The sequence below is a fragment of the Eupeodes corollae genome, chromosome 2 (assembly GCF_945859685.1).
Source record: "Eupeodes corollae chromosome 2, idEupCoro1.1, whole genome shotgun sequence".
Taxonomy (NCBI): Eukaryota; Metazoa; Arthropoda; class Insecta; order Diptera; family Syrphidae; genus Eupeodes; species Eupeodes corollae.
The window spans coordinates 46,523,262-46,640,114 of record NC_079148.1 but is presented as its reverse complement, the minus strand read 5'-3'; the positions used below and the strand labels follow the sequence as shown (position 1 = coordinate 46,640,114).

The 116,853-nt window shown below is 31.5% G+C and overlaps 1 protein-coding gene across 7 annotated transcripts; it reads right to left on the bottom strand.

The window, feature by feature from the left end:
* Nucleotides 1-26,262: 26,262 nt before the first annotated feature.
* Nucleotides 26,263-112,121, bottom strand: LOC129946740 (inhibitory POU protein). Of its 7 annotated transcripts, none has more exons than XM_056057045.1 (9): nucleotides 111,112-112,113; nucleotides 63,531-63,587; nucleotides 48,889-49,062; nucleotides 30,696-30,885; nucleotides 30,459-30,599; nucleotides 28,168-28,399; nucleotides 27,864-28,027; nucleotides 26,464-27,809; nucleotides 26,267-26,407 (listed from the first exon to the last, which is right to left on the bottom strand). In XM_056057045.1, exons 1-8 carry the CDS (start codon nucleotides 111,235-111,237, stop codon nucleotides 27,739-27,741), a joined length of 1,155 nt encoding a protein of 384 aa, XP_055913020.1. In that variant the 5' UTR covers nucleotides 111,238-112,113; the 3' UTR covers nucleotides 26,267-26,407; nucleotides 26,464-27,738. The 7 variants fall into 7 exon arrangements, with proteins under 7 accessions (XP_055913026.1, XP_055913021.1, XP_055913020.1 ...); XM_056057047.1 differs by having other exon boundaries at nucleotides 26,267-26,401; XM_056057049.1 differs by having other exon boundaries at nucleotides 30,708-30,885; nucleotides 111,112-112,112.
* Nucleotides 112,122-116,853: the final 4,732 nt, after the last annotated feature.

Below are 116,853 nucleotides of genomic sequence, written 5' to 3'. Positions count from 1 at the left end.
TTTCTAAATGCAACTGTTTATGAAACATACTAAAAGTTTCTCCTCTTTTTCCTTAAGTGACACTCTACTGTCGAAAAAGTAAAAAACAAAGTCATTCTTTTGTTTTTGTAACTTTTTATTCCTACCCTTAAAGCGTCCTTTTGTTTTGCTAAACAAAAATGTTATTCTTTGAGAAGTTTTTATTTTTGTTTTGGTGTTCGCAATATTTTGATATGAATGAATTGTTTGTTCTCAAAGACAACATCAAGAAAAACACTTTGTAGGTATATTAATAAAATGTACAATATTGTTTTTTTTCGCAAAATAGGTTCTAGAAATTATTGAAAACCATTTATATTATTGATTACTTTGAATATTTCATGAACGCAGAAAAACAATTTGGATTGTTGATATTTTTACATATTTTAGTCAAATTCAAAGAATAAAAATAATTTAGCAAAAATCTTTGGCTAAAAAAGGTTTATTTCCAAGAAAGTGGTTTCCATTTTCTAAACTTTTAAATTCAATTTAATTTTCGAAACCAAAAAACCAAACAAGATTGTCTTTTTAAATTCCATTTTGGAACGGGCTAAAACCTAAGCATTTCTGCGTTATAAAGTGTTCCTTTAGTTCTCTATTCAATTCCAAAAACGGCAACCCCCACTCAAATTTTGGACTGGCTGTTTTCAATTCCAACTCTGCTTATGAACGACCACTAAAATATTTCACAAGGAAACACATTTCCTGAAATACGAAAAAATCGCTTGATTTTTTTTTGTTTTTCAATTAGAAGCCCTTAAATTTTTTTTATTCCAGAACAAAGTTAATGTCATTATGATAACAAAAACATTTTTTTTTCAATAGAAATCTTGCTTTCATGTTTGCTTTTTATGATTTTTGTAAATCTGGTGTTATTGTTTAAGGGAAAAAAGGGAAATTGAAAATTAAAAAGTCCTACGCATATATTTTTTTAATATTGAAATGTTTGTATCTATCGCCACCGTTATTACCTCGCCCTTATCCTGGTGTTAAAAATATTATCAGGATTCGAGGGTGATTCCCTTGGATGTTATAAAAATTTGAATGCAACAAAAATATTAAAAAAAGTAGAAATTAAAAAAAAGAACAAAGTCAGTTTTTTGTTCTTCTTATTTTTAACCCCTAATAAACTCGCTAATCAACTAAAAATAAAGACATTTCGTAGTCCCTATGGAACAAATATTTGTTAGGTCTGTATACAATTATACATTTTTCTTAGATCAGATAACAGCGCAATTTTGATACAAGAAAAACTTCAATCTTGAAAAAAAAATATTAAATTGAATTGTATATTTGAATGTGGAATTTGATGTGGTTGTTTTTTTTTAATTAGATCAATAAAATCTAAATTTTTAATAGTAAATAAGAGACCTAAAAGATTTAAAGATCTTAAAGGACATTGGTCATTTCTAGCCAAAAGTGTTCACAAATGAATTTGGTATCAAATAAAAAGTATGTTTTTCGTGTATAAAACTAACCATATCAAAATCAATGTGCTTCAAATTGTAAAAAAAATCGTTTTATCGTTGTGCTATTTACGAATTTGTTGAAATGGTACCTTAAAAAAGTAAACAATTACTTATTTAATTATTGGACTGTATATGAAACTGGGAACTAATTCAATATACATTTTTCAATTGAAAGAACTTCAAAGATTTTTTTTAGGAAGATCGGATCGTATTTATTTTGAAGTCTTTAGATTCAACTTGAAAATTCCTTCAACATAATTACTATCATTGTGTATTATATACTTATATATATTACTAGCAGCCCGTCCCGGTTTCGCACGGGTAGACATAAATATAGGTACAGATATTTAAGTTTTAAGCATGCTATAAAACGACCATGAATCACTAAATTAGAAAAATTGTATGCTTATCTTAAAGCCTCCCTGAACACTACGTTGGCTGTGGTATTTGTAGGTGGCAACAAAACGTATTGGTTTTTAGGAGATCCTACTCGAGAAAGTGCCACATACAATTGTCCGTGGGAAAAGGTAATTAAGTCGATACCAACTATGGAAAAAGTTTGACCCTGGGATTTATTTATTGTAAGGGCAAAGGATATTTTTAAAGGGAACTGTAACCTTTTAAAATATATGGGCAAATCCGTCGTATCATCGGGATCCGCGGAACATGTGCGAGCTGACCGGCGGTCCGCGGGACCCTACAATCACATTTTTGATAGTCTTGTACCATTACACATATTGGGAGGGCTTAAATTTCTTAAAAATATAACAGGCGTACCTAGTTTTAATTTTAGTTCATGAGGTGGCAAGCCAACAGGATTGAGGGAATTTAAAAATTCCTATGGGTAGTGCACTACTTCGATGTTGCACACGGTGTCAACAGATTTGTACCATATAAAATCACCTCTTGCTTTTCAATGATAATTTTGTTCATCTCATTTACTGAGTCTTTTCTGGGTGACGATATCGCTCTGGAACAGAGCCAATGGTTGGAGTTTGGCGAAAATCTCCAGCGAAAGCAAAAGTTACGCCACCCATCATATTGCATGAGTTTCTTATATCTTTTAATGTGCGGCCCACTGCTTCTACATGAGCTCTATGGCTCATGGGCACTCATCCCAAATAATCAGCGACGTGTCCTGTAAGAGATTTCCCAGTGAACCATTATCTCGGCAAGGTGGCTTGGTAAGATTCTTAAACAACTCCGTTAATGGTTTTTAAATCTTGCAAAGATGTTGGGCCACGTACATGATGAAGCAGTATCCTAAATTAAAAATACTCTGACTCAGAAAGGATGAACGCTGTATACTCTTCCGAGTGCCGCATCTTTTTTTATACCGGGATGTACAACTACTTCTTGGCAACATTTCTTCTAGAAAATGTATTATTAGTCCATGTATAATAATGAAGAACTTCGTGAAAGAGTAGTGTTTTAGCAAAATCATCAATGTGGCATAGGTCAAGGAACGCCGCCGTGTTTGGTGTATTTTGCGCTATGTTTTACATATTTTCCGATGGCCATTCTCTAGATGTACTCTAATATCCTCCACACTGCTTCAGATGTACTTATGTACCAGCCATTCGAATAATTTTTAACTTCATCGTGAGTATTTCTGACACTGAAAGTTGCTTTATCCGATTCTTTATTAATGTATTTTCATATGTATTTTATGGCTTGTACGTAATGACAACATTAATATGAGCATTAAAAGATCGTCATAATATTGGGGAATATGGAACGATCCATCTGTTGCCTATATTAACCGTACTCCCTCGGACATTCAATGTAACAATCTGCCCTCCTTTGTTGACATCGCGTCGTCGATAAACGGGATACCCATCCTCACCGGTCTGAGCTTCAGTCACGAAACGTCGTGGATACTTTTTTGTATATATCCGAGCACGGAAAAGTCGAATTTTGTTCGTCCTATCAGCGTATGCGATGAAAAACATTTTATGGCTATTTTTTTTAACATTTTCGGTTGGTTTAATTAGGAATTTCTAAAAATTTCTATAGTAATCTAGTAGTAAATATAGCCTTTGTTACTCAGTGATAATGTAGCTTTCTAATAAAAAAAGAATTATTAAAATCGGTCCAGTACTTTTTGAGTTTATTCGTTACATACAAAAATACAAATCTTTACTCTTTATACTCGTATTTAGTGTAGATGTAGATATATTATCTATGTAAATGAAATGAATAACTACAAATAAAGTCATATGTGTATCAATTTTTATTTAGTCCACATATAATATGTGAATTCAAAATTATAAACTGTTTTCAAAACATATTTTGTAATGTTGATTTTGATTAAAAATAAGACATTTTTTATTCTAGCATTTCATGAGGAATGGAGAAATGATTAGAAATTTATTAAAGAATAAGAATATATAAATAAATAAACATAACAATACAACCAATATAGAATTTTTTTTTTACTTTATTAAAAAACAAATAAATAACCATTTATTACGTGCATTAAACTAAAGCTTTTATTTTGCAATAAGCAACTTCAAACAACAACAGCTCGACTTTTTCATGAATGATTTTGAAAAAATTGCAATAGTTATGTTAAATTTATTCCAGTACACTCTTGAAAAAGACTCCATAGTAAACTGAACACAGCTTTCAAAAATGTAATCAAGCCGAAAAATTATCGGAATAATTAAATTCCAACAACCTGTGTCAAGTCTGTATAAAAGCATTTCGATATGCTTATGGTTAGCGAGGCAAATGTAATAGTGGTTTTAAACAAAGCTCCTTTGTTCTTGAAATGATCCAAGTAAATGTGGTACTTAGCACCATCTTTGCAGTGCATTTCATCAAAGAATAAAACCTTCAAGTGTGACAAATGCTCCTCATACAGCAGGCTACTCCAACCTCTTATATGTTATTTATGCGCATTAAAATAAATTAATCTCAACTTAGAAATCCAAAACTTACTTCCAAAACTGATTTTTTCTTTAAACCGAAATCGTTTTGGTTTTCTTTGCAAATAAAATGAATAAAACCTTGAATTATTCGGAATGCTACAAAAATCTTTTTTTACCACTTTCAGACGTTTTTTTTAGTTTTTCGTTTCGTCTGGGCCGATACTAATGAACAGAATTTTCTTATCCATCCCAATAAATTAATAAATTGTAAGTTGGGAAAAATTAACGGACGAAATTATTATAGATTAAATCAAATTTTAAAAAAGATGCTGGGATGCGACATACACTGCCATCCATATGCCCGTCAGGCGATTTTTCTTACCGTTTAAACAAATATTAAGAACATCATTACTTAGCAACATACACAAATTTGAAGTCAATACTTTTCTTGTTTTCATAATACTGAAGTCGAAAACCGTTTTTTCTTTTTTCTAAAGAAATAACTAAAAGTAAACAACTTCATTTTGCAATAAATTTGATTTCAATGTCTGTTCTTGTTCCCGAGATCTTAGTTGCATTTCTGAAAGCTGAAATTTCTAATACAAAAAATAGCGATTGGATTTTTCTAAGAATATTAGAAAACTGGTTGTTGGACTTTTCTTAAAATTTCAATAAAAACAATAATTTGTATAAGATAAAATTAGTGTTGCCAAGATATTCGAGTCGAAAATCAAGTTTAACCAACTTTATGCGTTATTATTTTTATGCTTGTATTTTTTGTACAAAAAAACTGTAACCGCGAATTTCCTAAAATTCATACAAATTTACAAAAACTTTACTTTCTTGTTTTTAAAATTAGTTTATAGGTAATATTATATTTTGTTTACAAAATATTCGAGGTTTTCTTTTAGATGTATGGAAACCCGTTTTTCATAATTTATACTAATTTTATCTTATCTATCACATCTTATCTAAATTCTTTTCATAGGACCTGGTTAGGTTAGGTTAGGTTATAGTGGCTGTCCAAGATGGAACGGACACACTTAGGCCAGTTTAATGGCCCATTGTGATACCACATGAATCTTGAGGCTTCCTCCTAAGCTCAATGGAACCAGTTAGAGTCTCTTACGAAACGTGAGAGGCTGGTTATCCCGATATGATTTAGATCGTTTAGATCGTTAAAGAAGAATTCTCCTAGGTAATTCTTGCGTTTTCGAGCTAGAGCAGGGCATGTGCAGACAAGATGAAGAACCGTTTCTTCCTCTTCCTCGTCCATACAGCTTCTGCAAAAGTCATTTGAGAATACGCCTAGTCTCCTGGCGTGCTTTCCTATTAGACAGTGTCCGGTTATGACACCTATTATCGAGCTTATATGCGATCTGCTTAGAGAGAGCAAGCACCTTGAACGTTTTAAATCCAGTGTTGGCCAGATGTTTTTTGTGGCTTGACACGTGGTGATGTTGGTCCACCTGGTGCCTGCCCTCCTCACAGCGTCTTGCATTAGTAGCAGTTTACAAGTAGCGATTGGTATGGCAGTACTTGCCAAACGTGGTAGGATGGGTTGTACTGTACCGTTCCTAGCGAGTTCATCTGCCTTACAGTTACCTGGAATGTCTCTATGGCCCGGCACCCAGCAAAGGTGAATATTAAACTGTTGCGCCATCTCCATTAGAGATGATCGACAGTTATGGACTGTTATAGAGTTTGTAGAGACTGAGTCCAGAGATTTGATAGCGGCCTGGCTGTCGGAGAAAATACGGATATCAGATGTTGATATCACGTTTTCTTTGAGCCAAGACAAGACTTCCTTAATCGCCAAAAGTTCCGCTTGGAACACGCTACAATGATTGGGAAGGCGGAATGAGAGACTTAATTTCAGTCGTTCAGAGTACACACCACCACCAACCCCTTCTTTGGTCTTTGAGCCATCTGTGTAAAAGTGGATTGACTCATCCTCTAAGAATGTCCTATCTTCCCAAAAAGATCTGGTAGGTATAGAAATCTGGAAATTCCTATCGAATTGTAGTTCGGGGATGGTGTAGTCTGTGTGCTTTGGAATTGATTCTAAGTACCTTAGAATTACGGAGTGGCCAATGTTGTTGTTAGTCCACTAGGACCTGGTTAAGGAATACAATTTCCACAGTTACTCAAGTTGCCCTGCATATAATCTTTAAAACTCATTATAGAGTGAATAACTTCATAAAATAACCTATTTCGATTTTCAGTTTTTATACTATTAAACGATAAAAACACCAGCTCTACAGATGCACTGCTGTGTGCGAGTATAAAAATAAATAAGTTTATTGCAAAAGAAGAAATATTTTGAAATAAATAATCTCCAGCAAAAATTTTAATTTCGCTCATCTGAATCCACCATTTAACAGAGGTAATATCAAGACGTTCTCCATTTATTTCTTTTAAGCAGTTTTGTAGCTCTTTTACATTTTATTTTTTGTGCAACTGAATATGTTTATAAATTTTATTAACAGAGTTGTCAAATGATCAGAAATCGATCTAAAATTGTTACTTTTTTGCTTTAAATAATATACATCTAAGATTTGGAACGGTGTTAACAAGTTATCACACATAGGAATACTCGCATCCGCATCCGCAACTGCGGATTATTCGCAACAATTCAAATTCGAAAAATAGCAACAGCACGGCATACTATATCATGATCAATAAAAACGACCCTTTCACCCTTAGTAAAATCTGGGTCCCAAGTCGGCGACGACAAAAGCAACAACAAGTCCTATGCAATGGTCACAGATTTGAGGATATAAAAGCTCTTGCTAAGTGACCAGAGGACACAGTTTATTTTTATATATTAAGTGAAAAAGTGATACAGACACAGAACATAAATGCCGCCACCAAGAAAAAGCTTCACCTGGATCTATTTTAATTTAAATAAAAATGATCCTGTCAAGTCCGAATCCAAAATATGTCGTAAGATATACTCACGAAAAGGACGCACGACTTCTTCGTTGAAAAACCACTTGAAGTCAAAGCACCCAGAAGAGTTTGTTTTATTTGAGAGCGCCAACAATGAAAATCTTAAAAAAAGAAAGAAGATGCAGGATATGATGATATTTTTTTATAAGCTAACATTCTGAAATAGCTTGTTTGTTCCTTTATTTTTTTTTCGTGCAAAATTGTTTGTTATGTTCTTAAAACCATATTTTTAGTTTTTCGAAAAAATTGTAACACCTTTACAAGAAGCAAATAAACAACTTTCGTTAAAAGAATCTTTGCAAAAGGGAAAAAATGGGATATTAGCAGCAGCAACTCATATAAAATTGACTGATTTGAGAAATGATAGTGCTTCAGAATTTACCATTTAACTTTGTAGACGGACTTGGATTTCGTCGTCTTAAACAAAAACTAGCACCCAAATATAACTTCAGATTACGAAACTTTTTTACTGATTTTATTTGCAATGAACTGTACGGAAAAGTTGCTCCTAAAGTCGAAGAATTGGTTGAAAAATATGACTACATGTCTTTTACTTCTGATATTTGGACAGATCCCAGCTCAAGTGTTTCCTTGCTAAACTTTGAACGAACATCAATCGTATTAAAATGCGAGACGTTTGAGGATCGCCATACAGGTGGCATTATTGCAGACAACTATTTAGTGGACCTGGATTAATATACGATCCACTAAGAAACAGATTACAGCATGAGAAGGCTGCAATCCTGCTTTTTATTAAATATAACTCATAAATATAATATAATATACATACACATATAATTTGCACGTTAAACTGCCCGATCGAGCACTTCGTGGCAACGCTGGGCGATACCTTCGACATTTCTTGAGATTTAACCACTAACGTACCCACACAATATACCAAAACATTCCTCTAAAAGCCTTTTATTTATGTTCTAGGGACCTTGAAGCATCGAGATATGTCAAAACTTTAGAATTACCGTTTCATCAAATAGTAGTTAACGTGACTCAAGCTGTTAAGTTTACTGGCGTATACACCATTTTAAGTAATTGGCAAGTAAAAATAAAATCTTGGAATTTAAAAAAAGTCTTTATTTAAGGAAAATATACAAAGAGTTTATTATGTCAAGGCGTTGACTTTCAAATCTCACATTACAGAATTTATTAAAGGTGTTATTTTTGGTACAAAACCAATTGAAGTAATTTTTCTTAATAAAACAATTTTGCATTAAGGCTTTGCAAAGATATTGCAGAATTTGGAACAAAAGGAATTAAAGGTACTCAAAATTATATATGTGTACCATTGTGTTGCATCTACAAAAATAGAAATAAATATAACATAATATAATTTGCACGTTAAAGTCTTCGGTCAAGAATAGAATTTATTTATTTTTTGTCCAGGACACACCTCCATATAGGTATGTACATAATATATGTACATATCATGTGCATTGTGTAATGTATAATGTACAAAAGTGAGTGTATGTTTTATGCTTAACATTATGTATGAAATATTTTCTTTGAATTCGAAAATTCAGACACAATTTACATAGCTTAATTTATGTCAATAATAATCGAATATGAATGCAGTGCTATACTGATGATTGTAATTTACGTCATCCGATAAAGGGAGAACATAACAAATCTATATTTAAATGATGTAAAAGCAACTCTTGGTGCTGTGCCTTAGAGTTGTACATTGTACAATGCAGAAAACAGGAAGTACTTATATATATCTACCTATTCATATATGTAGATTGTATACAATATTACTGGTGAAGTGACACGACAATTTTGAGAGGCTCTAAGTCAATTGTTACTAGAAACCTATCTATAATATACCATATCAACTCCTCTATACAAAGCTTTTAGGGTGAAAAAGAGGATTTGTCATAATATTGCAACGTTATTGTACCTTGTACCTATTCATATTTCAAGCAAAGTACATTCGATAACAGCCAAATATGCCCCCCTCTTAAAAGCAAATCCATAAGCCGTAGTATAGCCATAGCATTTCCGTACACCGGAGAGAGACGTATAAACCAGGATCGGAAGTGGATGTAGAAGGTGCTCAAGGCGCAAGTTATCGGCGTCATTGAAATTCACTTTTAAATGATGATTGTTTTGATGTCAAATCGATTTTAACGACTTTATAATTCAAAATATTAATTTGGAATATATGCAAGATCAAATCAAAGTTTTTTGTTTTAATAAACTAATAGTTCAATTCATGACCTATTATACTTTTTTAAACGACTTCAGCTTGACGTCATTAGGGTTATCGTGGGAATTCTTTCAAAGTGAAATATTTCAAGGTTACAATTTTGAAACCAGTTGGTCGATATTAACAAGTCTTATGAATGTCTTCACAAACGTCAGAAATGTATCATCTCAAAACTGAATGATTACCTCTTAAGTCAAACCGCTGCACAGAGCGTCGAATGTATGAAGATGGTGGACAAAAATCTGTTTTCCGAGACATAAGTTTTTTGAGTGTAAAATAAGTCTTGAAAAATCAAAAAAAAAGACAAATTTAATAAACACAGACAATTTAAAGGTCATATTATACAAGTTGAACGTGTGCCAAGCAGATAAATTAAGTTGATCATATAAACAATAATTTTGCTATGTATAATTTATTTAAGTTTGCAATTTTGAAGATAACATAACAAATATTTTTGTTTTTTTTCTTGTTTAAATTAAATAACTTTATGTATATAATAAATTATTAATGAACACCTAATAAAGTAGTGAACTTTATTTAGAAGGAAAAACCATCCGAGTCTTCACTATCTGTGTTGTTTTGAATTTGTGATTGTGAACGCGTTGACTTGACATGTACAATTTTGAAAGTCACACAACTTGACTAAACCCATTGTGACACCTGGTAAGTTGCTCTCCCACATCCTCTGAAAGCCAGTGCGTGTATTGAAAATTGGAGATAGTTTTTTTTTCGATTTGCCGTTCAATTTATTTCTCATATCTCAAAAACAAAGAATGTTGTTTTTGTTTTCTTGAGATGTGCGTACACTTTATGAGAACAAATTACTTAGGTTAAAATACACATGTTTTTGATATAATATGTATTAATTTGTCTTAGTAATAAACACATAAAGTTATTCTTTTATAATCATAATATTGATATTCCCTCAAATCGAAACTTAATCCATCTCCAATTCAAGGTTTATGCGCTGAATGCCAAGTGCACGCCGCCGTGACTGTATGTGTCAGCAGTTAGAGCTTTGTTGAAGATTTGTCAAATTTTGATTGTAAATCCATCTATTTTTTCCTTGACGTCATCTTTTTACAAGGATTAAACGCTCAGTGATTTGGTCATTTTGACGTATCTTTATTCTATCTCTCAATTAGTGAAATATAATCTTATAAAGATGAAACTTTAAAGCTTAAGCTCTCAGGATTAATGGAAGAATCGTAATGAAAAACTAAAAACTTTCTATGCGCTATACTTAATTATTACTCAATTATTTTCTAGCCCAAAGAAATAGTAGTTTGCAAAAGTAAGTCTTCGTTTTATCTCAATGCTGGTGTTATGACAGTGGAGCCCAGGTACATCCTTTTGTAAGATAGCGCTTCTAGTGTTGTGGTGGGAGCTCTACACTATTCTTTCAATAACGATGTTAAACAAATCACATGACTTTGCACCACCTTGCCTAAAACCTTTTTTGACTTTGAAAGGATCGGGTAAATTGTGTCCATAACCATAACGTTTTACAAAAATAAATTTGTGTGAATTAAAATACGTTTAGAAGGTGATTTCACTTTTTTAAAGTGATAATTAAAGCTTTGGGTGAAGGCTGATAAACAAGAAAAATGTTGAAATCGGTACATGAATGCCTTTTTTCAATATAAATTTGTTAGCACATTGCCAAAATTAAAAAATATGTGCTAGATTCTAAAGCAGCCAATATAAACCACACTTTTGTGCACATAGGTGTACTGACACAAAGATACAGAAAAATCAAAAACTTTTTCCTCGCTCCGTGTCTTACATCGGAAATAGGTGTATGCTCCTGCCAACACCCAGCACACATTTCTGCACACCGACACAAGTATGGTGTCTAGGGTTTGCTTAATTATTCTATAACAATTGCATGTGTCTATGCTTTTGTACGGTGGGACTTATCGTCTTGTCATAACAAAAAAAAGCAAGTTGATGTTTTGAGAAAAGATATTCGAGAAGTACTTGGATTGGCAAGTATCCTACATTTTTTCATCAGTAACATTTTGTTTTTTAGTGTAAAACTATTTTAACTTTAAACCCATTTTTATTTGTATTTAAACCCACAGAACAGTGATTATCAATCACACCTAAATTAATAAATAAATCACGTTGGTAATATCTCCAAATATCTTTAGAAATTGATGTTCATGATGAGGGATATCTGCATGAGGCAAGGCCCTTCCAAAGTGTTTCTTTTAAACTCATACATAATCCAGCCCTGCGTAAGGGAGAATTATAGATAGTAGATTCTTCAAACATATTTCTGATGTTTCAACCATCACCGACGCCCACTAACAATCACAACCTACCATAAAACAACTCATATCACTCGCACATAAAATATACGTCATAATATAGGCGAAAAGGGAAATAATATGTGAGCCAGATACACGATATTGTCGTGAGAACACAGAGGATGATTTTATGTTTACCCTGGATTAAATGAGAATGAATATTGTATGCGATTTGCAAATTGTCTTCATTGTTCTCGTTAATGTGAAATTAGTATTATTAGGTACCTATACTCGTACTTGTACCTTCGTTCCACATACATATATGTAGTATATACTCATGTGTTTTGAGTACATACTTATACTTATAGATACTCATATTAGGTTTTGTGATTATCCGTATCCGTAAACATGATGTCATATTTGTACATTGTAAATTGTCCGAGAACTTTTGAATTTTCGGTTTATTCTCAGTGGTCTACTAATTACAAAATCCCACACCCATCATATCAGCATATATACATAGATATGCATGTAGAGGGATGTGCGGGCCTAAAACGTATACAGTATACACCGTATTAAATTCTAATTTATATTCACGCAACGGAGAATTAGATTTTGGAAAGCGTTTTTTTCGTTTTTTTTTTTTAATTTTTAGTTGATGTGGTGTTAAGGAGCAGCGAGGGGATGAGGGTGTTGGGTGTTAAGGGGATGTATCTACTACCTTCAGTAATTAGGAAACATTTTCATCCTCAAATCAAATACATCTGTCAGGGGTCCCCACAAACATATCAAACCCGAGAGCGGCGAGGGCACAGTGTATGCGGCAAACTGGAGATGATATAAATGCCAGTGTTTTCAGTTCATAGCACGAGTAAGGGTTAATGGAAAGGGTAGAACTGCGGGTTGGTTTTGGGAACTTTAACTTCAAACATAAGCAGGACAGGTAGAAAATACGGTATATATGCAAGGTATGACAAAATAGGAATTCCAAACCTAATGTGTACCTAAGAAGGCGTTCTTAAATATTCATAGAAGTTAGTGTCGTTTGGACAGTTTTATGAATAAAATGAGGATAAAAGCTAGTTTAGGTGGCATTAAAAATGTAGGTTGTGGAATAACTGATGGCCGGATTTGGGTGCGTAACTTGGAAAATTTGACGATTGTTAGCGGTTACAATGTGGATATGGTTTACGAAAGTTAAACTCTGAAAATACAACCTGTGCGCTAAGTTTATTTTCCTTTATCATTAGATGAATAGAAATATGTAGGGATACACCTGCATTTCCATCGAAAGGGAATATATATTAAATTCCATTTTTGGAAACGTCAAAGGGAATCTATAGGCTATAGGGCAACGCAAGTAATGCATTGTGGAAGAAGGTGGACCACGCGAGTTACGTAGAAACGAAAATAATGTTAAAAGTTAAAACTTTTTAATGATTTCGGCGCAGTAATTTATCTGGAAATATTTTATCTTCATTTAATATGGTTTCAAATAAATTCTTACAAGATTTTTTAATTTCTGAAAACCGAATTCAAACTTATCATAGATATTACAAGACAAAGTTTTCAATGAAGATCAAATAGGAAACAATATGAACGCAAAGGGAATATAAAAAGGAGTCATGCAAAAGTTTTTGGGTCGGTTGCCTCTTGTGAGGAATTGACAAATATTTCAAGAGTAATTCTTGTCATGTAAAATGCTTTCTCAAGTTAGCTGTTCGGATTTGGCTTAAAACTGTAGGTTCACTCCATCCCAGACAATAATACTCTCACTCATAATTGGTTGAGAGCAGTAAGTCACTAGGCCCTGGTTCTATACGAGCTGTGACACCACCTAATTATTTTTTAATCTTTACTGTTCATTAAAATAATAATAAATAAGTACAATTTTGTATTAAATATTAAAAGGCATGGCTTTTAAGTCGTCTGCCACTGTTTAAAAAAAATTACATTTAAAATTTTAGTAAATTTAAAATTTTAAACAAATTTAGGCAGTGAACAATTAAATAGAGAAATTCCAAAATTAAATACAAAATAAAGTTTAAATAATAAAACAAATAATTAAACAATGGAATTATAAATTGTAATGCAAAAAGAGAAAAAAAGACAATTTCAATCTTCTACTTATACTTTTTATGTGAACAAAAAAAAAATATTAAAAATGTGACTGTTTACAATTTTAGTCTGTTTAGCTAAAACAAAAGAATGTTAAAGTTAATTTAAATTTTAAGGGCTTTTTGTTAAGCTGAAACAAAATTATGTACGGTATGTATTACTCACGACAAATTCAAAAACGTACATCTGTAGCTCTTCGCTTCAAAAATAAATCAAACCACCAAATTTCCATCCATACACTACATTGGGGACACTGACGAATTCGTTACACGAAAGATGGCTTTTATTGAAATAAAATCAGTGAATTGGAAAATGGGACATATCGCTAAGAAATAATAGACGTCTTCATTTAAATTTAAAGTTTTATATATAGCCCTAAAGTGAAGCTCCCTAGATTTATCAATATGCATCAAATACCTTTGTTAGTCTACTTTTGCAATGAACTCATAACAAATATTTCGCCATTCTGATACATTGATCGTACTTAAATTGAAAAAGGACACCATGTTCCAAAGGAAGTTTTTACTAATCCTTAAAAGGAATTTAACCACATCGCGTCGTGTTGTCAGCTCTTTGTATAACTTTGGTTACAAAATCAGCATTGGCCTTCAGGTTTTATATACAAATAAGAGGTAAGCCTGACTTAACGTAGACAGCATAGTTCGGAATACTCAAGGGTTTATATGTATTCTTTTAAAGACATTTTTTTGAAATTTTTTTAATGCCCTTCATCTATTGATAGCCGTAGACTTCGTTACCATAGCAGAAACAGGTCTTAATAGTTGAGTTGAATGCTTGGAATTTAGACGTTTCGTCCAATCACATTGAATTAATTGCTGACTTGGCTTCAGACAGTTTTATTTTTATATAAGCATTTATACTCGAATCACTCAAAGTAACGAAACCTAGGTATAATATTTTTACAAATATATCGCCAAAAGAAACTTCCCCTTGTATTCGATTCTCCATATCGTTTAAAAACAAGGAGAACATGAACGGACTTAAAACACATCCCTGTGGGACACCAGTTTCTAAGCAAAAAACCATTTTTTTTGGGAAAAAAAGTGTAGCTGCGCATTTTCGCTTAAAATTAATTTTTCTATTTTCCGGACGGATATTCATTTTCCTGAACAGCTGATACTTTTATGTTCAAAAGTGAAACGAATCGTTCCACTTATTTATGTTCCAATTTCCCAATGACTGATTTCTGTCAGTAAAAATTTGTCATTGGATTTTAATCAGGAAATTTTTCTCAATGACAGACATTTTTAATGATAGCTATAAACGACCTGTCAACAAAATTCCAATGTTTGTTTTCAATGATGAAAACCAATGATAGCTTAAACTTCAAGTTGTGCTTTAAGTGTTTCATAGAAATTCTAGATAACGGCCAGGTGTTCCGAGAGTTGGGAATTTTTTGACGGTAATAGCTGTAGCTATGGTATGGTTAAAATATCACCTTTCGTTCTTTTTCTTATTTCTATTGCATCTAACGATTTTGAACCCAGTTTCAGTTTCTTATCAGATACAGTTCTTTTGATTGATGGTAAATTAACCGGTGACTTATCGGAAGCCTTTCGCTTTGATTGCATAGAGTGAGAGTGTTTGCCTTAGAAAGTGCTGAATTTAAAACTTTTAACTCACCTACCTTTGTAACTGTTTTTTCACAATTCTTCCATTGATTTTTATTGTTTACTTTTGGAAAAATTAAAGTTAAATGTACTTAAGCATCACAAAATATCGACTTTATTGTTCTCTCTCTTAATCAATGATTCTTTTATTCAAGAATTTACACTAAACTGTCACCCTCTGTTGGGCGTGAAAAGTTGAGCTGTTCAGATGCAGAGTAGATGCCTATTAATCGACTCTTAAAATCTAAACCAACAATTTACCTTTTTGGCAATACATTTTTTGTATTGTTCTCAACGTTTTTTAAGTGTAAAGCGAATTATTCGCGGAGGTATGTCAAAACTAAGCTGTCAGTGTAAAAATAATATGATTTTAAAAGAAACCACTAGATGGCCCATCTCTTATCTCGAAAATTCTATTTCTGGCTATTGAAATAAGATCCATCACAATTATTATATTTATTCCTTGAATAAAATGTACATGCTTTGCTGTTCCCCAACCATAAACATTGTAGGAAAATAAATTTAAACAATTCAGAGTTTTTGTTTAATTCCCAAAATCTTAGATTCAAAATTTAAGTGTTGTATATTTTTACTTTTTTATCTCAGAAGGTTTGCATTTAATCGACACTTTTTCTAAAGCCAAGAACTTAATTCTTATCCAGAGAGTTGAATAAGAAAATTGTGAACTTAATTGGAAAGAATTATGTTAACCTGTTAACGTATATACTTTAATAAATTCTAAATAATTAATTGTTCGCTAAATTTTAGATTTTTCCAAAAATGGTAGAAATGGCGATTTCAAGGCAACCTAGCCTGAGATCTAATTAGCGCTGCATTGCGCCGTTTTGATTTTTTCCAAAGATACAAATCTATAAACATTTAAGGTGCTCGTTGCTAAAAAAATACGCTTATAACATCTTAATGTGGGTGAAAGAGTGGTTTTCCAATCTTGGATAGTTCGTTTTAAAATTTAAATAAATGAATTACTTTTAGAAAAACATAATAATCTGCTATTAAAAAACGCATCCCTTTGTACAATCATTTGTATAGTAATGCATCAATCTCCCCGACAATCCGTTTTATTATTTAAAAAACAACACATTTTCTTAAACCAAAATCTTAATCTTCTCGCCTTCAAAACATTCCGTATTCAGTAGTGTAGGTCCTTTAAATAAGACTTAATTTATCGAAAAATATTAAAGAAAATATTGTTTTTTTTTTTACTGTAAATTCATTACACCTGTAAAATCTTAAAACACCCTAATAAATTAGAAAACATCAACTTGATACTAATTATGTTTCCGGAAAACAAACATCCCTTAATATATTTCGAGCGTAATGGGTTTGTGTTATACTAAGCTGATCACATGGCACAAAGTAGAAATTAAACATGAATCATGCAATAATTATTCATTCGCTAACTTATTTCAACAATTTCTGAAAAACCCTTTTAAAGATTTTGGCAGTGGCATCAGTGGCAATGGTAATGGCAATGGCAATGGCAATAGCAATATACCAAGCACATAGGATAAGACAACTTTATTCAAAATAATAGGGTTGGTATACATATATACGGATATAAGTCTAAGTAGTAGATGACGTATCCATATATAAATATATATGTACCAACGAACTCCTCCGTCCAAGCCTATTATTTCATCCGCGCGTTTGAACCTTAAAGCAACAACGTTATCTGTAATAACAACTAAGGGAGTCAAGTCCTTGAATGAGATGCATTAGAGTCTCATAAATAATTAAAATATCTCTTGCCAGTCGAAATAGGAATGAGCTGTTATAGATAATGGTATACGCTGTATTCTTAGTTGTTTTTTTTGTTTTATTTTTTTTCTCGTTAATATCCTAACTTCTTGCTGTCTTATTTTCGAAAACATTGGTAAATTGTTCGTAGGTAAATATTAAACCTTACCTAAAAGAAAAATAAGGATATTTGAAGTGATTAACTGGATTATCCTCAAGCTTTATTCATCTTGTCTTATAGTTGCTATTACAATATAGGCTGACAAGTCGGAAAGGATTTGTTACAAATGAAACAAAATTTAATTTTAAAGTAGACACGAAGTAAGCTTTCACATGTTTTGAAAAGCTAATGTAGCATTTTGTTTGTACTTTGTGGAGACATCCTCGGTCGATATAGATATCTCAATGTTTTAATAATTTTGCTACTTGTTGTTTCTTCTAAATCTTAATTTTATATTTAAACTTGACGCATTTACAAGTAAATCAATTAGCAAACAATGTTTAAAGCTAAAACATAAAGAAAGGTTTAAAAATTGTGGGCCGCTCGTTCGCTGATGAGACTTTAGAGTGTGTACAAAATGTAGTGTTTGGTCTTTGTTTTTTTTTTTTTAACTGATTCCCTATTCCTTATAATTCTTTAAAAACCACCAAGGTGATGTCTTTGCATTCCTTGCGAACTAAATTAACAATTTATTGAAAAGCTTGAGTGTGGGATAGAAATGTATATCAACTAAGATCGTGCTTCTTTTTATTCTATAGATTTCCATACTAATAAGCTGATATAACGACCTGTTTCTGCAAAAATTAATATAAGATAGTCCAAGTTATCAAATCTATGCAGAAGTTATTGTAAATTGGACCTTCTGAACCTGAAAAACTGAGGAAAGGGCGGGCAGTGGATATTTCAAAAATGTCGAATGTATTACTTATGCCTGTCGGACTACATAATACTGGCTTATAGCCTTTTTCACATTATCTTAGGTTCTTATATCTTTTCCAACGATGACGTTCGACGCACATTATTAAATTATTACACGAAGTTATAAATAACCTGAAGGACATGAAAACAGTCAATAGCTGAGACCCAAACTTATGCAAGTTAGAAAATACTAAGAAAATCTTCGTTTCACATGGTTTAAATGAAATTCAGCCTGGAAGTAATTCCTGATACTTTGTCATTCAGCCACTTAATGTATAATGACTAAATAATGCAATCGAATTCATGGAATTCAGTTCTATTTATTGTGATATTATAGGGATTTGGTATTAAATTAAAAAATAAACTGAAATTTAATTTCGAGTATTCCAATAAATGATATTGAATATGTAAATGTGTACTGTCTATACTACAAACATTGAAGTTTTCCGTTAGTTCTACAGATTCTGTACAGTCAATACTACTTTTAAGGACAATTTCAGCCTCTGACAGATGGTTGTTTCTAAAAACAGTTCGCCTAGTTTCTACAAGCGTAGGACATCTACCCACAAAATAAAACACGTTCTCCGTTTCCCCAAGGTTGCACAAGTCACAGGTTTATTGTAAATCAGTCCTTTGGCTTTGAGGTTTATGATTTAGAGGGAATAAATTTACCCTTGTTTTTAAAAGAAGTGACATGATTGAAAACTCAGTCCTGAAATTGTTATTAGTCGTCGATAAACAAGGCAAAAAGACTTAGAGAGCAGTCTTGTCTCAGCTCAATAATATTAGAATTATTGTAAATTATGTTTATTTATGTAGTATCCCAAAAGCCACGGAGTCAGATAAATAAGTAGAAGATTATGGAAATGCTGTTCATAATAGCGTAAGTCATTTTTTTGACTAATTAAAGCGGTTTGAGATTCTACAAAAAAGAAGTTGTCTTAATAAAGAACAATCGGCACAAGAATAACAAGAAATAATTCTGATAGACCGTCCATGTTAATTATTAATTAATCGGATCACAATAGAAATATTTGGAAAAGAAGCTTATTGAACAGTTTTCCATAAATTGGAAACTGAAAGAGATTGAAATACAAACGATTTAAATTACCTAAAATTGGGAAAAAACATTAAAGAATGTTAAAAAGCATAAACAAATAAATAAGATAGTACAAGAGAACAAACGCGTAGTGACTTACAACTCTCAACCATTCCTTTGTGCGGGTAATGTTGTCAGGAGTAGAGGGGACCAACAGTTTTAAGCCGAATCCGAACGACTTATTTGAGAAAGCACTTTTCATGACAAGAATTACTCTTGGAGAATTTGACAATTCCTCGCGATTGCAATACCCGTGAAAAAACTTTAGATGGCTCAGGCAGGGATCGAACACAAGACTTCTAACCTCCAAGACAGTCCAACGCATTTTATTTTTATTTTAAATTGTTTATTTCGTCTTGATAAGTTTTAGTGTACAAAAGTAAAGATTTGAAATACTGCTGGTAATGGTATTATTTAAAAACAAATTTCACAGAAGTATAATTAAGTATCATTAAAGTAAGTTCGTTCGAAAAACAAAAATGACTTAAGGAATTTGATTTTGGAGCGTTTAATTTGTAGAATATAAGCAAGTTAACAAACAAAATTTTAACTTCAGTCTGTACCATTCTCCTCAGCGAACACATGTTTTTGAACAAAAATCTTATTCCTAGTCTGAAGATTGCCGAAAAGCTTTTACTTTTTTTTTGGCAGATAAGAAAGTTGGACAAAATAAATATTTTTTAAATAACTTCAGGAACCTTTTATATGCAACAAAAGTAAATTTTTGATCTGTTAACTATTGAACTATTTATCTCAATAGCACTTTATACTTTTATCTTTAAAAACAAATCTTTTTCATAGACTTTAAATGCTTACCAATCTGAAACTATTGTGAATTGTGGACCCACACTGATAACTTTCCATTCCGTCTGTCGATTTGTCTTGCTTAAAAGTTTGTCTATATGTACTCGTTTCAGTTTTTACCAAATTTGCGTACTATTTTTTGTAGATTTTATTTTTTATGAAAAAAAGGACTGTTGGATTTTTATATAAAAATTACTGAATATCGAAAACAATATTTTCAACTTTTCCAATATTTTTTAATTTTTGAAAAGCTATTTGATTCAAAAGTCAATGTTTACAAAGTTTTAGTATTGTTTTTTTTAGAGTTTTATTTTTTTGTAAAAAAAACTGTCAATTCGATTTTTTTCAAAATTTTATCGAATGTTGATAACAATATTTCTTATAATATAAAATTAGTTTGAAGCCAATATTTCAAATTTTTGAAAAGATATTTGAGTCAAATCATTTTTTACCAACTTTTGTTAATTTTTTTCGGTTTTTATTTTTTTGTAAAAAAAACTGTCAATTCGATTTTTTTTCAAAATGTTACAACAATATTTTTTGAAAGATTAAAGTTAATAAAAGCTAATATCTCAAAGTTTTGAAAAGATATATGAGTCGAAAATCATTTTTTACCAACTTTTATTAATTTTTTTTTTAGGTTTTTATTTTTTGTAAAAAAAATGTCAATTCGATTTTTCTCAAAATTTTACTGCATGTGAAAAACAATATTTCTTATAAGATAAAATAAGATTGAATCCCAAATTTCAAGTTTTTAAAAAAATATTTGATTCGATATTCAATTTTTACCAATTTTGAGTAATATTTTTTTTTTATTTGTATTTTTTATAAAAAAAAACTGTCTATTCGATTTTTCTCAAAATTTGATCAGATGTCAAAAAGATTCTTCTTCGTTGCACAAAATTGTTTTGGAGATGAAATCATATTTTAGTCTTAAAATTTTGGAGGTGACACATTTTTTTTCAGTTTTTTCGATTTATAAAAAAAAACCGTTAAATGGAATTTTTCCAAAAATATACTTGTTTGGTATCACATTACAGTTTATTATATAAAATTTAATTCAAATCTCTCATTTTTGTTCGTAAGATATTTAGGGTTAACCAAAATTTTCAAAAAAACCCACCCACGCAATTGTCTTGAGAGCCCTTTCTGCATCTTTCTGCCTTATTATCTGTATAACAAAATTTATTTAGAGTCGATATCTCTTCTGGTTCTTGAGCTATGGACAACGAAAGAAACGTCGCGAACGTATGGACGTACAAACGTGCGTACACACGCACGCACAGACATCTTTCCAAAAATCTTTTATTTCGACTCTAGGGACCTTGAAACGTCGAGAAATGTCAAAATTTTCAATTTGACAAATCGGACTCATTACAATAACTTCCTATGGGAAGTTAACAAGGTGGCATCAATTCACTTACTGAATGCAAATTTTGTTTCTAAAATAAAACATCAATTTTTCATTTATTCAATATTTATTAATTCATTCTTAAAACTAGATAACAACTCATATTCTTTTTTCCAAGTATGTGTGTATTACTTGCAACATTTTATTTCGCAGGCTTAGATCTTATATATTTTATATAAAAGACTGGAGTGCGATGGTGGCCTACCTGCAATTTTCATTATTTTTTTTAGATTAAATAGGTTTTTTGGTTTAAAAACAATAAAAAACATTGCATAAACTTTCGTTTTACAAGATGCTCAAAAAAACTCAGGGTTGTGATTTTGAACGTATTATCTTTCAAAAAAATGAAATCATGTCAATTGGTCTAACTATTTTGTTTGATTGCACTAAAAGACACTTAATTAATTAATAAATAAATTGATGGGGCAATAGTGCGTTGAAAACTAGCGTCTAGTGACCTCCAACTCCCAAACATTCCTTTGTGCGGGTAATGTTATAGTTTTAAGCCGAATCTGAACGGCGAACAAGAATTACTCTTGGAGGATTTATGAATTCCTCTCAAGAGGCAGTACCGATGAAAGAAACCTTAAATGACACATTTAAGGATTGAACCTTACACCTCTGGCATGAGAGTCCAACGCACTAATCATCACACCACGGGACTTAAGTGGTATTGGTTATTTATCCCTTTTGGTTACATATTCTGTGCACAAATTATTCTTCTTTGATAAATCTTTTCAAACAAGAAAGGTAAACAACTTAAGTAGAGGATGATTCTCCTTACGTAAGAATTTGTTTTTATTTCCCAGATAATAAGTAGAAATGTGGTACCCGTGGCGTGATAGTTAGTTCCTAGAAGTCTCATGCTAGAGGTCTTGTGACACTCAATTTTTTTTTTGTCAAGGGTACTGCCCCTTGCGAGGAATTGACAAATTCTCCAAGAGAAATTCTTGTTATGAAAAGTGCTTTCTCAAATTATTAGTTCGGATTTGGCAGGAATCTGTAGGTCTCCTCCACCTCTCACATGACTGACACAAAGGAATTATTATGAGTTGTAAGCCACCAGGCCTTAGTTCTTAACGGACTGTCACGCTACCTAATTTAAATAGGCAGAAATGATTTTGGTAAAATATCTTAAGCTGTTTTTATGTTGCATATTGATCAAAAAGTAAAATCCTTTTTCTTTCATTGTTATTTCTTGTATTTTCTCAAGATGTTTTACCATAGAGATTGGAGATCGTTCTCTTAACGAGACATTTGTTTGTCTTTAACACCGCCGCAAGGTCTCATGCCTGTCATTGTTTTATCGTTGCTTTTATAAACAATGCTCTATTCAAATAGCAAGTTGCATTTCTCACCTTAAACAATTCAACCGTAATACCCGTACTTCTAGGAATCCCCATCAGTTTACCTTTGAGCCCAATTTCAGACGTACTTCTAAGTACAGAGATTATTTCTTTAGCCGCACTACACGAATGTGGAATGCTTTATCAGGCTCAATATTTCCCACCCATTCCAATGTCCAGACATTCAAAACCAATATGCATCGGTTTCTCCTTTCAAATCCTATCCTCCTTTTCTAATTGCTCGCACTCTGTTTAATCATTATAAGGGTATTCATAACCCCTAAAAAAAACTATAAAAATTCTTAAATAAAAAAAGCAGAAATATAAACAAATAACGGTTACACCGAGCTTAGAAAATCTAAAGATACTCAGTGAATGAAAGACTGTACAATTTGTTTTGGTTAAAGCACTTAAGTCAAAATAATAATTGCATTAAATACTTGAGTCTTCAAAATTTAATGTTACTATTTGAGTATTGAGCAAAGTTATGAAAACTTGTATTTTCATGTTGTTCTTAATTTTTTTTTCAAAAAAGATTGCAAGTTTAAAATCCAATTTATGATAAACTGTAAAAATAGACTTCAGAGCTTTTACCTTTTGAACACCATAATCATTCATTTGCATTAAACTCACACTGAAGTTTGAAAGTATTTAAACTTTTTAAACTCTTCATGCATTAATTTTAAGTACATCCGCAATGACAACAATATGATGGTTACACTTTCACTTATTGTCAGTTTCAGACTAAAAGGTTTTCAAAAATGCAACCCCTGTGCTTCTCAATCTTTTAGAAGTTATTTTCAATAAAATCTTTATGAATGCTGACATACCTTCATCGTTCAAAAATTCCGTCATTTTTCCTATAAACATAAAAGGCTCACTATAGACTCTCCTGAAAATTACGTACGAATTTCATTCATGAATGCCATTGCAATAATATTTTGCAGTATACTAGTTGTAAGGCTCGAAAAATGGATCGAACAGAACAATATTTTATCTGATTTAGTTTCAGAAAAAACTTTTCAACGATCGATCACATTTTTACACTATCATCTATAGTCAAAGCGTTACAAGCACATAACAAAAAGGTCTTCGAATTTATCGTTTACTTTAAAGCTGCTCTTGGCCTAATCAATAGGAATGCTCTTATTTATAAGCTAACACACTTATTTATAAGCTAACACAAACGAAGACTACTGAGCTTTTCAGAATGGTTTAGCACCAGCACTGGAGTCAAACAAGGATGCCCACTTAACGCTCTTTTGTTCTCGTTATTTATAAATGATGTTGCGGATAAACTTCCTGGGGAATTATGAATAGCTAGCTGCACCGTGAATGTGTCCTATACGCTGTTATACTCGTTATATTTTTCGTTGACCTCGTTATATTTTCAGAATCACCCGGACGTTTACAATTGATGATCAATTGATGAATCGGTTATCTGCATATAGTAATAGATGGGGACTTTCTATCAACACAATAAAATCCAAAATAATGGTATTTGCCGTACACAACGTACGCTTATAATGAAAGAAGATTTAAATCATGGCTTGAAATTGAATCCAACATTAAATTTAAAAATGCATGTATCGGAGAAAGCCCAAAGCTCACAAAGTTTGATAAATTTAACATGGAAAAATATCTTCTCTAACAAATAAAGTAATTTATCTACAAAATGCAAAATATTTAATGAGTGAATTATTAAAATCTACTCTCTTGCATGCTGCTCAGGCTTGGGGATCAGAAGAATATGAAGAAATCGAAAAATTGTATAGAAGTTTTATAAATAAACTTTTCAACCTACCTCTGAATACGTCATATTCCTAGAAACAGGACGTCCAATACTTCTAACAAGCACCCTGAAGTCTCAAGCTGACTACATCATCAAAATCTGCAGCAACCATCAGAGACTTTTGAAAAAACTTCTTTTATATGAGCTGAGAATCAAGGACTGTTATTTTGCACAATGGCAATCTGTTGGCAATGAGTGTGGAGTTAGATTGGATGATGATTTCAGCAATGTAAACCATGTGAAAGAACAAATGTTATCATCATAGAGAAAAATTATTACGTAATGAGGCATTCACTGAAAGAAAAAGCTGAAGCCTCATTCGGTAGATTAATCTACAGTCAGCTAGTTATAACCAATCTTGGTTCCAGAAATTATTTCAAGGATCCACTGAGTTATGAAGAGATATCCCTAATTTTTAAAGCAAGATGTGAAGTTCTCAACTTAAATGGATGTCCTTATATTGATAGTTTTAACCAATTCTGTACACTGTGCAACTTAAAATCAAAAAAAAGATTTTCTACATTTCATTGGTATCTGTCCAATATTCAAAACTCAAAGAAGCTACTTTTTCGGGAAAAATACTTTTCGCTACAAGAGACTATAAACATCCTTAACGAGTATGATTGGAAAACATTAACTACATTTTTGAAAGATATTTACAAGTATAGATTGTTATTAATAACAGAATTCTATTAAACTCAAAACATACATATATACATTTAAATATTCTTAATTTTTTTTGTTAACCTGGCTGACAGCATAGCCATAAGTCATAGCATCTAAATTCAAAATATTGTATACACTTTTGTAAATTAATGTAAATAAATGAATTACTTACTCACTTACTTACTAAAAGGGTTTCTGATAATTTAACACATTCCCTATACAAATCCTCGTAATTTATTTCTTTACAAATATTCATTAGTTATAGTATTCCTTAGTTGTGCCAGATACTTCCAATATTTATTTTTGCGATTTTAGTTATTCGTATTTAGAGCATTTTGATAGTTTGCCGTTATCTGTCCATAAATAAGGCAAATAGCATTTCATGTATTCTGCTCCTCACTTAAGTGGTTTACAATAATCTAAACAAGAATATTTAAAGAATAATAACAACAAAATTACATTCCAAAAGTAAAACCACCCCTTTTTTATTTTTTATCTAGATTTTTATTAAATTTTCACAAAACATTTGCACCTAAAACTTGATCTCACTTTAATCCGGAAGAGGAAACAAATACAAATAATCCTCGTGTTATAATTTTTTGGGCAAATAAATCTAGAAGAATGCGCTTTTATTAGAGCCGAAATACGTTCGTATTTTTCTACAAAAGATTTAATCTCCTTGGCTTGAAGTGAAAAACATAAGCTTCTAAAATTCTTATAAAAATAAAAACAAAACTCGAAATATTCAAAAAATCAAAGAATTGTAAGAATTTTATAGATTTTTGTATTTTTAAACAATTTAATATTAAAATAAGGTTTTCACTCTAAGCCAACATCATAAACAAATCATTTGAAAATTAGTAGTATACAAACAAAATTATATTTACAAGTTCATTCAATTAACTCTTAACATGTCATTATTTTAATAAATAACTTTAATTTTTAAAAATGCAAGTGATAAAAAACTAAATAGAGTTTCTCCATGATCTGAATTAGAAAACCAGCATCTTACTGTTGACATCACATAACATCTGGGCTTGAAGTTAAGGAAGGTATGTGCTTTTGGATGGACCTGTTACTAAGTAAAATGAAATTTGAAAATTTTTAAATTTTGTATAATCATTCGTCAACTACTTCTGCAAAAAAGGTTGTTGGGCGCCATTTTGAGTAAAACCAAAGATTCATTCACAATATTCATCGTCGTTCATCATAAATTTCTTTTCTCAAAATCTGCAAAGAAAATTATTAATTTTTCAAAGAAATTCAAAATTAATTTACCTCTCATTTCAAGCTTCCACTGTCAAGTTAGCCCTTATGCATACATATATCAACGCCATATGAGAATTTAATGTTTCTATCTTAAACATTTAATACAAATTAAAAAAGTAATTATATTCTTCTAAAAAAATTAGTCTAACTTTATTTGTATTTGAAAAGGTCGTATATACAAGAACGTTTAATAATAAATCTTAGAATAATTATATACATTTTTGTATGTAATCTTCTATTAATATATATATCTATATATATACCCAGGTCTTAATTATATATATAATTTATATTCTTACACAATAGTTTTTATCCGAAAATGATTTTCATTTAGTGAATCAATGAAACAGGATACTATGTACATGGAATTTGCAAAATGCAAACATTGTTTTCTTTTTTTTTTGTTACTATTTCGCAATTTTTTGTTTGTTTAATCTAATTACTAGTTTATCATTTAATTAAAAAAGCTATTAGCACGTACCAAATTATATATTTATAGATAATAATAAATAAAAATCAATAAAAAATAAACGAATTCTAGCGTTCGTTATATAGTTTATTGCCTATTGCACATTTTCTTTTATTTATATAAAACAAAAATAAAAACAAATATTTAATTAAGAAAATAAAAAATACTATACATTAATTCTCAAAAGATTCAAAGTCTTTTAAAGAACTTTTAACTAAGGTTTTAATTTACACTACACAATTTTTACAAAAATTATATTTTATCATCAAATCTTTTAATACATTTTATTCTTTTGTTATTTTTTGTTTTAATGTTTAAATGTTTTTGACTATAGGAACGCAAATTTGCCTCAAAACAAGTGTTTCAAATGCTCTTCTGTACAAAATTTCCGATATGCGATGTGATGCCTTACACAAATAATTTAAACTTAACAAAATATAAAAATAAAAATAATTTATAAGAAAGAAGAAAAAAATAAATTAATATATGATGATGGCGAATATGGGGCAGGGGCAGTTCTTGTCAGTAGGTATTATTTTCCAGTTTTGTCCACTTTATCTTTGGATCAGTATGCCGTCAGCTACGTCGAAGCCAAGTGGTTGATAGTGTCCATTTGGTTGATGGCGTTCAGTGTACTGCTGTGATGATGTTGCGTGGGATGTAAGCTACTATCAGTAACCAAAACCAGTGACTCCAGCAGGTCCAGGGCCGGTCATAGATGCCGTAACACTACTAACTATACCTAATTGTGTGGCTGTATTATTTGATTGTCAGTGCTGTGCAGCGAATTTCATACGTTTTTGTTTTTGCCTTTGATTGCAGAACCAGACTCGTACCACGTTCTTCTTCAGATCCAACTTTTCAGCGATGGCAGCTATCTTCTCTCCAGAAGGCCTTGGTTGGACGGCAAAATATGCTTCTAGGGAGCGTTTTTCAGGTGCAGCAATGGAAGTCCTTTTTCTTGAAAAAAGACTCGATATAGATAACTGAATAAAAAATGGGAAACTTAAATTCGGACAAAGTTTCATTTGATGATTTATCACATCAAGAAAAAACAAAAAAATTGTCCGAATTCGAGTTGAAATTGAAACGTTGTCTACCTTTTTTTCTCGCCAGCAGGTAACACGCTCGGCGCATCTGGGTCTCTTCGTTTGTTTTTCGCTTGCGCCTCGGCTTCTTCTAGCCACGCTTGAAGTATTGGCTTTAATGCTATCATATTGTTGTGAGACAGGGTCAGACTCTCGAAGCGACAAATTGTACTTTGTGACAGCGCTCCAACTCCAGGTAATTTTAAATTGGCTAAAGCTTTTCCAACATCTGCTTGTGTTACACCTAAATTTAAAAAAAGTATGCATATGCATTTCAATTAATAATTGTTAAAGTGCAAATACAATTTTAACATCATGACAAAAAATAAAGAAAAATAAAGCGACGAAATCAAAATAAATTAAATTGTAAAACTTAATACTCCTTTCATGACCAAAATCAAAACAATTTTCAGCCTATACTAACTCTGACAATAGCTATTAATAAGCTGACGGTTGACAGACCTTTTTGCAATTTTATTGTCAGATGATAAGCCGATTCAAACACTCAAGCGCGAAAATATTTATTTTATGACAGTGAGGAAACTGTCAGCAGTTAAAATGTTGCATCGTTTGACAGTGGCTTTCAATGACGTTTTTAACAATATAGTCAACCAAAATTTAAAATTTTGTTAAGAGAACTCGTTTTTAGCATGTTTATGATATTTTTTTTTGACAGATCTCTTCAGACTTATGAAATTAAACAAATGCTAAAAAGTATTTGCAAATCCTTTTGAAGTTCTGTTTTAGATTTTACTTTTTAATAGAAAGTCATCGTGCAATTCAAAAACTTGAAACTGATTTTACTGTCAAATCTTATATAGTGGAGCCAAGTATTAATTTTCTATAATTGATTTTAAATTGAAGTTTAATGTCTAAAGTCTAACTATCTGAATTATTAATTCATCATCATCATCTTTTTGACAGAACAAAATTTATTTCTATTTCGCTTATCTTTTGAAAATACACATCTAATCCATTTATGTGTCATCTAAAGTGTCGTTGGCATCTTACTGATATTTGCAATTAGTTTTATTTCGGTATCATCAAGAATGTGCCAATGGTATTTGTTTCTATTAATGATTTTGACACAATCAATAACACTGCTTCATATACTTACACTACTACTCAGCACATCACTTTACTCGAATCCTTATGTTTTTAATGATATCAGTGTGTTCTGAATCACAAACACACTTCAGCTTCGGCTTTATCTGACGTTTACGAGTTCAGTCATAGGAAATCAATGCATGCTATTACAATGGAGCTTCGACCTCACGTTTCGTTTGACAATCGTAAGGAAAAGAACGTAATATAACGTAATGTGACTCCAAGCTGAAGCTCAAGTTATTTATCTGAACATTTGCTTTGTATGACAGCTCAACAGCTGTAAAAAAATGTCAACAAATTAAATATTTATTCTTTGGAAGGATAAAATAATGAAATGTCATTCAAAGCAAACTCGAAGCAGGCCCACCGTAACGCAGACGAAGCCGAAACTGAACGTGTTTGTGATTCAGCCAATAGATATTCTTCATTTAAATTCAAATAAAATGGTGAATATGTCGAGCTGTCCGCATTTATTTAAAAAAAGGGGTTTCCAATGTATCATTTCCAATAGCCAAATATTTGAGCAGCTGTCACTTTGGAAGCTGTCATATTTTGTCATTTCACAAGGAAAAACTACGCCATTACTAAAAATGGTGCATTAGACAATTCAAGAACCTATTGAAAATGTTATAATTATCTACAAGAATGGTGAATAATGTTTGTTAATTCTCGACCAGATAATCAGAATTGGTCACTAGACTGTGTGATTTAGGTAATACCTTCAAAGTTTTCCTTTGTCCAAACAGATTTTGTGATTTTAAGACTTTTTTCTTAGGAGCGAAGCGAAAGGTAATTTCTAATATGGATTTTTTGAAGTTGTCGGGGACGTAGAGCCAAAAACGTATAAATAGAAATAAATAAACTGATTACTCTTAAAAAAACATCTCTTTTATATAAAAATTGAAAAACTATGTACTTTAAAATAAAAAGAAAACTTTCGGGTTTAAGTGACAGATTTATGCTTTTTAAAAAGAATTCTATGGATTTAAAATGTAAATATGTGGCTCTCTTCAGATCTTAAGAGCTATATTTAAAACTCGAAAATAATATATAATAAACACTTGGTTTACATTTTTGAAAATCATTTATTAAAAAAGAAAACAAATAATAAATTATACAATTTTTAATTTCAACTTAAAAACAACAAAAAAATGTTAAATATTTTTCAAGTGCAACCTAATATAAAATGATGGTACCTAATTTTATCCGCCTTTGTTTAAATCGCTCCGCGAAAGCTTCCAATTCTCTAGGATCAGTATCTGTGTCAGGATGTAAGCCAGCTGCTGCAACTGCTGCTGCCATTGCAGGATGATGCGCACTCGGATGGCCATGATGTCCTGTATAAAATGTAATATCACAAAAAAGATGAAAATAAAAGAAAATGCATAATACACATATAATACAGCTTGACTGTTCCATGAATAATAGTTTACCATAATTCCTACCCGGTGTATGTCCACCTAATGGTCCCGCATGATGATGACCCATCATGTGGTTCATGCCATGATATGAGCCATGGAGTTGATGGTGTGTAGGTGTTATTGGTGTTTCAGACATAGGCGTTAGTGTTGTCATTGAACCCGTTGGATCTAACATATCAAGTCCGTCCATTGTATGGTGCATCTAAGAATTTTATTTCAAACCTTTATCAATATAATTATATATTTTATTGAGTAAAATTCATTGTTCATAAATTCCGTTCTCCAGAAATAATAATAGAATAATTATAAAAAGTAAAAGCACAACTGGTATTACTTTAATCGGTAGACACTGTAAATATTTGTTTTTTAATATTTTGTGTGGTTAACTTAATTCTAGAAACTCCAATGCATATACAATTTTCGATTGGTCCCTGAGATCAGGATTGATTAACATAAAAGTTGCAGAAGTACTAATGGCACTGTTTTATGCTTAATGTTATCCTTATGATGTAAACAATCCAACCTTTTTTTTAAATGTTGAATATTAAATGATAGAAAGAAACAGTTAAGTAAAACATTCTACATCTCCAAACTTGAGATTTTTCCGGAATTGAGTTCAATAGTAAACTGATTTTAATTCCTGGAAGTTCGGTTGGTTGTAGACCTATCTGTATTATTTTCACAGATTCTTTGGATTCATGGCAGTGAGTTGTACTCAAGTTTTTCATGAAAACGGTTTTGCAAACCAGTTTAGTACAAATTGGTATTATAGATATACGCATGAGATTTGTACTGAAAATATATAATTTTACAATGCAGTGCACATTCCTTGTAAACGGATAGGCACCGACCCCATTTTATTTCGCATCTCAATGTTTTAAACGTCCTAGGGCCTATTTCACCAAAATGTTTCCCTTTTCAAAAAAACATTATCCTGCAAAGTAAAATTGCAAAGAATTTTTTTTTAACTTTTAAATTTGGCGGACTTTATTTGGAAAGTGAAAAGGAAAAGTTTTTCAGCAATTTATAATACAACTTTGCAATTAATTCTTATTTTGACAAGTGTTATAGACAAATTCGATACTCGATAAATTACTCTTAGTTTATTATTACCTCAATATTAGGCTCCATTCTTAGCTCAATGCAGTTCTTGCAAGAAACTTAATTACATAACTCTTTGTCTATTAAATTGTAATGTATGTCCACTATTATTTTTAGACAGCATGATACTTTTCGTTATTCGAAAACGTTTTTTTTGTCGAAAAATCAAATCATCAAAAATCAAAAAATCTTCTTCAAAACAATTAATTTTTTTTAAATTATCTTACGACAGCTTTGCAAAAGGAACTTGCTATCAAGTCCATTGAAGGATACGAACAAATAATTTACAAAATAACGAAACATTTCACTTGTCACAAAAGACTTTGTATTTTGAAAACTTGAGTTTTGTAAAACCTTTTTTGCAAAGAAAAAAACTTTTTAATTCGATAATTTCCTCTTTGCAAATGGTTATTAGGTGAAAAGTTATATACAAAGTGTTTGGTGAAATAGGGTCCTAGCATACGCTATTTCTACCAGATAATTTGCTAGTTGAACAACCTAAGAGTTCTGATCTTTCTCACGCATTTCGAGTCGTACATTTAAACTTCTTAAATAATAAGAAGATTCTGCAAATTCATAGTCATATAGCGGTACTTTATCTTTATTTTTATTTTCTTCTATTTTTATGGTTGTTATATAGAAACAGAAAATTAAAATGAAAGACTGATTTATTACTTAACTGAAATATTGATCCTTTATTTAATGTGCTTTGATTGTTGTACTCGCTACTTATAATAACTTTATGAGAAGTATTTCATTAGTAAAAAATGTTGAATTCGAGATTTTAATCAAACATGACATTGCCATGAAGTCGAAAAAAATGGGTCCCCTTATTGCGTTCGTCTACCTGTCCTCGTCCTCGGTTTTAAGCTGATTTGCCTCAGGCGTTTTTCCATTTTTAAAAAGAAAAATATCAGTACACAGAAAAAAAAAGTTGTCATATTAAAAATCTTCGATAGTCAACTTGAAATTTAGCAAAATAGTCAATATGACAACCTTATTTTAAAAAAATGACTATTGTCAATTTTGGGTTGTCAATATGATAACAAAAGTAGTCAATAGAACAACTTCGGTAATCAATATGACAATTTTGTTGCCATATTGACTACCAAAATTTACTATAAATAAATAAATTGGGTCGCGCAACAGTCCGTTGAGAACTAGGGCCTAGTGACTTACAACTCTCAACCATTCCTATGTGCGAGTAATGTTGTCAGGAATGGAGGGGACCTACAGTTTATATGCCGAATCCGAACGGCTAATTTGAGAAAGCACTTTTTCATGACAAGAGTTACTCTTGAAGAATTTGTCAATTCCACGCAAGAGGCAGTACCCGTGAAAAGGATTTAGATGGCATAGGCAGGGATCGAACCCAAGATCTCTGGAATGACAGTCCAACGCACTTACCATCATGCCACGGGTACTGATTTTACAAAATTTACTATCCGGGATTTTAATATTGACTACCCATGAGTCAAATTAAATGTCTGTTTTCAACCAAAATTGTCATATTGACTACCTCAATTATCCTATTGACTATCGCAGTTGTCATATTGACTACCGTGGCTGTCATATTGACTACCATGGCTGTCATATTGACTACCGTGGCTGTCACCAAAGTTGTCAACGTTGAAGTCTTCACAGACTTCAGTAAGGCCTTTGATAAATTGTGCCATAAAACATTAACTTCCAAAGGTAGCCACTTATGACCTTTACTGTTTATTTTGTACGTTAACGAGTTACCTTCTATTATAAAACACTGATCTGTTTTAATGACATTAAAATTTTCAAACGTATTGACTCATTACTACAGATGATCTAAATAGTTTTCGCGAATGGTGTTTTATAAATTAGCTTTTACTTAACATAAACAAATGTAAATCAATGTGTTTTACACGCAAACAAAATGTTTTGACTTTAAATTATTAATTAGACTCTTCTTATTTGACTAAACTCACTACTTTCTCTGACCTAGGTATTATTCTTGATTCAAAATTAACTTTTACAAAACATTGTGACTATATTATTAAAAAAGCAGATAAGACACTCGGATTTATAAAACGATTTTCACATAATTTTCGCGACCTTTATATTCTTAAACTTCTTTATATATCATTTGTAAGACCAATATTCGAATATGGCAGCATAATATGGGCTCCCTTTTATTCAGTCCATATAAACAGAATAGAAGGAGTACAAAGAAGATTCATGAGCTTCTGCCTCCGTTTCGTCCCATGGTCCAATAGACTCAAACTTCCACCCTATACAATCATAGGCTTACGCTCATAAATCTTCCATCGCTTCCGTAATTTTGTTTTTAAGTTTTCTCAAGAACTAATGAACCGATTTCAGCCGATTTTCTGTACAAGCTCTTGTACTGTTTTAATAATATTTGATGATCAAAAGTATCATTATTTTGTTTGTATTTTAAAAAAATATCTTAGAAAGGGTTCACCACTTTTAAACGAAATTCAAATGTAAACTACATATTTATAAAGACTAAATAACTGAATACCAAAAATTGTTTTAACAAAATTATAAAACTATTAAAAAAATAATTTAAGAAAAATTCGATGTACCGATTTTGGAAAAGACAATTTAATAAATCAAATATTTTGTGTGGATTAATTAAGTGGCATTTATATTTCTGAAGAAAAACCTGAGCAGGTTGGTGAGACCCAATCTTGTATTTTATTAGAATGGGGAGTGGATCTCACCAATTGCTATTGTCAGATACCTAACACTTCAAATTGAAAAAAGGCTTTAAGTTCACTTCTCCATCTGATAATGAAATTTTGAGTTTTGACTTATGTATGTTAGTAAAATTACTAAAATTGCGGCTTTTCGGTCTTTTAAGGTACTTATAATTCTTTCAAACTTATAAGTCTATTATATACTTTTCAATATATTTGAAAATTATTCGTTAATAAAACTATATTATTTTAATATTTATTAAAAATGCAATCAAGCGAAATGTTGTTTGAGCCAAAATCATTTAAACATACACAAAAAAAAAGAGTTTTGCTTAAGGCTTTTAATTAGACTAAAATGTGTATATTTTCTATGTTAAACTAACTACCGTTGTCGTTATAGGCTTACACCATACATAGTAGCATAGATATAATGCAGGAGAGAAATGAGTGATTGGTTTGTTTGCTAACTAAATTAAGTTACATGCCGATTTAATTTGTTGAACAAACATTGACATTACTGTGCTTGTGCCCATATCCGCCTTGCCTGTACCCAGAGCATAAATGAACTAACTGCAAGCTAGAATAGACTTTGAAGCCTATACATACGTAGATTCTATAGCTTGTATAGTACTTGTAAAAGCATAAAAATAAACAACATCGACTGCACTGAAAAAAAGCATCAAAAGGTGACCAGATTTCTAAAACTACCCGGAGCCGGAGGCAACTATATACGTATACCTACGTTACGTACAACAGCAGCCCAACCCTGCAACGCAAATATTTTTCATTTCAAAGTTTCACTCTCCTATTATTCCACCTGATCAAAAAGCCACAAAATTATCTAGATATATATGTATGTACAAAGACTGTATATTGCGGCGGCAGCGGGCGGCATAAAGTCGGGTTTTCAAACCACCCTCTAATAAACATATTGAAATCGTGCACCATTCTCTGGCATCATCAGCATCAAGGCTTGAAATAAGACAAACAAGGTACTTTCAACTTGAACTCTCTGTTGTTTGACTTCCATTACTGTTACATTCAATTAGGTAAATATCGTCAGAGTATGATTAGAGCACTTGAAATTAATTTTATGTTTGGCTAAGATCTTTGCTTTTATCACAATCACAATTTCAATTGCGGAACTGAACTTGGTGTGCTCCTGCTTCTGATGGTTTATTGGTTGGTAGTTCACCACCACCAACAGGACATTGTTTGTATTTTCTTCCTTTTTGACTACATCAGACGAAAAATAATAACAATTTAACAAAAACAAACCAAAAATAAAAAGAATAAAATTGGTATACACCTTCTTTTGTTTCAAAGTTTATTTTCAATGTTTGAATGAAGGTCCTTGATGTGTTATTATATGTGAAATAATTGCTTTTGCTTTCCACATCGGTTATTATTAAATGTAAGGAGGGGAAATGATATGAAACTCAAACTCAAGACTGATGATGATGGTGTTGATGCATCGATGGCGATACTGCTTAGGACTTTATGTTTTGATAAACGTTGCATGCAGTAAGATATGAGTCGGGTATGTATTTAAAGGACACGGTTCTCGCTCTTGTTTTTGTTCTATGTATGTTTTTGCGGTTTTATTGTTCCCATGAAAGAAATTATAATTGATTGCTATTTATTTTAGAGGACACTTTAGATACGCACATTTGTTAGTAATGATGTTTGTACAATGACAAAAAATAATATTACGAAATACAGCCAATTAATATATGTTACCAAAGAGAGGGTTATATAAATGTTATATTGCAAGCACACAACTCAATGGGTATAAATTCTCAAGAATTTGGTCAGATGTACATTTTTATTTACCAATTCTATCATAAGCGAAATATATAGGACTTTTTAGACGGGCTTGTTTTGTTTTAGTAATCTTTCATAGGCATCATTACTTTGTACTTAAATCGAAGATGTTGCAAGTGATTAGAAAACTGTTATTTAGAAAGCTGTCACTTTTGAAGCTGTCATCTTTTGTCATAAGATAAATAAAAACGTCGTCGCCTCCATACCATCAAAGGCTTTTCTTGAACAATCTCCCATCTCTTTTTGGTCAAAGAGAGTATTTGCAGTTCTGTTTTGTATCTCGGGCCTATTTCATAAACATTGACTACCGGTGACAGGTGACCATTTGTTAATTTATTCTATCTTTACAATTGTCAAAATCTGTTCCATAAACAATTTGACAATTTCTGAGAACTGTCATGTTTTCTTTTAATTGTCATGACTATTAGTTGTGGAGTATTTTTCAACAATTGTCAGAAATTTTCCGATGAAGTAACAAGAAATTACAATTTACATATTTGTCAGTATGACTATGTTTGCCTTTGATTACAAATGAAAATTATCGGTCGGAAATCACACAAAGAATTTAGTTTGAGAAAAAAAGTTTAATCGCGGATTTATTTTTCTCTTATTCAAGATCCTGAACAGCTGATACTTTTATGTTCAAAAGTGAAATGAATTGTTCCACCGATTTGTGTTCCAATTTTACACAATTCCAATGATAGATTTCTGTCAGTCAAAATTTTTCGGTGGATCTCAATCAGGAAATTTTTTTGAATGACAAATATTTAATATTAGCTATAAACGACCTGTAAAAAATTCCAATGTTTATTTGAATAATGAAAACCAAAGACAGCTTTAACTGGTGCCTTACGGTCAAGTGTAAAATTAAAAGAGTTAAGAACCTTGCACATGAGCTACGAACTACGAACTGCGAACTGTGGATGTTCGCATATTTTGACTTTTCTTTCACATGAGTTTTATTTCTATATAATTTTGAGGCTAAGTTGAGCGCGAACAATTTATGCGTTGCAGTGTGGATGGTATGTGGATGGTATGTGGAACGCGAATAGAATTTGACAGTTCGTAGCAACCACACTGCAATTCGTTACTACCAAATTGTTTTTACAAAATTATCTTGTTTTAGAAAACAAAATGCAAATTTTATTATCCTTACATAAGTGTCAAGTGGTTTCTTATAACTTAAATGTGTATTTGTTTGAAATTGACTTTTTGAAATGTGTAAAATCATTGTTCGTACATTCGTTGTTCGCTCTCATGTGCAAGGCCCTTAACAGAGTCTTTTTTTTATGTATTACATCAAATGACAGAATAGTAACAAAACGCAAAATACATTTCAAGACTTAAAAATGAAACTGTCACGATACATTTTTTAATAAGTACAGGTATTGTGTGATTGTATTTTTCTGACAAATTTATCAACTGTCAATATTTTATGAAATACAAATTTTGTCAAATAAGTGTTACACATTTGTAGAATTGTCACCTGTCAATTTTTATGAAAGAGGGCTCTGGTTTATTGAATAGAACGATTTCATGTCCATCAATTTTTTGGACGAATTTATTCAGACCTGAGCTAGGCTAGCTTTAGAAGGAATTCAAGCCATAGAACTAATTTAAGCAGATTGAACTATGAAGCAAATAGTCCTCTTAATCTCATATACTCATTGACAGATGACAATCTAAAATCTGCAAGCTTTAAATTTCTTTTTGTTTGCTATAAGTAGTTGAAATTATGTAAGTTTTAAGTTTTGATTTAAGCAAGCATTCTAAGCTTATTGTTAAACATTTAACGTATTTTAAAAAATTAAAAACGATAACAGAAAACGCACCGTACTTTACATTAATACTTTAGTACTTGAATTTCCTTCTTTGGATTTTATATTAAAAGTCATTTTCATTGATGATTTGAATTCTGATTTTCACCTAAGTTAATATAAAGCATGATTTTTGATATCTGGTAAAATCTTCAGAAAAAAACGATTTACAGTATTGTTTTACCAAAAAATAAAAACTTAAAAAAAAGTATTATAAATTGGTGTTTGTTTTCAAATAAAAATCTCGGACACATATTCAGATCAAACTTGTTTTATCATATTTAAAATTTTTAGTTAGTTTTTTTTCAGAAAAATTCAATCGGCAACTATTTTTACAAAACACGAAAACCTACAAAAACAAATCTGATAAGAAATGTTTTTTGACTCAAGTATTACAAGAACAAAGAAAGATATTTGGCGTTTTTATTTTTTAGTTCAGAGCGGAGCTCGAACTGTCAAAAAAATAATTGTGTTTCTTTCTGCTCGTTCAGAGCTTCAAATTCGTGTTTCTTTTTTAGTGCTGAACATGTTCAAAACGCGCTCTGTGAGCTCGGAATAAAATAACAGAGTAAACAGAGTAAAATGCTGAACGCAAACAATTTGATATTTGAAATTGAAAGCTGCGAAATAAAAAAAAATCATCGTCAAAACAATAAGAGCTGCGGAAGAGGCTGGTCGCTCAAGTGCAGAAGATAATTTAGAAAAAAATAATTGCATATAGCATTTTTATGAATCAAATTTATTTTAGGCATCAAATGGGCCAACGCTATGTCTGTTTTTTTTTTTTTTAATTAATTTTACTAAAGAAACTTTTGAATGCCTTCAAACAGACTTCAAGAAACCAATATATCATTTGACATTTCAAATCATGACAGTTTAGTGCTCAAGTTGTTTCATAATTCAATCAGAGAGCTCTGAACATACTCTGCTCTGAACTCCACTCTACTATTCTCTGTTCGCACAGGCCCTGCTCAGTGCTCAGCTCTGAACAAAAAAAGAAATACGCCAATTGACTTTATTCCTCACACAAAAATTTATATGAATTATTTGTTAAAGTTTTATAAAAATCGAAGACGGAATGGAAAGTTATCAGTGTGGTTTACATCACAGTCTTTTTTATATAAACGACCAAAAATGGTATTTTATTTAGAATCTAGGGTAGGTAAGAAAGGCATCCTTTTGTATACCTCTGTGTCAGGAAAAAATCAAGAAAGTATGGCCTTGGACCAGATATACGTTTTTGAAATTGTATTAATCTCAAAAAAGAATATATGAGCACCAATTCAAAAAATATGACAACATAAGTTGTTGGTTCCGTGCTAATAGCCAACTTTAAGTGTAAAAAATAAAACCAAAAAAAAACTATAATATGTTCGTAAGTACCTTATCTCATTTTCGAATCATCAAGAAAACAAATCCCGTAATATTCTAGATCAATACCTCTATTTAAAAAAATATCCTTTCTGCGGATCAAAATATAGGTATAAATAATGTTTATCACGGTGATTGCGTAAACCATCTGTTGTTCTCGTATAAAAGACAAACAACAAGAAATTGAAATACTTGTCATTTGTAAGGAGGGCGATCGTCCCCTTCCCCGTCCCTGTCCACTCCCATCACTTCATGTATGGAGTGTTGTTTGGTAAAAATGAATGAAAGATGAAGGGTAAAAGTATCCGAAAAACGACAAGATAAAATAGCAACAAAAAAAAAATAATAAAAATAAAATAAAAACACAACAAATTGCTACTGGGGTTGCCCACGTAATCGACTCTGCATCTCCTCATTTTATCACCCTGATGTGATGCTACTGGCTGAGCTGGCTTCTGTTGTTTGGTAAGCAATCTTGTATTAGTTTTTCAACCTTGATATTTGCCGGGGTTAACATGTTGTTAATGCGGTACATGACTTCTACACAAAAGCACTCATCCTGCCCATTTATATGCGAGTCTCTTATACTCTTCTGGGAAACGTATCAATATTGTGTTAAGGGAGAGTAATGGGAAAGAAATCTGAATTTCAAGACTGTATCCCTTGTTTTTTTTCTTGTTTGTGTATATCCCTTATTTTCTATACAAGCAACTACAACACAACATACCAAATAAACCCACCATCAGTGAGCCCATATTACGCAGGGTTATAAAACCCACCTTATACCTACCACGCGCGCGGTAACGGTTAGACTTATAGGTTTGATGCTGCAGAGAAAGAAAAGCATATTATGATTTATTTCCATTGAGGCTTTAAGGGGTGCGCTACGCAAAATCTGCAAACACCAGTCCGGTGGTTGAATCCAGACCATATTGAAAGATTTTCAATATACGAAGGGTTTGCCTTTGATATGCAATACTCTATGGATGTTAGGGTAATCCCGTGGGAGATAGTTAATCGTATTCATTGCCATAAAATGGCAAACGAGTAGTTTCGATATGGAAAATCGTTCTAATCTTTAAGTTGATTATATGGGCGGGCTGAACCAGTTATATTTATTAATACGATCAATTTGATGTTCCTTTTTGCGTTAGTAATATGCACTTTGCACCGGATTTTCATTTTTAATATTCCAAAGATAACATCATAAGGGTTATATAGTTGGGTATTAGTAATGTTGATGTTTTTAACATTGATATGTACGAATATGTGAATTCTATACACCTCTCATTGTTTTTACATTTTCGAAACAAGTGATTTCTGTTCTCTAGATGTATATACAAAATATGCAACACATGGTGCATGTATAATATTGTCTATAGTGTGTTTGAGTTTAGGGAGTTTCGATTCGGATTCGATAAAGCCCAGCAGATTACTTTCAAATAATATTCATTAATGTGGAACACATGAAAGAGCACTTAAAGGGGATGGTTGTGGCTCAAGACCCGGAAGGTAGGTATAGGTAGATGTTGTTTCTTTTTTGTTTTCAGTTTATAACAGCATATGTCCATTAGAATGCAATTTGGAAGCAAAGTGATTTTATTTTTGTTAACAGATATGATAACGGGTATGTATGTATTTTAGGTAGTTTTGAAAAAAAAAATTAACAACTGGTTCACAGTTCATATTTTGACAAGTGTTCTGCATGTCAAATCATCCCTTAGAAGAGTTAGATGTTATCCGACATGAGTGATAATGGTTATTCATTTTTTGAGTTGAGATTCCGCCACCACTGCACCTCTGTGTCCATATTTATAATATTGAAATAGGGGTGATGTTGTATAATAAATATTTATGCAGGTGTAAGAACTGGTTATTAATTAAAAATCAGTTTAAATATTTTTAGTGTTCGTAATCAAAATAAAAGTGAACCATTATAAAGAACAGAATGGGAGTATTCAAAATCATATTTATTATTTTTTAAATAACCCTTTAATGTCGTCGTTTGAGGGACATGTTTGAAAACCACAACCACGTGGACATAAGAAAAGAGTAAGCTGACAATGGGAAGCATGAATTTATTAAAAGAAATTGTTTGTGTATGCGGATAGATTTTGGGTTTTTGGTTTATTTTGATTTTTAAAAAAGTAAACATTTGTTTGTAAATATTACAATATGTAAAACGCATACACTGCCACAACTTTTTAAATCAGATTTTCGCTGTTTGTAGCTGGTGGAAGTGTTGTACCCGGAAACCTGTATACTTCCTTTGAAAAGGTAAGTATTTGATTATTACAAATGTATAAAATTAAAGGGTAAACTGGAAACGAGTGTTGGAATTACTCAATAACTAAAAAAAACTACTCAAAAAGAATATAAAAAAAAGAGGCTGGGATGCGACCCACACTGATAACTTCCCATCCTGTCTGTCGATTTGGCTTCCTTAAAGGTTTGTAAGTTTTTGTGTTTGGTTAAAAAAGTTGTTAGTTGAATTATTTTTAAAAAAATTTAAATTACCAACAATACTTTTCATATAAAGAAATAGTTTAGTTTGATAATCTAGTTTTATTAAATAGATTCTTAGTCGAAAACAAATTTTTACCAATTTAACTAGCATTTTTCAAAATTTTTACAAATTGGATAAATGAAATTAATTTGAGAAATATCAGAAAACGAACATCAATTTTTATTGGATTTGCGTACTATTTTCTGTAGATTTATTTTTTTTTGTTAAAAAAAGGACTGTTTAATTTTTATAAAAAAAACTACTGAATACCGAAAACAATATTTTCTGTGAAATAAAAAACGTTGGAAGACAATATTTTTAATGTTTGAAAAGCTTTTTAAGTCGAAAGTAAATTTTTACTTTTTTAAATTTTAGTTTAAAGCCAATATCTCAAAGTTTTGAAATGCTATTTGAGTCGAAAATCAATTTTTACCAACTTTTATTAATTTTTTTGTTTAGGTTTTTATTTTTTGTAAAAAAACTGTCAAAACTGAAAATTTTTCAGAATGTTGAAAACAATATTAATTATAAGTTAAAATTAGTTTGAAGCCAATATCCCAAAGTTTTAAAAATCTATTTGAGCCGAAAATCAATTTTTAACAACTTTTGTTAATTTTTTTGTTTAGGTTTTTATTTTTCTCAAAATTTTTCCGGATGTTGAAAACAATATTTCTTATAAGTTAAAATAGGTTTAAAGCCATAATCTAAAAGTTTTGAAAATATATTTGAGTCGAAAATCAATTTTTACCAGCTTTTATAATTGAGTCGAAATTTAATTTAAAATTCCTAAAATTTTCGTGGTGGCACATTTTTTTTCTTCAGTTTTTTTGATGTGTATATGTGTTTGGTATCGCCTTACAATAATTTTTTTCAAGTCTCTAGCGTTCTTGGTTCGTAGGATATTAGGGTTAACCAAAATGTTCACCTTGGCAAAAAACCACCCACGTAATTTTTTTAAGATGCATCTTTCTACGTTATTATCTGTATAACAAAAATTATTTGAAGTCGATATCTCCTCTGGTTTTTGAGCTATGGAACTTACTGGCGTACGAACGTACGTACACACGCACGACATCTTTCTAAAAAATCTTTTATGTCGACTCTACTGACCTTCAAACGTCGAGAAATGTCAAAATTTTCAATTTGACAAATCGGACCCATTATACTAAATTCGTATGTTAAGTTAAAAGTACGTCAATGGGATTAGGTCACATGTAAAATGTCAGAAAAAAATAAAGATGTTTACATTAGTAATGAAATGACTGTGTTCGCCATTTTACGATATAACCTCTGGAATTGAAACATTTATTTTTATTTAATAAATTTGGACCAGGTTCTTGCCTTCAAATTGTCTACCATCTTCACAAACTTTATGAAAGGGCAGTGGACGCACGTTTTCAATTATGTTAATAAGTGTATTAAATATAGGGGTCAAGAAAAAAGTTGAACTCCTTCTGATTGAATTCAATTTCTAACAACCCTCGAAGTGTGAATTGAGCATTGTTTTCTTTTAGAAAATCCAAGGTAGAGGTGAAAAATGCCTTTAATTTTCGGAAATGACCTGTTCATTATTGTGGACAAAAACTAAAAGTCAATTGTGCCATAGTAGGTTATATGTCATTCCGGCTATGGTGTCATTCCAAAATAAGCTCATTCTTTCTTAAATCATAGGAATACAAGTTGTAACCAACGGGCCGTCAAGGTTAAACTTTCTTACACCCGCGTTTTCATCCACTTCTCCAAGTAACATGCTCTCTTGCAAAATTCATCCGATGCTACTTGTGTACTTGGCTCAAAACAGATTTGTTTTTTAATTTTCTTCTCTGGGCAGTATCACTTTTTATATTACCCTTTGAACCGTTGCTATTCTGACTTTGGATTTTATTGAATTAACCGCTTTTCTCATGGTGTTCTTGTTTTTGCCTTGTACCCATTTTGTTTTTTTTTCATATCTTTGTGGATCAGCAATATGATTCCTTACAACTTTCTAGTTTCTGTTAAGTCCCATTGCTATTTCACGTTTTGAGAGTCCTAAGAGAATCTATTTTTTATCTTTCTGTAGCTTTCAAAGTCTTTCCAGATCGATGAGTGTTTCAAATTAATTTAAAACAATAGTTTCTTATTTGATATTGGGAAATTCCAACGCTCGTTTTTAATTTTCAATTTGATTTTAAGAATGGGTATAAATTTAATAATACTCAGTGATAAAAGGTCCGTTCGCGTACCCTCCAAAAACATTCCAGTTTTTACGAAAAAATACGAAATTTAACCAAATCTTGTTCGCGCACTCAAAAATTTCGTAATTCTTGGTAAAAGAGAGCGCTAACGACTCTTGGGAGAGTAAAATTAAATATTTCCCCAACCTACGAATTTTAGTCCAAGAAATTTCTTTGGGCTGATTTGTGAAAAGTGTCAAATTTGATAGAAATTTAAATAAATTATTATCAGTTATAAAATTTAAAAACAAATTTGTTGTTTTCCCGTTTGCTTACTTTGTTGTAGTTTTTTTTTGGTGAGATAATTTTACCCCCACTCTTCAGAATTTCTCTTTTTACGAATTTTAATGCAGAAAGTACGCAAACGGACCTAAAGTGTCTGGATTTTTGAATTAAGTTTGACATAAGAACAAAAGGATTTCTAGTTTGTTTTATTCAAGATATCGATGGTTGCAGCCATTGTAAGTGTTTTTTTTCCTGAGATGTGAAAGTCTTTGGTGTTTTGAAACTGCTGATAAATTGAAATACGCCATGTCTCGCGTACGTATGACAGAGAGTGCAGAATTGCTTAAAGTTATCGTTGGTTATAATGTCATTTAAGTCGAGTAGCTCATATCTTGTTTTGAATAGGAGCTAGATTTTCTTAAAGCTTAAATCGTCACGAAAGTAATGTTTAGACTAAATATTGAGGTTGCAGAATATATAATTCTACTTTCATATTCACGTGTTGAGCTTCATCTTTTTTAATTGAATAATGTCGTGAGGATCTTTTTTTATGTTGTTCCACGTTTTTGAAAATTCCATTGAAGATTTACTCCGTTCGTAACGTAGTTCTGCCATTTCACCAACCATCCGTCATGATTTCTTCTCTGACACAATATCAATATTGTTGACAGTCGAAAATCTGAGAGTATGTTTTTTTCTAATATAAAATCAGCGTGAGGTTCCAGGGTGTGCGGTAGTATTTTCGGTGAGCCGGTTTCCAAATTGATTACGTAATTTTGTATTAACAAAATAACAATTGTGGGTCGTATTCCTATTTAATTACCTCCTTCAAGTAAATGTCCCTTTTTGGTTGACGCATATTGACGAATTTTTACATAAATGACCTGATTTAAGGAACTTTTCTTGAACGTTTCTTGAAGGCTACGTTAATTACAAGAACTGTTCGAAGAATGATTGTTGAAAAGCATCACTATCGTAAACATGTTTTGATGTCGTTTTTGGCCTTATGCTGCGGTGTGATTGAACTTTACTTGAATTGAAATACATTGATGAAGACGACATTTATTTTCAACAAAACGAAAGAACCGCATTTTTGAAAGAAAAGTTTCGTTACCGTGTTGTTTTCAAGTATTTGATGGTCAACACAGAGATCTCGTGAACTAAAACCTTTCGACTTTTCTCTTTGTGGCCACGTTTAATATAATAAGGAAATTATGAACGCAATTTGGTTTAAAATATAAATTAACCAAATTTTTCTGGTGGTCTTAATTAAAAGCCATTGTGACTTTTAATTACTAAAATTAAATTTTTGTTAAAGAAAATACACAAACCATCATTTTTCTGAATAGTTCTAAATAAGTAAATCAATGCAATGGAAGGATTTTATTTTTGTTTTTTGTTTTTAACATTTTGTACTAGTTTATTTTTAAAGACGAAATAATTTTTGCGAACGTAAGGAACAATTTTTGATAATTATTATTTGACGTTAAGCGAAAGCAAACTTTTGTGTAAACTACAAATTTTACACAACACGTACACTTACTATGTTGAATAAATACCTAGTTTGCCAATGTACTACAATTAACTCCTGACCTTAAAGAAGGTATTGCATTCCTGGTTAAGACTTCACTCAAAATTTAATGGAATATTTGCAACTTTCATGCAGGAGAAAGTGGCGTAAAAGTAAGTGCGCAGGACTGTTTTGCAAGAGGTCCTGCTTTCAAATTCTGTCTTTGCCATCGAAAATTTTTTTTTCACGGGTACTGCCTCTCGCGAGGAATTGACAAATTCTTTAAGAGTAATTTTTGTCATGAAAAGTGCTTTTTTCAAATTAGCCGTTCGAATTCGACTTAAAACTGTAGGTTCCCTCCATCCCTGACAACATTACTCGCACACAGGAATTGTTAAGTGTTGTAAGTCACTAGGACATAGTTCTCAACAGACCCTTGTGCTCCACCTAATTAAATTTGTATACAGGAGATCAGAGCCATATGTTTATATCGATTGATATATAATCTTAGTGATTTCCCAAAACTTCTCTCCTTTTATGAAAATCATTTGACGTTGGGCATTTATACAAATTAGGAAACCTGGGCAAGGTTATACAACACAAAGATAATCTTTTGCCAGTTACCTTTGTGTTATTTAATCCTTTTATTTAAAAGATTCAAAGAAAAGGCACCAGTTCAGGGAGAATTGTAAAGTCCCATGTGCTCAGCTCAAACACATTTTACACTTGTTACCCATCACATGAATCACGTTCACGTGTCGATGAACGTTTGCTAATTGAAAATAAGTCGTTATTGTGTGTGCAGCGTGTAGACCATTTTCCTATTTTTATATTCATTTTCCTACCTCTTATAACCCTCTTGTTGTGATGAAAAAAGAAGACAAAAAAACAGCCCTAAGTGTTGTTTTCTTGTTAGTACAAATGGAAACAATTAAACAATTTCCCATTGCTAAAACACACTTCAGAAATGTCTATAGGTACTCTTGCCGCATGTGACAGTCGTCCTTTTTTGCATTGAAGTTTCTCATGACGACGAGGACGACAATGACGGTATATAAATGACGAGGGGTAGTTTACCATACTATATCTATACCTACTTTAACATAGCGCTGCCTTTATTACAGCCACTTAAGTTCTGTGTTTGTTCCCTCTGCTTCTTTTTAACCAACTTTTATTTTTAATGTTTAATGGAAGAATAAGGGCGATGAGCAATTTGAATTTGTCGTACATTGTACCTCCATACCTTCGTAAGTGTATTGCTTTGCTGTTAATTTCCAAATGAGCCGAAAAACCACCATACCACTCGACGACACACCGGACGATAGTTATGGTTACCGCTTTGATGATGGGAGAATTGAAAAAGTTCTACGAAGTTTGCTTTCTTTCTGTCAATTTGAAACTTAAAGTTCAAATGAAATGTCAATTTGAAAATGACAGTTGGAAAATTAAGATTGACAAAGGACGAAGATAACGATAATGTTAGCTTGTGGTTTGAGATTTTTTTTAAGAAAACAGACCTATCTATAAGTAGTTGTTTAATCTCCTTTTTCACCATTAACTTCAATGTATTCACTTTGTTGATACTGACATTTGTTTGACAATATGTGAGAAATCTCACATCATATGAAGAATCGCCATTGGCTGCGTTCAATCTCAGATGTGTAGGAGAAAATATATCGGGTTATTTATTAGGGACGTGAAAGCTTTGAATTCAATTTGTAAACACGCCCTTGCACTAATCAATTAACTGGAATTGTCAATTTGGTCAGTAAACTCAACATTTTAATCATAGTAAAGTACATGAACGAACAACGTCGGCAAATTATAAACATTTTCGACAGAAATTCGAAGATTCTTTGTAAGTAACTCTTTAAAGTTTAGTGCAAAAAATGTGTTCTGCTGCGGTTGGTCTATAGTGTCAAAAATATCGCTGACTTTTAAATTCAATACAACCCGAACCACCGCAGCCGGTTTCCTCAAATATTTCGGCATCGCTCTGACCACATAAGGGCATTTGTTTATATCCATCACCCTAATTAAGTTCATAAACTATTTTAAGTGACGTATACGGTCTATAGAGGTGTTGGTTAAAAAAAAATCAAAAGCTTAACAAGTATTTTTGGAATATGCATGAATATGGCTATCTGATAGAACAGCTGATTTTCGATTTGAATTTAAGCGAGCATTGATTTAAAAGTTTTCCTAAACATTAATAAGAATGCTTTAATGCCATTTCCAAATGAGTGAGAGAGGTGATCACAAAAATATTTCTTTAAAGGCTAAGTCAGATTTATCCAGGATAATCTACATTTTTGGCTTTCAGTATTCACGTAAAATGTAAAACACATAAGGTCCAAAAACGTTTATTTTCCTTATAGATTTTGACACTTATTTTCTAACAGATGGCAACCATAATTATAAAATCTGCAATTTTTCAGTTATAGGTAGGTAAATTTCGACAATATTGTTCGGAAAGAAGAACAAGTGTGACTCAAATTGATCTAATCTAAGTTGCATGAAGTTCAAGACAATGCAAACGCCAAACGCCAAACGCCCTTGACGGCTCAAGTACCTGTGTGTGTTGTGTACATATATTTAAATTGAAGTAGAGGTTTATTTTTATCAACTTGCGTTGTTGTAACATAGGACCAAGGGTTGGCCGCTTTTGGTGGATGTCTACTGTCTACTGCCTTGCCCCTCGAGTAAAGGCACGTGACTGTCATCGGCGCGATGTGCGTACGTCCAAAAATCGTGTCTCTGATTAGGTAATACCGGATATATGCATTTGTAAACTATGTACGGTATGTTGTGCGTGAAACTAATAAAATTATTAACCAAAAAAATTGGGTCTGATCGAATTATCGACTCGTGTGTATCAAATTGGTTGAGTGGTTTAACCAAAAAAAAATAGAAAAAACAAATAGACATAACAACTAAATCACCTGTAATGGTCTTTGAGGGGGGCCACTCATGCTATGGTGGTACATGACGTCGTGTTTTATCTGTGAGGGCATTTGCGAATGGGCATGTGTGTTCTGGTGTTTTTGGATATCGACAGCTGCTAATGCTTCTGCTCTGCTTAGAATCCCATCGTTCAGTCCGGCAAATATGTCACCCTAGAGAAAAGAAAATAAATTTTAATCAAAACGGTATAGTAGGCAGGTATTACATTAACTGTTGAAGAAAAACTATATAATAATACAATTTTGTAATTTTTTTTTTTTGGCCGTAGGTTTTTCTAGGAAAAGGCAGGTCAGGTGAAGGTCCTTTTTTCTTTATTTATTGACATCAACTTTATGAAATATGTTCTCTTAAAAACACAATATATATCTATACGATACGTGTAATTAAATAAAATAGAAATCGTGTCTTTTTGAAATGAAGATCTATGGAACATACTTTATAAGGTTCAATTGTGTTTTTTTGTTTTTATATTATCTGGAAAAGTATCAATTCAAGGACTTTAAATAATGAATCATGTAATTCCTATGAGATGACCAATCGCTTAAAGTATATGGAAGGCGATTTTAAAAAAAAAAGAATTATTTTATAAATAGCTATGATTAGTTTACAACATTGAAACCAATCAATGGAATTTTTGTATGTTGGTTATAGCTTTCATTGAAAATTTCTGTCATTGGATGAATATTTCCTGATTGCAAGTAGCAACTAGGTGCCAGTTATAGCTATCATTGAAGTCGATCCGGGAACATTTTTGAATCGATATTTGACGATGTTTCCCTTTGATTAGAAATGAAAATTATATACTGATCGATCGGAAATCACACAAAGAATTTTTTTGGAAAAAAAAGTGTAGCTGCACATTTGTTTTTCTGTTTCCGAACGGAAATTCATTTTTCTGAACAGCTGATACTTTTATGTTCAAAAGTGTAACGAATCGTTCCACTCATTTGTGTTCCAATTTCACACAACCCCAATGACAGATATATGTCAGTAAACATTTTTCGGTGGATTTCCATCAGGACATTTTTAATGATAGTTATAAGCGACCTGTGAACAAAATTCCAATGTTTGTTTTCAATGATGAAAACCAAACTGGCGCCCTACTGTTCCTGTTCCAATTTTGTACTGTTCCGATCACATCATTAAAAATATTACTGATGAAAACAACAGTAAAAAAATTGTCCGAGGCACGAAGTTCGATGTTATGATCGAAAAAAAATCAACATAAACGTAAATTAACTGATTGCTATAAACGCTCATCAGTAAAACATTTCATATTAATCATGTTTTAAATTTTACTGATGAATTTTACTAATAGCTATAGCCGGCCCCTTAATTTTGAAATTAAAACTGCAAGATGGGGGATAAAGGAAATGGAACACTCTTAGTGGAACGATTATGTTCCGAAATGTGAAATCAACTATCAACTTTTTATTAAAAACAATTTCATCATTGAAAAATTAAAAATGAACTTAAAGAAAATTTCTGGATAGATAGATTCATTTCCACACCAAACACAACAGATTTGATTTCGAAACAAAATTATCAATGATTAAAGACAATGATAGCTAAACGGTGATTTTTTAAGAGCTTGAGAACTTTTAAAAAAAAAAAACGCATACAATTTGCAAAATCTCATCGATTCTTTATTTGAAACGTTAGATTGGTCCATGACATTTGCTTTTTGAAGATAATTTTATTTAAATGTTGACCGCGGCTGCGTCTTAGGTGGTCCATTCGGAAAGTCCAATTTTGGGTAACTTTTTCGAGCATTTCGGGTGGAATAGCCCGAATTTCTTCGAAAATGTTGTCTTCCAAAGCTGGAATAGTTGCTGGCTTATTTGTGTAGACTTTAGACTTGACGTAGCCCCACAAAAAATAGTCTAAAGGCGTCAAATCGCATGATCTTGGTGGCCAACTTACCGGTCCATTCCTTGAGATGAATTGTTCTCCGAAGTTTTCCCTCAAAATGGACATAGAATCGCGAGCTGTGTGGCATATAGCGCCACATGTCAACCAAGTTCAGTTCTTCCATTTTTGGCAACAAAAAGTTTGTTAGCATTGAATGATAGCGATCGCCATTCACCGTAACGTTGCGTCCAACAGCATCTTTGAAAAAATACGGTCCAATTATTCCACCAGCGTACAAACCACACCAAACAGTGCATTTTCCGGGATGCATAGGCAGTTCTTGAACGGCTTCTGGTTGCTCTTCACTCCAAATGCGGCAATTTTGCTTATTTACGTAGGCATTCAACCAGAAATAAGCCTCATCGCTGAACAAAATTTGTCGATAAAAAAGCGGATTTTATGCCAACTTTTCTAGGGCCCATTCACTGAAAATTCGACGTTGTGGCAGATCGTTCGGCTTCAGTTCTTGCACGAGCTGTATTTTATACGGTTTTACAATAAGATCTTTGCGTAAAATCTTCCATGTGGTCGAATAACACAAACCCAATTGCTGCGAACGGCGACGAATCGACATTTCACGGTCTTCAGCAACACTCTCAGAAACAGACGCAATATTCTCTTCTGTACGCACTGTACGCATTCGTGTGGTTGGTTTAATGTCCAATAAAGTAAACTGAGTGCGAAACTTGGTCATAATCGCATTAATTGTTTGCTCACTTGATCGATTATGTAGACCATAAATCGGACGTAAAGCGCGAAACACATTTCGAACCGAACACTGATTTTGGTAATAAAATTCAATGATTTGCAAGCGTTGCTCGTTAGTAAGTCTATTCATGATGAAATGTCAAAGCATACTGAGCATCTTTCTCTTTAACACCATGTCTAAAATCCTGCGTGATCTGTCAAATACTAATGCATGAAAATCCTAACCTCAAAAAAATCACCCTTTATAACTGGCCCTTAACGAATGATTTTTTCTTAAGGGTGGTTTTGAATCTGGCAATACTTTTTTCAGGGTTGATCTTTTTGACAGCTGCAACTTTATGTTTGCCAATTTATACTGAATGAATTTTCTCCTGAACAACATTCATAAATTGTGAAAATGTATTCCTACAAGATGGAGCTAACATGCCATACAGCCCCCGAAACAAACGATTTACTAAAGGAAACTTTTGGTAAGCGCATTATCTTACGTCTCCTCCATGATCGGTGCGTTATTATACTAACATACGCCCAGATTGGTCCTCTCGGGTGGAATTTATTTGAGCAACAACAAACACTTATCTTTATAGTTAATCTAAATTCAAAGCGACACATTAAATAATATAATTTAATAATAATTGAAGCTTAAAAAACGATTGAAGCAGAAGCTGTCATTAAAAACGCTCATTTCGAAGCAAGTTTTGAACTTAATCAAAAATTTGCGCAGCATGAAATCAAAAGCGCTTTGTGTTTGTTTTCGTACTACAATACCACAATCTTCAGCTTCACAATTGTGTTCAGCCAGCGATAGGGACTGCTGTTTCTTGTTCATAATCTTGATAGATAGTTAGTATCATACCTCCGCCTTTGAAAAAAAAGTTAGGAAACAAGAACAATTTTACATCTACTCGTAGTTTATTGAAAAAGAACTGCCTTTAAAATTCTACCAATATTCTAAAATAACCATGCTGATTCTTTAAAAAAAAAAAGAGGCTGGGATGCGACCCACACTGATAACTTCCCATCCCGTCTGTCGATTTGTCTGGCTTAAAAGTTTGTCTATATGTACTCGTATCAATTTGTACCAAATTTGCGTACTATTTTTTGTAGATTTTTTTTTGTATGAAAAAACGGACTGTTGGATTTTTATATAAAAAATACTGAATATCAAAAACAGTATTTTCTGTGAAATAAAATGAGTTTGAAGCCAATATTTTTAATTTTTGAAAAGATATTTGATTCGAAAATAAATTTTTACCAACTTTTTTTTTTAATTTTTTTATTTTTTGTAAAAAAAACTGTCAATTCGATTTTTCTCAACTTTTTGAAGATTGATAAAAAACATTATTTCTTATAAGATAAAATAAGTTTAAAGCCTACGTTTCAAGTTTTTGAAAAGATATTTGAATCGATATTCAATTTTTACCAACTTTGAGTAATGTTTTTTTTAGATTTTTATTTTTTATAAAAAAAACTGTCAATTCGATTTTTCTCAAAATTTTATCAGATGTCAAAAACATTATTCTTCGGTGCACAAAATTGTTCTGGAGATGAAATCATATTGTAGTCGTAAAATTTTGGAGGTGAAAATTTTTTTTGTTTCAGTTATTTTGATTTATAAAAAAAAACCGTTAAATGGATTTTTTTCAATAAATATACTTCTTCGATATCACGTTACAATATATTATATAAAATTTAATTCAAGTCTCTATTATTTTTGGTTCGTAAGATATTTAGGGTTAACCAAAATTTTCACCTTTTTTCAAACTGCTATGGTAAAAAAACCACCCACACAATTTTCTTGAGAGCCCTTTCTGAATCTTTTTGTCTTTTTATTTGTACAACAAAATTTATTTGAAGTCGATATCTCTTCTGGTTCTTGAGCTATAGAAGACGAAAAAAACGTCGCGAACGTACGAACGTACTTACACACGCACGCACAGACATCTTTCTAAAAAATTTTTTATTTCGACTCTAGGGAACCTTGGAACGTCGAGAAATGTCAAAATTTTCAATTTGACAAATCGGACCCATTACAATAACTTCCTATGGGAAGTTAAAAATTGATTGTTAGATTTGTTGCAAGTTGCAATTCGAATAGAATCATATTTAGGTATCTGTCACTTTTGAAATTTGACAAGTAAAAATCTACAACATTTTAAGATAGAAGAGAGATCACTGCTGTTGTGAGTTTATATACGTTTGAAGACATATTTTCACACAAATTCATAACAAAACGATAGCAATTTAGTTTCTATTTGATTTATGATGCATATTTTTACTTTTAAATATCATATATTAATGAATTTAAGAAAACAAATTTACTCGTCGCGAAAAAAATTGTAGTTGATACGAACTGTCAAACTTTATTCGCGTTGGACATTATCCACACTCGCAACGAATAAAATAATCGCTGGTACTTAACTTGAAAAAGTAATTCTTGTTTTGTTTTCGGTGGTGAATGGTGTTCGGCTGTGGCTCAAAGTCAAACTTCACTCCCGACGAATTAAAACCTCTCACGTGAAAGAAATGTCAAAAGCGACGAATATTCTTTCATTCGTTGGTCGTGCTCATGTGAATAGTGCTTAATTCAATTCGTCGCTGTCTGGGAATTGAAATAAAGCTCATGTGAAAGAAAAGTCAAAATATGCGAACATCCACAGTTCGCAGTTCGTAGTTCGTAGCTCATGTACAAGATGCCTTAAGCCGGTCTGTCAAAGGGAATATTGAATACTTATAAGTTAAATACTCGTAAAACATAACTATGAAATTTGGTGGCGCAACAGTCCGTAGAGAACACTAGGGCCTAGTGACTTACAACTCTCAACCATTCGGTATTCCCGTGGGCGGGACCTACAGTTTCTCTGCCGAATCCAAACATCGAAATTGAGAAAGCATTGTTCATGGGAAGAGTTACTCTTGGAGGATTTATCATGTTGAAGTATTTCTTGAAAAAAAATCCAACGTTCCATAAAATTAGGCTTAGCATATTAAAAGACAATTTTATTTCCTTATTAAACTTATTAAAAACATAATTTATTGTTTCTAATAAGTCAAACGATACTTTATAGAATACAGTTTAATATAGTTGATATTTGTAACATATGTATGTATCTCATAGTTTTTAAATCTAATGCGGATGAGAAGATATTTGAAGTGTGTACAACTGTACGTGGTATACATTATTTTGTAGGCATGTGTGTAGGATAAAAAACAAATCAACACATTATATTTATTTGAGGTAAAACAATCGTAGGTACGAGGGGACGAGGAGTGCCCGATGATGATGACGACAAGTAGTTACAAAAAAAAATGATAGCTTTTCTATCGTCATCCATCAGGGAACAAATAAGGGGGCGCATTCATTCACTGAGCACTGAGCAGCAGTACAAGAAGAAGACCTTGAAATATTTATGAGATGTCTGGCCAATTTTTAATGAGGCCAACTTTCACTCCCTCTCTCTATATATATCTTTCTGCAAGTAGGTAGATATATCTTTAGTACATATATCTACCTACACCTATACATACAATAATCAGCTGAGACGTGCATACATACATACATACATACATGTGCTTAGTATCTAAATGATTTTTCTTATCTGATATTTTTTGTGGATAGGTATGAGTTTATCTGTACACATGCGGTATTTTATTTACGCACTGAACATATGGAGTATAAAAAACCCCCCATCTTTAATTATTTTATTCTGAGGAAAATGAAGACAAATTTTCAAAACATTCGAATTGCAGTATGTACCTGTACAAAAATTATATGTCTGTAGTGTAGGCACAGGGTGCGACAAAAGGTGTTTGTTTTTTTAGGATCTTGTTATATAAACTTGGAAGATTAACTAAAACGAACGAACATTTAAGAGAGCACCAAACTTGTATAGTTCTTAACCCAAAGAGCTTATCGGCTTCATTTTAATGTGCCATATTCACCTTGTAATTACTTCACTGGTTTAACTATTTCGTCAAAAAAGATCTGTAGTTGGTCTTCTTCTAGCAGACCTCACATTGATCGAACTAAAGCGAATGTGAAATGAATTATTGGAAGTGTAGTGAACAGTTTAGAAACATTGACACAAATATGCTATTTTTAGCTTGGTGTGTCCTCATTTCATTTTTAAGAGTTTTAATAACGGAATTGCTGCTGTTTTCATCACACAAATTCAACTTTGGGCAAGAATTAAAGGCAGGAGATCCTCAAGAACATATATTTCACGGGTGCCAACTGATTATCAGATTAATTTTATTTGTGGTATACTTACTGTCTTTAGTTCAAGTTTTGGTCGAACATTTTTTGAGGCCAGCATTTGCTGATGGTTCTTGAGATGTGGTTTCTGGAATTACGGCGCATACTTCTCGCACCAAAATCATGCTACTAAAAAGAATTTTTGGCGAGCGAATAATCCCGATTCTGGGGGGCTATTTGAAGGGAAAAGTGAACGTAGAAAAGAGAACGAAGCGTAATGAAAAATTCTCTAGAAAGAGTCCGTCAGCACATAGATGGTGCTCATATCAGGGACTATTCCCTTCTTAAAAAATGTCAAGTCTATAAAATGTATTGCAGCTTTAAAATAAGTAGTCACTTTTGACCCACCCTATACTAAATGCTGCTATATAATGTGTCTTACTTGTTCTGTGAAGTATGTATGTACATATTTCACACATGTGTTGGAAAAGTTTTCTTCGCAACTGACCAAAACCAAAAAATGAGTATCTTTGTCGGCTTGGAATTCTACCCTAAAAGAAATTAGTAGGATATTTTTTGTAGGTATGTCGACAGTGTCCCGTCAATACTCGGACTTTTTATTTGGTAGCTGTCTGTGTTATTTCAACAATAATAATAATTCGTCCCAATACCAAAAATTACTCGTAAATATACCTGCGACACAAGGTAAATAATTATGTTTTTTTTTTTGTTTTTTGATTCAATAATTTCGACAGAAAAAGCTAAAGAAAAACCTTATGTTATGTTAAAGTGACGTATTCTGACAACACTAATGTCAAGCACAATGAAATGTCATTCAAGTATCACCGCGCACAAATTATATTTCAGTCAAGACAGATCCAAAAATTACCAGGATTCATACATTTCCTTATTTTGTTTTTGTTGCTTTTGTGTACGTGTGATATTAACATGCATGCAGTGGCTAGTAAAATGCGCCACTTGACGTAGAATATGGCGTGACCGGAAGTAATTTGTGGCTAAATAAACATTAATATCCTGCGATTCGAACAAGTGCAACTTGAACGACGACCGACGCTATACAGAGATACACTCCCCCACAACCGAATGCCACATCGTTAGAGCTTAATTTATAAAAATTTATTTTGTGGGTCAGAGAGCTTATATCTACCTCATACGAGTAGTTTGATTTTGATTAGGGTGGATAACCATAACATGTGGTCACTTGTACATATATGTATGTAGACTAAAGTTGATGTACTTACTCGTGTATCGTAAGAATTCGTAAGTGCATGATGGTTCTGCAAAATGTGTCCCTGCAAGGATATCTATGTAATGAATACTTTGAACCATATTTGTAAATTCGAAAGAGTATAAGTATAATTGCCTTTATAAAGAACTATAACCCCTTGAAAATAAAGATAAAGGGAAACTTATTATATGCGTAATTCGATCAATTGCTGTTGATGAAAATCAAAGGTCCTTAAAGCCAAGATTTAATAAGTTGCAAAATTATCCATAATTTAGGCACCCAGAACCTAAAAAATAAGATTTACTTTGAAAATAACTCTAGCATGCTTTGATATTAGCTATTGTTAAATACATAACCGTTGAACTATTTAAGGTTCAAGGTTTGTATGTTTCTTTTTCGTTATGTTTTAAATTGCTATTGAAAGCTATTGTTATCGGTTTAATTTGCCAAATTAAAATTTTTGACATTTCGTTATCTGTTACCTCTTCACCTTTTTTTTGTTGGTCCTCTATTTCTCAAGCACCACCACGAATTTCGACAAAAAACAAATTTTAGCTTATAGAAAATAACAATATACATACGAGAGTATCAAAACCTTCAGAAAATAACTTTCAAAACAATAATAGAATGCTGGTTTTTACTTTGGTTTTTGGACGTGTATTTTTCAAGAATAGATAAATAAATAAAGATAAGAATTTGGATTATGATTTAAAAATTATTTTGGCCAAGTGACTAACGCGGTCAAGTTTCGACAACTCTTTGCAGCAATTATACCCCAAGTTTTCGGGATAATGCGCTAACCAAAAGTTTTTATTGGTTTTGTTGCGTCGCATGAACCAAACCAATGTTTTGGTAATAAATTTGCACAATTCGTGAACGTGAGCAATAATCAGAATTAATAACATACTTACTTGCTTAAGGTGGCGCTACAGTCCGGGCGGACCTGGGCCTCAACCAACAAGCGTCTCTAGCCAGCTCGGTCTCTAGCTAGCTGTCTCCAGTTTCGCACGCCAAGTTGGTTGAGGTCCTCTCCCACCTGCGTGGGCCACCTGAGTCGCGGTCTTCCTCTACTGCGCCGTCCCTCGGGATTGGATTCGAAGACCTTCCGGGCTGGAGCGTTGATGTCCATCCGCTCTACATGACCTAGCCATCTAAGCCGTTGGACTTTAATTCTGCTAACTAGGTCAGTGTCGCTGTACAGCCCGTACAGTTCATCGTTATATCTTCTCCTCCATTCTCCATCTATGCGTACGGGACCAAAAATCACCCGAAGAATTTTTCTCTCGAAGCATCCTAAGACGCTCTCATCTTTCTTTGACAGGGTCCAGGCCTCAGCGCCATAAATGAGAACCGGGATGATGAGTGTCTTATAGATGGTGATTTTACATGCTCGAGAGAGGACTTTACTTTTCAATTGCCTTCTAAGTCCAAAGAACCAGCGATTTGCAAGAGTTATTCTTCGTTTGATTTCAGCGCTGGTGTCGTTGTCTGCATTAATAGCGGTGCCTAGGTAGACAAAGTCCTTAACTACCTCAAAGTTATAGCTGTCCATGATGACGTTTTGTCCAAGACGTCGTCGTTCAGTGTCCTTTCTTGTTGACAGCATATACTTGGTCTTGCCCTCAATGACCATTAAACCCATCTTCTTCGCTTCCGTCGCAATGCTCAAAAACGCTCCACTGACATCACGCTTTGATCTTCCAATTATGTCAATATCATCTGCGTATCCGAGTAATTGGATGGATCTTTGGAAGATTGTGCCTCTAGTGTTGACGCTTGAGTTTTACACAATTCTTTCCAGAACGATGTTGAAGAAGTCGCATGACAGTGCATCGCCTTGTCTAAAACATTTTTTGACATCAAATGCATCGGTAAGATCTTTTCCGACCTTGATAGAGCAGCGTGCATTCTCCATCGTCATTCTGCATAAACGGATAAGTTTGACAGGGATGCCAAAACTGGACATTGCTCGGTAGAGCTCTTCCCTATAGATGCTGTCATACGCGGCTTTGAAATCAATAAAGAGATGGTGGGTATCGATTTGAAGCTCCTGGGTTTTTTCCAAGATCTGCCGTAGTGTGAATATTTGGTCGATAGTGGACTTTCCTGGTCTGAAGCCACACTGATAAGGACCGATCAGGTTGTTGACGAATGGCTTCAGACGTTCACATAATACGGCAGAGAGGATCTTATACGCAATGTTAAGGAGACTGATGCCTCTGTAGTTGGCGCAGTTTAGAGGATCTCCTTTTTTATGTATCGGGCACACTATGCTGAGATTCCACTCATAGGGCATGCTTTCTTCCGACCATATTTTGCAGATGAGTTGGTGCATGCTCCGTACCAAGTCATCGCCTGCTGCTTTGAATAATTCGGCAGCGATGCCGTCAGCTCCAGCAGCTTTGTTTGACTTAAGTTTAGATATAGCTATCTTCACTTCGTCAAGGTCGGGTAGGCGGAATTGTTGATCTGCGTCGCCGAGGTTGAGTGGTTCTATCTCCCTTACAGCGGAATTCGGTTCGTCATCGCCGTTATATAATTTGGAGAAGTGATCTTTCCATATTCTCAGCATCGACTGTGGTTCTACTACGATGTTCCCCTGATCGTCTTTACAGGCTTCGGTTCGTGGCTGCTACCTAATCAGAATTAGGTCTATTTATTATGAATTTGTAAACTAAACGGAGCATAAATAAAGTGACAGCTGTCAAAAATACTAAGCCTAAAGAAAGAACTGTCAGATTGAACACAACACTTCTGATAGTTTAAAAAATTAGATTTTGTTTTATCTTAAATATACATATGTATTATGAACAAATAAAGCTTCTGACCTAGATTAAATTTTATTCTAAACATTGTTTTGTTTATGAAAAAAGAGAAACCCGTAAGCACATTGGTTTTGAATATATGCAAATAAAATGCAAAATATCGAAGTATTACACATTCGCATAGTGCGGCAAATGAAAGAATCTCTAATGTACCTGATATTGGATCTGAAATTGTTCTCAAGAGTCTACTGATGATTATTCATGGAAGTTGAGATATTACAGTTAAATTGAATGCAATAGTCATTTTCACTAGCTCAGTATTTTGCAGATGCAAAATACGCATTAGACAGAATAGGATTTAAAAATGTGCTTTAAAAATTATTATGGCTTGAATTTTATGGTGCATAGTACATAACTTAATCACGAAAAGTTATCTATTTACACTCATTTCTGGAACATAATACCAAATTAAAAACGGCAAAACCAATGTTAAACACAAAATTCTTAATTTAATTGTATAACAGGCTTCTTAAGTTCATCTTATCCAAATATTTACGAGTATGTATATGTCCTTGTTCTTTGGTTCTGATGGGGTCCATCATCTAAACTTTTGTTAACTTGATAGGCCTCGGGTGAGGCCATTACTGGATTTGTTAATTTAATCAAATTGGTTCACAACTCACACAATTTGACAATTTTTATTGATCTAAGGTTGATAAAATCTTTTCAAAATTCTGTCTTTTACAAAGTTAAAAAAAAAAATAGGGTGGCGCAACAGTCCGTTGAGAACTAGGGCCCAGTGACTTATAACTCTCAACCATTGATGTTTGCGAGTACTGTTGTCAGGGATGGAGGGAACCTTTAGTTTTAAGCCGAATCTGAACAGATAATTTGAGAAAGCACTTTTCATGGCATAGTTACTAGCATACAATTTTTAAGCCCTATACATTTTTAAAGTTGAACAATAAATACTGATATATTAATTTGAAGTTTCAATCACCAGATAGATAGATAGATTTTTATTACTTAAAATTGTTAAATACAATAGTTTCGGTTACATTTTATTGGAATATACATTTGGTAATAAAAGTGTTTTGTCAGTGGCAATGCCGTCTGCCAGACTGACAATGTGTTTACAAAATGTAAATGAACAATTGCAAAAATTATATAAAGATGCAAATAGGTTAATAATTAATATATAATTTTTAGGCAAAAGAATTAACAGCTTTTAGTTTTGCAAAAACAAAATTAGAGTTGAGTAAAACTTGGATTCAAGATTACAAAAATGAAAAGCTTTTAGTTTGGCTTAAACAAAAATAAATGGTATTTGAACTCATTAAAAATTAAACGTTATGTATAGACTTTTAGTTTAGTTAATAATTGTACTGTTTTTAATTTGAGTATCAAGAAAATTCAGTTATATTTTTATTTTTTATTTCTCTGTAACAGATCGATTTTTTGATAATTTGATAGATTTTTCCAATTTTCACCATTCAAAATTGTCAAAGTTTGCTCCATAGTTAGAGTTGGTTTAGAGGACTCTAAGTTCTTTATAAACTGGGCATATTGATAAAAAATGAAAAGTATCTTCTTTTGAATTCAAATTGCAAAGGGTGCAATGTATAGTGGATGCACTCTTATAAGGTGAGCCGTTTAAACTAAGTTCCTCACTTCTTGCTTTGCAGATTAACGAAATTTCCCTTGTACTGTATTCATCACTAAAATAGTTATTTACGAGATCATGTTTTAAACCGAGTAAATGACTCTGTTGATTGAAGATGAAATTTTTTGTAAATTTTCATTCCGCTGGTAGATGTCGACAGCTAGTAATAACCCGTAGAGTTGTTTTTTTAGTGCGATTACATTAGAACATTGGAAATTTAGCTCAATTCCACACTTCGTTGCCCATTGTCTCCATTCTCCTATCCACTCCACTTTGTTATCTATGATGTACTTTGCTATTGACAATTGAATTCTATTTGGTCTATATGCCAGTACTTTCAAGATAAAGTCAAAGTGGAGTTTTAGAGTATGACTAAAAAGAGCAGGAAGGCCGGTTTCGAGTAGTAGAACATAGAATGTTGGATGGTAAGTAGAAAAGCCGTTTGAGAAAGTAACGTTGAAGTTTTTCTACTTCTTCGTGTGATTGATATCCCCATATTTGACAGCCGTAATACATAACAGAGTGTTTTAAAGCTTCAAATACCTTGTACTTAACTGAGGTTGGTACATCTTTGCTGATCATAACATCTTTTCATGACGCGTTAATCATACTTTTTGATGCTATCAGTTTTTTCGAGATGTGAGGTTAACTTCAGTTTAAAAGTATTCCAAATATTTGTATTCTGTCACAATTTCAATGGCCTCACCATTAAAGAACCACTTTTCATTCGATTTAAGTTTTGATTGTGTATTCCTTTCGTCAATCACCATACACCAATATCATTATTCGTTGAATCGTTGATATTAATAGGATCCATTACAAATCTGAGTTAAAAAAAGGCTGTAAAACAAATGATTCTTCTTGGAATCAGACATTTAATGAGTTGATAGAAATTTGGCATTCTTCTACCTTAAATTTAAAAATTGTTCAGTATGTCAATGTAACAAGTATTACTGAGAGTCGCCATGTCACCGTCAATGTTCAATACGTGTTTTTATACAAATGTAAAGCTCTTCAAAAAAAAATTAATTTTCGCGGGTACTGCCTCTTGCGAGGAATTGACAAATCCTTCAAGAGTAATTCTTGTCATGAAAAAGTGCTTTCTCAAACTAGCCGTTCGGATTCGGCCTTAAATTGTAGGTCCCTTCCATTCCTGACAACAGTGCTCGCACACAGGAATAGTTGAGAGTTGTAAGTCACTAGGCCCTGGTTCACAACGGACTATTGCGCCACCCCATTTGATTTGAAAGCTCTTCAAATAACCAGAATAAAGCAATTCAATTTTTTTACAATAAGTTTTTCTTAATTTAACATTAATAAATTCGGTCATTCACAGTCATTGTACCAACCAACATTATCAAATCAAGTAACTTCAAACGTAAACCTAGCTGCCTTCAGTAGTGCACTTTGTAATAAGATCAATACTTTTATTTTATAGGGCTTATTTTAGAAAACATATTTTGTTTTTTTGATTTTTGACAGTCATAAATTTATTTATTCGAAAAGATATAAATTGGTCTTGACTCCGTATAAGTAAGTAACTAACAGAGCCAAATTGAAAAAATTAGGATAATGAAAAGCTCGAAATAGTTTAAGAAAATAATGAGAACATTCAAAAAATGATCCATCCAGATAAAAAATAGAAAAGAAGATTTATTTTTTTTATTATTTTTGAGTTGAAAATAAATACTTTTCACCGTAATATCAAACCTAGAGACACTTTACGCAAAATATGGTAGAATCATACCTTCGATGCTGCCCGCAAGTCGAAAGGCACTTCAACCAATTTTGAATGCGTAACTGAAGGCAGCTGGCTACAACTCGAAACGTCTGGAGATGATTGTTGGTTAAAGTATAGATTCACTCCAGATTGTAACGCCATCTAGCGAAGGATTATAAAAATAACAATAATAATAGTAAAACTAACATTAAAGATATTTTGTTCATTTATAGAAATAAGAAAGTTGTATAAGATTCCGAAGGTTAACATTTATTTTAAAAAAGCTTCCAGGAAAAATCGAAAGAAAATATTTCAGTAAAGGTATGTTTTTGTAAAAATAAATATTCAAATCAAACTACATTTTCTTAAAACAAACAAATGACTTTAAGCTTAATAAAAATGTACTTACATTTTGTCGAGAAGACCATGAGTTACATAATAGGGAAGCATCTTCTAATAGGCGTGACTGTAAATATAAATTTTAAATTTTGTTACTTTAGTCATATTCAAAAAATACATAGAAGACGTAGTTTTGATTACGATAAAAGTTAATGAATTTTAAAATAAATGAGAAAAGTGTTACCAACTTTGAACAAAAACTATGTAATTCGACAGATAAAAGATTAATAGAAATTTAATATTATAGGCAACAAATTTTTCAATTCAAAAATATTCCATTTACGCTGCAGTGGCCCAAATCAATCAATTTAGTTTCTATCAATATTGTTTAAAAAATAGGAACACAAATTTCAAAGCATTTTGTTTAGTATTTTCGTTTAGTATTAATTCTCAAAAATATAATCAACGTTTTTAAATAACTTTATCTTTAAAATTCTGCACCAAAATCAAACGCATTTACAGAGTCCTGTTACTACCCTCCATAGTTTGTCGGAAGAAAAAAAACAACAATTGTACATCAATTAAGACAATTAATTTTGTCCAGTTTTCCAATGAAATAAATCCAAAAACCCTCTCTCTGTCTTACCTACATGCATCCTAGTTAGGTTACATAAATGAATAATAAAAGTAAAATGGTTAACTTTTGAAAATAAAAGCTCTCTATTGTTTTTGGTTCTGTGACTTTGTGTATGTGGAACTTCTTCTTCCATACCTACCTATGATGATATAATGGATTGTGGGGGAAATGCAAGTCGTTGGGCATCGTCGTCGGGCGTTGTAGAATTTATAGCTCGTAGCACCCCCTAAATCGATTTGGTTAACCTTAAATGGTATTTGCAGTAATTGGTTTGCTTTTCAATTTTGGTTTTGTGAATTCAGATGCAAGAAGATATGATAATTAATTTATTTGTTTTACTAAACTTGATCGTATATACTTTGATAATAATAATTTATAAGCACCAATACTTTAATGCTAATTAATCACTTTCTTAAGTGAATTTTGAAAAATGGTCTATTTTGAAATTAAATCAAACTTGGATGAGGAGTTTTAAAAACCCAGTTCTTTAATTTAACTTTCTGCTAATTACAACTTCAGAAATCAGTAGCGGACACTGGTAATTTGAAACGATTTCAATATATAAATATCTTTTTACATTTTGCTAAAGTTAAAATCATAAAACTTTAACCTTAAGTAATTTATTAAATCCATATTTCGTGCGCTAAAATTTTTTAAATTAATGAAAATAGTTCAGAAGACGAAGATTTCGACTTATTTAAAGACCTAGTTTTATGTGGAAAAGTGTAATGCTTTGAACAAAAGGAGTTAGGTCTTTTCACCCACAACCATATCGCCCAAATTAAAAATTTCATAGTGTCAAAAACAATTTGAATTAACATTTCGCTGTCGTACAATTTAGGGAATATTACCGAACTTTTGGACGTTAAAACTTTTTTGGGTTTTATGACATTCCAAATAAAAATCAGTGTTTGGTGTTTTATTGACCAACAAAATAACGCAAAGATTTTAAGACCTCTTTCACACGAGACGGTTTCTTCCGTACGATTTTTTCCGTACGGATTTTGTATTCACACATAACTTATTTTTCCCGTGAATCTACGTTTGGTTATATTTTAGATATTTTTTAATTTTAACTCAAATACAAGTGACCACAAAACGAACGGCAGACGAATAAAAATCGTCTTTTGTGAATGCGTTCGAGTAGTCACGGACGCCACGGATAAGACGGCGACGGCACGGAAAAAACCCATCTTCGGCCAGTGTTACAGCTTTACTTAATTTTATTAGTTCACGGATAAAAACCGTACGGATTTTACGGACGAAACCGTCTCGTGTGAAAGAGGCCTAAAAATACCAGATCACCCAATAACCTGACCGTCTTGAGAGCGTAACAAATATGTTTGACGTTATGACATTTTTTTTTGACGATTTTATTTAAATTTTTAGGCTTTATGATCGATTTTTGGTCCTATGACAGTTAAGAATTCGGGCATGGCTGAAGAGACTTAACTCTTAAACACATTTATGGTTAATTATATTCGTTATAGGGTTGTTTAGGTTTAGAATTATGATTAATTTTCGCAATCGATGTTTTTCAACTAAATTAAGTCTCTTTTTTCCATTGTCTGTATTATATTTTTAGTTGGAAAATGTATATGAATTATAATGGACAAGTTCAAGTAAGAGTTGCTTGCAAAGTTCATAACCCTAATCATAGCTTCAGAGAAAAAAAAAACTATGTTTTTGTTTTAAAAACGATAATAAATCAAGGGTACACTGAGGTCTATAAGCATTTATTGTTTATTTATATTATTTTGAAAAACTTAATTTTTAACAACTTTGTTGAAATATCTCTAGGGCATTAAACTTGCTAGATGATTTTTCTAAAATTTTAAGAACAACCAATATAAAAGGATGGTCGACACTTTATTTTAATAGTAGGTTTGTAAAAATGTCAAATCCCTTACAAGTTATGGAGATCAAGAATTAATTTAAATCACAAAATTACTGCAAGCTTTGATTTAATTCTTTGAAGTACCTTAATTAATGAAGACAGAAAAAAGAACAATATGACAGCTTAAAGTTAAAAATGAGTTTAGCACGTACATAAGTTCGTACTATTTTCAAGAACCAGTGGAACCAATTTAAAAAAAAAAATAAATTAAAATTTCGGTTAACCCAAAATATTTCACCAATGAATTAATTAAATGTTTCATTATATATTTTGACGTAATACCAAACTAATATAATTTTGAAAAAAAAAATGCAATTAACTTTTTTTTTAACAAAAAACTGGAAAAAATTGTCATCTTAAAGATTTTACGAACTAAGAATGTTTTTGTCCTAAAAATAATTTTAAGCTACGAAGACTAATTTTGAGAAAAATCGAAATGTGATTATTTGATTATAAGAATGTGATGATAAGACTAATTTTGGAAAAAATTGATTTTTGACTCAAATGTCTTTTAAAAATTAAAAACTAATTTCATCTTTGCAACAACTATGGGTCGATGAGTTATCTATGGATTCAACTTTACCCCGTGCACTTAAAATAAGTTGGCTTGACCTAGGAAACATTTTTAAAAAATTAGAAGAGATTCAAATACCCTGCTGGATTAACTTTGAAAATTCATCTTTGCTTCAACTACATCGATTTTGTGATGCTTCGGAGAAAGCGTACGCTGCAGTTTTATACGCAAGTGTTGTTAAAAATGGAGAAGAGGATACTCATCCATCTTATAGCCTCGAAAACCAGAGTAGCTCCCATTAAAAGTATATCGCTGCCTTGATTGGAAGCAGCACTACTGCTTGCAAGGCCCGTTTATCGTATATCAAGATATATGCAGTTTGAAAATGTAGACATCTCTGCTTGGTCTGATCACTATGATCACTTTAGCATGGATCAGAGGAAGCCCATCATTAAGAACGACATTTGTCGCGAATCGAGTAGCTGGAATTCAGTCTCTCACCTAAATAACTATATGGCATCACATTAATGGCAAGGAAAACCCCGCTGACATTGTCTCAAGAGGGCTATCGCCTAAAGATGTTATTGATAGTAAAATGTGGTGACATGGGCCGCCATTTCCGAATTTTATCAAAGATGAGGGTAAGGACGTAAAACCTATTGAAATTGATCTCGAAACAAAAAGAACTAATTTATGTTCTATGAAAATACCATTTTCTTATCAAGAAACCTTTAATATCTCACCTTCAAGCATTGATCGCGTAGTTTTCAGTTATCTTTTAAACATAAAACCAATTATAGACAAATTTTCAACTCTTAAACGTCTTGTATGAAGTGTTGCAATATGGCGCAGATATTTTTATAATATACTACACAATGGCAGCAGAAAATCACTTGTTTTACATTCCTTACAATCAGATGAATTGATTTCAACTCAAAATCAAAAAATTAGATTTGTTCCAAAAGAATGTTTTCCTGAAGAAAAATCTAATTTAAAAAATAAAAAATATATCCCAAAGAGTAGCCACATTTGAAATCTTAACCCTTTTATCGCAAGTGGTGGTATGTTACGAGTAGGTGGAAGCTTGAATCAGCAACACCCTGTAATACTTAAAAACTCTCATCCCTTTGTTAAACTCTTGATATCGGACATTCATCAAAATACACTGCATGGCGGTCAACAAATTATCATGGCCACAATAAGAAATTTACACTCGATACAATGTATGAATATTTCAGTGCCTAAATATGTCTCATTGTCTCTAATTTTAGAGAAGGAACTTATCCAACCCCTCATGAACCCAAAACCCTGACTCGTAAATGCTTACACGGGCTTCTGTCTCTGCCCAGCGTTAGTCTGTTGTCTGTCCCTATACATGGGAAATCTGCAAATCCGGCTCGAAGGACCATGTTCTTTTGTCAAAGGCGTTGGCTCAATAAAAACATAAATGTTCTTGTTTCCAAAAAGATTATACCAAGAAGAATAAAATTGTCTTAAATTGAACTAAGTTGTAGTTAAATGCTTTGTTTAAAAAGAAAAACAGTTTAGTTTTGTAAAACGTTGTAATTTGTAATATTAAAGAACATAGTTATAGTATCTTAATAAACTGATCGTTAGCAATTAAATTCAAAATGTAAAAGATCCTACCATGAAATCTTCTACCCATGTTATACTGTATTTCTTTACATAATCCATACAGATGATTTTACGAATTGAATATACAAAGTTCAACAACCCTAAATAGGAGAAATAGTTCATTTGAATTATATTAAATTTACTTTTCGGAGTTCTATATTCTTACACATGTATGAAATTCTTCTTATTTTACTTTTAAACATATTCTTAAATAAAAGAGATGCCATTTTTAAAGTTATCGTTAAGTTTTTGCATTACAATTTAACATTATTAACTAATGGGTTAAAGTGAGAAAGCTATACTTTACAGTTATATCTTCATGAAATGCCATTCAAATTGGCAAGAATTGGATTTTAACTACAAATCTCGTTTACAAAAATTGATTTTGACAAACTATCATCATATGTAAAATATTGTCGATAATGTCGATAACTTTTAACTGATAAGGAATGGTTTTCGACAAAGGTATTAGAAAATCAAAGAAAAATATTAATTTCAAATATTTATCCCACATAAAATGTTGATTTAAAAATCTACAGACGGGATGGGAAGTTGTCAGTGTGAGAGTGAGTCAAAACCAGCCTCTTTTTTTCAAGTCGGATTTTGTGAGAGTCGCTATTGTGCAGAATATACTTCTTCAATTAAATCATTTTTCCAATTTTCTTGGTAAAGTTCATGTAAAAGAAACAATTTTAAGACCTCAAAAACAGCATTTAAATATCTAAATTTCGGTTCTAAAAACTCGGAACGATTCAAATTTTCAGTCTTGTCAATTCAAAACTAAGACTTTTTAATAAAATTTGATTTTGATTCAAAGAATTACAGCAAAATTATTTAGGAAAATTGAAATCGAACAAAATAATAAAGCAGGTAATAATAAAAGACTAGGAACTCTTAGTCTTGACAAAAAATATACCGTATTCGGTAAGAAGAAAGTCCGACTTTCGTACAAAACTTCATAATTGTGAACTCTCACAGAGAGATACACACAATAATTTAAATTTACAACAAACATACATATTTATATGTACATATGTATGAAATCCTTTACGTTTCTGGGGGCTTTATCCTATCTGAAAAAGTTAGTATTGATGTTAATGAAAAACCCTGAAAACAAAATTTAACTCAAATTTGAATAATAATCAGTGTTGACAGCAAACATTTTATTTCATCTAGATTTTCATTAATAAACGAAAGTGTTTCTATGTATAGGTAGGTAAACGTTTTTCGTTTTATTTTCATATTCAAATCCAACACATGAGCATAAAATGAACATAATAATAATCCTTCTAGGTGAAAGCTTTTTCATCTTACTCAAAACTCAAGTAACGTTGAACTTTCCTTTTGGAGAAATCAATATCCTATCTGTTTTGTGATTGGTTAATCAAAATCCTAGAATTGAAAAGCTTTCTACATGCATACATACATTCACAAAAAGGGACACAGAACACAAATACAAACAGAACGTATAGAAAATTTGGTGGAGAAGGGAATAAAATATATTTTAGTAGAGGGCTTGAATCAAACCCTTCAAAGATAGATAGAGATGGAAATATATAAACATCAATACACCATTTTGAAAAGTCAGATGTGGGGTTGCAAAATGGTGGGTTCAACTTGTTAATTTAAATGAGTTAAGTTCTTAATACCTTAGTTCCTATTTTCCCAACATATCTAAAAACGTTAAACCTTTTATACCTACAATATATCGATATGTATCTTATATCTTTACGCATATTGTCTGTACATATATAAATACATAGATTTGTATTCTCAAAGTAAAAAAGAAAAAACAAAACGATTGTACTTTTTGCAGATGGCTGAATTAGATTTTTTGTAACAAGATGGAATTTTGCAAAATTAAAAACACATGGAAGATTTCCCATTGCGAATGCGAATATTTAAGTTCAAGCTGTGTATAGTTCTTTTTATTAATTTGTTTGTACAAATATGTGTAAAGATATAGATAAAGTTATGCATAAATAATTATTTCTTACAGTAACAAAGAATTAAGTAAAAATTCTTACTTAACCTTACTTGTCGATTATTATGAATGTAGGTACGTATCGTTTAGGTTTCAATTCATAACTAAACAAATGCCGACGGAAATGCTCTTTTTCCGTATTTCATATTAATCATGTTATATGAAGGTATATGACATAAATCTTTGCTAAAACGTTTATTCCTTTGGTCCAGAACAAAGCTCTCTCAACTCAAATAAATTGTAATTTATGTATTCAAAACACAATTGTGTTGGGAAAAGGGTAAAAACCACATGTAACCTTAGTTCAGAAGGTTGAGTACATGTGTTTTGAATGAGTAGAAAAGACTTTTTGAGGCCTCTGAATATGAAGATATGTTTATTAGAATCAAATAAAAAATGAATGATTAAACTTGTGAAGATATGCGTACAGTTTTATGTAAAAACTTGTTTTAGCGACGGATTTAATGATCACACAGACTTTAAAAAAATTAAATTGGGCGGCTCATTTATAAAAAAAAAAAATTCGTTAGAAAAGAGTTGGAGTAAGTTCAATCTTGAACATAAAAAGTGTTCAGCCAGAGTCAAACTATTTAGTATTTAATGAGACCGAATCGCTTTAGTTACTTTGTATTAATAAGTCAACAACTAATTCTTTAAATGCTTAAACTGCTCGTAGAAAAGAGCAAAAATGTCATCACAGTAATGCAGACTTACACGTTCCAAAGATTGATTTAAAACAAATAGTTTCCAAAACCTTTTTAAAATTTTATTTTCCATATTAAGATGAAGGTAGACGTTTAGAATTACAAAAACTTCATATTGGTCGTTTTTTGATGATGTTTTTACTTAAATAATGACGTTAACTTGAAATACCAAAGACAATTATGTGATGTGGTGAAAATTTGGAGCATGTCCTCCAAAATAAATATGACAACCTAGAAAAAGTATAAAGTCAACAGCAAAAATTTCAGTGATACAGTTCAAAGTCTTCCAAAGAAAAAAATATTAGAAGAAACAAAGACTTTTATTTTCAAAAGAGAAAAATTAAGAACAAAACCTATTTTACATAACTAAGAAAAACAGAACTACGCGAAGTCAGAAAAACTATATTTAAATATTGAAAATAAGGTACATTTTTGTGAATATAAAGTCCACTGAAATGAGGTGAAAAAATGGGGCAACCCCGGAATAAAAGATTATAAGCGGACAAACATTTTAGAAAATGCTAATTGCTACCGAAAATTTCAGTGAAACTATTTAACCTGTAGTAGAAGCGCAAATAATCACGAAAAAAGAGTTTTTCAAAGCTTATGGACGCTCATAACTTACAACGCAGATTTTGTACACAATGTTAAAAATACCAAAAGGAGGGTATTGACAAATTTCCAGCTTACTTTCACTCATTCCAAGGTGAAACTCTTATGTTACTATACTAATAGTACAAACACTATAAAGATAAGAATAATAACAAGTATGAACGACCAGAACACAGTTGATATATTACAAACTGAAAAGACATCAATGAAAGCGTTACTATATTTTTTTTTGAAAAACTGTTCATTTCGGCCAAAAGTTATCATAGAAGAAGTATTTTGGACAGGATCCAAAAAAGAGCTTTGAAAATGATAAGCGATAGAACTATAACCAGTTTATCCTTGGGCTCAGTTTCGGACGTTCTGTCAAGTATAGAGATTCTTTTTTTAACCGCACATCGAGCATGTGGAATGCTTTACCCAACTCTATTTTTCCCTGTCATTTTAACATTCAAAACTTTAAGACCAATGTGCATCGGTATCTCTTCTTTCATCCTTCCGTACTTTTCCAAAGCTCGCACTGTGTTCAAACTTTAAACCCCTTGAGTACCCGTCAAATATAAATAGATTCAATTCCATTTTCAGCAAAGAAACTATCGCAAGGACCATAGACGATTTGAAGAAAAATAAGTGCACCGAAAATGACGGAATATCATCAGAAATGTTAATATGAAAAAAACTCACTTGCCAACATTTTAACCAATATATTAAACGAAATTGTTTATCATTTCGATAATTTACAAGCTCTTCTCCGAAAAGCTTTACAGGTCCACAAAGAAAGACTTTAATTACAAGGAACACTAAGATAACAAGCTGGATTTAGAGACGAAAGGATTCTCAACAACTGAATACTTACTGACAATGAATCAGCTAATTGGAAAATGCAATTAATTTAAACAGCGCCCGCCGGTTTAGTTTCTGTTGATTGACTTTAGTAACACTTTTGAACACGACATGGTTTAGTCCTTCCACAAAATCAAAATAATCAAGAAATTATATGGAAGACATTCAAGAAATGTTGGCAGAAATCACACCGTTTTGAAAAATTTTGGGCTAGAAAACAAATACATCAAAATCTACGAATAAAGTCATAAAAAAATACACTAAAGGTGATATTAAGTTGTAAGTTGACTTAGAGTAAAATTGAATACGCACAAGATTACATGGGTATATTTAGGACAAAAAATAATTTCAGGACCACTTATATAAAGTAAATTAACAGACGCATCCCAAATTGGTGGAAACAATTCTGAAGCTTTAAACAAATTTTAGAATTGGACAAAAGTGTTGATACAATAAAATATACATACTCGTATATTCGACTCTGCTTTTCTGACGATTTGTATTTTCGGACTAAACACAATGAGCTTGGCTGCAAAAATACTTGACCAGCTAAAAATTTAAAGATATTTTCAACAGAACAAGACGTCATATATAGAACACTGAAGTTGCTCTGGTCACATATCAAGATAAATGGAGCGATGATCTATCCCATATACAGTGCGAGTCAAATTAATAGCAGTGTAGCCTCCCGAACAATAAATACGTACAATATGTGCCGTAGTAAACACATATCTCCGGAGAAAAGCTGAACCATTCGCCAACTTCTATTGGAAGGATAAACTTATTTGGAAATACATAACACTCTTCAAATCTCTGCAAAATCAAGAGAAGCCTGAAACGCACTGCAGAAATGTCTCCGAAATCGGTAAGAAGGATTGTAAGATGCTCGAAGGCCTTACCCTACTTGACTGTTACTGAGATAAAAATAATTTTAATGCAAGTGTGGAAACATTTAGAAGAATACTGAGAAATAATCATCTAAACGTTAGAAGAAAGAAACACTTCAGTTTTCCAAGATACATATTTTTTGGCCCTCACAAGATTGGATGAAAGAAAAATTGTTTTATATGGCCAACAAACATAAAGTATAGTGGCTCTAGCATTATGATATAAGGTTCCTTGGTTCATTGGTGTGATAGATCAGCACGTTTACGGTAACAATTTTCAGGGATCCGGGATAATATTATTTTTTTTTTTTTAATTTGTGTTCATTTAGCTATGATCGTAGTTGGGGTTCAAGGTCAACAGTCAGAAATATTTGTAGAAAGTATTATACATACGAGTAGGGTTAAGTGAAGACTCACAACTTATAAGAATTCCAGTAAACTAAAAAACTTGCTAACTGGATGTCAAAATTGCCTCCTTTATTAACGAAAAGTGTCTAATGTTGATTTCAAAGGATTCTTAATTGATAAATGACTCCATTTCTTTTCAGTATTAAACTTATATGTACATACATATATGTGCTTACAAAAAAAATATGTCATTTAATAAAATTTCAAGGTTAAAAATTCTTAGTTTCTATCAAAATATAGTCCAACTATAAAAATAAACAGTTTTTGCCCCCGCACTGGTCTTCTAATACCAAATTAGCGTGACGAAAAGTCTTTAGCGTGCTTCATTGTACCTTAAATAAAGCAAACACCAACTGTTGCAAATATTATTTTATCGTAGACACATATAAATATAATCGTATATATTAAATTGTTTTTAGCAGATAAACATATAAGGATGTATTGAAACGTTATATATATACTTATTTTGAGGCCTAAAATGAAGGATTAAATCTAAAACTTGCTAAGATGCACCACATAAAACTGTTTTCTGCTTCATAAACAAATCATTTGACTATGATGTTGAAATTAAATTAAGATTTTTCTTAAGGTTCTGATGGTCCTTATTTGAATCAAATTACAAAATTACAAAACCTCTCGTAATTTTGTACATTGATTCATATAACCGTTTAAAATTTATAAAAATCGTATCAAAAATTATTGGTAATCATTTTTTAAATAATCCTTAAACTCAAAAATAAAGTTTCAATATTTCGAGAAGTATTTAACTGTCTTACACAAAGATTAAATAACTCCTATTAAAGAATTAAAACCAAAATTAATACCCGTGTTTTGTTGGAAAATATGATTTTACACGAATAACAAAAACAATATCCGTAGTATGAATACTACCGATAAAAGTTAAAGTAGAATCTTACTATTGATGGGTTTTTGATATTTATATGTGCTAGTCTCCAATGGATCTTATTTGATTTTGTTCTGAAATGTTGGTACGATTGATATTGCACTTTCATCTCGATGGCTGTGTTCGTTGAGTAGTTGTGCATTTGGAATCTTGGGTTTTCCATTGGGGAAAAAAATTAATCTGTTACTGTTATATATTATTTAGTTTTGTTAATGAAAATGGACTAAATGTTTAAACCAAAGGTTTATCTCAGTTTATATTAAATAAATCTTTTTGGTGTTTCCACAGCACAAGTAGATTTAAAATGATAAAGTTTGACAGCTCTTTCTAAAATGCAAATGGTGTTTTGATGTTTCTTATGAAGTGCAAGAGAGTTATTTTGATTCGTGTTGAACAATTAAGAACTGAATAGTTCAGCACCATATAAGAATATGCTACCTACTCCATGTGAATTTTTTGTATTTGATTAAAACAAAATTATATTTGGTGTACACAACCCTGCAAATAAACAGACCATAATGCATTATCTGTAAAACCAACTCCTTCACTTAGGTTTTATTCCCAAATGTTGACTCGACTCAGATCACCAATCGGAATCGAGTCGAACCAAGCTCATTTCAACTCGAATTGAGGCGAGCTTCAAGCTCGCTTCAACACCACATGGAAATATAATGGTCTACGAACAAACCCCCTTCTTGAAGTTTTTATTTTATATCAAAGCTGCAATTGTTAAATGAACTATTTTTATAGAATCTCAATTTCCAGATGTTTTCTTACCATTTCTTTTTGAAAATTGAACATTTTATTAGTTTTAGTTAGTTTTTTGCTAAGCTAATTTTAACATTTGATTTTCACAAAACCTTCTTCTATTTGCGTTTTTTTATTATTATTCTGACAGGTCTTCTTTGATGCTGTACCAATTTTTAAATACAAAAATCTGGCTACTGCAAATGGGTTTTCTTGGGAATTTTCTTCTATACTATTTATAGAATGCCAAAAAAACACGGGTAATGTCAAAAAACTTAGGGAGATGTACTTCAAAATTCTTACAAAAGTTCGCTCGTGCTAACTTTTCCCCTTTTGCTAGATTTATTCTGAGGAATTTCTTTTGGAGATTTCTGGGCTCGCTGTCAAATTTAATTTGACGTTCACGGCAAGTAATGACAGAAGAAAAAAACTTTTGATTATCTTTTATTTTCAGATTAGTTTTCGTAAATATTAATATTGTTCATATTTTCTATTTCCTTTCATTAATCAAATAATTTTCATAGAACATATATCATTTTATAAAACTGTTGTAGTACAAAGAATATGAATAATTGTTAATATTAATTGGATATTGCAGTGATTTTTTGAAAAAAAAATCATTTAAGTTTCATAATTTAATGAATAATTTTATTTTTTTTTTAAATAAATATAAGTTTACTTTTGTTGATATATTTTTATTGGATTCTTATTCGTGATTAAGTTGAATAAAAAGTATGAATGATATTCGGTAACTCTGCTCTAGTATATTTTTTTACGTTAAAAAAAAAAGTAGTTTAAACTCGTGCAAATTGGTGCGAAAACCATTCCAGACATTTTGACAGTTTGCTTCCACTCTGAGAGCATTTCTAGTGAGAGAAATGTCTGGAACACAGCTAATAACTCTTGTTAAAATATTGGTTCAATACACTTGCGAAATAAAAGTATTTGTTCAAGCTTTTCAACAACGCACATATTCTGTTAACGGGCAAAAATATATTCCAACAAACGTAGGCATCTGACATTTATTTGAATACTACGCTGACAGAAACGTCATATTCGTTGGAGACACCTTTTAAGCTTCCACAAGTTAAGGTATAATTATTATTGAATTTAGCTCAAATATGAACGCGCTTTTGAATCAGCTTATACAACGTACAGCAACAACAAGCTATAATTTAGAAACTTTCGTTAAATTTTCGTTAAAATTATACTATTTGCAGAATTGAAATTGACAGAGTTAAGGAAAGAACAAAATTATGTTTAAAAAGGTAGTCTATTGTGCTCCTTGGGTTTTTGAGAAGGTTATGTTAAAAAACTATGTTGTAGTTTTAACTTCCCATAGGAATTATTTTAATCGGTCAGGTTTATCGAATTAAAATTGTTGACATTTCTCAAATTTTTAGATCCAAAGAATCTAAAAGTGTAAGTGCATTGTCAATATCTCAAGAACCAGTAGAGATCTCGACTTGAAAAATATTTTAATAATAACACAGAAAGATATGGAAAGGCCTTTCAAACAAATTGAAAGGAAGATTTTACTTGACTCAAAATATCTCACGAGCCAATAACGCTAGCGGATTTAGTTTAATTTTATATTATAAAGTGTTACGTAATACCAAACTAGTACAATTTTAAATTAGCGCTGTTTTTTAAATCAAATTATATTTTTAACACCCCGAATTATTAAAAAAATTATTTTATTTTTATGCAACGAAGAATAACGTTTTTGACATTTGTTAACATTTTGAGAAAAATCGAATAACGTTTTGTTTACAAAAAACTAAGAAAGGAATTACTAAAAGTAAGTAAAAATTAATTTTCGACTCAAATATCTCGAAGAAAAATAAAGATATTGGCTTGAAACTAATTTTATTTAATTAGAAATATTGCTACCAACATTAAATACAATTTTTACCTTAACATTCAGTTTTTGTATAAAAATATAATCAGAATTTGTAAAAATTAATGTTAGATTTTCGATATCTCGTGAATAAATGAAATTATTGACTTCAAAATAATTTCATTCTATGCTTAATTTTGTTTTTAACGTAAGTAACGTTCTTAGAAAAATCCAATCTGTACTTTTTATATTAGAAATAAAAACTTTAAAAAAATGTTACCAAAATTATTTTTCGACTAAGAATCTTGTTAACATTAAATTTACAAAACACGAAAACGTACAAAACCAACAAAGAACTGATAAGAAATGGTTTTCAACTCAAGTATTATGATATTTTGTGAAACTTGTAAATAAATCGAGAAACGAGTACGGACTAGAAGTTTAACAAACCCATAATTTGTTTTAAAATACAAAATAATTCAAATATTATATTTTTAGTAATTTTGACTTTTTAAATCTTTTTTTGACAGATAGCAGCATGAGTGAAATGACATCTCAGTTATGCCAAATACTTTTTCTAACATAATGAAGTTTTCGTTTGGTTTTTAACATTTGCTTATGTTCAATTAAGTAGTTATAGATGGGCTTTTACTGGTCATCTTACACATATCGAATTGTTAGGTTTTGATTGTCATTCATCCCAAATTACTTAAGGCAATTCCACCGCAGCTCAAGAATTCGATATGTTATATTCACAAAAATGCGATACTTATTTTAAACTATTTTAAACAAACATTAATGTTGCAAATATGAAATTTTGCAAGCGATTATATAATTACATTGGAAAATTGTTGATGCTTCTATTATTATAATGATGTTAGTTTTGCAAAACCATCCAAAAACAAAAGATATCGATTCTATTGTTTGATAATTTATTACTCAATTAGTAACCCACCTAATTTATATGTATTTAATACATTATTGTGAAGGACAATATGTACAACTGCAACAAAATGCAAACACCATTCTCACGAACATTATTATTAGACATGCACTTTTCCGAGCATACATATATGTGTTTGTGTACTGTATTCATTGTACAGTACAATACAGTACAACATGCATAAATGGTTGTTGTAGTTTGTTGTTTATTTAAATTAAAAAGTAAACTTGTTAATTTTTGTGATGAAGACTCAAATCAGCCCATAGTATAGTTAAGGAGTTTAAGTAAAACAAAATGTTTGTTTAAGTTCTTAATCTAAATATGTATGGTTTAGACTTAATGTGCAGTTTGCATGATTGATAATGGCATTCTAATTTATTGACTTTCAAATTTGAAAAAATATAGCAAGGATATAATTTCTTATAAGAAAAAATAAACTTACTCAATTGAAGTTTGGTATTCCGAATAATTATTGTGGGACTCTTATAGTTCTTAGAGAATTTATAAAAACAATTGTAAGATAAGCATGGATAATGGAACATTAAAAACAAGAGCTGAACTCTATAATAATAATTTTGGCAACATCCCTTTAAAAAAATTGGTGTGTACAAAAACATTCATCCCATCATTGACATCAGAATGCAGAAGTTTCAATCCTCAATTATTCAATCAAATAAACTTCTTTATACATTTTTTTTACTTTTCAAAACAACAAAATTAAGTACGCATTGCAAATTGTGAAACAGTAAAAACATCGTACAAAACTTTTTGTCACAAAAAAGAATTGCAACATGCACATCACACAAAACTCGAGGTAAAAGTTTTAAAGAAGTTTTATTTTTTGTAATCCACTTATATGTTTTGAAGCAACATTAACCCATTATCTGTACACCTTACTATTGTAGCTTGACAGTCCATTTTAAGCTACTTGACTTTAAAAGTACGAATCCTCTAAAGCACTTTGCTTATACTATAATATCCTTCAATCCACTTTTGTATGTGTTGTTGAATGCTCATGCTATTGCCCCTTCGTGGATTACAATTCGTAACTCCATTATTTTTCAGCTAGCCATCTAAATTCTAAAACTGTCAGTCACCATCATCAAATGTCTCTTACCCTTTATTTTATTTTTGTTTTTTATTGAAACTTCTCTGATACGTAGATATATTTTAACCCTACTATATAGGATTTATATCTACTTACATATCTACAATGGACAGAATAAAGGTATATCTGGTTATCCTTTTTTTAAGATTGACACTCAGACTTGAAAAGAGCAAAAATAACATAGGATTTATTGTTTACAATTTGATTGAATATTTTGTGTGTATACGGGGTGATTTAAGTCTTATAAAGCTTTCAAAAAACAAAATTAGAAGACTTAATATTCTTATCAAAATATTCTGCATTCCCGAAATCCATGACTCTAAATTTCATATTAGTTTTGAAATTGCATTTTTTAACTTTGAAAGTTTTAATAATGTATTTTGAACAAAATTCTTGCAATTTTTCTAAAATGTATTCGAATATTTTGAGAAAAGTTGAAAGTTTTTTTTCGCCGGCGGGGCTTATAAGTTTATCATATTGCACTTTTACAAAGTGATATGAGGCTAAATTATTTTGAGAAATAAGACCAACTTATTCTAGCAACAGGAAAGCACGCAGCATCACGGTAAGTAAGTAAGACAGTGAGTACTATGCTCTCCTCATTGTTTATTCACTGCCGTAATACTGAGTACAAATTAAAAACCAATTTGTCCTTAATTCACCTTGTTATAATAAAATAACACCAACCCCTAAAAATTGGCCTTATTGATGAAGTAACTCCCCAAAATTCCAACTTTGAAATATATTCCCAAATTAAAAATAAAATAAGTTTTCAAAGAAGCATGAATTGAATCCCCATTTCCATAAAATTTTGCTGGGGGATTATTACATATTTTTTTTTTGGATTATTTCTTTTTGGAGTTATTGCACAAGGCCGTAATTTTAAACAACTTTATCGAACATTTGGGGCGGTAGCTATTGCATATCCCCATAAAAAAATATCGAACGAACGATCTTGTTGAACAATTTATGTCTCCAATACGAAACCAGGGGTGGAATTGGCTAAAAATGACGCTCTATTTGCATTGCGACTAAAAATTCATATCCGTTGGAAAATTACTGTCTTATTTTTTCTTGTGACAAATCAAATTTGTCTATTTGGCCGAGATTTTTCAAAAATCACTAAAGCCGATTGAAATTTTGAGCCTATATGGAATTGGGACAGTTCCAAAATTAATCAAATATCAAACTTTCAAAATGTTGAGGGTCCCAACTAATGTAAATTTTAGAAAAAAAACTCGCTGTCCTTTTTGGACAGAGTATATTTTAAAAAACATTCTATGAAATTTTCAAAGACGCATCTCTAATACTCAACGAATGGAAGAAATCTTAAAAGCGATCCTATTTGGATTCTTAAGTTAATTTATCTTGCAATGAGATTTTTCAATGTTTGCATATATTTTAAATAAAGGGTCCCACAAATAACTTTTTTTTTGAAAATGGGAGCGAAACATCTTGAAACCAAATGTTACTAGTATCCTCCTCTTCAATTTTTCAATGTATGTGTCTGGCAAAATCGGCATCTTCTCCAGGTCAATCCCAAGCAATATTTCCCAGCGTTTTTTAAGCGTATACACAACCATATTCGTTCAGCGGAAGTATAAAACTAATTGTCTGTCAAATCAGACATAAGCTAAGTGTTACCATTCACGAAATTAGCACTAGTTGAAAAACAAACTTTAGACTTTATTTGAGTCCATTATTTGTAAGGTCATATCGTTTAATTGTTAGTCTATAATTTGTGACAGTCAACATGGTTTTGTTCAAAATAAGTCAACACTTAAACCTCTTTCATTTCAGTTCATTTTGTTTAGATTCGTTTGAAAAACGTAAACAAGTTGACTGTGTCTTACAGACTTCAGTCAGGCCTTTGATAAATTGTGCCTTAAAACGTTAACTTCCAAACTTAAATCCCAAGGCTTTAACGATAAATTTGTTAGTTGGGTTTTGTCGTACTTATATAATAGATCATACAGCGCAGTTTTTAGAAATGAGCACTGAGCAATCAACATATTTTTATACCAACTCTGGCATACTACAAGGTAGCCATTTAGGACCTTTACTGTTTATTTTGTACGTTAACGGCATACCTTCTATTATAAAACACTCCTCTATTTTAATTTACGCTGATGACATTAACATTTTCAAACGTATATTGACTCATTTGACGACTGTTTGCTCCTACAAATGGGGTTTTATAAATTAGCTTTTACTAAACATAGACAAACGTTTTATACGCAAACAAAAGGTTTTGACTTTCAATTATCAATTATCTTATTTGACTAAACTCACTACTTTCTCTGACCTAAGCATTATTCTTGACTCAAAATTAACTTTTACAAATCATCATGATTATATTATTAAAAAAGCAGATAAGACACTCGGATTTATAAAACGGTTTTCACATGATTTTCGCGACCTTTATATTCTTAATCTTGTTAATATATCATTTGTAAGGCCAATATTCGAATATGGCAGCATAATATGGGCTCCCTTTTATTCAGTCCATATAAACAGAATAGAAGGGGTACAAAGAAAATTCATGCGCTTCTGCCTCCGTTTCTTTCCATGGTCCAATAGGCTCGAACTTCCACCGTACAGTCATAGGCTCACGCTCATAAATCTTCCATCGCTTTCTAAACACAGAGAGTACATTCAGCTATGCTTTATTAAGCAATGGGTCAGTCATATCACAATCAATTTTGGAACAATTAAACTTTATTTGTAGCCGTTCAAGTATTAGAAGACAAGTTCCTTTACGTCCCACATGAAACAGATTGAACTATGGTTAAAACAGTCCCCTCAACCAATTGATTTCAGTTTACAACAAGTATTACTTTTTGGTATATATTCTGTAGGCGATGATTTTAAAAGTCAAACATTTAAATTAAATTTAGCTTTTTTGTTGCAAATTGCTTAAAGCATTTTTAAATCTATTAATCTAAGAATTAATGTAATATTAGATTTAAGTTCAATAAATAAATAAATAGATGGCGGACCCTATATATGACAGACTTGCAACTTGACCTTTTAAATATATATCGACGACGATTTAGTGTTTGATTCGACGGAAATACAATTTATTTTTGGCATAAAATACCAACATTTTATACACAATAAAACAGACTTTTCGTGACAAAGTTATCATGTTTTCTTTTCACGTGCAAAACGGTATGGCTTCTTGACGGAAGAAATTTATTTAAAAACTATCAGATGGCGCACACATATGGAATGTAACTTTACGCAATTTGTATTGCAACTGTCCAAATAATTAGATCATGGCTTGTTGTAAAATAGTACCCTAGAAAAAACAAAAACCGTCATACTGTTTAGCTTTTAAAATTGGTTATAGGTTTTTGTATAGAGTTGATATGGATGCTCACAATTCTGAATCAGCCTTAATATGACAACTGTTATCAACTTCCAACCATAAAATCATACAAATTTGTAATCAGAACTGGTACAGTTAAAATTATAAGAGCAATTACTTATTTCCCTTCAAGATAAAGTCATAACACCACAACTTGAAGGTGGAATTTGTTGAGATTTAAAACGTCAGAAGTTTTGTATTTTAATTTATGAAACAATCAATCTTAAACTGATCAAGCACAACCGAGTCAAAAGTATGCCATTGTACTGTTGAAATACAATTGACAAAAGATTGGTAAATGTCTTTACTGATGCTTTTTATAAATTGCATATCTTGAATACTTGTTAAATCAAAGGCTTTTTTGACTCGAATAAAAGCACACCCTACATGAATTCTTGGCATTAGTTATTTTATTTACCTATATCTATTTGTATAACAAACCTACATGAGTGTATTTAGGACTCTTTTGTGTTGTAAAGAATCAATTAATGCAACTGTTAAGTCTCTCACGATTATATGAAACTTTTTCAAACCGCAAAATAACGAACTTTGTATAGAGAAGGAACATAAATTGTTTTCTAATAATGGTTTGTGTTCCTAGCTTCAAGCTCTTACAGCAAGGATTAAAGTTTCTTATTAAGTTTTCTATTTTTCTTTAATAATCTGTTTGGACTTTTAATAATACACCATACAACTTATGGACACAGGTACACTTCTTCTCTAGTTTAAGGAAAGTTGCAGTCCTTATGCACCTATAAGTTTTACATATAAGCATTTTGTATAGCTTACCTTTACCCTATACAGTTGGAAATATTGTGAGAGCTTGCGCATATTGGTGACTTCTTAGCAGGGCAAAACCCATTATTTAGAGAAGGGATTAAAACTACACCATTAATGGTTTGTATTGTGGTATATTATTTCCGATAATAATCGGCCAATTTTTCTGCGTAACATTTTATCTATATACGTATCAGTCCTACCTATCTATTCTTCAACTTCATTTATATCTTGATTCATTTTACATACCCGGGTACTCGTACATAATATTATAAATGTCAGATTACCAAGTAGTTTCTTTTTTAATTTCTTTTAATTACAAATATAAATCAACCAACGCGGTGCACGCACTTTCAAAGTGAAAATGATGAATTATCGAATTAAAGTAGCAGCAATGGCATTGTGCGGATTGTTATAATGTTGAATGTAAGCTACAATATCTATTATAATATGAAGAGAATAGGGGCAATTACTGCTTACCTACTTTTTCCAAGAAAATCAAGGAGCTCTGATAAATAATTATATATATGTATTGGTTGGTCTTTTGTGAAGCAGCAGGTGTACACTGGAAGGTAATAATATTAAGTGAATCACAAACACTATATTTCTTTAAACTTTAAAGAATTTAAAGTTATATTTCAGTTTTCAACCTATTTCAGAACTATATCAGTGTCTATATAAATATGGGGTTACCATAATTTAATTTTTGGTTTTAACTGTGGAAAGTCTCCTTGAAGTTAATAACTAAAGTCATTCAGCTTTTCAAAAAATGTTATAACTATTATAAGGGTCGCAAGGCAAAGATCATGCAAAAATTAAAAAGAACTTTTACTGAAACAGTTTGAACGAAGACTGTTTAAAAATAGTTCAAAATTAATTATGGAAACTTCTCATCGCCAAATCATCTTCAATGTTGAAGCTTAGTTAACAATAACAGTATATGCGTTATTGGTCAGCTGAAAATAATATTGTTCTTCCATACAGAAATGCCTCTTCGAGAGTTTCGTTAGGTCATAAATAAATATCTTTGAAAATGATAATTTCAAAATCAATCGTTTGTCACACAAAATAATATGCTGCTATAAACTTTAACACCTCTGTATTTAAGAAAACTTTGAATTTTTAAAAAAGATTAAGAACTTGGATAAATGAATATTTTGACAGATGGATCATGTTCTATAGTGAAACATATATAATCAAATTTTTGAAACTGGAATCATCCCTCAGCAGTTTAAAGATGCTTTGATTTTTCCGATACACAAAAAAGGCAACATCGAAGATCCAGCCAACTATAGAGGAATTTCGTTTTTGAACGCTTCCTATAAAATCTTTACTGGGATTCTACTAAGGCGGCTGAACACGTGGATAGACTCGGATAATCTATTATGTGAGTCTCAAGCCGGATTCAGGTCGGGTTACTCGACCATCGATCATATATTCGTTCTAAAGAGCATTGCTGAGTCTTTTTTAGATACAAATAAAAAGCTGTACCCTTTTTTTGTTGATCTTAAAGCTTCGTTTGACTCAGTTGATCGAAATGCATTGATGTTTAAGTTGTTAAGATCCGGGATGTCGCTTAAGTTTGGAAGAGTTATTCAGAATTTGTACACAGACACGAGAGCAGCGGTATGGAATTGAAAGCCGGTATCTGAATGGTTTCAGACGCAGTCAGGAGTAAGACAGGGCTGTGCTCTCGGTCCTAGCTTGTTCCAACTATTTAAAAATGACATCACTGACGCATTACCAGGGGGTGTTAGATATGCTGGAGAGGTCATTAAAGCCTTCGCAGATGATATAATCTAACAGCTTATGATAAATCGACTTTCGGAATACTGTAGACGATGGAGATTGGTCGTGAACCTGAACAAGTCGAAAGTGATGGTTATCAAGAAAAGTGGAGGAAGGTTAAGCTCAAGTGAACAATGGTAATTCAACAATGATAACATAGAAAGAGTGAAAGAATACAAATACTTAGGAGTACATTTTACCCAAAACTTAAGTATCGAAAAACACCTCAACGAAAAACGTCTTAAGACTAAAACCGCGATTAACGTGACATTGAAAGAATGTTTCAACAACAAAAACATTGCACATAGCAGTACATATAAAGCTTTCGGAGCGGTATCAAAATTAATCCTGTTTTACGCAGTCCAAGTGTGGGGAGCAAAGAAATTTGAGACTGTCGAAAAACTCCTGATATTTTATTTAAAACGAACATTCCGCCTTCCTTCATGCTTATCCCCACTCTTCATAAAAACGTTGAAGCTGCAAGTCCATTACATACTGAATATGCAACAACAACAATCGCTTACCAAAAAAGCAGCTTTACAAGCGATACAAAGCAAAACAGGGTGGGTTAAAGAGTGCATTTGGCTTGCAGAAGATACATGTGTAACTTTAAATCTCAGTGAAAAGAGTACATGGAGCCTGGATGAAAATTTTAGAAATGTGTTAACAAAAAAGGCATCCAGGTCACTTCGTAGAATGATCTATAGAAGGCTGTATTATAATCTTAATGAAAGAAACTACTTCTAGGACATTAATACTGTAGAGCAAATCTCCATAAACTTAAATTATATTCCACATCGCGAAGATCTTCCACTGCTATGTGATATTTGCAACATGGCTGAACGAGAGGATATTTTTCATTTTGTCGGAAGGCGTCCAGTCCTGAGAGAAACTAGAAGAAATGTACTTGGTAGAGACCTTATATTAGAACACGAAACCTTAGCTCTCTTAAATGAAGTAGATGTGACTAAAATACAAAACAGCACTTATTACAAAACTTTAATAGAGTTAAAACGTTGTAAATCAGGCAGACGGCAAAATCATGCCAAGATTGTTAACGAAACTGTACAAATAATTGCAAGTAAATAAAATCCATCTATCTATCTATCTCTTCTGTAGTCATTTATGTATTTGGATGTGACCCTTTCCTCTGTTGGTTTTTCTGCGGACAGCAATCTTATTTTAGGCAAACAACGAATGCAACTTTTAACCTTTTTGAAGTAGTACCAAATTACAACGTAGCGTGCGTCACGTCAGAACGCATGTTATTGTTGCCTTGACAAAGGTCTTGATGTAATTATCGATCAAAATCAGAAGAAAGGTATAACCGACTATTTCTTCAAATGTCATGTGTTCTACATACGAGTATATCTGTATTTCACTTTTTGTTTCGTAACATTCTCCAAGCAATTGGCCAATTTATATTTCTTAGATTTCTAAAAATTGACAGCGCCGAAAAATTAAAGAAAAATACAATTAACTTTCATCACATTATCAACTAGCAATCAAATTAGCTTTGCATTTCTTTAAATACTTTTATGCGATAGAGAATTCTTGAGAAAGCAAATCATAAAAATGCTGTTCTAAGATTTTCGGCGGAAATTTGTAAAGGGCGGTACAAATTTAAGGACCGACGTTGACTGTGAATAAAACATAAATTATTTAGGAAATTATTGTCATTTCTTTTTATTAAAATAATAATATTGGTATGGAACGAAACATTGGCCAAACGGCGGCCTTGACCTTAGCAGCACACCTTCATCCGGTGGATCAAATTTGCGATGACGCTGAAAAAAATTGTTGTGATATGCCATTAATGTGCCGAATTGTCTCATCTTTTAGGCCTTGAACTTTTGCTGGCTTGTCGACGTAAAACATTTCCTCAAAACAACCCAAAAATTTAAGTCTGCAACGATTCAATTCAAGAGCCATTGTTTTGTTAGCTGTGTGCCAAGTGACACTTTCCTGTTGAAACCACATATCGTCCACATCCATTACTTTCACTTCGGTTCATAAAAAGTTCGTTATCATTTTACTATAGCAAGCACCATTCACAGTAACTGTCTGATCGGTCTTACGTTGGAAAAAATACGGCCCGATGATGCCAGCCAACTAGACAAACGTTCTTGGATTATCATTCCTGCAGACCCGGTTTGCTAAAATTTTTGCACAATTTTTTTGATTGTAATGCACATTTGGACAATGAAATCGACCGAAAAGATCACGAAGTGCACCATTTTAATTTGAACCCCTCCCATTTTCATAATAAGAACCTGAGTAACTTTAATGCGTTGCTCGATTGCGTATCTTTTCATGGTTCAAATTGAATTAGTCTAATAGGCTTTTCACACCCAGCCCAAAACCCAGTTTTTGCGAAATTATAGGTTTTGGAGGAAAACCTACATCGAAAACTCAAGTTTTCCCATACATTTTTGGTAAACCACAAGTTTTCGTAAACCACAAGTTTTATATAAAACCTCTCGAAAACTAGTAGCAATTCAAAGTTAAACTAAACATACAAACCTTTCAAAACATTCAGCGCTTAATGTTAACAAAACAGCTGAAGGCTGCTGGCAAAACAAATATTTCATTTTGGAATAAATTTGGTCGTGGTAAGTAATATTATTTATACAATTTCCTTACAAAATAAGAATTAGGTATTGCTTTTGTTTTTTATTTACAGAATTAAGTCGCAGCGGGCTCGGAAAATTTGTCAATAAAACCACAACAGTGGGCTATTGCCCCTTGATGGACATAGCGATGCCAACAACAAGAAGATCCTCAATGATTTGGACAAGCCAGGCGAGTCCTCAAAAGAAGAAGCCAAAGAGATAGGAATTGACCTTTTCTGCTTCAGAAATAAGGACCTACACGAAATCGTTCAAAGTCTTCCCAACCCCACATATAAGTTGCTCAGATGGCCACAACATATGGCGATTCTGAAGGCACATTTGGCCAACAGAAGCAATGGTCAGCTCAGTATTTTGGATTGAATTTGTTTTGAAAGAAGAAGACAGTTTTTTTTGTTGTTGATTCTATGGTATATTTTTACTGGAAGTTTTTTGTATGCTAGTATAGAAACGTTTGTTAAACCACTCAACGGAGGGATCCCATTCGTTCTTTTGGAGCTCGTATAGATCTTTGTCTTCCTGAAAATCAACTTGATAAGTACTTACATAAGTCTAAAGATTTTATCTTGCATTTCCAGATCCTTAAGTTCATTGCAGAGTATATCGAAAGTTCTGCGGCTCATTTTGAAATATTTTTTTCTCATCAATACAAAATTTGACAGCCGGTGTTAAACAAATGTAAATGTCAAATGAAAACATGCAATTGTTCGGTGTGAAGGATTTTCGGGTTTTTGAAAACCTCCCTTTATAACAAATTTTGTTTATAAATCACTAAAAAATAAAAAACAGTAAGCATTTTGATACAATCAATAATAAGATTAGACCAAAATTTTAAGGCATTTTTATTTACGAAACAAGAATCAGTAATTATCAAATTTGTGAAACTTGTTTGCTGAGACAGACATTTTCAATTTTGATATTAATTAGAATTTATTGACTAATATCTACAAGCCATTGCTTAGCAAAGAGTTATATGAATGAATAGATTTATCATAGTAAATCACATTTTGACCAGGTGCTTCTTTTTAAGATGTCATCCTTTTGGAATAGAATAGAATACAATTTTTAAAAGTTCAGTACAAAAATGTTAAGAATTTTGTAATCACAGTTCGAAAAACTGAAGCAGTTTTTTCGTTAAGCAACTTTTTGGCTAGTAATAGAAACCGGTGGACAAATTTGAATTGTGAGACAAGTTAGCATTGTGAAAAATCTAAACTACTAAGAATATTGCTGAAGTAGTCCGTACTATTTAAGAAACCCTTGATTGTTCATTTCTTGTCGATCTTTGGAATTCAGCATTCCACAAAAGACATAAACCTGAGTTTAGCATGAAAACATAGATCCTAAGACTTTTAAAGTTCAGAAATCATATCTACTCAAACCGTTTCGATTGAATCCATCAAATGCAACAAAATGATGTATATAGATTTTTATCGAAGAATCATCTTTAGTGATTTTTCATGTTTCCTTTTTTGCTCCTCACCTACGGTAATAACCAAAATTATTTTATTTGGCGATCGAAAATTCACAAATAAATGTTGAAAAACCTTTTCACTAACAATTTGTCATTTTTTGATACGGTTTTTTGTCTATAGTAGCCTTACTTTTCGAAAATATAGCTCATGCAACTGTTACAGTTAATGCATTGCACTCCCAAGCTATGACTTCAGACAGTATTGTTTTTTGAATGTGGTCTGTTATCGCCTGCATTTCCTTCCATTGAAATACTTTATTAATAACTAAGTTCATTAATATTTTAAGGTTATGTTACTAACTAATTATTTGTTATATTCTTAAGTTTTTTTCTATTTTCATGTATTTAAAGGGTAAGAAAGAGATGAAAATGGGCTTTCATTAGGCTCATTTGAACCTTTTGTTGTAACTATTTCTTTCACTATTTTTATGATGCTCAATTTGAAACCTCTCTTAATATGCCTCAAAAAGGTACCTAACTTCGTTTATTCTATATGTGCGATAGTCATTGAAGAGCTGCGTGTTATTTTGATCGCGAGAGTCTTCCTTCCTTTCCGAGCTTAGAATAAATTTAACCTTTGTACCTATAAGTTTCTATTCAGTCTACCAATTTAAAAGGTTAAATATACGTCGCAAAACAAAAAAATACCAGAAACGAAAGTTATAATAAAAAAGCCAAAAGAAAAAAAAAAACAAGAAACAGTTTTGCAATAAAATAAACCCTCAAATTGCTTTTGTCAAAATATATATTCCCATTAAAGAATACGTCGTTTTTTGGTAACGTAACGAAAACCACAAACGATCCCCGAGAAAATAAAAAGAAAAAATATTCTTTTTATTGCCAAATAATAAAAGGAAAACCTTCTATATCTGTTTTAACATACATATAGGTACAATAGATACATTCATATGTATATGTACAATATAAGCATACATGTATCTAAGTACAATATAAAAATTCCTTACTTTTATTCTTCAGTGTCATGTTTTCATCGTTTTTGTATGCGACTCTTGTCTTTTACCTTTATAGAGATGGCATGGCATGACACTAGCGTTTTTAGCATGGTCCATGTGTCTCATGCTGCATAAGGCAAGCAACAAAAAAAAGCATAAAATCTCCTACTTTACTTTTACTATGGGTGGGATACAACAACCTGTCAACATAAAACCAACACACTCGCATAAATATTTGCATATATACATTTATACATACATAGCTAAAAATACATAAATGTAGGGATGTGCTATGCATATAATATGCACACTACACACAAGCTTTTCCAATTATATACCATCACACACAAAACCTCTTGTATAACAGGTACAAGAAGGATAATAGCTGCCTCACACCATCAAAGAAAAAGGAACATGGTTTTATACTCATTGCTTGTATGTACGTATGCATGTTCATTAGGGTGGAGCGTTTAGTTTTCGTAAACATTTTTTTAAAAAAATATCCGGCTCTACCTAGTCCTGCAAGCATATTTAACCATAAGACAAGAACTAAATAATATTTTGTATTAATTGTTGTTTTATTTATTTGGCCATAATATAAGGTAATTTAAAAAAGTAGGTTTACTCAGAATGACCGACCTCAGCTTTTAAGCCAGCCCTTTTACGTTGTGACGATCGACCAATAGTCACACACGATTTTTCTACGGACATTTTTAACACTGATTTTGTTAATTCTCTCTGAAGAACGTAAAAATTCCTATAAAAGTCTTTCAGACACAGTCTACATTTCTGACGACAAAAAACAATCTTAATTATTAAAATATGGACTTCCCTAAGGCCAATTCTAAAACCTGTGATATTGAACCCAAGGCACTTTTGTGCTTTTTGTTCTTTGTTGTCTCACCAGGATCCTGTACAAATTGCATCTATCTCCATTTAAAATGGTATTTTGTTTATCCTTTAACAAACCCTTCACCACATATCCATGATACAACATAACAACCGTTTTCACATTCGTTCCCAAAAATGTCGGGATGGGATACTTTGGAGTAAAAACTCCAATCAAACCATCACAGAAGCGTAGTGATGGCTACGCTTGTTCCTAACAACAACAGCTTAAATTGTATCGTTTTCTTTGTTATAAACCTCTTCAAAGGTACAAATATTTTTATTGGAACAAGAATTATTTCATGAATCATCTCATGTGCCAAAGTAAAAGCCATTTGAGTGTGATTATTAATGTAGATATTTAAACAAAATAAGATAACAATATTATATCAAATGGATGTTTTGAGTAACAAGGCCTTGAAGTTTTGTAACAGATTTTATAGCACGGCTATTTATTACTCCTTAACTGTCCCACATATTTTTTTTACAAAAAAAGAAAAATTATTCATTTTATTTATTTATCAAACGTTCCTTAATGTATTACGTTCATTTGTTCTCGAGATTTTTCAAAAGGCACGAGAACAACTTAAAATATTCAATCATAATCTTTTATCTACCGATGAGAACATCAAGTTATGAGGAAAGAATGGTTTTGTCTTGCTTACTAACTTTGAACAAAAATAAGGCCGAGGTTTCAGTAAAATTTCCATCCTATCTTCAACATTGATACTGACCGGTAGAAAAATCGGTTGAATCGTTAAATGTAGGCAATGGTTTGTGATCAATACGACACCTAAGATTGGTCAGTTGCAGAAATGACAGTTTTACAAGATATTGGACTTATGTTTGTAAAACCAGAAAACAGTAACCCAAGATTTTCCAAACTAATGAAAATCTTTTGGAAATTGAAAGCATTTAGTTAATTCGATGGAAAGAACACACGAGATGGAAAAGCAACCAAGTTCACAGAGTGAGTAAACCAAACGAGCATATTTCAATACTTACAAAACTAGTTTAATACTACATTTTTATTTAAAATTTTCTAGAACAAGGAAAGCTATAGCAGATTCAATAAATTCATTATTTTTGGAAAGGTATTTAGATTCTTAAATACATACTCTCAAAAACCCAAAAAAAATGTCGGGTTGTCAAAAAAACGATTTCTGGTAGTTCCTAGTCGCGGTCTTATTGCACTTAGTGCAACATTGGGTAAAATTGTGTTACCCGCAAATTTTCTTTATCCGTCCCAAGATATTGATTCCCTGATCACAAAAAGGCGGGTCCAAGGTTAATCAATGGTAGACAATTTAAAGAAGCCCAAAATTACCAATGTTGACTTTACACTGGAAAATCACAGCAAAAATATATTTCTTAGATTGATTTAGAAGTTATTGAAATCTACAATTATTTTAAATTATGTTTTCAAACAAGCGTTTTCGAGATACGATTAATTTATAATAAATTTAAAAGAATATAAATTTAGTTTTTCAACGATGCATCACAAATAAATTAAATTGGGTGGTGAAACAATCCGTTGAGAACTAGGGCCTAGTGACTTACAACTCTCAAACATTCCTGTGTACGAGTGCTGTTGTCAGGGATGGAGGGGATCTAAAGTTTTAAACCGGAATCGATCGTCTAATATTTGAGAAAGCATTTTTCATGACAAGAATTACTCTTTGAGAATTTGTCAATTCCTCGCAATAAGCAGTAACCGTGAAACTTTAGATGGCATAGGCCAACACACTAGCCATGCCACGGGTACTACGATTTCATTAAGTTACATGTTTTTTCCAAACAGTGTCTGACTGCTTCCAACTCATGTTCTTATTTCCAATTAACTGTTGCAACCCCAAATTTGCTGTTTGCTTAGTCTAAAATTGTGTGCTGTTCTTGTTAGATGCGTTGAAACAGCTATGCAAACACAGCTTGTAGGTGTGGAGTTATCCCGCTGCTACAATGATTCGTATGCAAACTACACGTTAACGCATTTTCAATACGTTATTAAACCAATAGGAAGTAATTTTAATCGGTCCAATTTGTCGTATTGAACATTTTGACATTTCTCGACGTTATAAGGTCCCTAGAGTCTATATAAAAGTTTTTTTAGAGAACAGTCTGTGTGTGCGTATGTATTCAGGTTCGTACCGTTCCGTTCGGGCAGCCTTTATCGTCGTCCACGTCTCAAGAACCAGTAGAGATATCGAGTTCTAATAAATTTTGTTTTACAGATAATTTTGCAAGAAGGATTCTTAACAAAAATTAAGTGGATGTTTTTTTTACCAATCAATCAAAAAGAAAACTGTGCATATTTTATCTCCAACATAATTGTGGTTTTTGACATGTGGCAAAGTTTTAAGAAAAACCGAATTGACATTTTTCGAATCAAATATCTTTTCAAAAATTTAAGATATTGGCTTGAAACTAACTTGATCTTATAGAAAATATTGTGTTCGACATTCATTAAAATGTTTATAAAATACCAACACTCAATTTTTTTATAAAAATTTAAATCTACAAAAAATATCACTTAAGATTGGTTAAAATTGATATTCAATTCTTGATATCTCGTAAACAAATGAAAGTATTGACTTAAAAATGTTTTTATTCTGTGCTAAATTTTGCTGTTAACTTAAGATGTTGTATTAACTTGAAATTCATCATCTCACACAAAATATTGTTATGAATATCCTGTTAAAGTCTTAAGCAAGACAAATCTTAAGACTTTTCATTAATTAAATTGGATTAAGCTGCATTATACCAATGGAAGCTCAGTTTTTTTAATCATACCTTACAGTTGTTGAGCTTACACTAAGCATCTTTTTTAAAACGTCCTAGACTCTCCATCTCCATACATTGGCTCTCGGCTCTCCACCCTAATGTACATTCATATGTATGCGAAGGATGTATTTTGTTTTATTTTACCTGAATTGAGCATGTCCTTAGAATTGGCAAAATAAATTTAAACAATTCAATGTTCGTTTTGTTTTTTGTGTTTTTTTGTGTGCCTGTGTAAACCGTGTGTGGATGTGTTCGGGGATTATGCATGTCTGAATATTGAAGAGAAAAATACTGTTTTTTGTTGTTATTCTGTTGTTGCAGGATTCCATACTAAAAACTATTCTCTTTTCTATACTATTTCTGTTGAATTGTAAAGTGCCCCAGAGTAAAAATAAAATAAAATACGAAACTATCCATATATCCTTTGTATTTATATTGTATTGCTGCTTCAGGAAAATCTATTTCTATTGTTGTATACTATAAATAGTGTTTTGAATAAATCAAAATGTGCTAGAGAGGTGAGCTATACCGGACCGGCCCCGCATATGTAGAGATTGTATAATGCTTGCTAAAAGGGTTAAAAAACCTTGTGAGAGTAAAAGAAAAATAAATAATAGAAAATCACCAAAGGCAACAAATTTTATTCGAGAATATATTATAGAACTGAATCAAACAAATATACATATGTATATTTTTAGAAATAAAGCAAAAACATATCTATTTTTATCTCTAATTAAGAATTAAGTATTTTCTTTTCTTTTTCCTGACAATAAAACCTTAACTTACACCTTCTGAGGTAAAAACTGAAGGAAAAAAAATAAAAGTTCGAAAGGTATGTATAGTTCTACGTTCTACCTCTTTTGATTTTTCCTTCCTGATATTTTGTCATTTATAGATGCTTAAGTACTTTTAGAGAGGGTGGATAAACATGGTCCTGTGTCCCTTCTACACATTTAAGTGAAAAAAAAAGAAAAACGAAGGGACTTTTAGGTAAATTCCCAAGAGAATAGAGGCAAGTATATTTTTGTATAAACGTTACATTCAAGCCAAGCCAACTTTATTAAATCGAGCTCCCGTCGCCGCCGCCCGCCAATCGAATCGACGAAGCCGATGAGTATAAAATTCAAGTATTAAAGTAAGAAATTCAATTATTTGCCTTTACACATAACTGTCTATAAAAAGGAAAACATGTTCTAATATGTAGTAGTCTTAGGAAGTTATAGACAGTCAGGTGACGAGACACATTAAATTTAAGACGACTTGAAATTGTTGTCAACAAACCTTGGAAATTATCGAATGCTGATGTATCAATTTTAATATAAATTATTAACGGACAGTTTTTATGTAGGCAATACCTTTTTCAAAAAATCTTCATATGTATCAAACTTGAAAAATAGATACTGTATACTTAAAAAAAGTATCCCAATTAGCCATTTCATAGTGAATAGATTCAAGTTAATAACTTTTTCGATTATGTGAAGAAATACCGAAGAAATTGTCCCGAGTTTGAAGAATATGAATATTGTTTTGATTCAATAAAATTGATTTTTTCTTTCAGATGGAGGAGCTGTCATTCCGGAAGCAAAAGAATTGTTTTCAAGCATTTTAAAAAAGACATGTGAATCAAGAATTGAAAAAGTTGTAAGCGTAAACTCTTCTGGCGGAATCTGCAGTAGAGAAAAATTCGATACTAAAATATATTTGTAAAAACTGACATGTACAGAGCTGCACTCAATTATTGGCACAGCAAGCTATTTAAACTTTGATGCAACATTTCGAGCCTTGGAAACACGCTATCTCGTTATTTTTTTGTCTAGTATATGCATATTTTTACTATCAAACATAGTTAGTTTGATTAAAATAAGTTTTTCAGGTTTATAGACAAAAATATAGAAGTTAGAAAACACTTTATTTCTCCAGCACATAATATGTTAGTCATGAAAGAAATAATTATAGCTTTCTGACAGATCTGTCAGCCAAATTCAAAACTGCAGTTACATTTATTTAAAAAAGTTTTGTTTGCGTGGTTACTAGTATGTAGTTGTTTTGAAAAAAAAAAGTTTTTGAGATGAAAAACAATGTATTAAAATGAGCCCAAAAAAGAAGGAAACCACCGAATCGGAAAGTAAAATAATTATTTACATGCATAGTCAAGGCAGGTTATATGCAGAGATTGGACAAGTTATGGACAAGTACAGGAGCCGATACACAATTCGCAGCGGTTGAAAGGGAAATCAAACTTCAAAAGGGCAAAACATTCTGGTCGTCCTCGGGTTTTGAATGCTCGTGAATGCAGCCGCATTGTGCGGAAAGTGAAAGTCTACCCTCAAATTACATCAACTGAAATAGCTGCCGAAGTCAACTTAGAATTTGGGAAATCAGTTCACCCTATGACGATAAGAAGAGCTGAATACAACGCTCGTATTGCTAGGCGTAAGCCAATGATTTCGATAGTTAACCAGAAAACACGTTTGGAATATGCCTTTGAGTACGGAAGCAAGCCAAACGCTTTTTGGGATGATGTACTGTCCTCTGACGAGAGTAAGTTTGACGTTTTCCGTTGTGATGGCCATACAAAAGTCTGGAGAAAACCAAATACAGCACTCCAAAAAAATAACTTGGCACCTACAATAAAAAACGGCTGTGAAGAAGTGATGGTATGGGGTGCATGCCTTTTGCGGGCGTGGGCGAGCTTGTTTTTTCCGACGGAACTATGAACAAGAAAGTTTTTATCAACATTTGAAAGAAAACCTGAAAAAAAGTCCTGAAAAGTTGAACTTAACAGGCTCGTTCAGGACAGCACGACATTGACCCGAAACATACGGCTCACGACATGTCTATGTGGTTGGTATATAGCATTGCACATGTGCTTCCACACCCAAAACAATCCCCGCATCTCGATCCAATTGAGCAATTATGGGAAGAGTTAGATAAAAGCGTAAAAAACGTTTGATATCTAATAAAGCTCAACTTAAAGTAGCACTGATAGAGGAATGTCAAAACATTAGAGAAGAAACGAACACAAGTTTAGTGCATTCTATGCCAAGGCGTTTGGATGCTGTTATAAAGCAAAAGGGCCTCCCTGCTAAGTACCAATACTAACTTATGTTTACTTAAATTACTCTGTTGAATATGTGGTGCCAATATTTTTGTACTGGAGGAATTATATGTTTTTTTTGTTATTCATTATTTTTTTTTCTTTAAATCTGGACAACTTATTTTCAATTAAACTAACTGCGTTTAATAGTATATACATATACTATTTACAAACATTTTAAAATAGCGTGTTTCCAAGGCTTAAAATGTTACTTCAAAGTTAAAAAAGCGTACTGTGCCAATAATTAAGTGCGGCACTGTACATATATTAAGTCGAAAAATATCATTAATTTTTGTATATGTCATGTGTATATGATTAAACTTTTAGATTGAAAGATAAAAGAACAACCACTACATTAAAAAAAGGGATATTCAATTTAACAATATTCAAATTATTAATAACCATATGAATTATTTGTAAGTCCGAATATTTTATCTAAGTTTTGAGTTCTGGTAAAATGCTCTTTATATTTCTGACCGAACAATCAACATTAACATATTCTTCTTCTGTATGTTTATGTTCTGATGAGTAGAGTGCAATGTAATGTAATGTAACATTTTTCAATGAAATTTACACATTTTTCAATACGTGTTTAAAAAAAAAGTTGTCCAGTCTATTGCCGTTCTATATTCTTCAAGTGGTATGATGGCCTCTTGATGAAACACCTACATATACAGTCGACTGCTTGTAAGCCATAATTTGTGACAATTAAAAAGTCTTTTTTCGAATGAGCTTCAAAATAAAGGGATTAGCTAATCGAACTATTTAGACGGCTGTCATTTTTCAAGGTATCATCTGTTGACATTACTAAAAATTGAAAGATAGATTCTTCAACAACACATTGAAATTGTCAAAATTCACTTTAAAAATGTAGACAATTTTGAAACCCTGTATTTCATCTTCTCCGCCGCCGGCATTTGTGAAACTGGTGAACAAATTTGAATTATGGGGGCTAATAAGTATTTTAAAAAGAGGCTAGGATGCGACCCACACTGATAACTTCCCTTCACGTCTTTCTATTTGTCTTGCCTAAAAATTTGTAGGATTAGGTTAAAAAAGTTGTTAGTTGAATTATTCTTAAAAAATTTAAAATTACCAACAATATTGTTCATATAAAGAAATAGCTAAGTTTTTTGGTTTTGTAAATAGATTTTTAGTCGAAAACAAATTTTTTAAATTTAAGTAGAATTTCTTAAATTTTTACAAATTGGATGAATGAAATTAATTTGAGAAATATCAGAAAACGAACATCAATTTTTACCAAATTTGCGTACTATTTCTTTTAGATTTTGTTGGATTTTTATAAAAAAAAAAAAACGACTGAATATCGAAAACAATATTTACTGTGAAATAAATAAGGTTTGAAGACAATATTTTTAATGATTGAAAAGCTTTTTGAGTCGAAAGTAAAGTTTTACTAAGTTTTATTAATTTTTTGTTTAGGTTTTTGATTTTTTGTAAAAAAAACTGTCAATTAGATTTTTCTGAAACAACATTTTTTTAAAAGATAAAATTAGTTTAAAGCCAATATCTCAAGGTTTTGTAAAGATATTTGAGTCGAAAATCAATTTTTACAACTTTTATTAATTTTTTTGTTTAGGTTTTTATTTTTTGTAAAAAAAAACTATCAATGCGTTTTTTCTCAAAATTGTTTCGGATGTTGATAATAATATTTTGTATAAGGTAAAATTAGTTGGAAGCCTATTCTCATGTTTTTGAAGAGTCGAAAATCAATTTTTACCAACTTTTATTAATTTTTTTGTTCAGGTTTTTATTTTTTGTAAAAAAAAAACCTGTCAATTCGATTTTTCTCAAAATTTGTTTGAATGTAGAAAAAAATATTTCTTATGAGTTAAAATTAGTTAAAATCAATAATCTCAAATTTTTTAAAAGATATTTGAGTCGAAATTCAATTTTTACCAACTTTGAGTAATGTTTTTTTAGGTTTTTATTTTTTATAAAAAAAAACTGTCTATTGGATTTTTCTCAAAATCTTACTAAATGAAAAAACGTTATTTTTCGTTGCACAAAATTGTTTTGAGATAAAATCATTTTGTATTCGTAAAAATTTTCGAGGTGAACATTTTTTTTTCAGTTTTTTTGATTTATAAAAAAAACTATTAATTGGATTTTTTTCAAAAAATATACTTGTTTGGTACCACGTTACAATATGTTATAAAAAATTTAATTCAAGCCTCTTGCGTTATTGGTTCATGAGATATTTAGTGTTAACCAACGTTTTCACCTTTTTTTTAAACTGCTATTGTAAAGAGAGCCCTTTTTTCAATTTTTTGCCTTATTATGTATATAACAAAATTTATTTAAAGTCGATATCTCTTCTGGTTCTTGAGCTATGGACGACGAAAAAACGTAGCGAACGTAAGGACGTACGGGTGTACGGACGTACGAACACAAGCACGCACAGACATCTTTCTAAAAATGTTTTATTTCAACAAAATCTCAAAATTTTCAATTTGACAAATCGGACCCATTACAAAAACTTTCTACGGGAAGTTAAAGATCGAAAACATGTGTTTCGTTCAAGAAAAACTGATGAAATCTTGAGTTTGTTCATTTAGCTTTAATTATATATATGTAAATAACATTACAACGTTTATTTGACTTAATTCTTGAAGATTTTAAAGTTAAGAAAATTAGGTCCTTTAAATGCATCAAAACAATCCAGATTTTCATCGAAAAATCATCTTCAAACAGCTCTTAATACAACGAAACAATAGTAATTTTGCAATAAAACTTTCTTGGCCACTTTATTTCTCGAAGATACAAAAACACTCGTATCTTCTTTAATATCAAAATGAAACCTCTTCCTTGTATTTTAATAAATATACAATTTAAATGAGTTCAACTTAATTTTTACCTTAAACTAATTTGATTTTGTGAGAAAAAACCTTCATTTAGTTTGATTTTTTGGGGGAACTAATATTCTTATTAGTATTTGTATTTTAATGAGCAATGACTTTGAAGTCATAAATCATTTCAGGAAATGTATTTTGACAAAACTTAAATTAATGATAAAACGATGCATTGTACAGTTAATCAATACAATTAATTATAAGGCCAAAACATAATTTCAAACTTAAGTCATACCGAGAAATTATATCAACACATCAAATACAAGAAAACCAACGATCACAAATTAAATGGGGTTTACTCAACGTAACCAGGTAAGTTGTCAGTAAGTTTTAGTTTGTACGAAATTGGGTAACAATTTGATGAAATTGTGTTCCAAATTTTTCATCAACTCTAAAACACTATAAAATGAATTATTGACAAATTTTGCATCAGAACAAACAATTTAAAGAAAACCAAAGAAGTGAAACCATAATTTTTGATATATTTAGATCATATTCGCATCACCTTAAAATAATTCGGAAAATATTCTCAAACATGTCAAAAATACAGAAAAACATTTTTCACATCTTCATACATAAGTCTATGCAGAGAATGTTGAGCTTTATTTTAAAGAAAACCTAGACAAATCTCAAACCCTTCAAATTAAATTCTATTACAAATGTTTTCGCCCTTGTTTTTTATGAAGATGCTTCTGTAGAAAATGTAAAATGATGTACTTGATTAATTACCTCCAAGTTAAATATTTTTTGTTTTGGTCTCGTTTCGTTTCGTCTCCATTTATTTTCTTTCATAGCAATTTTGTAAAAACGATCTCATTAATTTTTAGACATCATATAGACCCTGTTGTTGTTGTGGCTTACTTTTAAGGATGTTTGATTACTAATAAATGAAGGTCCTTAATTTTAAGTTACTTATTTTGATGATTATTATTGCCATCAACCAGTGACCAAGACATCATATATATAAATTCGTGTAACTAACAGCATTTCATTATGCACCCTTCGTTTGTTGTGTTTAAGCAAATTAAATGAGATTAATTACAAAGCTCCGATTTAAAAAAAATAAAAAGGTACTGACATTGTTCTAATTTTTTGTGCGTCTTTGTTTAAATTTGAATTAATGTGGTGCATTATTGGACAATTAAAGTGTTACATATCAATAAAGAGATGTAAAATATTTAATAATACAAGTATTTAGTATATTACATTTGAATAAAGGTATTTTTAGTTAAACATTCTTGGAGGATCAACGCACTAAGGTTATTCACGTGACGATGTAAAAGACTGGATAAGTTGCCATTTGATAAATGAACTGTCAAATTTATGAAAAATAATTCACACATTAAGTCTAAAACTCTCCAAAGATTTTAGTGCAACAAATTATATAAATTCGTCTGTCTAATTTAGCCATTGTGAGTTTAATTAAAAGAATTTCACTTTTGTTAAAGAAATACACAAATCATAATATTTCCAAATAGGTATGTTGTTCTAAAATGGGTAATCATTAAAAACGATTTGCTCTTTTTTTGGAATATGTATCATTTTGAAAATTAACTTTTTTGATTGCAAACAAAATAGTTGATGTTCAATATTTGACGTTTAATAAACAGTATTTAACCAACAGAATTAAAAGGACGTGAACGCAAACTTGCAAACTTACCACGTTGCGTGAATACCATTTTTGTATCTTTAATCAATTGAAAACAGTTTTTTTGCATAAGACTTTAGGCAACCTTAAATAGAGCCTTACTAAACGTTTATACACAGCGTAAGTATACATAACAAATACGTCTGGAAATGCATGATGAAGTTATTAAACATTTTTTTAAAATATTCCTGTACATAACTGTTGATGTAAATTAAATTCAAATATGAAATTTTAAAACTATGCATCTTGTCCTTTGAGGGCATCGACATTGACTCAAAATTATAAAGCGCCAAAAGTATCGAGGCTTGTAAAGTATTAAATATTCAATTATTTCAAATGCGTTAATTAACCTTGTATGAGTTCAAACGACTTATGTCAAAACGTCTGCTAATTATTTTTGTCATCCAACTTAAAGCCTATTTACTTAATTTCTGTAGGAATTATATATTTCCTGCAATTTTACAAATTTATTACACGAAAGTGAATAAAAGAGTTTTGAATTTGTTGGTAAAGATATTTGTTCTTAAACTAAAGACAAAGGGTTCTTTAATAAAATTCTAAGTTTGAAATTATTTATACTATATTGTTTATATTAAAATATAAACAATAATAAGTGAAATTGAAAATAATCGTTGTGAAAAAGTGAGAAAAATGAAAATCACTATTTTTATTGTAAGTTTTCATTTTACTTTTCCAAAAAGTTTTACTGTTGTCGTTGGAAATGCATTATATATTGGTTAATGACACAATAAACAAATCAGTTAATAAAATATACTAAAAAAAGAACTTTTGTTTTTAAATAGTTCAGTTTTTTTGACATTCTATAAATAGTATAGTAGAATTGTTGTCTCGGTTCAGGCACTTACTTCAAAATTGTGATAACAAATATTACAAATCCCAATTTTTTAGTCATCCTCATAATTTTAAACTCGAAACCGACATTTAACCTTTGGGTTAATGTAAACACGTTGCATATTTTACTATTTCATTAAAAATTACTTGGTTATTGATAAAATAAGAGAAAGTGCGTGTCCTCCCAAATGTATCACTTTTTTAATGTGCTGATTATTCGACGAAATTTCAGATCCATGATTGAATAAAATCTTTCGCTAAAAAATTAAACACACCAATATAATTTCGATGCATGTTATACATTATTAAAAGGTTTGTTTTGGTGTTTAAGAATTTGCGTCTTACATTTTTTTAATTCTTTGACAATTCGGTAGTGAACGTTATTCTTGAGGAAAAAACAATCGCATTTTTCTATGAGATCACTGCGTCAACGCACATTCTGTTAAGTCTTTCAATACAAGCTACGTATAATGTAATCAAATTTCGTTCTGAAACCCCCCATTTCTTCACGACAAATGTGAACTACAGACTGAATCCTGTTAGAAAAATAAATATGTGCGCATTGAACTTGTGTGGCACCGCAACGTTATCACAGCGTTAGAATGACACAAGTGTACATCGTCTAATGCGTCTAGAGATCGAACATTATGGCTGAATCACAAACACGCTTGAGCTTCGGCTTCGTCTGCGTTACGGATGGGCCTGCTTCGAGGTTGCTTTGAATGACATTTCTATTATTTCATCCCTCCAAAGAACAAATATTTTGTTTGTTGAGATTTGTTTACAGCTGTTGACAAAGCAAATGTTTAGGTAATTGAACTAGAGCTTCCGTTTGGAGTCACATTACGTTACATTACGTTCTTTTCCTTACTATTGTCAAACGAAACGTGAGGTCGAAGCTCCATTGTGATAGCATGCATTGAATTCCTATGGCTGAACTCGTAAACGTCAGGTGAAGCCGAATCTGAAGCGTGTTTATGATTCAGCCATTGTTCGCGCAAACACGGTCTTTTGGGAACCTTTTAAAAAAAATCAAACACTATCAAATTGCATAATTTTGGTGGCCAATTGCCGTCGCAAAAACGATAACCTTCGCGACCAGAAAACTTCTGATGCAATAACCCCATAAATTGACATTTTTGTAGCTTGTTGCATCGATCTCTTGGCATCACTTATCTTCGAAACTAAGTTCTTCATTCGGCAACCAAACAAATAAATAGATTATCAATCATCAAATCGTTCCGAATTAACCGTAGCCGTCATCAGCGGCACTTGCAGCAGCAGTATTTTCGACTGTGCGTGTACTAAGATGGCAATGGACTTGGCTTACGGTTCGAAAAGGTAGCGACGGCATTGCAGGATGGCGCGTAGGCGTAGTAGAGGCCCTATGCCCTTTAAGGGGTACCCAACGGACTTAACAGGTCTGAGGACCTAAGTAAATAAGTGTACTGAGATGATGATTAAGTCTTGCGACATCAGAAAAACTTTCAAACTTCTTTACAATTTTCCTTATTGCTTGCTTGATATTCAATAGGATGAGAAAGTTCCAATGAAATTTGTATTGACACTGACAAAATATCTATGCTTTAGATATGTCTGTTAGATTTGTATCTTCTTTCTTAGGCAGAATTTGGTTATTTGTATTCGTTTCAACCGAATTAATAAAATTACATGTTTAGGAGTGTTTTCATACATAACATCAGACAAAAACGGTTTGTTTTCCAACAAACAATTTCTTCCCCAAAAAGAAAAAAAGGACTTTAATCATATTCCCGTAAATAAATATTCCTAGCAAAATAGCCCTGTTTTTTCCCCTTAGAGTATTACATCAAAACAGCTATAGGAAAGTAATACTATAATTTCTAGACAACCGCGCCGTGAAGAAATATATGTAGACCAAAATGGCATACAGTTTTTTTTCAATGCAAAACAAATATATTTTGTCTTCCAAACAGCCTTTCAAACACTTTAGTTTCGGAAACAATACACTAACAATTCAAATTAATTAAAAACCTGAACAAAATAATTTAGGCACAATTATTGTTCATAATGTCATGGTGGTCACTTTCACGTTCATTTATTTATTTTATAAAAGCAACAAAAAAAAGGTATAAAAAAACATTCCGCAATTAACAAATTCCTGAACAGAAAGGCAGTACTTTAAATACAAAATATACCTATGTATCTGTGCATAATAGTACAAATATATGTACATAAATATATGCGGCTGTCTAACCAATTCAAAATTGCGTGACGAAAAAACTTTAGGTGTTAAAATATTAATGGATGCTTAAAAATTTAATAAGTGTAGATGTAGGATGAAGGTGCGCGCATTGATTTTCTTGTTTTGTATATTTTTTTTTATCCCACAAGGACAACTTTTGGATCAACTCAACATGCATATATAATTTGTAGCATATAAACGCATAGATCCAATTCAAAAGCAAAAACAATATTAAAAACAAAAATAATATAGAAAAAAGGTATTCATACACATATATGCTAATTTACTATACTGATTCGACCGAGCGACCTTAAAATTAAATTACACGATAGCCCACATTGAAAATATTAAATTTTAGGGGAGATGTAAAGGATGGATGGCAGATAAATATAAGATATTCGTATAGATTTTGTTTATTAATTGATTTGATAAACTTTAGTGGGGCGTTTTGATAGTAGTTTGCTAAGCTTTTTTAATTACTAAACTACAGTTTACGAAGAAATATATGCATTAACTTAAGATTGAACTGTTTTATTTAAAATATTGATTACAAATAAAAGGTCCTAATTAATATCATTTAAATAATTGAATTTTCGCTGAATATATTAATGTATACGACTTAGCTTACAAGTTGCAATTGCAGACTATCATCTTCGATACAAATTTTGTTAACATTTTTTCGCTCTCATCTAAAGCACAGGGAAATATAAGATTATAACATATATAAGGCTTTAAATTTTATGTCTATACTGAAAACAAAATCAGAATTGTATATTCTGCGCGAGCGATTTTATGGCATGGTTATCTCTCGGGGAGTCGACCTTAATTGGCCCCCAAGATCGTATGATTGATCGCTTTAAAATCATTCTTATGTTGCTTTTTTAGGTTGCTGCTTTCAAAAACATCATAATCGACACCGTCGGTCAAATTCAGCCTGATTTATGCTCAAACACAAAGAAAACTGGACCTTTCAAATGCGCTCCGCCCATTGAAGCCACAAATAATGTCAATCTCTGCGCAAGTGTTTGTCTCAACTAGAACTATAAACATATATATTATAGTTTTTGAACTATAAACAAAACAACAATTAACTAAAGGATGTAAAGACTAAAACAAGCCTTTAAGACTTTTAGTTACGATAAAACAAAGAGCTTTGAAAATGATTACAACGCTCAAACACCGCCGCAATGTTTCATGCCTTTCGTTGTTTTACAAATATTTTTAGTTAGTTAGTTTTAGTTATAGTTAGTTCCATTACCCCCCCCCCCCCCCTGAAACATTTCAGTCATAATGCTCGCGCTTCCAGGAATACTCATAAGTTTACCCTGGAGCTTAATTTAGGACGTACTGTTAAGTATTTAGATTCTTTTGTTTAACCACTCATTGGGAATGTGCAATGCTTTACCGAACACTGTTTTTCCATTCCATTTTAATATTCAAAATTTTAAGACCAATGTACACCGGTATCTCCTCTTAAATTATTCCCCATTTACCTAACACCTGCACTATGTTTATAAACGTAAACATTTGTAGGATATTGATAAACCCTTGAGTGACTGATATTTTTGTGATAGTTTTGTATTTAAATGCTTTAATTATTTTGGAAGCTTTGAAACATTCCTTTCAGACGTGTTTAAAATACAAATTGCAAGAAATCTAAATTTAAGTGACGAACCAGGCATTCTTTTGGTAAAGAAATGTACATAAATAAGGGATAAATTTAATTTAACAATAACTTTTCTGTATGAAATATCAAGCATACAGTGAAGTGAAAGAGATAATTGCAAAACTATCTGTCATACTCATGAACCTAACCTTAACTTTCTTTAGCATTTAAGGACTAACTCCAGAACAACGTTACAATTTATTTCAAAATCCCGGCTGTGTTCGCAAAATTTACTTAACTTGTGTAAACAAACTTAACTGTCATATTTTTGGACTAATTAAACTCCTCATTAGACTATAAAGACTCCATCACATTTGGGCAAAATTACGTTTTTTTTGCATACCGAAGTCTTTATCGGACCATTAATCTTTATAAAGGGTGATTTTTTTGAGGTTAGGATTTTCATGCATTAGTATTTGACAGATCACGCGGGATTTCAGACATGGTGTCAAAGAGAAAGATGCTCAGTATGCTTTGACATTTCATCATGAATAGACTTACTAACGAGCAACGCTTGCAAATCATTGAATTTTATTACCAAAATCAGTGTTCGGTTCGAAATGTGTTTCGCGCTTTACGTCCGATTTATGGTCTACATAATCGACCAAGTGAGCAAACAGTTAATGCGATTGTGACCAAGTTTCGCACTCAGTTTACTTTATTGGACAATAAACCAACCACACGAATGCGTACAGTGCGTACAGAAGAGAATACTGCGTCTGTTTCTGAGAGTGTCGCTGAAGACCGTGAAATGTCGATTCGTCGCCGTTCGCAGCAATTGGGTTTGTGTTATTCAACCACATGGAAGATTTTACGCCAAGATCTTGGTGTAAAACCGTATAAAATACAGCTCGTGCAAGAACTGAAGCCGAACGATCTGCCACTACGTCGAATTTTCAGTGAATGGGCCCTAGAAAAGTTGGCAGAAAATCCGCTTTTTTATCGACAAATTTTGTTCAGCGATGAGGCTCATTTCTGGTTGAATTGCTACGTAAATAAGCAAAATTGCCGCATTTGGAGTGAAGAGCAACCAGAAGCCGTTCAAGAACTGCCCATGCATCCCGGAAAATGCACTGTTTGGTGTGGTTTGTACGCTGGTGGAATCATTGGACCGTATTTTTTCAAAGATGCTCTTGGACGCAACGTTACGGTGAATGGCGATCGCTATCGTTCAATGCTAACAAACTTTTTGTTGCCAAAAATGGAAGAACTGAACTTGGTTGACATGTGGTTTCAACAAGATGGCGCTACATGCCACACAGCTCGCGATTCTATGGCCATTTTGAGGGAAAACTTCGGAGAACAATTCATCTCAAGGAATGGACCGGTAAGTTGGCCACCAAGGTCATGCGATTTGACGCCTTTAGACTATTTTTTGTGGGGCTACGTCAAGTCTAAAGTCTACACAAATAAGCCAGCAACTATTCCAGCTTTGGAAGACAACATTTCCGAAGAAATGCGGGCTATTCCGGCCGAAATGCTCGAAAAAGTTACCCAAAATTGGACTTTCCGAATGGACCACCTAAGACGCAGCCGCGGTCAACATTTAAATGAAATTATCTGCAAAAAGTAAATGTCATGGACCAATCTAACGTTTCAAATAAAGAATCGATGAGATTTTGCAAATTTTATGAGTTTTTTTTTTTAAAAAGTTCTCAAGCTCTTAAAAAATCACCGTTTATGAACAACCGGACACCTGCATTGTGAATGAGGAATATTGCAGGAAAGTGATTAGTAATTTTTTTTATTTCTCATATCGATGCACATATTTTCTATGAGAGATGGTTCCAAAATCATATAACCTCAATAATTGCACAGTGCTTAGACCATGTACCTACTTCTTATAGTCTGGATAGTTTAAATGTCAAAATTTGACTCACTTTAAGCGTGATGGGTAGTACCCGTGACGTGATAGTAAGTTCGTATTATTGATCTGCAAGTTTTTTCACGGTTACCCCTCTCTTGAAAGCAATAAACAAAATGTCCAATATTCCTACATTGAGCAATTCGGTTGTGGCATACAAATGGTAGGTCCCCTCCATCCTTAAAATTTCTTGCTCATAGGAATGTTTAAGAGTTTTAAGTTTCTAGACCCCGGTTCTCTGCTAGCTATTGCACCACCTTATTTTTTTTAGAAAACTAGAAACGGTTAACGTACTATAAAAGTTGGTGAGAAATTAGACTGGTAAGTTGACGTTAATATAGCTCAGTTGTGGGGGCCATATTTTGGAAATAACAGAACCAAAATTGGTCAAGCAATTGAATTTGTTGGGTTTTATTTAAAAAATACTAGTTATAATTCCCTTTAACTGGAAAATAAGAATTTAAGTTAACATTTCAAATTACAATTTACCCTTAAGATTTTTGTATAAATTGTTATGACACTTCCCAAACCTTCGCAGACAATTGTCATACTAATGGAATGAACAATTCACGATCATACAAAATTCGAATCTGATAAATTTAAATCCTTTAACCTATTTCGTGACTTAAATTTCGTGCATATCATTTAGTGGCACAAAGAAACAACCACATTCATGTTTTTTGGATCAAAAAATGTGTGCAGAATTTTGAACCAATATACGTGTTGAACCAAAATTTATAATTCTAAATTCAAATATGATTTTTCATTACACACTTTTATTTCTGGCTCAAGGTGTTAGAAAACGAAAGTCACTATAGTGTGATTTTAAATAACACTTGTCTGACTCTTTTTTGCAAAGATCCAAAAGTAAAAAGCTCTTTACCTAATCCCACACCATTTCAGAAGAAAAAATCTAAGGTATAGGTCTATCTTTTGAATTGAATCTGTATTCATATAATTGATATCGGTAATGCTGAGCGCAATTATCTGTTTGCATAAATAGTTTGTAAATAATTAATAAATGATGATTCTTTTATTGCACTGTTGAATAAAAAAATATTCATGATTTACCAAAGATTTGTATGAATAAAGATCAAATGACAATAATAATTTTCAAATTGTAAACAAAACGTGCATACCATTTTTAAATGAATAGCTTAAACGTCAAATTGGTTTTGATAACGTAGTTTACCCGACGGAAATAGCAGAAATGAAAAATTTTACCAAGCAAAAAGACTAATAAGTCTTGAAATAAAAAAAATTAAAAACAAATAGTAAGTATTAAGCATAATATTCACAACTGTCAGTTTTACATGTTACAAATGCACCCATCGGCACCATAACGCTATACATATACAAGGTCCAGCAAAAAGATGGGTCCGGCAAAAAGATCTCCCATATTTTAAAAGGCAATGACAAATACATAAACAATTTAACAGACAAATTTTATTGAATTTAATACTATTCCATTTTACATTAAATAATAATTACTTAGTTTTAAACTTTACCGCTTTTTCTATAAATAGCTTTAAATATAAACGTCTAAAAATACGGGAGATTTTTTTGCCGGACCCTGTATTTGGCAATTCCCATTCACCTTTTGAAAGTGTTAAGTCAGGAAAAATTACATTTTGGATTTTATCAAAAAAAATATGGTCCACAAAGATATAAGGTTTTAGATGAGAATAATTGTCGGTATCTCAAAAACTTGACATGATGGACAATTCTAAGTCAATTTTAAATTCAGAACGTCAAAAGCTTTAAGTAAGTTTGGTTGATTTCTATAACAATTAATATTTTTTACTATTGATCTTTTTTCTGATAACATATGCAATATTCTTAATAAAAATTTTACTGATAGTGTAAACAAATCAAAAGTATTAAATGATGTTTTTTGTATAAATGTTTAAAAGTTGATTTGGTTCATCATGGATCATGGGCTTATCTTATTTAGAAGACAATTATAATATGTCATGTTGACATTTGATCTAATTAATAGTCATAATTTCATCCCACGACCATGGGATTTCGTAAATATTTTTGTGGGATGAATACTTTTTTTTAAGGAAAAAACAAAATAAACGTAACACACACTTCAAAGTATTATTAAGTAATTTTGCCCACAAAATAAATGCCGGGGGCCTTCCGTCGGCCAAAAAATTAAATGAAAATGAAAGTTATATTTTTTTAAAAGAGGAAAATTTGCGTTCTTATTTAACATTTTAAACTGTGGAAGAAAAAAAAATTAAAATATATCTTCCAAAAACAAACTTTTTAGTTTTCAAAATTAATCTTAAAAATTATTTTATAACACTTTCAAACTTAGAAACTACTTTTGTTGGATAAATGATTTTAAAAAAAACGTGCTATTTACGTTTATGTCATCACTACTCATAAATACCATTAAGCTGATTTAATTTGGTTTGATTAATTGGAACAATTAAAAGTTCTTCTTTAAGGTCATCCAGGGTTAAAGAAAACAGCTAGAACAAAAATAACAACTAATTTATCGAAGGCTTTCTCACAGAAACTTATCATTTTTAGTGGAGGTTTTCATAGAAACTTGAAGTCCAAAACGGTGATTTATGTATAACCATAAGAAAGGTTTTATCAATCAGGCTAATAAATTCTACAAATATTCGAAAATTATTGACGTTTGAAATTTTAAGCCGTAGTTTTCCTATTAAATTACTAAAAGTACTCAATTATTTATGAATTATTTTGAAATAAGAGATACATATTTCAGGAAATGATCGGCTTTTGGCCTTTAAAACAAAACAAATTCTTGTTATTATTAACAAAACGAAAACAAATTGAGTAGTGAGTTCAAAAAACAACATCCAATTTGAAGCATATCTGTTTCTTGTTCCGACCCTAAAAAAATCCAATAATAATTACTTTTTTGAAATGCTACTAGTCGAAGAACGTTTGATGCCGCTTGGTGTTTTCCACAGACCTATAACTTGTAACCCCTCTGATGGTCTCCTTTGAACTTCGAGATTATAAATTCATTATCTATTTTTTTTTTAATTGTAATTATTTATAAATTGTTAATAAACAATAATATTTAGATAACAACAAGAAAAAAAAACAAAATTACACATACCGACGGGTTGGTCATACATCTCCGCATTTGATCTGGACCCCGATAAGATGGGCTGTATCGGCCTGGAAAACAACTCGGTGTCCCCATTTTCATTTTATCAGGTGTCGAATACATCGACATCGTCATACAGCCGCCAACGAAATCTTCTTCCAGTTTTAACGCCCTAGAGGCGTCAAAAGACGTGGGAGAATAAATTTTGAATCACTATCGATATTTTTTTAAATAAAAAACACAACGATTTCGCTTATTCGCGCTTTGCAGTAGCTTAATTGACGAAAACTCTTTTATCTAAACCGTTATTTTCTTCTTTAATTTTTTTAAATTTTATTTTCGCCCTCTCTCTCGCTCTATTTTTCAATTGGTGAGAATAATTTAAAATTAATGCAAACTTATAAATTATTCTGGAACTTTAGATAAGAAGACGACGACGACGGACGTAGATAGGTATTTTAAATTCACACGTGTTTGACCTTTACAACAACAAAATAACCTTTAAGATTAGTTGTTAAAACACTCTTGAAAAACTTTTTCACTTTTTTTCATTAAAAATTTACACAAAACGAAGATTTTATTATTTTTTCTTGTTGTTGTTTTATTAGAATATTTTGTTGTATCACTTGGAATAATTTGTATCTATATTTCAGTTGTTATCCATTTAAAAAAGAAGATGTGCTTTCGTCGAGGACGTCGATGATGCGTTAAATATCTTATCCAATTGTGATACTGATGTCAAGGTACCGAAAACTGAATTATGTTCCAGGAATGAATAGTAGAGAAAATATACAATAGTGAGCAGCTTTTGTGTTTTGCTTATAACTTTCACAAAGTTAATATTTACAGTATTAAGCTAAAAATAACAATTGCACATCTATGAATGCGTTCGAATCCTCTTTAAAATTCTAAGCCCATATAAAGTTTAACAGATTTTTACAACTAGACACGAAGAAAGGATAACGAATTCTTTAGCACGTCTGTCTGTGGCAATGGTATTCTTTCTCTCCGATTGTCAAATTTTCATCGCAAGGGTGGTGCTAAAGTGTGACCAACCCTGTAAGTTCATTTTGGAGATATATGAACCCTCGTTGTTTAAGAGATGACGCATGAATAGGGTGGATTGGGGGCGTTAACAAAGCTGTTTTTATTGTACTTGTGTTTGTCGTACAATTGTTTTTGATTGGTTAATTATGATGACCATTGATGAATATACGTTGAATAGTTTTGTTGTTGGTGTTGCTGTGTGTTATAGGTCACAGGATTAAAAGTTTTTGTGTGTTAATCTTTAAGTAAATTAGAACGGCGCTTCAAGTCTCTCCCGAATTTAGAAGGCTTATTTTGTAAATCAGCAGGGGAAAATGTGAGTGTGATCCTAGGAAAAGTTTATCGATGAAATTGAGAGTTATTTTAGTTGAGCACATTTAAGGGTATATTCTTGGTATGTTTTTGGGGTGAGGCTGAACAGAGCATGCGCTTGAAAATTTAGTTTACTTTGTTCGTTGATTTTCAAACGAATATCTATAGATGAGAACCAATACACTCAAATGATATAAGCTTTTTCAATGTTTTTTTTCAGGATATGTTTACCTCTTTTGCACTCAGTTAGTCGCCACAGTAAGGACAGGACACAAATAATATTAGAAACATCGAATCGAATCATCTGTCGAGATTAAATGTGGGTATAGGTTTAGGTACGAACCTATATATAGGTTTGTTTAATGGCAAACAAAACTATTTTAAAAAATAAAACATAGTTTTAGGGATACTCGTATCTATTGTATAGATACGAGTATACGGCAAATGTTCGAAAAAGATTTGGACATTTATTTTTTGTCTTCAACGGTTTTCCATACATCACAGGGAATATCCATTGTGAAAGATATAAAAATATAAACTTGCATATAGATACATCCTTATGAATACTTTTTTTTATCTATACATGTAGACAGGTAGGTATGGAATCTTTAAAAAAAAAACGGAAGAGAGAAATAAATTAAATCATCTTGTTGTTCACTTGCGAATTCCGGAAATTGGTACAGAACATACAATTTAAACCTCTAAATCTTATAACCCTTTTGGGATTCCTCTGTCCTTTCGGATACAACCAAATGGTTTTGTTTCAGTCTATATGTTATAGCAAAATATTCTTTAGCAGAAAGCTTTTAAAATGTTCGGTCTTAATGGGGATTCCATGATTTTATTTGTCGTTGAATTCCGTCAATATATTTGACATTGTTCTTCCCATAGTCAATAAATAGTTTTTGATTTTAAAAAGATCTATTGTTTTTGTTATGTATCGTTAAAATAATATATTCTAAACTATTTAGTACCCGCAATTTCATAGGTGCAGGATTAGTGCTTAAAAAACTTATTTAAATCTCCAAAGTTCAGTCATCGGAATTGATTCTGCGCTTGACAGGGGTACCCTGAGGGACTTTTGACTTTTCGGATGACTTAGAATCCCATTGAGATAAAGATAATCAGCTTTCAGGAACAATTTGTTATTACCAAATATACATTGCATATAAAGTATTACTTTGTTTAATCAGTTTGTGTACACAATACCTTAATACTATTCTAATGTATACCAAACAACCTATAATATTTCAAACTTTTATGAAAATCCATTCAGTTGCTTTCGAGTGAATCAGAAACAAACATCCATACAAGGAGTGTTTCTTTAGAGCGTGGTTTTTAATCTGGCAATACTTTATACTAGTCTTTTTGACAGCTGTCACTTGATTTACCTAATCAGTTCAGTTTGTCATTTTATAACCAATAGACATATTCCTGAACAACTTTTGCAAAACATGCATATTTATAACCAAAATATTTTTTCTCTTCGCACGACGCATGAAGGAAAGTTTTGGTAAAAAACATTATCTCCCGTAGAGGCTAAAGAGGTTGGCTCCAGGGTCGTGCGATTTGTCTACGCGGATAAACCCTTGACGATTAATGTCCTTGGAAGATAAAACATGCTGACATACCACCCTAAAGTGGAGCCACATAGAAAAAATGGATCGAAAATTGGGCTTCCCGGCTGGAATTTAATTGAGCTAACCGAGGTGGCCACTTTCCCGAAATAATTTTTCAAACATGATGGCAAGTCCTTATCTTTGTATTAAAGCTAAATTCTTGTCCTTGACAATAAATTATATAATTTATATTGTTTGTTCAAATCGACTCGTCTTAAAAAACATTCTTTATCACAAACTTTGTGGAAGATTTGCTTTTGACAGCCCATTGCAGCCAATTATTCATTTTTTGGTAATAAGCACAGTTTTCATTCAACGGAGATTGGAGATTTTCTTTTTTTGTAAACAAAGGTGTCCATCAAATTTTTTTCCAAAAATTGTATAAATATCAAAAACAATATTTTGAGCAGAATCGAACAATTTTGAATTTAATACTATCATTTGTTTTCAAAATGTTCAAATCGAAAATCATTTTTTACCAAATTGTATTAGTATTTTTGTAAAGTTTTTATTTTTTAAACAAAAAATAATTGTCCATTGAATTTTCTTAAAATTATATAGAAATTAAATAATTATAAAGGCAGCAAAATTACATAGTTATTCCCGAGATATTTAAGACCAGAAATTTTTATCAGTACATGTTTTTTGAAAAAAAACGAACGTCAATTTGATTTTTATAAAAATATTACCAGATGCTTATACATTAGCCTTCGTTAGATTTATGTTCAAAAATATTCGGGATGCCAAATTTGTTTTCAATTTTTTGTTGATTTATAAAAATTGATTTTTTTTTAAAATAAACTAGTCTCATTTTATTATAAAGTGAACTTCAGGTCGGTAGCGATATTGACGCGTGAGAAATTTGGAGCAAAACAAAAACTTAAACTCAATCTTTTGAAAGTCTGTGCATTCTTTTATGTTATTACCCGTGTTTTGTTGAAAAATCTATCTATAGTAAAACAATATCCATAACATCGATAAAAGTAAGAGTAGAATCTAACTACGGATGGGTTTTTGACATTTATATGAGTCTCGAATGGATCTTTTGTGATTTCGTTCTCAAACGTTGGTACAACTGATATTGCATTTGTATCTCGATGGCTGTGTTCGTTTAAATTTGTCAAATAGAAAATTTTGACATTTTTTGACGTTTCAAGGTCAAAAAATAGATTTTTAGAAAGATGTCCAATTAACGGTTTTTTATAAATCAAAAAAACTGAAACAAAAATGTTTCACCTCGAAAATTTTACGAATACAAAATGATTTTATCTCCAAAACTATCTTGTGCAACGAAAAACAACGTTTTAAAGATCTACTAAAATTTTGAGATAAATCGAATTGACAGTTTTTTTTATAAAAAATAAAAATCTAAAAAAGAACATTACTCAAAGTTGGTAAAAATTGATTTTCGACTCCAATATCTTTTCAAAGCTTCAAGTTATTGGCTTTAAACTACTTTTATCCTTTAAAAAATATTGTTGTCAACATTCAGCAAAATTTTGTGAAAAATCGAGTTAATAGTTTTTTTTTACAAAAAATAAAAATTTAAAAGAAAATTTACCAACAATTGGTAAAATTAGATTTTCGACACAAATATATTTTCAAAAATTTGAGATTATGGCTTCCAACCAATTTTAACTTTTGAGAATTTTTTTTTAACATACGGACAAATTTTGAGAAAAATCGAATTGACATCATATTGATAAAACTTGGTAAAATTTACTTTCGACTCAAATAGCTTTTCAAAAATTTAAAATATTGTATCCAAATCTTTTTTATTTCACACTAAATATTGTTTCCAATACTCAGTATTTCTTCAAAAATCCTACAATCCGTTTTTTTTTTTCATAAAAAAAAGTACACAAATTTGTTAAAAATTGATGTTCGGTTCTTGACATCTCTCAACTTAATTTCATTCATCCAATTTGTAAAAATTTAAGAAATTCTACTTAAATTGGTAAAAATTTGTTTTCGACTAAAAATCTATTTAATAAAACTAGATTTTCAAACTAACTTCTACTATTTCTTTGTATGATTTTTTTGGTAATTTTGAATTTTTTATGAATAATTCAACTGATAACTTTTTTAACCCTACACGAAAACTTACAAACTTTTAAGCAAGACAAATCGACAGACGGGATGGGAAGTTATCAGTGTGGGTCGCATCCCATTATTTTATTATTCTGACATTTCTTCTTTCAGTTGTACCAATTTTTAAATACAAAAATTTGGCTACTGCGGATCGTTTTGTTGGCAATTTCTCACTGTACTACATATGGTATACCTAAAAAGCTCACTTATTATCTGTATATAAAATTTATTTGAAGTCGATATGTCTACGTGTACTTGAGATATGGAAGACAAAAAAAGCTTTGCCGAACGTACGTTCACACGCACACTCAGAAAACTAAAAAATTTTGATTTAAATTCTATGGACCTTGAAACGTCGAGAAATTAAAAAATTTTCAATTCGAGCAATCGGCTCAATACAATTAACAAAGTTCAAAAGTTTCAAATGTTGAATTGTCAGATTTACATGCATGTTTGAAATTCAACTCGCCGATACAAAAATTGATTTAGCCAACTTAAAAAATGTAAGTAATTGTTATAAGTGTCTTAATGACTTCAGTTTTTAAATACTTCTTATGTTTTGTTGTCTTATAACATGGTGAGCCATCTTGCATGTATCGGCGGTCATTTAAATACAATTCTTCAATTTTAGTAAAAACTAAAAAGAAACTTGGTTAACATAACTTTGTCAAGCCCTACTTTG

Excerpts from the sequence above, each read along its gene's own strand:
- LOC129946740 (XM_056057046.1), bottom strand. The coding sequence starts at position 111,237 with ATGACGATGTCGATGTATTCGACACCTGATAAAATGAAAATGGGGACA. Across the intron at positions 30,600-30,695 it reads TACACCGGGTAGGAATTATG|GACATCATGGCCATCCGAGT; the intron begins GTAAACTATTAT and ends CATTTTATACAG. Across the intron at positions 28,028-28,167 it reads CCTGCTGGCGAGAAAAAAAG|AAAAAGGACTTCCATTGCTG; the intron begins GTAGACAACGTT and ends TCTTTTTTCAAG.